Source organism: Biomphalaria glabrata, chromosome 3, assembly GCF_947242115.1.
Source record: "Biomphalaria glabrata chromosome 3, xgBioGlab47.1, whole genome shotgun sequence".
In the NCBI taxonomy this organism is placed as follows: domain Eukaryota; kingdom Metazoa; phylum Mollusca; class Gastropoda; family Planorbidae; genus Biomphalaria; species Biomphalaria glabrata.
Window position 1 is genome coordinate 8,123,021 of NC_074713.1, and position 122,682 is coordinate 8,245,702.

Genomic DNA, 122,682 nt, shown 5'->3' on the forward strand with positions numbered 1-122,682 from the left:
AATCGCCTTTCTACTAATTAAAAAAAATACCTTTCAATAGATATATTTTTGCCTATCTACGTGAACTAAATAGTGAAGAATAGTGGAATTTTTTGTTATATGTATTGTCTAGTGGTTGAAAGAATGTTCAATTTCTTAAAAAATTTATAAATAAGATATACAATGAAAAATTGGTTTTTAATTAAAAAGTACAAGTTTAAACACTTTATTATTGAGTTTTAAATAGATAAATAATATATAATTTGTTTGTTAAATTTTTTTTATAATATGTAATTCTTAAATAGAATTTATATACGTTATAAAAATTTTTAAACTTACTTTAAATACATTTCTTGGGAACAAAAAATGTAAAATTTTGCTATTAAAATGTCAATAGAGTTCTCTATATCATTGTACTACGAAAATAATCTACCGAAAGGTCATCGTCAAAGGCTTATAATTGTTGGAAAAAGATGTCATCTATTTATAATTTATATAAAAATTACTAGTTTTTCAATAGTGAATGTCAACTATATAAAACATTATCTTTTCTTTTATTAAACTGTTTTAAATCAAAGCAAATGTTTTAATTTTTTATACATTTTAGCATTTTAAAGAAATAATGAAGAAATATTTTGTAAAATAGTATAGAATAAAATTGTAGATTTATCTTTTAAAAAGAAAATTTAATTTAAAGCAAGTTTATATAACCTAAATTTGCAATTTATACATCTTCCCTGTAGTTTGTACGTTGAATGTTGGCTATAAGATCCAAAGGTACTTGGTTCAATCCCACAAGGGCGCTTTTTTTAGAAAATATTTTTTTTTTAATTTTCTTTTTCTTGAGTGTGTAAAAAAATAAAAAAATCTGTTCTACGATAACCTAAAAAAAAATAAAAAAAATTGTCGAATAAATATATATTCTTTGCTTAAATTGAAGAACGAGACAAATCCAAAACTTTAAGATGTTTATCTATCTTTCTTTGTAATTTACTGTTCTAATGGTGTTTGCAAGGCTGTTTCCTTAGGATTGTTGTTTGACAATTTTATTGGCCGTTTAGCACCCATTATATGTCGTAAGCATTTGTTGGTGAATGTCTGAAGCTTGTCTGCATTGCAAATTGGTACTCTCCATGTTTCTGCGCAAAGCCTCACAAATCACGTGGCCTTGGATGGTTTCTAAAATGTGTATGTGTGATATGCTCACAAAATGTCAGGATTGACGCTTCTACTATTTAGTAGGGCGAGGCTAATTTAAAAAAAAAATCTCCAAATGCCTGCATCTATGTTTCTCTCGTCTATGTAAGTTTAAGCAAGATGGCGCCAGAGCTGGTTTTTAAATGTTTTCGAGAGTCACCTTTGTTACGCCTATCAACTTTCAGCCTGTGAAATTAATCACCCATGCGCAATGTCGTTTGTAATGCAGGATATATGCTGTGCATAGCGTAACTGTCGAACTATAAGCATTTTGTAACGCCACTGACTAGGAAAAAAATGCATTTTGTCACACTTCTATTGATATCTTCTAAAAGTTTATTTAAAATAAGGAGAAACCTAGATGAAGCTTATCGTTGGCAAGTGTACATAAATCTTTTTCTCATTAACCATAATGTTACAATACATATTGAGAGGACATTTTAAATACGAATCGCCTTTCTACTAATTAAAAAAAAACAACCTTTCAATAGATATATTTTTGCCTATCCAAGTGAACTAAATAGTGAAGAATAGTGGAATTTTTTTCTATATTTATTGTCTGGTATGTAAAAGAATGTTCAATTTCTTAAAAATTTTATAAAGAAGACATACAATGAAAAATTGGTTTTTAATTAAAAAGTACAAGTTTAAACACTTTATTATTGAGTTTTAAATAGATAAATAATATATAATTTGTTTGTTAAATTTTTTATAATATGTAATTCTTAAATAGAATTTTTATACGTTATGATAATTTTTAAACTTACTTTAAATACATTTTTTGGGAACAAAAAATGTAAAATTTTGCTATTAAAATGTCAATAGAGTTCTCTATATCATTGTACTACGAAAATAATCTACCGAAAGGTCATCGTCAAAGGCTTATAACTGTTGGAAAAAGATTTCATCTATTTATCTATATTATAAAGTAGAATGTGAGGGGTATGTATGTATGTATGTTACTTATAGACATCAAAACCGCTTGACCAATCTTGATAAAACTAGGCAGGAATGTTCCTTGGGTACCAACTTAGACCGTAGTGTATGTATTGTAGCCCTAAAACAAACTTAAGACCCTCAAAAAAAATAAAGTTGTCCGACTCTATTACAGCTATAGTATTTTATGGATCTAGGCCATGTCTACAATGTTGACATGAGAAAAGATAGAAAGGATTTAGACCTAGATCTAATTTTAAGAAATACACTTTGCGCACATAGTTTTTTACTTTGACACATGAAAAGACAAAAGAAGATCAATTGATTTCATTATATAATAAAATTAACCTTCAATTTTGTGTTTCAAAAGCATTTTTTACATTAATTAGTTCCTTATATCTGTGATTACAGATTTCCTGACGAACATTCTTTCATTAGACAATTCCGTAATGAATCGCGTACTAAATATTAATTCGTTTAATTGTTTACTTTATAATCCCATCCTTAGATCTAAAACTCTAATTCAACTCTAAGATGATAAAACTTCTCTTCGAACAGATAGTTTTATACTTTAACACATAAACATATTAATTAAAGTCCATTCATTTCATATTTTGATCAAATAAACATTCAAATTTGGTTTTCTAAAGCTACATTCGTTTACGAAAGCTGCGAAGCCGAGTTGATATAGGCCTAGATCTATATTCATTCATGAATCGCGTACTAAACATTATTTCGTTTAATTGTTCACTTTATAATCCCATTCATTTAACAAAGCTATCGCTCTTTTCGTTTTTAATAGATAAGAATGTATCGACTTCCTTCGGGTAAACCCATTTTCTCAAAACTAATTTTATTTTCGTAGCGAAACAGAAATAACGTGAAAGGATCATTAGCTACGTTTAACATACATCTAAATCCAATCCACTAGATTATCCAAAAGCATTTTTTACATAAATTAGTTCCTGATATCTACAGATTTCCTGGCGAACATTCTTTCATTAGACATTACCAAATGGTTACACATTAACACATCTCTCTTCTGTCACGTCTGAGTCTATTCCTAGGCCTAGGTCTAAAACTCTTACTGAACTCTAAGATGATAAAACTTCTTTTCGCAAAGATAGTTTTATGCTTTAACACATAAACATACTAATTAATGTCCATTCATTTCATATTTTAATCAAATTAACATTCAAATTTGTTTTTCTAAAGCATTTTTAATACATTCGTTTGCTGTTCGCTAAATAAAGCAAATGTTTTAATTTGAACAAATGGATTTAAGCCTATTAGCTATTCTGATTTGATAGCTTCATTCACACTATTTTTACATTGACACATTCGCTTTACTTATTACATTATTATTTCGTTTAATTGTTTACAAAACACTCTCAGTGACTATATAGACAGTAATGCGCAAATAAAGACCCGCGGGTCGCGGGTAAAATATGTCTAGTAATTTATATAAAAATTACTAGTTTTTCAAAAGTGAATGTCAACTATATAAAACATTATCTTTTCTTTTATTAAACTGTTTTAAATCAAAGCAAATGTTTTAATTTTTTATACATTTTAGCATTTTAAAGTAATAATGAAGAAATATTTTGTAAAATAGTATAGAATAAAATTGTAGATTTATCTTTTAAAAAGAAAATTTAATTTAAAGTAAGTTTATATAACCTAAATTTGCAATTTATACATCTTCCCTGTAGTTTGTACGTTGAATGTTGGCTTTAAGATCCAAAGGTACTTGGTTCAATCCCACAAGGGCGCATTTTTTAGAAAATATTTTTTTTTAATTTTCTTTTTCTTGAGTGTGTAAAAAAATAAAAAAATCTGTTCTACGATAACCTAAAAAATATAAAAAATTGTCGAATAAATATATATTCTTTGCTTAAATTGAAGAACGAGACAAATTCAAAACTTTAAGATGTTTATCTATCTTTCTTTGTAATTTACTGCTCTATTGGTGTTTGCAAGGCTGTTTCCTTAGGATTGTTGTTTGACAATTTTATTGGCCGTTTAGCACCCATTATATGTCGTAAGCATTTGTTGGTGAATGTCTGAAGCTTGTCTGCATTGCAAATTGGTACTCTCCATGTTTCTGCGCAAAGCCTCACAAATCACGTGGCCTTGGGTGGTTTCTAAAATGTGTATGTGTGATATGCTCACAAAATGTCAGGATTGACGCTTCTACTATTTAGTAGGGCGAGGCTAATTTTTTAAAAAAAATCTCCAAATGCCTGCATCTATGTTGCTCTCGTCTATGTAACTTTAAGCAAAATGGAGCCAAAGCTGGTTTTTAAATGTTTTCGAGAGTCACCTTTGTTACGCCTATCAACTTTCAGCCTATGAAATTAATTACCCATGCGCAATGTCGTTTGTAATGCAGGATATATGCTGCGCATAGCGTAACTGTCGAACTATACGCATCTTTTAACGCCACTGACTAGGAAAAAAATGCATTTTGTCACACTTCTATTGATATCTTCTAAAAGTTTATTTAAAATAAGGAGAAACCTAGATGAAGCTTATCGTTGGCAAGTGTACATAAATCTTTTTCTCATTAACCATAATGTTACAATACATATTGAGAGGACATTTTAAATACGAATCGCCTTTCTACTAATTAAAAAAAATACCTTTCAATAGATATATTTTTGCCTATCTACGTGAACTAAATAGTGAAGAATAGTGGAATTTTTTGTTATATGTATTGTCTAGTGGTTGAAAGAATGTTCAATTTCTTAAAAAATTTATAAATAAGATATACAATGAAAAATTGGTTTTTAATTAAAAAGTACAAGTTTAAACACTTTATTATTGAGTTTTAAATAGATAAATAATATATAATTTGTTTGTTAAATTTTTTTATAATATGTAATTCTTAAATAGAATTTATATACGTTATAAAAATTTTTAAACTTACTTTAAATACATTTCTTGGGAACAAAAAATGTAAAATTTTGCTATTAAAATGTCAATAGAGTTCTCTATATCATTGTACTACGAAAATAATCTACCGAAAGGTCATCGTCAAAGGCTTATAACTGTTGGAAAAAGATGTCATCTATTTATAATTTATATAAAAATTACTAGTTTTTCAATAGTGAATGTCAACTATATAAAACATTATCTTTTCTTTTATTAAACTGTTTTAAATCAAAGCAAATGTTTTAATTTTTTTATACATTTTAGCATTTTAAAGAAATAATGAAGAAATATTTTGTAAAATAGTATAGAATAAAATTGTAGATTTATCTTTTAAAAAGAAAATTTAATTTAAAGCAAGTTTATATAACCTAAATTTGCAATTTATACATCTTCCATGTAGTTTGTACGTTGAATGTTAGCTATAAGATCCAAAGGTACTTGGTTCAATCCCACAAGGGCGCTTTTTTTAGAAAATATTTTTTTTTTAATTTTCTTTTTCTTGAGTGTGTAAAAAAATAAAAAAATCTGTTCTACGATAACCTAAAAAAAAAATAAAAAAATTGTCGAATAAATATATATTCTTTGCTTAAATTGAAGAACGAGACAAATCCAAAACTTTAAGATGTTTATCTATCTTTCTTTGTAATTTACTGTTCTAATGGTGTTTGCAAGGCTGTTTCCTTAGGATTGTTGTTTGACAATTTTATTGGCCGTTTAGCACCCATTATATGTCGTAAGCATTTGTTGGTGAATGTCTGAAGCTTGTCTGCATTGCAAATTGGTACTCTCCATGTTTCTGCGCAAAGCCTCACAAATCACGTGGCCTTGGATGGTTTCTAAAATGTGTATGTGTGATATGCTCACAAAATGTCAGGATTGACGCTTCTACTATTTAGTAGGGCGAGGCTAATTTAAAAAAAAAATCTCCAAATGCCTGCATCTATGTTTCTCTCGTCTATGTAAGTTTAAGCAAGATGGCGCCAGAGCTGGTTTTTAAATGTTTTCGAGAGTCACCTTTGTTACGCCTATCAACTTTCAGCCTGTGAAATTAATTACCCATGCGCAATGTCGTTTGTAATGCAGGATATATGCTGTGCATAGCGTAACTGTCGAACTATAAGCATTTTGTAACGCCACTGACTAGGAAAAAAATTCATTTTGTCACACTTCTATTGATATCTTCTTAAAGTTTATTTAAAATAAGGAGAAACCTAGATGAAGCTTATCGTTGGCAAGTGTACATAAATCTTTTTCTCATTAACCATAATGTTACAATACATATTGAGAGGACATTTTAAATACGAATCGCCTTTCTACTAATTTAAAAAAAACAAACCTTTCAATAGATATATTTTTACCTATCCACGTGAACTAAATAGTGAAGAATAGTGGTAATTTTTTTTATATTTATTGTCTGGTAGGTAAAAGAAAGTTCAATTTCTTAAAAATTTTATAAAGAAGATATACAATGAAAAATTGGTTTTTAATTAAAAAGTACAAGTTTAAACACTTTATTATTGAGTTTTAAATAGATAAATAATATATAATTTGTTTGTTAAATTTTTTATAATATGTAATTCTTAAATAGAATTTATATACGTTATGATAATTTTAAAACTTTCTTTAAATACATTTTTTGGGGACAAAAAATGTAAAATTTTGCTATTAAAATGTCAATAGAGTTCTCTATATCATTGTACTACGAAAATAATCTACCGAAAGGTCATCGTCAAAGGCTTATAACTGTTGGAAAAAGATGTCATCTATTTATAATTTATATAAAAATTACTAGTTTTTCAATAGTGAATGTCAACTATATAAAACATTATCTTTTCTTTTATTATACTGTTTTAAATCAAAGCAAATGTTTTAACTTTTTATACATTTTAGCATTTTAAAGAAATAATGAAGAAATATTTTGTAAAATAGTATAGAAAAAAAAAAATTTTTAGATTTATCTTTTAAAAAGAAAATTTAATTTAAAGTAAGTTTATATAACCTAAAATTGCTATTTATACATCTTCCATGTAGTTTGTACGTTGAATGTTGGCTTTAAGATCCAAAGGTACTTGGTTCAATCCCACAAGGGCGCATTTTTTTAGAAAATATTTTTTTTTTAATTTTCTTTTTCTTGAGTGTGTAAAAAAATAAAAATCTGTTCTACGATAACCTAAAAAAATAAATAAATAAATTGTCGAATAAATATATATTCTTTGCTTAAATTGAAGAACGAGACAAATCCAAAACTTTAAGATGTTTATCTATCTTTCTTTGTAATTTACTGCTCTATTGGTGTTTGCAAGGCTGTTTCCTTAGGATTGTTGTTTGACAATTTTATTGGCCGTTTAGCACCCATTATATGTCGTAAGCATTTGTTGGTGAATGTCTGAAGCTTGTCTGCATTGCAAATTGGTACTCTCCATGTTTCTGCGCAAAGCCTCACAAATCACGTGGCCTTGGATGGTTTCTAAAATGTGTATGTGTGATATGCTCACAAAATGTCAGGATTGACGCTTCTACTATTTAGTAGGGCGAGGCTAATTTAAAAAAAAAATCTCCAAATGCCTGCATCTATGTTTCTCTCGTCTATGTAAGTTTAAGCAAGATGGCGCCAGAGCTGGTTTTTAAATGTTTTCGAGAGTCACCTTTGTTACGCCTATCAACTTTCAGCCTGTGAAATTAATCACCCATGCGCAATGTCGTTTGTAATGCAGGATATATGCTGTGCATAGCGTAACTGTCGAACTATAAGCATTTTGTAACGCCACTGACTGGGAAAAAAATTCATTTTGTCACACTTCTATTGATATCTTCTTAAAGTTTATTTAAAATAAGGAGAAACCTAGATGAAGCTTATCGTTGGCAAGTGTACATAAATCTTTTTCTCATTAACCATAATGTTACAATACATATTGAGAGGACATTTTAAATACGAATCGCCTTTCTACTAATTTAAAAAAAACAAACCTTTCAATAGATATATTTTTACCTATCCACGTGAACTAAATAGTGAAGAATAGTGGTAATTTTTTTATATTTATTGTCTGGTAGGTAAAAGAAAGTTCAATTTCTTAAAAATTTTATAAAGAAGATATACAATGAAAAATTGGTTTTTAATTAAAAAGTACAAGTTTAAACACTTTATTATTGAGTTTTAAATAGATAAATAATATATATAATTTGTTTGTTAAATTTTTTATAATATGTAATTCTTAAATAGAATTTATATACGTTATGATAATTTTAAAACTTTCTTTAAATACATTTTTTGGGGACAAAAAATGTAAAATTTTGCTATTAAAATGTCAATAGAGTTCTCTATATCATTGTACTACGAAAATAATCTACCGAAAGGTCATCGTCAAAGGCTTATAACTGTTGGAAAAAGATGTCATCTATTTATAATTTATATAAAAATTACTAGTTTTTCAATAGTGAATGTCAACTATATAAAACATTATCTTTTCTTTTATTATACTGTTTTAAATCAAAGCAAATGTTTTAACTTTTTATACATTTTAGCATTTTAAAGAAATAATGAAGAAATATTTTGTAAAATAGTATAGAAAAAAAAAATTTTTAGATTTATCTTTTAAAAAGAAAATTTAATTTAAAGTAAGTTTATATAACCTAAAATTGCTATTTATACATCTTCCACGTAGTTTGTACGTTGAATGTTGGCTTTAAGATCCAAAGGTACTTAGTTCAATCCCACAAGGGCGCATTTTTTAGAAAATATTTTTTTTTTAATTTTCTTTTTCTTGAGTGTGTAAAAAAATAAAAATCTGTTCTACGATAACCTAAAAAAATAAATAAATAAATTGTCGAATAAATATATATTCTTTGCTTAAATTGAAGAACGAGACAAATCCAAAACTTTAAGATGTTTATCTATCTTTCTTTGTAATTTACTGCTCTATTGGTGTTTGCAAGGCTGTTTCCTTAGGATTGTTGTTTGACAATTTTATTGGCCGTTTAGCACCCATTATATGTCGTAAGCATTTGTTGGTGAATGTCTGAAGCTTGTCTGCATTGCAAATTGGTACTCTCCATGTTTCTGCGCAAAGCCTCACAAATCACGTGGCCTTGGATGGTTTCTAAAATGTGTATGTGTGATATGCTCACAAAATGTCAGGATTGACGCTTCTACTATTTAGTAGGGCGAGGCTAATTTTAAAAAAAAATCTCCAAATGCCTGCATCTATGTTTCTCTCGTCTATGTAAGTTTAAGCAAGATGGCGCCAGAGCTGGTTTTTAAATGTTTTCGAGAGTCACCTTTGTTACGCCTATCAACTTTCAGCCTGTGAAATTAATTACCCATGCGCAATGTCGTTTGTAATGCAGGATATATGCTGTGCATAGCGTAACTGTCGAACTATAAGCATTTTGTAACGCCACTGACTGGGAAAAAAATTCATTTTGTCACACTTCTATTGATATCTTCTAAAAGTTTATTTAAAATAAGGAGAAACCTAGATGAAGCTTATCGTTGGCAAGTGTACATAAATCTTTTTCTCATTAACCATAATGTTACAATACATATTGAGAGGACATTTTAAATACGAATCGCCTTTCTACTAATTTAAAAAAAACAAACCTTTCAATAGATATATTTTTACCTATCCACGTGAACTAAATAGTGAAGAATAGTGGTAATTTTTTTATATTTATTGTCTGGTAGGTAAAAGAAAGTTCAATTTCTTAAAAATTTTATAAAGAAGATATACAATGAAAAATTGGTTTTTAATTAAAAAGTACAAGTTTAAACACTTTATTATTGAGTTTTAAATAGATAAATAATATATATAATTTGTTTGTTAAATTTTTTATAATATGTAATTCTTAAATAGAATTTATATACGTTATGATAATTTTAAAACTTTCTTTAAATACATTTTTTGGGGACAAAAAATGTAAAATTTTGCTATTAAAATGTCAATAGAGTACTCTATATCATTGTACTACGACAATAATCTACCGAAAGGTCATCGTCAAAGGCTTATAACTGTTGGAAAAAGATGTCATCTATTTATAATTTATATAAAAATTACTAGTTTTTCAATAGTGAATGTCAACTATATAAAACATTATCTTTTCTTTTATTATACTGTTTTAAATCAAAGCAAATGTTTTAACTTTTTATACATTTTAGCATTTTAAAGAAATAATGAAGAAATATTTTGTAAAATAGTATAGAAAAAAAAAATTTTTAGATTTATCTTTTAAAAAGAAAATTTAATTTAAAGTAAGTTTATATAACCTAAAATTGCAATTTATACATCTTCCACGTAGTTTGTACGTTGAATGTTGGCTTTAAGATCCAAAGGTACTTGGTTCAATCCCACAAGGGCGCATTTTTTAGAAAATATTTTTTTTTTAATTTTCTTTTTCTTGAGTGTGTAAAAAAATAAAAATCTGTTCTACGATAACCTAAAAAAATAAATAAATAAATTGTCGAATAAATATATATTCTTTGCTTAAATTGAAGAACGAGACAAATCCAAAACTTTAAGATGTTTATCTATCTTTCTTTGTAATTTACTGCTCTATTGGTGTTTGCAAGGCTGTTTCCTTAGGATTGTTGTTTGACAATTTTATTGGCCGTTTAGCACCCATTATATGTCGTAAGCATTTGTTGGTGAATGTCTGAAGCTTGTCTGCATTGCAAATTGGTACTCTCCATGTTTCTGCGCAAAGCCTCACAAATCACGTGGCCTTGGATGGTTTCTAAAATGTGTATGTGTGATATGCTCACAAAATGTCAGGATTGACGCTTCTACTATTTAGTAGGGCGAGGCTAATTTTAAAAAAAAATCTCCAAATGCCTGCATCTATGTTTCTCTCGTCTATGTAAGTTTAAGCAAGATGGCGCCAGAGCTGGTTTTTAAATGTTTTCGAGAGTCACCTTTGTTACGCCTATCAACTTTCAGCCTATGAAATTAATTACCCATGCGCAATGTCGTTTGTAATGCAGGATATATGCTGCGCATAGCGTAACTGTCGAAATATAAGCATTTTGTAACGCCACTGACTAGGAAAAAAATTCATTTTGTCACACTTCTATTGATATCTTCTAAAAGTTTATTTAAAATAAGGAGAAACCTAGATGAAGCTTATCGTTGGCAAGTGTACATAAATCTTTTTCTCATTAACCATAATGTTACAATACATATTGAGAGGACATTTTAAATACGAATCGCCTTTCTACTAATTTAAAAAAAACAAACCTTTCAATAGATATATTTTTACCTATCCACGTGAACTAAATAGTGAAGAATAGTGGTAATTTTTTTATATTTATTGTCTGGTAGGTAAAAGAAAGTTCAATTTCTTAAAAATTTTATAAAGAAGATATACAATGAAAAATTGGTTTTTAATTAAAAAGTACAAGTTTAAACACTTTATTATTGAGTTTTAAATAGATAAATAATATATATAATTTGTTTGTTAAATTTTTTATAATATGTAATTCTTAAATAGAATTTATATACGTTATGATAATTTTTAAACTTACTTTAAATATATTTTTTGGGAACAAAAAATGTAAAATTTTGCTATTAAAATGTCAATAGAGTTCTCTATATCATTGTACTACGAAAATAATCTACCGAAAGGTCATCGTCAAAGGCTTATAACTGTTGGAAAAAGATGTCATCTATTTATAATTTATATAAAAATTACTAGTTTTTCAATAGTGAATGTCAACTAGTTAAAACATTATCTTTTCTTTTATTAAACTGTTTTAAATCAAAGCAAATGTTTTAATTTTTTATACATTTTAGCATTTTAAAGAAATAATGAAGAAATATTTTGTAAAATAGTATAGAATAAAATTGTAGATTTATCTTTTAAAAAGAAAATTTAATTTAAAGTAAGTTTATATAACCTAAATTTGCAATTTATACATCTTCCCTGTAGTTTGTACGTTGAATGTTGGCTTTTAGATCCAAAGGTACTTGGTTCAAAACCTCATCGGCGCATTTTAAAGAAATATTTTTTTAAATTTTCTTTTTCTTGAGTGTGTAAAAAATGAAAATCTGTTCTACGATAACCTAAAAAAAAAATAAAAAATTGTTTGAATAAATATATATTCTTTACTTACATATGTTAAAAAGACAAACCCAACACTTTAAGATGTTTATCTAGCTTTCATTGTAAGTTACTGCTCTATAGGTGTTTGCTAGGCTGTTTCCCAAAGATTGTTGTTTGACAGATGTTTGGCCGTTTTTTAATTTTCTTTTTCTTGAGTGTGTAAAAAATGAAAATCTGTTCTACGATAACCTAAAGAATAATAATTTTGTCTGAATAAATATATATTCTTTGCTTACATTGAAGAGAAATGCAGACTTATTACTTCAAGATGTTCATCTAGCTTTTTTTTTGTAATTTACTTCTGTATCTGAATGATGACTTTGACAGCTATTCTTGTCTAACAATATGATCAAACCAGTTCTTTAAAAAAAGATCAACACATAAACTGTATTATACAAAAAAAATATGACGTCATTCTTGATTTGAACCTCGAAAACAAAAATGGTTAAACTGCACCTAGAGATGGAATAGCGATTGGACTTTTTACCAAAAAGAAAGAGAAAATGAGTCGGTGGTATACCTAGTTACAATGTTGTTCATTTTTTAAGTAGCCATTTTCTGGCGCGTATAAAAAAAAAGATGAACATGAAATATCCCATTAATTAATATAAGCACTAGATACACGGGCTTATCAAATAGTTTCATGTCTATTTCATTTCGTTTCTGTAATTTTTCGTTCATATCGCCCCCGACACGAGTGTTGGAAATTAAAATAGCTCGCAGGTCGAATTAGGTCGGGCATCACTGGGTTAGAAGTATCATTTTTTAACACAAGAACAGTAACTGCCAAGTTTTGTCAGTTCCTTAGGTTCAAACAGTTTGTTAAAGCCACTCTACCTCACAAATGCTAGACAACTGTCGGTGAAAGGGAGATAAACCACCCTTGACGGACACGGGAGATAACAAATAGATTAGTTCAGCCGAAGACAAAGTTAAATAAACCAGGGAGTTAACCTTTGCTCTGGAAGGCCTGGGTTTATTTAGAAATATACACGATTTCTTTTGGAGTGTACTACAAATAAATATTATGGGTTTATCTTTGAAGAATTTAACCGCATATTTCATATCGAATCATGGAGAACGTAAAAACAAAGTGTTATCTTTCCATGAGTGAGCTTGTGTTTTAAAACCTAATCATGCCTTAATTAAATTCCAATTGCTGGAAAAAATGCATTAAAAGTGGTCTTCAAATTGATGGCTTCCATTTCCAAAACACTTTTGTAACAAGCTTGAATGATATTATTGTGTCTGTTCCACTTCAATTAGATTTTATATCTAAATGGCAGTGGCGTAGTTTGGTCTTTGCCATCATTTGAAGGCCTGGGGGGGGGGGGGCTTGACCTATTTGGGGGCTCCTGCATTTTGCGTAACATTGAACATTTATAGTAAAAAGCACTCATTTGGAGGACTCCTGAAGTGGGGGCCAGGGGGGGATTTTCAAATTCTCCCCCTCCTTCCCCCACCCTAAATACGCCTCTGCTAAATGGTGTGATCCTTCAACTTATATACAACGTCTGCTCTCAATACTCTCCTATGAAGGATTTAAGTCTAAGATATTGAGTCTAGCACATAGATTTATTTGCTGATAAAATATACTCCCTGAATTTATCTTAACATACTTTATAAATATGTTTAATCAAATTCATAAGCTTTAACATGTATAACTACATATAGATATCTTATTGATATCATATTCCACATACAGCGTATCTACTTTAGGAAACACAAAAGCCTACACTTGACCATTGCAACAGCAGACGCCAGACTATCACTAGCTTTATCTATCCCATGATACCTTATTTTAATTTAAAAATAAACCGTGGGTCCTTATTTAACATATTATTTCATGCCCCATCCTATATATTTTATCCGTATGTTACAATTCTAGTCCGATGACAATCACAGTGATAATCACATCTATAGTTCATTGATATGTGGATGTAATCAAACGTACATCGATGTTGACAGTTGGGAAGAGATAGCCCTAGACCGCACTACGTGGAGAGAAATGGTGACAATGAAAGCTACGGACAGTAAAATAATTACAATAAAAAATTAATGATATTGTTAAAAAAACAAAGCATTTATTAAGTGTACTGTGTCAATTAGTTTGGACCAGTCAGTTAATTAAATTTTTAACAAGATCTAGACGATTCTAAACAAACAATAATAAATCTGTGTGATTAGCGATATTTTTACCTATTGTTTTTATTTAGCTCAATTTCATGCTTTTAGCTTTCTCAGTGCTCTATGATCCTATCACTTGTCTGCACCAGTTGAGAAAGGAAGGCGGGGGTGGAAAGATGAAAGTTTCTGAAAGAATGTTACCGTGATCGCTTTTTCAATGCATAAAAAAAAAACTCCTCAAGGGGACTAACGCAGCTTATACCTTTACATCCGTCATGACTCAATGTGTTCACACTGGGCTCTGCTTAATTTGCTGAAGCTAAAATCCTAATACCACTTTAATAATAAAGTCACAAAATTAAAGGAATACTCTATATGTAATATAAAACTCTAATATTAGGTAACCATCTAGCCAGCGGCTAGGTGTGCAGTTACACAACATTGATCTATCTATAGTTACTATAAAATCTTATACAAGTATATCTAGGAATTTATAGGGCTAGCGCAGAGATTCAAGAACATTCCTATATATACTTCAATTGTGATAATTAGCTATGGTGGTGGCGTACGTTGCGGTGTATCAATCTATAATATGTTTTTATTCATCACATAACATTAAAGTATTTAGGATATGTATTTGTGTGATTGTATATTTATACTATAAATGATTTATATATTAAGCTGCAGATGATTATTATTTACTTAACTTTAACAAATTTATTTAACCCTAAAATATTAATTATTATTTAGGTTAAGAAACGATTGCATGTTTGTATTCCCGTCTTGGTTTTGTAATATTAGCGTGCACTTGAAGTCTGACTTTGTAAATCAGCATTACTCTCCCTTTACTAAATCAGCATTCCACACAAATCTCATCCGTCGTTTCGGGAAGTGTACTGCTAGACTGCAACGCTGGTCCTGCTGCATAAAGTCACAGTCACACGGTGTGTGGTAATGTGAGAAATAATCACATCTACCAATACGTGTGATGGATTAGAATTTAGAGAATTAAAAACTATCAGAGGGTAAAAACAACAAACAATGAAATAAAGACGAGCATGATTTAACTTATAGTCTCACAACTAACGATACCAGCGTTGATTCCACCAGAATGTGGTAAATAATTACGGAGAGAAAGAGTTAACACTGCGACATAGGTCTGTGCAAACGTAATTCTGTTCCGTAGTGTGTCTGACTTGTTCACCGTCACTGTTCGGGCACCACGCATGATCCGTTGACCATCTTTCTCTATTGCATTTTGTCTGTTTCCGGAATTAGAGTATCTTTCATTGGAAGGTGTATCAATTCTTTGATATTGTCTTATCGTCGTTTACCTTTTAGGCAGCCCTAAGTGTTGTACCGACCAATTGCTTTTTTTTACCAACATGTCTGGTCAAACTTCTTACACGTCATTAACTCCTTATTTCTACCAATTAGTTGATCAATTAGTAGTCATTAATATATTTATATTATATAATTTATATTTATATATCTTATATATATATATATATATATATATATATATATATATATATATATATATATATATATATATATATATATATATATATATATATATATATATATGGAAAGTGAACTACATCGGTGATGTTCTATCTGTGACAATAATCACAACAATCATGTGGAGAATAAGAGCGTTCGTCGAAAATGTGTAGCTAACAATAGACTAGTAAAACCTTCTATTTTTAGAAGTACTTGAATAGCTCAGTGGCCAAATATATTCTTCCATTATGGAGGCACGATTTCGATTCAGACTCAAGCAACTTTCTCTGTTGTGTTTTTTCTCACTTATATCAAATGGAACTCTTGTCAACATGCACGCCAGCAGGCGTGTAAAAGTCGTTAGACCAGGAGAATAAGAACATGTCTTAAAAAGCTAAATGTGTCATTTCACTAAATATAATCGAGGTTGTTTTTTTATTTGAAGAATCTATACATATAATTATCTTCATGGCTTAACAGTTTGGACACCAAGAAGTAAAGGAAAGATCACTCTTTTATTTCTGCAATTCGGACTAGAGTTACCCTACCTAACTTACACCTTAAAGGGGGTCTCAAATTTTTATGAACATAAGTCTCTGTCATAAGGTTTATACATGTCTTCTTTTTATTGCCTCCTGAAGACCGTGGCTTCTTTCATCCTGATGGATTGGGTTTTATTTGATAGTAATCAGAACTTAAATCGACTCCGAACACAGGATTTGTCTGCATGATTGGCGATAAAATAAATAGGTCAAAGCCAGTTGAGCCTAATCAAGGGAAATATTATTTTCGTTGTCTAATTAGAAGCAACATTTGTAGTTTGTAGGAAATTGTTATTTACATATTTTTGTGGGTAAAAGGGTAACGATAGCCAGTTCAGACGTGGCGATCTATGGGAGGAAATTATATACAAGGGTCAGGAGGCCGGCACAACGACCAACCGCATTGACGTTTCTCGTCTAATGTCAGGTACCCATTAGAGCTGGGGGGGGGGGGGGAGGGGGGGAATCATGAGCGTAATAAAAATATCGAAATTTTAAAATCCCAGATTTCACAGAGATTCGAACTCTAGACCTTAAGTTATTTAGTACTTTACCATTACGCCTACCAGTTTATAATATACATAGTTTTTAAAAAAATGTAATCACTAAATTGTGAATGTGTAATTCCTGTCAATAATGTGTACATTCAAAACGAAGCGAGTGCCGCACAAAATGCTGAGGATTTGAATGAGAGCACGGCTCCACTAACCACCCCCCCCCCCCCTGCTGGCCCCTGTTGTCTAAACAAGCAGCGAACTGCAACGATCGTACACAAGCAACAAAAGAGTCGGTGAGCAGTTACCTAGTGGGCAGGCTAGATGTTGGGTACCATACAGCCCTCACGCTGCAGGTCAGATCTGACTTCCATCTCTCGCAAATCACAGGCCACTCACACACACACACACACACACACACACAACATACCGCTACAGAAACAAACAACAGAAAGGGGGTGGGTGGGGCGGGTAGGGGGGGGCAGGGTTGTGCGTGCTTGGGTAGGGCAGGGGGGAATGCTACTGCGATAAGTGTTCACTTAATGATGCATTACCAGGAGAGTGCTATTTTTCTCCTTCCCCTCCCCACATTGGTCCTACCCTCCCTTTCCTTCGAAATGAAAATTGAAGCTTCCCCCCCCCCCCCCACTATGATAATCGTTACGTTTGCTCTACGCCCCCCCCCCTCAATATGACGAGAGGGGAGCAGCAAACAATAGGCGAGCAGAGTTAGTATTACCTCTCTTGAGCCAGCCATGCAAACAAGAGGGCGCTTTGATTGCTCTCCCCCTAAATAAAATTAATGGTGCCAAACCGTGCTATTGGATAACTCTTTAGAATTCATCGGATTATTTCCCCTACGTAAGTGATAATATTTTTTTCCGCTCAATATTTTTTTTTTTAAACTTTACTGTTAATGGAAAAAAAGTAGACTAGAATATAGATCTGTCTATCTATCTATCTATCTATCTATCTATCTATCTATCTATCTATATATATATATATATATATATATATATATATATATATATATATGAATTGGTATACTTATAAATGCTAAAATCGTGTGAAGACATACAATTAACTCTCTTCCGTTGATGTTATTCGATGCTTAATGTCAACTTATGAGACCTGGATCTATATCTAGTTGTGTCGAATGGAATTGCAAGACTATACGAAAAAAAAAGTTGCCGTCTTAAACCAATCAAGAAGTACTTCGAAGCAACAGTCTAGGTAAAATATTAACACTAGACCCACCTGTAATTGCTAATGATATTGTCTTGTCCTAGAACAAGTCTTAACTGGGATTTTGTATGATCACCATTTGATTGTTTCGCTGTAAGGAGTGTGTAAAAACGTTAGTGTTTTTCATTTAGGCTCTACCGGAAGTAGATTTAGACCTATTGGCCAAAAAAGTTCACACAGGTTACTCACAGGCACATTAAGATCTATTAGCCAAGAGAATTCATGCAGGTAGATTTAGATCTTTTGGCCAAGAGAGTTCACACAGGTAGATTTAGATCTATTAGCTAAGAGAATTCATGCAAGTAGATTTAGATCTATTGGCCAAGAGAGTTTACACAGGTAGATTAAGATCTATTAGCCAAGAGAGTTTACACAGGTAGATTTAGATGTATTAGCCAAGAGAGTTTACACAGGTAGATTTAGATCTATTAGCCAAGAGTGTTTACACGGGTAGATTTAGATGTATTAGCCAAGAGAGTTTACACAGGTAGATTTAGATCTATTAGCCAAGAGAGTTTACACAGGTAGATTTAGATGTATTAGCAAAGAGAGTTCATACAGGCGTGTAATGTTATTGTCTATGTGGCATTACTGACTCAATGATTTCAGTATTTTTGAATGTAGAAACCACAACAATCGCCCGCTCCATCTAAAGTACGTCAGATTTTCTTGCATTGGTTGACTTCTGTCCATTTGTGCTTGTTAAATGTGATTGTAACAAACTCTCAACAGAGAAGTCTCGGTTTCAGGGAGCTAGGCATAAGATGTGAATTTTGTTCTTACCTCCACACGTCAATCCCAGTAAAAACTTTTACTATAGTAAAGTAAAGTTCCCCATTCAGACCTTGTGGTCTATAGGGCAGATTCCCGGTAGATGATGTATAGGTCATCTGTTTCTGTGGCCCACGGTTAACGAGGATGTCATGTGGCCAGCACAACGACCAACCGCCTTTACTTTTCCCCAACTAATGTCAGGTACCCATTAGAGCTGGGTGGACTCAAAGGCGCCCAAAGATCCCGAAATTAAGAATCCCAGGATTCGAAGTTGTAATTCGAACACGGGACCTCCGGTTCGGAAGTCAAGCGCTTTACCGCTCAGCCACCGCGCCTCCTTTTACTATAGTAGTCACTGTTTTGTTGTGTTCATCATTTCTCATCTCTGCCTGTGGTCTCTTCTGGGGCGAAGGTAACCAACCAGCTTCCTCTAGGTCTCTGCCTGTGGTCTCTTCTGGGGCAAAGGTCACTAACCAGCTTCCTCCAGGCGTCTCGGTTCTGGGCGAGTCTCTCCAATTGTCCCCACATCTTGGCATCACGGCGCCATGTTTTTTTCTGGGCCGTCCCCTCTTCCTCTTTCCTTGGGGGTTCCAGGTTAGGGCTTGCCTTGTTATGTTGGATGCAGGCTTGCGAAAGATGTGACCTATCCATCTCCAGCGTCTCTGAAGAATTTCTACTTCAACAGGCGACAGTTGTGTTGTATTAGTTTGATATAATTCTTATCTTATGTTGTATTCGATCTGTTCCCGTAGAAATGTTTCAGGAAATAAAATGTCAAAGAAATAAGTTTTAAAAGCTGACCGCACATACTCCATTAATTTCTAATAATTTCATATTCCTGTTATTGTCAATACAAAAAGATATATTTCCTCAAAAGTCGATTTAGATATTATATATCTAGTACATCTCATCTCAACTATCCCTTAGTCTTTTGAGCTGTTGGGGCACCACACAAGATCTATAGACCATCTTTCTCCATTCCACTCTGTCCCTTGCCTTGGATAGACTTCTCCACATGACAGGGACACGCCCATTCTCTTTTGTTGTCCTTCCATCGTTTTCTCTGTCTGCCTCTTTTTCTTTTTCCTGGTACTGTTCTCTGAAGGAAGATCTTTGCGAGCCCTGAGGACCTTGTGATATGATCGTAGAGTTTAAGTTTACTTTATTTTTGACATTAATTAGCAGGTCATCGTGGGGTCCAATTGCTGTATTAATTCTGTTTCTAATTTCTTCATTTTTTATACAAACACGTACAAAGTCCATACTGAAAATTGTAAATTTTTTGTTTGTTTCGCTTCCATTACTTAAAATCTATTTTTTTAATACGCTCGTGTCGTCTGATAGAGTGGGGTGAATAATAAGCAAGAAATAAATGAAGGAAAATCCTTTCTCCCAAGCCATTCGCGAATCTCATGCGTCACTCTGACAGAAGGAAATGATATGTTTCATATACAAATACATTACACTTGTCTAGGCGCTTACTCAATACATGGTTAGAGATGTCTACATAATGCACAGATAAGCAAGGCGATGTTATTCCGATAATCATTATTACCTTATCTTGAATCGTAAGATGGAGAAAACGGGAAGGGGGGAAATACAAAGGAGAAGGGGGTGAGAAGGGAGGGTCATTATAAATTAGATTATGTTTCACCACAACAACAGTGACCTTTTCTGAATCAGCTGTTTCCAGCAAATGTCAGCTTGTGTCAAGAGTTATCGTTCTTTCCTCCCCCCTCCCCCCGGCCCGTTCAGTAACACGTTAATAGCGTTGAACAAATGTAAAGTGTATTTGAAGATAAAGTCACTTTCTTTTGGCATAGGATTTTGTGAGATTTTCATAACATTCTTTGTTTTTGGTTGTACACTCTGACTCTGGTCTACGCCTATGTATTATTTTTCTTTAATAGAAATATAATTGGTACTAAGTCACAAATTATATATGTATTTTTGTTTAACAATTTGTCATATTTATTGCCAACACAAAAATGGAACGAAGAAGGAATAAAGGTGTTACAAAACGTATTTAAAGTAAGTGAAGATCTGTATGAATAAAACACAATGTATGCGGAAACACCAGACAGATTCAACGGCTTCTCATCAATTACCTAAAAACAATGTTTCTTTGAACATCCGCTTCGAGTTTTCGTTGCCATCTGACAAAGGTTGTTTTTTTTGGCCATAGAAATTTTCGACACGTGAGTTTTAGGCCGTAAAAAAAAGTAAAGTTTCCCTTTCAGACCTTGTGATCTTTTGGGTAGCTATTTCTGTGGTCCATGTTTATCGAGGATGTCATGTAACCAGCACAACGGCCAACCGCCTTTATTTTTCCCAAATTTATGTCAGATGTGTCGACTCAGAGGCGCTCTAAGGATCTCGAAATTTAAAGTCCCAGTCTTCAACAGTATTCGAACCCGGAACTCCCAGTTTGGAAGCCAAGCGGTTTACTACTCAGCCACCGCACCTTCGTGGCTGGCCGTATCATCCAAAAAATTGTCTAGCCTCTATGTACACTATAAGCAAATCGAGCCTCTATGTACACTATAAGCAAATCGAGCCTCTATGTACACTATAAGCAAATCGAGCCTCTATGTAAACTATAAGCAAATCGAGCCTCTATGTACACTATAAGCAAATCGAGCCTCTATGTACACTATAAGCAAATCGAGCCTCTATGTACACTATAAGCAAATCGAGCCTCTATGTATACTATAGGCAAATCGAGCCTCTATGTACACTATAAGCAAATCGAGCCTCTATGTACACTATAAGCAAATCGAGCCTCTATGTACACTATAAGCAAATCGAGCCTCTATGTACACTATAAGCAAATCGAGCCTCTATGTACACTATAGGCAAATCGAGCCTCTATGTACACTATAGGCAAATCGAGCCTCTATGTACACTATAAGCAAATCGAGCCTCTATGTACACTATAAGCAAATCGAGCCTCTATGTACACTATAAGCAAATCGAGCCTCTATGTACACTATAAGCAAATCTAGCCTCTATGTAAACTATAAGCAAATCGAGCCTCTATGTACACTATAAGCAAATCTAGCCTCTATGTACACTATAAGCAAATCGAGCCTCTATGTACACTATAAGCAAATCGAGCCTCTATGTACACTATAAGCAAATCGAGCCTCTATGTACACTATAAGCAAATCGAGCCTCTATGTACACTATAAGCAAATCGAGCCTCTATGTACACTATAAGCAAATCGAGCCTCTATGTACACTATAAGCAAATCGAGCCTCTATGTACACTATAAGCAAATCGAGCCTCTATGTACACTATAAGCAAATCGAGCCTCTATGTACACTATAAGCAAATCGAGCCTCTATGTACACTATAAGCAAATCGAGCCTCTATGTACACTATAGGCAAATCGAGCCTCTATGTACACTATAAGCAAATCGAGCCTCTATGTACACTATAAGCAAATCGAGCCTCTATGTACACTATAAGCTAATCGAGCCTCTATGTACACTATAAGCAAATCGAGCCTCTATGTACACTATAGGCAAATCGAGCCTCTATGTACACTATAGGCAAATCGAGCCTCTATGTCTGTGGCATTTTACGTCTCGTGAGACGATCTTTTCCCTTTGCAACTTCTTGTGTGACTAAAGAGGCCAATCCTTGATACACAGCTGCGATCACAGGTTGGGCATATAAAATCACCAGGCGCCATTGCATTTTCACCCTTCTTTCTGCTTCTGTTGTGTATGACATCTGCAATCTGTGACCCTTCCTTTATGCTCTCTCTCCATGTGGATCTGTCCAGTGCCACCTCTTCCCAGTTGCCAGTGTCGATTTTGAAGAGCTTCATGTCGCGTTTGCATACATCCGTATAACGTAAAAGTGGGCGACCAGCGGTTCTCCTGCCTTCAATTAGATCGCCATACAGGATGTCCTGTGGAAGTCGACCTACTGGCATTCTACGAACGTGGCCAAGCCAGCCAAGGCGTCTGCTGCTGATAACAGAGCGGATGTCCTGGCATCCTGCTCTATGTAGCACTTCCTCATTTGTTATCTTATCTTGCCACCTTATTTTAAAGATCCGCCTTAGGCATCGGAGGTGGAAGACATTCAGCTTTTTTTCCTGCCATGAGTAGGTTGACCATGTTTCACTTCCGTACAGCAAGGTGCTCAACACACAGGTCCGGTAGACTAGGGCTTTAGTACTGCTAGTCAGCAATATGTTATCCCAGACTCTTTTCTGCAACCGTGACATGGTGGCCATTGCCTTGGCTATCCTGTTGTTTATGTCTTTATCCAGTAGAGTGTTGTTGGATATGATGGAGCCAAGGTAACAAAAGTGATCAACAATTTCTAGTGGTTGGCCATTAATGCTTACTTGAGGTGCAGTGTTTGTGTTTTGGACAAGTATCTTAGTCTTGCTTTGACTGATGTTTAAGCCGAACTTCTGGCAAGCAGCAGATAGTTTGTCAACCATGGACTGTAGCTGAATATCAGAATCAGCCACAATAGCTGCATCATCAGCATACAGGAGTTCCCTGACGAGTAGCTTCCTAGCCTTGGTTTTTGCCCGCAGCCTTGATACATTAAATAGTTTTCCAGAGGATCTTGTATGGAGAAACACACCTTCGTTTATGTCGCTGTACGCATAATGCAGTAGACAGGAGAAGAATATGCCAAACAGAGTAGGTGCGAGCACACATCCCTGCTTGACACCACTGCAAACCTCAAAAGGTGCTGATTGGGCTCCATTGAATTTGACAGTACATTTAGTTTCCTCGTGAAAACATTCAATTAACTTCAGTAGTTTGGGAGGGCAACCTATTTTCCTCAGGAGTTTGAAAAGGCCACTTCTGCTGACCATGTCAAAAGCTTTAGTCAGATCGACAAAAACAATGTAAAGGGGTCTGTCTCTCTCTCTGAATTTCTCCTGCAGTAGTCGTAGAGAAGATATCATGTCTATAGTGGACCTACCACTCCTCCTACCACTGCAAACCTCAAAAGGTGCTGATTGGGCTCCATTGAATTTGACAGTACATTTAGTTTCCTCGTGAAAACATTCAATTAACTTCAGTAGTTTGGGAGGGCAACCTATTTTCCTCAGGAGTTTGAAAAGGCCACTTCTGCTGACCATGTCAAAAGCTTTAGTCAGATCGACAAAAACAATGTAAAGGGGTCTGTCTCTCTCTCTGAATTTCTCCTGCAGTAGTCGTAGAGAAGATATCATGTCTATAGTGGACCTACCACTCCTGAATCCACACTGAGACTCTGGGTAGACTCTAGAAGCTATCACTTGCAGCCTGGATAGTGCCACTCTAGCAAAGATCTTGCCCACTATACTGAGGAGAGAGATACCCCTATAGTTGTTGCAATCACTCCGATCCCCTTTGTTCTTGTATATTGTGACTATAGTTGCGTCACGCATGTCCTGTGGGACATGACCTGTTTCCCAACAGCGGCAGAGGAGAATATAGAGTTCAGGGAGCAGGAGTGATTCGTTGACTTTCACTACTTCCACTGGGATACCATCACTCCCAGGAGATTTTCTATTTTTTAAGCAGTTAATGGCTTTTTTGAGGTCACTAAGGCTCGGAAGCTCATCTAGGCATTCCAGTACTGGAAGATCTGGTAGAGAAGCCAGGGCGACATCGTCTACTGTATTCTGTGTGGCATAGACTTCGAGGTAGTGTTCTGTCCATCGTTCTAGCTGCTTGGTTTGATCTGTAATTTTTTCTCCTGATTTGGATAGAAGGGGGGCAGGCTTAGACACTGCTGGACCCAGGGCCGCTTTAATGACATCAAATAGAGCTTTGCTATTTCCTGAGTGGAGACTGTCTTGGATTCTGTTGCAGGTATCCCTCCAGAAGTTGTTAGCACATTTTCTAGCCATTTGTTTTGCCTCTTTATTAGCACTTTTGAAGGCCTCCAGAGATTTTGGATTAGGCTTTGTCTTGTGAGCGAGGTGTGCAGATCGTTTTTTCTCGATGCAAGGTTCCATATGTGCTAGATTCGCCTCAAACCAGTCTACATTTTTGTGTTTTTGAGGCCCAAAGGCGGTGATTGCCGAACTGTAGATTACGTCTCTTAATTTCTCCCATCTGATCGAGATGTCTTCTTCATCACTTAACGAGGGGATTGAACTGTTCAGGAGCTCGCCAAAGAGTGCACACTTCTCTGGGTCACCTACATGGTTGACGTTAATTCGCCTAGTTCTGGGTTGAGTGGAAGTGTAAGCCTTCTTGAGAAGTAGTTTGATTTTGCTTAGCACTAGTGAATGGTCTGAGTTGCAGTCCGCACTATGGTATGAACGGGTGTGGATGACACTTTTCAGATCCATCCTTCGGGTGATGCAGAGGTCAAGCTGGTGCCACCTTTTTGAGCGTGGGTGCTGCCAAGAGACTTTATGGCGTTCCTTGCCAGAGAAGAATGTATTTGTTACACACAGTTCATGAGAGCTACAGAACTCAAGTAGCCTTTGGCCATTGTCATTTATTTTGCCAACACCATGAGGTCCCAAGCATTTTGGCCATGCATCATTTCCATCACCAACACGGGCATTAAAGTCTCCATTTATATAGAGGTGCTCGGACTTTGGAATACTTTTAATTACGTCCTCTAGAGCTTGAAAGAATCTGTCTTTGTCCTCTTCTGGTGCAGCAAGGGTTGGTGAGTAAGCACAGATTATATTAACTTTGCCTTGCGGTGATGCAAATTTCATGTGTGCTACTCTTTCATTGCCAATGGGAAACATTGCAATGCAGGGGACGAGACTGTTTCTTATTGCAAAGCCGACGCCATGTATTCTAGGGCTTTGTTCTGGTTTTCCTTGCCAGTAGAATGTATAGTTGCTTTCTGTAAGAGATCCACTGTCTGCCAGTCTGGTTTCTTGCAGGCAGGCCACATCAATGTTTAGTCTGCTGAGTTCTCTGTCGATGATAGCTGTTTGTCGCATGTCGGTGACGAGTTCAGGGTCAGTATTGAAGCCAGGACACATTGTCCGTATGTTCCAGCTTGCTAAACGCATTAATGTTGAGGGTTTTCTTTTCATTTTATTTGCAGGTGCGGGTGAGCAGCTTGCTTTTTGATTTTGTCTTAGCACCAAGCACCCAGTGGTGCGGCAAGCTGTGGCGGGATAGCACTTTATTGTCCGAGGGCTGCTCGGCTTAAGGCAGGCAGTAGCTATCCAGTGAGGCTAAAAAGCCCCTCCTACCGTCAAGAGTGGTCCCTGGCGTTCCAGCTTACGCCAATCGGCTAGGAACTTATCACCGGTAACTACCACTATCCGTGTTTTTTCAAAGACATTACTGTCAGAGATGGAGTGACCTCTCCATTGCTGGGGGAAAGCCTGGGCGGTAAATTTGCGAGTGCTGGGCTGCCCACACGTCAGCACCCGCCTCTCTTCCATACTGACCGGGTCCAAAGGGATGGCGAGCCATCACAATTTGGGGACAGGTGGCTGCAGGAGTTTGCCAGAGAGCAGTAGTCTTACTACTGTCCCCCCGCCTACGGGGCTCCAGGACCGGATTTTCTGTTAGGGTTTACTCCCTTAGCCTTAGACCTTACAGGGACACACACACAAGGCAGTGCGGCTATTGACCTATAGCTAGGGGTTTGGTTTGTGGGCAACAGGGCGTGTCCGCACGCCGACGGGCCATGCCTGCCTCACATCTTGGGGCCAAACCTCCTCCGAGACCCTTGCAGTTTAGCCTGAGGCTTCGCAGCCTCAGTTTCCATCTGCCACCACGAGGAGGTACTGCATAGGACTTGCTGTGGAGAGGCTATGTACTGGCAAGAGAGACTTACAAAGTTGCTCCCCTTTCACAAATGCTAGCCAGCGGTGGCAACAAGTTAAGCTACCACACTAGACGCTTCACACAGCCATTGGACAGATCAGCCTCTATGTACACTATAGGCAAATCGAGCCTCTATGTACACTATAAGCAAATCGAGCCTCTATGTACACTATAAGCAAATCGAGCCTCTATGTACACTATAAGCAAATCGAGCCTCTATGTACACTATAAGCAAATCGAGCCTCTATGTACACTATAGGCAAAAGTTTCGATGGGTTTGGATATCACTGCGTTACGGGTTGAATGTGACCCGCACCATTGCATCAACACTTACAACATGTCATCAACACTTACAACATAGCATCAACATTTACAGCATAGCATCAACACTTACGACATAGCATCAACACTTACATCATCGCATCAACATATATTCTAATCAAGCCCTGACCTGTTGTTCCTAATCTTGTATAAAAAGTTCATTTCAGTCATCTACTCCATGTTTGTGAAATGTAATAAATTTTACCAAAGTGCAAAAAAAGTTTTTCTGATATTTAAAAAAAAAATCATGCTGTCAATTTTTTTTTGTTCGGTTCAACAAACATAGTCGTAGGTTGTTCTACATATTTTGGATGGTCCTTTAGATTAGAAGATTATTGCATTCTTGACAAACGTTCCGCAGAACAGCGAGAGATGGTTTCGACAGTCTAGAGCGTTTACCATAGGCCCAGGCAGCGAAATGACTAAATAATTGAAAAGCTTCACTGTGAGAAATTATGAGGGTTTAAAAAAAATCTTTTTCTGTTCAAAATCTAAAGAGTCTGTGAAGATTTTGTTTTGAATAGCTATGTGACACAACAGTTATCATCCTTTGAATAACATTATGTGTGATACAGCATGATTACGAATATATAATGTGAAAAAGTGAGTAGAAAAATAGTGATATAATCTCGAGAAAACAGAGAAAGAGAGAGAGAGAGAGAGCGAGAGAGAGAAAGACAGGGCCGGATATACTTATAGGTAACACAAGGCTACAGCTTAGAGCCCTCAAGAAATATTTAGCACTGGCATGCAATATCTGGACTTTTAAAGATTCCCAATAGGGTCCTTGTCTCAAATAACTTAGGGCATTCTCAATTGTAAATACAGTATTGTAGAGAAAACAGAGAAAGAGAGAAAACAGGGAAAGAGAGAGAGGAGAGAAAGGTAGAGAAAAAGAGAGGAAAATGAACAGAAAGAATGAGAATAGAGAAAGAGAGGGATAGAGGAATGAAGAGAAAGATATAATAAAAAGAGAGAATAGAGAAAGATAGAGAGAGTAATATAGAGAAAAAAGAGAACTGAACAGAGAGAGAAATTGAGAAAAAAAAAGAGGATCATTTAATTTCCCTACAATTTAATCGAACAATTGAACCACAATGATGTTGACTATTAGATGTCTAGTTTTACTCCGGATAAAAAAAAAATAAAGACATTTTGTCGATTCATCGTGGATCATACAAGCAACGACTTGTTTATTTTTCCCCCCAGCACCTGCACTCAAGATATCCGATGTACACGCCGCTGCATGCCATGTGGGTGTGGGCGTAAATCAAGTGATATCGCCCTTTAGATGCAAGTGGCTTCACGCTTAATACGAGCACCCCCCCCCCTCTCTCGACAAACCACTTGACTTCATTCACCCCTACCCCCCCCCCTCCCGTCCAGTCAGCCTTCTCCCAACTTCAGGTCATTTTACTTACACTTTGACTTCAATGTGCCTGGCATTACTACTCACAAGCTGTTAAGGTCGTCTTAAGTGACTCACGTGACGTCAACATATTGTTTGCTTAGAGTTCACTTTCACATAAGACAAAAAAAACAACTTCAAAGAAGTAAAGGAAAGACTTGAGCCATGACCATGGTATATTTATGTCCGTGCGCGTGTGAATTGAGTGAGCTTATGAGTACGTAAGCGATACGTGAGTGAAAGATTGGTGGCTGAGGAGTTTGAGAGTGGGTAGAGAGTGAGTGAAGGTGTGAGTGGATGTGTGAATGAATGTGTGATGGAGGGCGGGTACAAAATTTTTATTTTATTTCTTCACAGATGTTGCCAACACCTTGCTATGTGCACGTACAAATTTTAACACAAAATCATTTTTTATCTGTTAAGTAATTAACTTATTACACACAATTAATTGATTTATAGTAGTATAGATAGGTGCCTAATAAGAACCTATTGAGGTCAGCTGCGGTTTCAACCAGGGATGTGGGCTCTCAGCTCTTCTAGTTGGCACATTCTTCTCCTACCTACTGCATTGAGATTAGAACGACATCAACGAAAGTGTATTTCTCGTTTCAAAATCCTTTGGACAATTCGATGTATCTAGTCTGAGAGCAAAGCACAAAGTAAGGCACTAATCATGGAACTTCTGTACCCTGATAATGCAGCTATTGTTGCTGAATCTGCTACCCAGCTTCAAACCCTGGTTGACAACTATCTGCTGCATGCCAGAATTTCGGCTTAAATATTAGTCAAAGCATGACTAAAAATACTAGTTCAGAACACAAGCACTGCACCTAAAGTGACCACTAATGGTCAACCTCTTGAAATGACGTCGTCCTATAGGGAAGCTTGGGCAAGGAAGTAATGATCTTCAAACCTGAAAGAACATCCGAAACATGTGAAACAAACAAATGGGTGACAGGCGTCAACGACATCGACGTAGAAACTACACAAACCGAAGAATAGAAATTCTAGATTGAAATTGAATAATGAAGTGAATAAGAAAAGTTAAAAGTTATTTAATTTTTTTTTTTTTTTTTTGAAATAAAGAGAATCATTTTAACAATTCAGTTTTGAGCTTTCACAAGAGAAGATGGCGGAGGATGACGACGTGGTTGTTGGGCGGTCGTTGACTAGTCTCTTGGTAGACAACTGAACAGCTGTAGGATTATTAGATCTTAACTTATAAAACTTGAAATAACTTGTATAACTTCTTTGTGAACAAAACTTAATAGAACTTTTATTACAACACAGACAAAAATCAACTTGAGATGCAATGAGAATAAACGTAGTAGACTTGAATCATAATATGAAATGCGAATGAAATGATGGTCTGAACCAAATCTCACTACACTAACACGTCCCTTCAGTCTGGCGTTCTGGAGTCGTCTCCCCTACCTAAGACCGCTGACGACAATGCCACTTATCTTTCATCATTCACAACCATTCGCTAACCTCTTCCCACCGTTACCATAGGAACACATACATACACTCAACAACAGACGTACAAGGCGTGAGCTGAGGTTCTTCGTGACGCCACCTCGAAGCACATACCACTTCACCAGTTTAGCCATTCGAATCCAAATTCAACTATTCTCCTCAAAATGGTCCACGGATCAATCGACTCAACAGAGACCAACACTGTTTACCTAATCATGTATTGTATTAGATTAGGAACACAAAATCGAAGTCGTGATTACATAATACTTAAGTAGGCCGATGTGAAACGCTAATAGCGAGCCTTATAATACAGCATGATGTCAACACGTGTTTCAATCAGATCTGGTAGGGGGAGGGGAAGGCTGCTTTATTTGTCTTGGTTAACGCGTAAATATCTAGACCTGGTGAGTTTAGTTTTCTTATCAAAGCTGCAATAACTTTTTATTTTTAATGCATTTTTTTTTCTTTCTTTTGTGGCTGTTATTTTTGTTGTTGCTCTACATAGATAAGCTTGAATAATAATAATAATAATAATAATCTTTATTATCCATGAGGAAATTTGTTTTACAATTTATGCATTAAAAAATGCATTCTAGCTTTAGACATGGAAGTCATCTGTCAAAACTGAGAAAAGACTGAATGTGGCTCAACAAAAATGGCTGAGACGGATTTTGGGAGTCAGTTACACTGATCGGGTCTCAAACAAGGAAAACATATGCCGAGCTGGGTGTTGAACACTTAGTGAGGTTGTGACAGAGCGTCGCATGAGGTTTGCGGGACATGTTCTACGACAAAATGAACTACGCATACCAAGAGTTGCGATGACATGGAGACCAATACGAGGAAAACGCAAACAGGGACGTCCTCGTATAATTTGGCGCCACACCTTCATGGAGGACCTCAGAATAGTGGACACCAGGTGGGAGGAGGCTTCAGACATTGCCAGTGACAAAACATTGTGGAGACAGCTTGCCGCCCAATGCGCCGAACAGTGCGGGAGGACCTAAGTCTAAGTAACCATAGAAACACAATAAACATTCACACTAGTTTCACTCAAACGTTACACGTCAAATGTTAACATTCGACCAGTTCTATTCAATGATGGGCAGGAGAACAAAGGAGTTCTTGTGTTTGTTTTTCTGAACGGATTCTTGTATCTCTTTTGTAATGGTAAAATAATTCTATTGCGCTACATCTCACATCCCATAACTTTCCATTATACTGTTACTTGGAATCGTGGAATGCCTTTCGGATTGTCATCACGTCATTACGATGGTCCCGAGTTCGAATCCAGGCCCCGTGGTTCAGAAAGCTTGGCACGTAAAAAATGTATATCTCTAGGAACGTCTGTGATGTCTCAAACGAGGACAGAAATCTGAGACACCATCAAATGAGAATGTTAGGAGTTGAAAGAAAAATTCCTGTTTCGTTCTCCCAGTGGCCTGACAGCTCAAGTCATATATAAACATTCTTATACAATCTTTAGCTGTGCACTTTCTAGTTAATTTAACGCCTTTTTTCTGTTAAGTCACTGAAGTATTTTTGTAGCTCAAAATTGAATTAAAACAAGCAAAATACAAAAAAAAAAAAAACTTAAAAAAAAAAATGTTATATTAAGTGTATCAATTAGTTTGGATTAGTCATGTAATTAAATTTGTAATAGATCTAGACCAACAACACTAAATCTGTGGGATTATAAATATTTTTACCAATTGTTTTTGTTTAGCGCTCTTTCATGCTATTAGCTTTCTCAATACACTATAATCCTATCACTTATCTGGACCCGTTGAGAAAGGAGGGGGGAGAGAAAGGAGATCTAGGTGAATGTTACCGTGATCGTTTTTTTAAAGCATTTATAAAAAAGAAGGAGGAAGACGGAATTCAAACCCCTGACCCAAACCTCTTCAAGCCGACATTCTAACCACTCTGCTAGTGAGGTGAATATTAAAATTATTTCAAACTTACTTTAAGAGGCGACCTATAAAGGGGATAGAATAAAATAATTAATTACCAATAGTTATTAAACTAATTGGTTAACTTTAAAAAAAAATTGATTCTTGTGCTGTCATGGAAAAGAAATAGTTTTGCAAAATTGTATCTTGATCTGAGATTGGGTGTCGGAGAAGTAATGTGTACAAACTTTTTACCAGACAGACAGACAGAGTGAGTTGATAAAAGCTTTATAATAATCCTTTAACAGTATCACTAGACTTGACTAGACGAAGCAGATGATTCAAAATAAGAGGATATGTCCTTCTTTTTCCTGTCGTCTGCTAACCTTAAGTTCCCTCTTTTTTTCTTTTAGCCTTGACCTTGAACGTTCTGAGCATTAAATTGCATTTCATGATCTCTCGCTGCAAGTCGGCTGAAAAATATCACTGCGCAGCAAGAGCTAGGTCCGTGAGAAATTTGTGTCACGACATTAATGTCGCTGCCTGTGTGGGCATTTATAATGTGTGATAAACTCAAGATTGTACAAAAGAGAAAAACTATATGAATCCGTTTATGTATAATATGTTGCAAGACTATTAAATTCTGGTTTCTTAGGCATGGCTTGATAAGATGGGATAGCGCCTCGTTTTCTGTTCATTTACAGAAGCACTAAAAAAACATTAAAGTCCCTGAAAGTGGCAATTTGTTTCTGTAGAGTCAATGACGTTAGTTTCGAACATTGCGTTCACTAGCACAGATTTAGCCGGAACTTACGTAACTGCTAATCTTATAAGCACAAGGATCTACTTATCTCTTAGTATTTAAATATTTATTTTATTTGATCTATTTGGTCAATCAAAATTGTGTGAATTTAACTTAAATAGTAACTAAAGCTCCAATTTCAGACCCTGCGATCTATAGGGCAGATGATGTAAAGGTCACCTGTTTCTGTGGCCCAAGGTTAACGATCGAGTCATGTGGCCAGCACAACGACCAATCGTCTTTACTTTCCCCCGACTAATTTCACGTACCCATTAGACCTGGGTGGACAGAGGCGCCCAAAAATACCGAAATTAAAAATCCCAGTCTTCACCAGGATTCGAACCCGGTACCCCCGGTTAAGCTAAGCGTTTTACCGCTAAGCCATCGCTCTTCTTGAATTTTACCTTTCTCTCAGTCAATGTATTGTAACCTCACGCACTAGCTTGCCAAGCTTTAAGAGTTTATCTGCTGAAATCTATTCCAGCAGCCACGGAGACAGCGAACCCAACGCTAATCCAAAACAACAACTTGTGATATTTGAAAAGATTTCTTCCAAATGCTTGGAAAGCTTGGAGTGAATACACTTCACCAGTTTCCCTCGTAATAGAAGTGCGCATTGCTGGCTTGGGTAGACCAAGGATTCTCAAATCAGTTGGCTTTGATTAAAGAAGGATTGTCAACATTTGGACCCGGGACTCAAAAGGTCAATAAGAATGTGGGGCACATTTTGATGTATATATTTTACTAATGTCATCGATTGATTGATGGGTGCTACTCCAATGAGACTGTATGCTGGCCTGTCAGTTCAAATGCTTGAGACTCACTGCACTAGACTATAGCACTTAACCTGTTAATAGCATTTTAGTTCCAGGGAAGTCATTCATAAGTCAATCACTGGTTCTGTGTGATTAGACTAAAAGATCGCGGGGCTCCATTTTTTCTAAATTAGCGTGAGACTCGAGTCTCACAGATTCCAGGCACTCAGTACATAAGCTCATGAAGATTGTGTTAGATTTCAGTTCGTATTTCTATTCTTCTAATCGATTTGATTTTTTCCCACTGGAAACAAAGAATGTATTTAACTAAGACGCTAACTAGACTTTCCTGTCTTAGCATAGAAACAAAGAATGTATTGAACTAAGACGCTAACTAGACTTTCCTGTTTCAGCATTCAGAGTTCGTTTTGTCTTTCTTTGACTACAGATCTTATGAATCACTCCTGAATATAAAACATGAGTGAAATATTGTTTGGAATAATTTTGTTTGTCACTGTCTAGACGGAACAAAACACTAAGTGAAACAGAAAGTGAAGTCATCTCTGGAGGTAATTAGACGTCTGACATCTTTCTTACAACTTGCTTTTGACGTTATATCTTCGCTCTGTTTTTCATGTATTCTTTCTTACTCTCTCTTTCTCTCTCTCTCTCTCTCTCTCTCTCTATCTTGAGCGTAGTGGCCGAATGGTAAAGTGTTTGGCTTTCGAACCAAGGCGTGTCAAGTTTGAATCCTATTGAAGTCTGGGATTTTGAACTTCGAGATTTGTATACCCCCCTAAGTCCACCTATCTCTAATGGGTACCTGACATGCGCAAGGGAAGTTAAGGATGGTCGATGTCTTGGCCACATAAAAATCTCTCTTAAACGGTACGCCAGAGAAACAGATGAGCTTTAAATAATCTGGTCCCAAGGTCTGAGACCCCTTTGCCTACTCTCTCTCTCTCTCTTTTTCATATACTTTCACTTTATCTTTCACACTTTATCTCACTTTGTCTTCATCTCTCTACCTCTCTTTCACACACACTCTCTCTCTCTCTGCTCTCTTTGGATTTCACTGTAGCCCCTTTTTTTTGCGTGTGTGTGTGTGTGTGTGTGTGTGCAGTGAGTGATTGCATATCTTTGTACTCTTTACATAATTGTACTCATAAAAAAGCAAAATATAAAAAATCCTTTTTATAAAATACAAAGCATATCTAATGGGGAAGAACTCCGCCCTTAAATCAATCACTAATGTACAAATTCCGCCCTTAAATCTATATCAATCTCTAATGTACAAATTATTTCCCTTATTCGATATCAAACAAAATAATTTATTACCAATAACTAATTGGCTAATTGGGTATTTTTTTTATTGATTCATGTTTTGTTGAGTACAATAAATAGTTGTTTAAAGTATCAACTTGATTGGAGAATGCGTGTGGGAGAAATAGCGGTAACATTTATTTATGGGGACTAAACCCAACACATTTAGCCATATCTGTAAATTGTAAAGGATTAGTTTCCCTTATAGGTATCAAAAAAAATAATTAATTACCAGTAATTAATGTAATATTTGGTTACTTTTTAATTTATTGATAAATAATTGTGCAAAGTTTCAACTTGACCCTAGAATGAGTGTGGGAGAAATAACGTGTATACACTTTTTACCATACAGACAGAGTCAGTTGATTTGCTTTGTAAAAAAAAAAAGGCAAGAACAAATTAATTGCTTAGAAAGCACATAAGACTAATTAGAATCAATGTTAAAATTGGATGATTAGAAATCTCCGTTTGTACTTGTTCAACAGACTAAATATAAAAAAAATTAATTCGTGTGTTGCTTGCTCTGTCAGACTGTATCAGTGCTACTCGTTGACTCGGGACTATGAAAAGATCAAGACATCTGTAGACACTCAATGAACTCATTATGTTACATCTGTTCTGTTTATTGCAATGATGTTTTTATTTTGAGTCCATGTAATCATTTCCATTAAGGATCAGTAAGCTCCCTTAACACCTTTTTAATTCAACATCTCTGTAAGTCTTATTTATTCATTACCTTTATTCCTTCTGTTCCATTACATCACCTCCGAATAGCTCCACATCACTTTCGCTTCTTTTTCTCTCTTATTTTTTTTTTTTTAACTTAACGTCAACGGGATCTTACAAATCAAAGTGTAGATAAAGATCAGATTAGCGTGGTCTGTGAATGAGCTTTTAGCGTGAAAATTCCCGACAATATCCCCCCCCCCAACCCGTCTCTCTCCTGTTCAAGTCCCCTCCCTCACTTATTTCTTCACAGTCATTATCTTTTTCCTCGTGGATTCACCCATAGACTCATTTCTACCGTAATCTTCGCCAAGTCTTTAACCCCCCCCCCCTCCCACCCCACCCTTGCACACTTCCCACCTTATACTTTTAAATCCCAAAAAAAGAATGTGCATACATCGCCAGATAATTTCATTTAAACCTTTTGCATTTGCTGATTATCTTCTTGGGTTGCGTCATTAATTTAAAGATGGGGGGAACCACCCTGTCGACAGACGCCCTGTAACGGATGTTTGACAACAAATGCACACCCTCCTCGTGCCGCGCCCTTGACTCATTAATATAAATAAAGGAGTACCGCCAGGGAGAGAACTCCACGCCACGCCTCTTATCTTTGACAGAGTTGTCCTTGTTTTTGGACCAACTGTATCAGCGTGTCACTCCGCCACATTATCTCGCATTGATACATCGAGCCCCTGGCAATGTTTACACGGCAATGTAAGTAGTCACCTAGATCTAGATGTATGTACTGCCCTCTGTTTGTTTGTTGGCTAGTGAGTCATAGGCTGTGTGACTCAGGCACAAACACGCCAATCTAAACAGCTTATAAATGTTATTGCAATTATTAATATATATTTGATAATATCTACGAATGATAGTGACCGTCGAATGTATTTTTAAAAATATAAAATGTAATTATATATTAAAAAACAAGCAATAATTGAATTGAATCTAGAAACATACACATTGTATCATATCTTATACATTACAGTTGCAGAAGTTCCTATTATTTTTTTTATACATAGAAGATAATTACGTCCTACGCCTGTCCGTGTGTTAATCTAGTCATGAATCTCAGAGACTCTTCTATGTCAGTGTTTTTCCTGGCTGATTCGGGCAACCTGTTCCATGTTCTGAATGGCACTTGGGAAGAAGGAGCACCTGTACGAATTTGTCCTTGAATATGAAATAAGAAATTTGCCTTTATTATTAGGCCAATGTCTTTCTGGGTATTTTATCAGGTTTTGTTTTTGTATTTGTAAATGATGGTTTAGGATTAAATGTACCGCCGCCTGTTGTAGTGGACCCATTGGTTACCAACGTATGTGTATCCACTTATATATATCAATACGTGAGGGCGTGGTGGTTAGAGGGTAAATTGCTTGGCTTCTGAACCGTGGAGTCTCGGGTTCGATTCTCGATGAAGACTGGGATTTTGAATTGGAAGATTTTTAGGACGCCCTAGAGCTCACCTAACTCTAATGGGTACCTGGCATAAGATGAGGAAAGTAAATGTAGTTGGTCTTTGTGATGGTCACATGACACCTTCGTTATCCGTCGGCCATTGAAACATGACTAAAGATCTAAAAACTTATATTAACTCACTCTGTCTGTCTGGGAAGCGTGGTCGAGAGGAAGGGGGATCGAGGTTCGACACCCGACTCGGGCAGAGTTGTGTCTACTGAGCGCCTAAAGGCAGCACGGAAAACCAACTCCTAGATACCCCCTCCCCCCCCCCCCCCCACTGGTCCACAAATGAGATTGGACCAAAAGTTCTCTGAGCATGCTATAAGCATGAAAGTAGAGCTAAATAAAAGCTAAAATAATAATAAAAAGTTTGTACACTTTTTTTCTACCACACCAAATCTCAGATAATGCTGTAATTTTGCACAATTATTTCTTTTACATAACAACACAAGAATAAAAAAAAACAACAACAAATTATTAATTAAATATTGGTAATTAATTATTTAATTAATTATTTTGTTTGGTATCTCGAACAAGGGAAAGAAATTGTACTTGACTGTTGTCGTGGTATATATTTCAAATAAGTCCCCTTTATACTTTGTAAGTGACCGCTTTAAAATTAAAAGCTAACAAAAGATTACTATAAAACCTTCTATTTTCATAAGTGATTCTTTGGCACAGTGGTTAGTGCAAGGATCAGCAAGCTCCTAAAGGAGGCTTTAGTCCTCGAGTTCAAATTCAGGTCGTCCACTTTTTTCTTTTTTTTTTTGAATTCATTTAAAAAGCGACCGCCCAGATACCCTTTCTTTCTCCCATTTCCAACTGGACCAGACAAGTGATAGGATCATAGTGTATTGAGAAAGCTAAAAACATGAAATTGCGCTAAACAAAAATAATTGGTAAAAAAATATTTGTAATCTCGCAGATGTATAGTGTTAGTTTAGATCTATTACACATTTCAATACATGACACTGATCCGAACTTATTGATACAACTGTACTTCATATTTTTCTATTATTATTATTATTATTATTATTAGTATTTTAATGATTTTCTTGTTTTACTTTATCAATACATAACAATAACAATTCTTGTACATCAAAACATGATGATGTCCGTTGTAAAACGGTTTATAGGAATGGGTTGTTTTGACGGAGCGAACGTCTAGAAACTAAATGTCTCAGTACAAACTTTATCTGATGCTCTTTATTTCTTTCCTTCAAGAGTTCGGATCTGGTCCAAACTCAATGAAGTCCAATGTTATAGCTTCACCAGAAACAAACACTATACAAACTCAATGAAGTCCAATGTTATAGCTTCACCAGAAACAAACACTATACAAACTCAATGAAGTCCAATGTTATAGCTTCACCAGAAACAAACACTATACAAACTCAATGAAGTCCACTGTTATAGCTTCACCAGAAACAAACACTATACAAACTCAATGAAGTCCACTGTTATAGCTTCACCAGAAACAAACACTATACAAACTCAATGAGGTCCACTGTTATAGATTCACCAGAAACAAACACTATACAAACTCAATGAAGTCCAATGTTATAGCTTCACCAGAAACAAACACTATACAAACTCAATGAAGTCCAATGTTATAGCTTCACCAGAAACAAACACTATACAAACTCAATGAAGTCCACTGTTATAGCTTCACCAGAAACAAACACTATACAAACTCAATGAAGTCCACTGTTATAGCTTCACCAGAAACAAACACTATACAAACTCAATGAGGTCCACTGTTATAGATTCACCAGAAACAAACACTATACAAACTCAATGAGGTCCACTGTTATAGCTTCACCAGAAACAAACACTATACAAACTCAATGAAGTCCAATGTAACAGTTTCACCAGAAACAAACACTATACAAACCAAGGAAAGTGAGAGTCTCTTTTTACCAAGATTTGACTCTGAAAGTCTTTGTTGTCCGTTAGGCTTGTTACTGTTGAGTGTAGTGATGACTTGGACGACTTGGACCTTGAGTTCAATTCTTTAAGGGCTACAGTTTTAAACAGCTCTACTTATTTTTAGTTACGCCAATGTTTAAATGGGCCAGTCTTTAAATGGGCCAATCTTTAAATGGGCCAGTCTTTAAATGGGTCAATTTTTAAATATACCAATCTTTAAATCTGACAATCTTTATATTTGCCAGTCTTTTAATGTGCCAGTTATTAAATGTGTCAATCTATAAATGGGCCAGTCATTCGTCTTTACATCCGTCAGTCTTGACATTGTCCCCACGTTTGCCATGCGCATGTCTTGTTACATTGTTCATGTTGAAATGCTTTTGTTTTCTAGTTCCGGTATGTAACAATTCTTTTTATTTTTCTATAGTTAGGAGTCTCAAAGAGACCATTGTTATTTCTTAAGAGTCATTTCTCTGTACATTGAGGTTTATGTGTTATTCTGATTTCTTGAAGTGAATGTACATTGTTTCGCTGAATAGTTTTGTTTAGTTATATATCCCATCAGTGGCGTAGCTAAGGTAGAGGGAGAAGGGGGAGAATTTGAAAATCCCCAAACTGAGGAAATGAGTGTTTTTTACATTAAAAATTAAATATTACACAAAATGCAGAGGCCCCCCCCCAAAAAAAAAAGAGGTCAAACCTCCGGGCCCGCAAACGATGGAAAATTCCTAGCTGCGCCCCTGTATCTTATGTTTTATGACCCCAAAAATAACAACAAACTAAGACGTAGTCTTGGCTGAATGAAGTCTGGTCAAGAGAATGATTTCAGGATTATTTAAATGTGGGAAATAATCTTTAGTTCCGCAGGAACGAACGAAAACGTCCATGTTATATAATTGTTACTTGTTATATACTTGTTACATGTTATATACTTGTTACATGTTATATACTTGTTACATGTTATATACTTGTTACATGTTATATACTTGTTACATGTTATATACTTGTTACATGTTATATACTTGTTACATGTTATGTTATATAATCTTTTTCTCTTCTTATCATTTTGTTTCTCTCTTGAGCTATCATTGACAACAATCTTCACTTTTCTTTGTTTGCCTCTCTCTTTCTCCAGATTCAACTGGCTCTCTCTCTCTCTCTCTCTCTCTCTCTCTCTCTCTCTCTCTCTCTCTCTCTTCTTTTTCTTACTTAGCCTTCAAAGAAGAGATACAAGAACTGATATAAAAGTTATGTAAGAATTGATCTAAGAAGCTGAGAAGTTATGTAAGAACTGATATAAAAAGTTATGTAAGAACTGATATAAAAAGTTATGTAAGAACTGATATAAAAAGTTATGTAAGAACTGATATAAAAAGTTATGTAAGAACTGATATAAAAAGTTATGTAAAAACTGATATAAAAAGCTATCTAAGAATTGATCTAAGAAATTATGTAAGAACTGATCTGAGAAGTTATGTAAGAACTGATCTGAGAAGTTATGTAAGAATTGATCTAAGAAGTTATGTAAGAATTGATCTGAGAATTTCTATAAGACGTCATACAAGTCAATACAAGAAGTAATATTCTAGTTTCCTTGACTCTTCTTCCTCTTGGTTCTCATATAAATATTGGAAGATGCAGACAAAAAGTCCTAGATCAGCTATGAACTGCGCAGCGGTTGCTAGACATCAGTTTTTATCTTGATTTTTGTCCCTTCTGTTAATGAGAAACAAATGTTTCTAAGAAACAATTCATTCAGCATGACTTGAAGTACAAAACATACCTATCTGACGCTTCCAATATTCACACTATTTCCGGGATTTCAAGTTTTGACGTATGTACATAAACGTTTTCTTCACTTCAAACTGGCAAGTATTGGATTAGCGTTCTGAGACGAATTTTTTTTTGACACGTGACAGGAAGTTGAGTGACTCTCTAGAATGCTTGTTTTTACTTAGCATGTTTTAAACCTGGCCACGTGTTACACAACTGTATGTTACAGTCATGGTGATTTGAAATGGTGCCAGGTCATAATATTAGAGGGACGAACTGTTGATCGATATTTTGTAGGTGAGTGATTTTCTTTTTGAACATTAAGCAGGGAAGTTATTTGGATAGTTCAAGAGAAAAGGTAATTTAAGATTGAATAGGTTTATAAATTCAGTTATTATGACTTTTTAAAGGCTTGTATCAACTCACGTCTAACTCTGTCTGTCTGTCTGGTAAAAAGTTTGTAAGCGTTATTTCTCCGACACCTAATCTCTGATCAATCTGAAATTTTGCACAATTATTTCTTTACCTGACAACGCATGAATTAATTTAAAAAATGAACCAATTAGTTAATTGACTATTTGAACTTAATTATTTTGTTTGGTACCTAGAACAATGGAAAGAAATTGTACTTGACTGAAGTGATGATATAGGCTGAATTAATCCCCTGTATAGGTCGTCGCTCAAAATGCTGAATTTCAAATTGCAGAGCCCCTAGAGAGGTCAAGGACCCCGGGCCAAAAAATCCCTAGCTATGCCATTGTCTTTGAGAAGCCAATATATAAATATATATATAAAGAGAGAGAGAGAGAGAGAGAGAGAGAGAGAGAGAGAAAGATAGATAGATAGATAGATAGATAGATAGATAGATAGATAGATAGATAGATAGATAGATAGATAGATAGATAGATAGATAGATAGATAGATAGATAGATAGATAGATACATTTAACTTCCTGTGTACACTTCTCATGCGTACACAACCTGTCAGAGACAATAAAACAATTAACAATAATTATTAAAACCTTTCAGTCTCATGATTCGATGGAGACTCACAGACATAAATACAAATTTAGACTATGATACTTCGCCAACATATGATGTTTCTACTATAGACTATATATAGTCTATGGTTTCTACTAAGTCTACATGTGATTTACGAAACAAACAGAGAGGCCGAATCCAAAAATTAGACCAGACTAAAAATAAAATAATCTGACATAGAAGCTGTGTCACGTCGACTCAGGTGTAAGAATGTCCGTCACCTGTTCACGCCAACACAGGTGACGGAAATATGGCGCAGCCTTTTTAAAATTCTTAGATTAAATTTGCCATGAAAAAAAAAAAGGGGGAATGGGAGGCTGTGATTGTCTTCTATTTTGTTAATTTTCTCTAAAATAAACAACTTGTTTGTGTTTTCTAAATAAATAAGTCTGTTTAAACAAAACCTAGTTCATTTCTAAGAAATATTCCTTATGATCATTATTACTATTTTTTATCGCTTCTGTCTAGTGTTCAATGCGCTATGATCCAATAACTTTTGGTGATGAGTGTGCCGGGGGGGGGGGGGGGGTAATCTGAGAGAATGTTTCCGTGCTGCTTTTAGGTGCTCAGCAAATACAGGTGTCGAGCTCGAGCCGCTTAACAGTTAGCCGAGCGGTGTCTGCCCCTCGGCCACACATCCCCCAACCAATGAAAACTTGTTCTATAGAACATCGTGTTGATGGATAGTATCGCCATTCGATCCGTATCCGTATTCACTTTTGAGTAACATCTTTAGTAAAATCACAAAATTTAGTAAGCCTTCAGGATAGAAGACTCAAACTAAAGTAGCAATTATACACAAAACACTGAACCATAATCTTGAAATACAAAAACAAAATTTAACAAAATATTCAGAAAGACACAAAGATAAATGCACACTCCTCGTCCCATATGCTAGGACAAATTTGTACAAATGATCCTTCTTCCCTAGTGCTATTAGAGCATGGAATGGGTTGCCTGAGCCAGCCAGGAAAACCAGTGACTTGGCAGAATTTAAGTCATCTGTTAACATGCATGACTAGATGCATGACGCGTAGGACGTAATCATCTTCTTTTTTGAAGTAACGTCTGTATTATATAAGAGTAATGACACGACCTTAACAAGGTCAACGAATAAATTAGTTGGAGCTTTATTTAAATGTAAACAAATTTAGCCCACAACTTTTAATTTACATCCGTCCGTAATATAAATATCAATTTAAACAACAAATTAGCAGACAGCTGGCTAGCAGGTCACGTGCCTATGAATATATTCGAAACTTTTATTATCTGCAATATCCAACACCAGGGAAATTTAGCTTCTTGTTTCGGCCAGTCTGAGCAGGTAAGATAAATGAGGAACTTTTTTTTTATTTATTTATGTAACTTTATGGACCCACGTTGTGACTTGGACGATGTATACAATTTAACATTCTATTGCATGGCCTTGATATTCGTTAAACGGGAATATTACGTAATAAAACATTAGGAGTTACTCAATAACTAGATCGACCAGTAACTTGCATGCTCTAGTAACGTGGCAACAAATGTTTCATCCTGCACCAATCATAATCAAGTTTTTTATATCTGTCTTTTTCATTTACTTTGCTCTGTATCCACGAAATGGCGGGTTCGCTAAGACCAGAATTCAGGGGAGTAGTAAGCATGTGTTCCTCCATACCCCCCACTTTTAGTCTTCTAGCGGTCTGCTAACTTAACATTTTCTTGGTAGCTAAGGATACTGGAATGACATGGGAGCAGATGAAGAAAGCTGCTCAGAACCGAGTTTGGTGGTAGGGTTGAGGCCCTATGCTACCCTTGGTAATTCGACGCTCATAGGACCGTTTTTATAAGAGAATACTATAAAACTTTAAACAATTTAATGAGTGCCATAGTGGCATCCATGGGGCCCTTTTTGGTGTACTTACCGGCCCATTTGGGTACGGGCCAACGGGAATTAGCCCGAATGCCCATATAGGCAGTTCGCCCCTGTTCTGGGGGTAAAATTTCAGTTTGTATTGAATAGTTTCATAAATGTTCTGCGATTTTATCTATTTAAATCTTATTCTATGCATAAGAAATACTAAAACAAGAAATGTTTTATAAATTACTGAATTAAGAATTGAAGCTTTCCGTTAAAGAAAAATAAAGACTGTAAGGAAAAAAACAACAAAATATAAAAAAAATTTCTTGTGCGACATGCCAGGACAAAGTCATATAACGAACCTCTTTGAAGAATACTATTAACTCAAGGCTATGAAAAGGTAGGCTAATGTTTGTATTTTGAAAGAATCTCTTCGAATATGCACAGTATAAAATACAATATTTCAAGACTTGATTGGACGATAGTGATGAAAAATTAGGCAGCCCATTAGCTCGTCCTGACCACGACTATAAATGTATCAACTCATATTCAAGATCCCCCACCCCCACCCCAAATGCTATAGCTCACTCAATATATATAATATTAAAATCTAATTGTTAATACATTTTTCACCTCGTCACCGAAACGTAATGTCTTTCACCACTAGCTCTGGGAATTATTCAGCGGCAGTACGTTAACAGACCAACACAAATAGACTACGCTCACAAACACACACAAAATATAAACTACGATAATAATTATCTGATTCTTCTTAAGTTTTCTTTTTAAAGTATATGCCAATAAAGATAAAACATATTATTCAATAATCATACCAATACTTTTTTTTAAATCTTATAGCCAGAAATTCGGTTTGTAGGTCCCCCCCCCCTCCCCCATTTGTATTGAACATGAAAGAAGGATTATATATATATATTTAAATTACTAAACTCTTTCAAGAAACAGCAAAATAATAATTTAAAAAATGTCTCGACAGATCCTCTGCTGTTCATCATTCATGTAATGAGCAGGTAACTTTCATCACAGCCCAGCCGCCACGAGACCCACATTCATTTGCTGTCTCACTTTAAGATCGGGTAAATCCGGACGAGTTGGTTCATAAGACACTTAACTCGATGCGCTGTTACGGAATCGTTTCAGTGCCAATGACTGCCCCTGTTAGATGCTGTTAAGCCGTGTGCTAATCAATGAGGATGTTTGTAAAGCCACACAATCAGCTCGTTCATCCAGCGCCCACATTGCCCCCACACGTGTTAAAGAGTCTAAAATAATTCTTCTGAGCAATTACATCTACGGCATTCTCTCTTTGACTCCTAGTAGGTATCAATTATTGAACGAATAACAGAGTTTTGAAAGTCTAGTTATTAAGTATGATAGTCACATTTTGGTATTTTTTAAATGTCCCCCTCACCCCAAAAAAAAAAAGATATTTATTATTTGTATTAATGAACTAATTGTCATTCTCCGGCAATGCCAGGGTCAAACCCATTAGAGAGAAACAAAAGTATTAGTGTTCCTTTAACCGTGTCCACTGAGGAATTTTCAGCTGATGTTCCAGGTCTGCAGCAGTACCGCACTCTGAGAATGAGAATCTTAATATATTAATAGTTTGTATAATCTAAACAATATCATGTAGGTCAGTGTCACTCCATTTTATGACACCTAAAGTGTAAAGGAGTTCTGGGATGACTCAACAATTTATTGCAATGCTCAAGTTCTTGCCAGTCAATTTGGTGTTTAATTAGTTTTTGTTACTCTTTGCTTATATTTTATTATCATTATTATTATCTCAATCATTATTATTATTATTATTCATAAATCTTATCTTTAACTTATTATTTTATAAAATGGTGAGATAAAACATAAATAATCCAATAGAATATTATCTTACAATGGAACTTCATTATAAATTGTAGTTTTTGATATGCGCATGTCTGAAATTCCGGTACTTTGGCGCGTGCACCTGTGGTAGAAAAAACAAACTTAAGTTACAGTGTCTCGTCGTCTTACAACCTATATACACGCTGACAGAACTTGATCCTCTATTATAGTATTAGTCACTTTGGTGAATGGTGAATTTACTCCACGGAAAATAGATTGCCTAGTTTGACAGATTTTGACGTCCTATGTAGCAAGGGAGTACAAACACCAACTATTGGGAAAGAGCCCCGCTTTTAACGTCTTCCCTATGCTGGGGAATTCTATACATGAAGGAAAATCCCTAAATAGAAAGCTTTTAGGTGATTCTGTTGTACAGAATACAGAAATATTGAAAAGCGAAGTATTTTAATAAACCGATATTATAATTTTTTGTTATACTTTTCAGCCCTGTATTTCTGAGCTCTTTTGCGTGTACAACAAGATTTGGTTAGCAACAGTGAACTTTCAATATGGCGTCTTTGACATTGTTTCGTTTCATTTTTCTTGCGATTTATTATTATGTCGCCTGCTCGCCTCCACGTTTCTCCATATTGCTTTTCCTTCTTTTTATCTGTTTCTGAATTTAATGCTAAAAAAACGTTAATGGGATCTGAAATATCAAAGTGTAAAGTGCTTGTTGAAAGTGTTGCCGATGTTATAATATCGTAAGTCTTTCTGATGACACGATGCCACGAGCTACGTGTACGACTATATATATATATATGTGTGTGTGTGTATGTGTGTTTGTGTGTTTTGTTTGTGTGTGTGTTTGTTATTTTTACATTATTAATATTCATGCATATGTATTCAATGAACTGATTGTTATAGAGATACGGTTCAGTGATCAGTGTCAGCCTAGCCTAACTGATGTTATTGAATACCCATATAATTGGTGGTTTTGTTAAGGGTCAATCTCTCATTCAAGATCTCAAGGAAGAAGCCTTTCCCTTTGGTTAAGAGAAGTTTTAGTCCATACGGTGGCGTGGTTAATCAACATCAACAAGTTAACATCGGCCTAGTTTGAAATGAGCATCAACATGTTAACATCGGCCTAGTTTGGAATGAGCATCAACATGTTAACATCGGCCTAGTTGGAATGAGCATCAACAAGTTAACATCGGCCTAGTTGGAATGAGCATCAACATGTTAACATCGGCCTAGTTTGGAATGAGCATCAACATGTTAACATCGGCCTAGTTGGAATTAGCATCAACAAGTTAACATCGGCCTAGTTGGAATGAGCATCAACATGTTAACATCGGCCTAGTTGGAATAAGCATCAACAAGTTAACAGCGGCCTAGTTTGGAATGAGCATCTACAAGTTAACATCGGCCTAGTTTGGAATGAGCATCAACATGTTAACATCGGCCTAGTTGGAATGAGCATCAACATGTTAACATCGGCCTAGTTTGGAATGAGCATCAACAAGTTAACATCGGCCTAGTTGGAATGAGCATCAACATGTTAACATCGGCCTAGTTTGGAATGAACATCTACAAGTTAACATCGGCCTAGTTGGAATTAACATCAACAAGTTAACATCGGCCTAGTTGGAATGAGCATCAACATGTTAACATCGGCCTAGTTGGAATGAGCATCAACATGTTAACTTCGGCCTAGTTTGGAATGAGCATCAACAAGTTAACATCGGCCTAGTTTGGAATGAACATCTACAAGTTAACATCGGCCTAGTTGGAATTAGCATCAACGAGTTAACATCGGCCTAGTTGGAATGAGCATCAACATGTTATCATCGGCCTAGTTGGAATGATCATCAACAAGTTAACATCGGCCTAGTTTGGAATGAACATCTACAAGTTAACATCGGCCTAGTTGGAATGAGCATCAACATGTTAATCGGCCTAGTTGGAATGAGCATCAACATGTTAACATCGGCCTAGTTTGGAATGAGCATCAACAAGTTAACATCGGCCTAGTTTGGAATGAGCATCAACATGTTAACATCGGCCTAGTTGGAATGAGCATCAACATGTTAACATCGGCCTAGTTGGAATTAGCATCAACAAGTTAACATCGGCCTAGTTGGAATGAGCATCAACATGTTAACATCGGCCTAGTTGGAATAAGCATCAACAAGTTAACAGCGGCCTAGTTTGGAATGAGCATCTACAAGTTAACATCGGCCTAGTTTGGAATGAGCATCAACATGTTAACATCGGCCTAGTTGGAATGAGCATCAACATGTTAACATCGGCCTAGTTTGGAATGAGCATCAACAAGTTAACATCGGCCTAGTTGGAATGAGCATCAACATGTTAACATCGGCCTAGTTTGGAATGAACATCTACAAGTTAACATCGGCCTAGTTGGAATTAACATCAACAAGTTAACATCGGCCTAGTTGGAATGAGCATCAACATGTTAACATCGGCCTAGTTGGAATGAGCATCAACATGTTAACTTCGGCCTAGTTTGGAATGAGCATCAACAAGTTAACATCGGCCTAGTTTGGAATGAACATCTACAAGTTAACATCGGCCTAGTTGGAATTAGCATCAACGAGTTAACATCGGCCTAGTTGGAATGAGCATCAACATGTTATCATCGGCCTAGTTGGAATGATCATCAACAAGTTAACATCGGCCTAGTTTGGAATGAACATCTACAAGTTAACATCGGCCTAGTTGGAATGAGCATCAACATGTTAATCGGCCTAGTTGGAATGAGCATCAACATGTTAACATCGGCCTAGTTTGGAATGAGCATCAACAAGTTAACATCGGCCTAGTTTGGAATGAGCATCAACATGTTAACATCGGCCTAGTTGGAATGAGCATCAACATGTTAACATCGGCCTAGTTGGAATGAGCATCAACATGTTAATCGGCCTAGTTGGAATGAGCATCAACATGTTAACATTGACCTAGTTTGGAATGAGCATCAACAAGTTAACATCGGCCTAGTTTGGAATGAGCATCAACATGTTAACATCGGCCTAGTTGGAATGAGCATCAACATGTTAACATCGGCCTAGTTTGGAATGAACATCTACAAGTTAACATCGGCCTAGTTGGAATGAGCATCAACATTTTAACGTCGGCCTAGTTGGAATGAGCATCAACATGTTAACATCGGCCTAGTTTGGAATGAGCATCAACATGTTAACATCGGCCTAGTTTGGAATGAACATCTACAAGTTAACATCGGCCTTGTTGGAATTAGCATCAACAAGTTAACATCGGCCTAGTTGGAATGAGCATCAACATGTTAACATCGGCCTAGTTGGAATGAGCATCAACAAGTTAACAGCGGCCTAGTTTGGAATGAGCATCTACAAGTTAACATCGGCCTAGTTTGGAATGAGCATCAACATGTTAACATCGGCCTAGTTGGAATGAGCATCAACATGTTAACATCGGCCTAGTTTGGAATGAGCATCAACAAGTTAACATCGGCCTAGTTGGAATGAGCATCAACATGTTAACATCGGCCTAGTTTGGAATGAACATCTACAAGTTAACATCGGCCTAGTTGGAATTAGCATCAACAAGTTAACATCGGCCTAGTTGGAATGAGCATCAACATGTTAACATCGGCCTAGTTGGAATGAGCATCAACATGTTAACTTCGGCCTAGTTTGGAATGAGCATCAACAAGTTAACATCGGCCTAGTTTGGAATGAACATCTACAAGTTAACATCGGCCTAGTTTGGAATGAGCATCAACATGTTAACATCGGCCTAGTTGGAATGAGCATCAACATGTTAACATCGGCCTAGTTTGGAATGAGCATCAACAAGTTAACATCGGCCTAGTTTGGAATGAACATCAACATGTTAACATCGGCCTAGTTTGGAATGAACATCTACAAGTTAACATCGGCCTAGTTGGAATTAGCATCAACAAGTTAACATCGGCCTAGTTGGAATGAGCATCAACATGTAAACATCGGCCTAGTTGGAATGAGCATCAACAAGTTAACAGCGGCCTAGTTTGGAATGAGCATCAACAAGTTAACAGCGGCCTAGTTTGGAATGAGCATCTACAAGTTAACATCGGCCTAGTTGGAATTAGCATCAACATGTTAACATCGGCCTAGTTTGGAATGAGCATCAACATGTTAACATCGGCATAGTTTGGAATGAGCATCAACATGTTAACATCGGCCTAGTTTGGAATGAGCATCAACAAGTTAACAGCGACCTAGTTTGGAATGAGCATCAACATGTTAACATCGGCCTAGTTGGAATGAGCATCAACATGTTAACATCGGCCTAGTTTGGAATGAGCATCAACAAGTTAACAGCGACCTAGTTTGGAATGAGCATCAACATGTTAACATCGGCCTAGTTTGGAATGAGCATCAACAAGTTAACAGCGGCCTAGTTTGGAATGAGCATCTACAAGTTAACATCGGCCTAGTTTGGAATGAACATCAACATGTTAACATCGGCCTAGTTGGAAAGAGCATCAACGGGTTTACTTCAGTATCAACAATGTCAAGTTTGTGTAACATTTACAGTAGAGCATAAGTTTAACAGCGCATACAATTACTTTCAAATAATTCTTGAGTGGTTCAACTCTTGAGTGGTTCAATTCTTGAGTGGTTTAATTCTTGAGGGGATCAATTCTTGAGGGGTTCATTTCTTGAGGGGTTCATTTCTCTCCTTTTCATTTTGGACAAAGAAAAAAAACATTCAGTGGCTCTTTACTATGCGCACATCTTCTTATCTTATATAATACAGACGTTACTTCAAAAAAGAAGATGATTACGTCCTATGCATTCAGTCACGCATATTAATCAATGACTTAAATTCTGCCAAGTCACTGGTTTTCCTGGCTAGCTCAGGCAACCTATTCCATGCTCTGTTGCACTAGGGAAGAAAAAGTATTTGTACTAATTTGTCCTAGCATCAATGGAACTATGGGATAGAATGGGTTTATTACACATAGTTTTACATGCAATAGGCCAATAATCAAATGTGGCGACCCCGGAGACTAGGTGGAGCTTCAACAGGTGCACAGTTTGAAAATGCCCGACCCTGAACTCTCATCGTCTCTAGTTGTAGCCTTCACCGCCCTCTCTTTTTTTTTTCTACTTAAGTAACTTCTGACCTTCAGTTCCTTCGACAGCAAAGAACGGTACGTTCCAGGCACACGTGCGAACTACAACTGGAGCCAATCAGATGGCAGGTTATCCGAGAACACCGACTTTCATACTGTGGCATTAATATTTTTTTCAACGGAGAGTTATGTCCCATTTGAAGATGTAATCCCATATCTTTGCGCGACGAACGCACGCAGGCATTCAGTCAAGTTGCCTACCATTTCATGGGAATGTAAATGTCATGACTTTTCTCGTGCTTTGAATCTCTAGGAAAACAATTTCTTCACAAAAGAAGTAATGACAAAATTATGACGGTGCCGGTACATACCTTTTCTAAAACATGAAATTATCTAAATAAAAAGGAATAAAGTGTTATTCATTCGGTGGAGAAGTCTGCGACACAAAATATTGATATTATAATCATGAGTCATAAGTAAAGTTTGTTAACCTTGCAAATTACTACCAGTCTCCCTTGCTCTCGTTGCTCTCGGTACCAACCACAAGCCCATTTACAATGTAACGTTATTTAGGCTTATGAATTAAGATATACATAGGAGATGAAAATAATGTAGAAGCCCAATACTCCTTATTGTCGATGCCCCTCCATTACCCCTCGCGGTTCACCAAACCCCCAATCGGTAAGCTAGTACCCAGGTTAAAAAGTAACATGTCTCTTGAAACAGCTTCAGCGCATTTTCGTGGAAGGCACCATCAAGTAAAAGGCAATAACAAGCAAAACAAATAAAAAAAAAATACTTAAAAAACAACAACAAAGCATCCATTAAGTGTAGTGGTATCAATTAGCTTGGATCAGTCATGTAGTTAAACATGCAATATTTCTAGACCAACAAAAATAAAACTGTGCGATTAGAAATATTTTTACCAATTGTTTTTGTTTAGCCCAATATCATGCCTTTAGCTTTCTCAATACGCTATGATCCTATCTCTTGTCTGTAATAGTGGGAAAGGGGCAAAGACCAGTCGTTAAAGAGGGCCTGAACACTGACATTCAACGTTACCACCTGTGGGCTTTATAGACCAATAGTTCGTTGCCTCAAATAACAAATATAAACACACTCAACTAGTTCTTTTTTTTTTGTAAAATCAGACAGTACTAAATATTAATACATAATAATAAATAAAGGGCATAAAATTATACATCGTGCCCTGGGCATCTAAGAACTTAAATCCGGCACTGAATACATTTGCAGATACACTTTTGCACTCGCATTGAGTTGATACTCGAGAATTCCGTTCTTCTAAAAAGGTTACATGTCATAAGTCTTAATGTGCTGCTTGGGTTTTAACAAAGACATCTGTTACTCCATCAGCTTCAATGATACTACTGATATTTCAATGAGTGTTCGTCAGTTATCTTGATGCGTGTCTTGCGTTGTCTTATCAACCGTGGGAAACATTTTTTTTTATCTTATTTTGCGTAGGGACGCTCTGGCTGTATCATTGTATTACCGCTTACGCTATGAATAAAAAACAAATATTTAAAAAGGATATATTCAATAAAAGTTTTACCACTTTAACATTGAATGCCTAGTAGGAGTGAGCATTGCTAAGGTAAGTTTCTAAATAATAAAACAAACGGACATTCTCCATGGAAACAACAATGTCTACAATTCAAATCTTATCTTATAAACTACAAACGTTCCTTTAAAAGAGGAGATATTTACGTCCTAGGTGTATCCCTGCGTCTATCTAGTCGTAAGTGTTCAACATGGATGGAACTGAATTCTGAAAATAGTCACTAAAAGTATTCTAAGAAATGTATTGTGTGTGTGTGTGTAAAAAAAACAACAACTGTTATATATACTAAATTAGATTACTGTTTCTACTGAGAACTACGATACACTAATAACTGCCTGGTCGTGCGGTTTTCGTGCTGGAATGTCGTTCGTATTTATCAATGGTCCCGGGTTCAAACCCTGCCCGCTCCCATCCCCCGCCGTCCTGTGGTAGCTTTGTACTAGGAAGTAAACTATCTTCAACTCTGAAGGAACATCCAAAACATGTCAAACGTTTTACAAACATTTTGCAACTCCTGCTGAGCATTTGATTTCTTTTGGTGTTTTTCATTCACGTAATTGTGTTTCAACTCGTTCATGTCCATTCTATCCAAGCTCTTCGATCTGATACCTCCTCTTGGATTTGTTACCGCCTCTTGGAGTTGTTACCTCCTCTTGGAGTTGTTACCTCCTCTTGAATTTGTTACCTCTTCTTGAATTTGTTACCTCCTCTTGGATTTGTTACCTCCTCTTGGATTGAAACAAAATGTCTCTCACACGTTCTCTCTCTCTCTTTTTTGGTCACACTCACTCTCAAAACAAGTGTTTCCCAAACTGTGTTCCGCGGAACTCCAGTTTTCCTCGAGGCCTGAATAGCTGTACCACGAACTACTGGAATAATTAACTAGTATGCCACCACGTGAATAAATCTCACTTAGAAAAATAAGCAAAGTGTTCCGCTAAGTACTCAGAATATGTGAAGTGTTCCGCTAAGTACTCAGAAAATGTGAAGTGTTCCGCTAAGTACTCAGAATATGTGAAGTGTTCCGTTAAGTACTCAGAATATGTGAAGTGTTCCGCTAAGTACTCAGAATATGTGAAGTGTTCCGCTAAGTACTCAGAATATGTGAAGTGTTCCGTTATGGAAACAGCTTGGGAACCACTGCTCTAAACTATATTGATAGAACGAAACAAAATCTACCATATCTAGACATTTGTTTGTTTTACATAAAAAGCTCTTTGAACATTGACCCGGCCCCAGCGAGGACCAGCTTTGTACATGATATTTTTTTTGAAACATTACTCCCGACATAATTATATTACATAACATAACAATATACATAAACATATCACAATGAGATATTCCTTGTCACAACACAATGCTATGAGACAATCATGAACGGGCAAAAATAAATGCAGTACAAATATTCAAATTCAGTCACGTGATTTAGTGTCACACTGCTTTGTAACAAAATCCTAGCCAATGAAACCCCATTGTGTGTCCACGTGCTATTGAATGCCGTAACCGAAGCCTCTGTCCGGAGAACAGCAGGGTGCAAGGACAACAGGATTATTTATTTATTTTGTGTGCTGACACTAGTCAATTCCTTTCATTTTTTTCCCTCTCTCCTCAGCTCGTTCAATCTGCCAATACTGACAGCCTTCCATGGAACGTATCCCGAGCTACGGGCCCGCTGGAATATGAGAGACCGTAGAGATAGCCAGGAAAGAATCGTGCCACACCCCCCGTCGCCGTGAATTCATTGTAAGTCTATAAATACATTGCATGGATTTGATTACTACCTCCATTGCTTTTGTTGGGGTTTTTTTTTTTGGCATAGTCATAGATAATGACCAGAGACAAGGACCCGTTTGACCCTCTCTTCGTGTTTACCCGCTTTGACGTAGACTAGAGGTAATGTTCATTTTCCCACTGGCTATCTTTTTTTTTATGCCTTCTGTTATTTTATCACAAGTTACAATTATTGTTTGACATTTGGTTGTATCACTACATCTAGCAAGACAATATCATTTATGTAAATTTGATTGATGTTTGTCGGGTAGCTTATTGAAACATAATATCAACAATTGTGGCTTAGAAGCAGGACCGGACTGGCCATGTGGGCCAATGTCCAGTGGGCCTGTATCATATGGACCGGTGATGCCGCCGCCGCGTGGAATTATATAATGATTATTATATTCTTTTGGGGTGTGGTGGTTGAGTAGTAAAGCGCTTGGCTTTGTAACAGAGGGATCTTAAGTTCGAATCTCGGTGAAGACTGGGATTTTTTAACTTGGGAATTGTTAGTCCACTCAAGACTAACGGGCATCTGACATTGGTTGAGGAAAGTAAAGGCTGTTGTGCTGGCCACACGACACCCTCGTTAACCGTGGGGTATACAAACAAATGACCTTTACTTCAGCTGCCCTATAAATATTCTCTTTTAAAAGGGATCATCTTACATTTTATAAAAGATTTTAACAAAGTTTCAAATGTAATACTAGTCTAACAAATATTTGGTAGTAATATCAAATCAAACCTTGATGCACACTATTAGCGGACGTTAAGTAACTTCCCCTTTAAAGTGTTATGACTTTCACCTAACAAAATCAGAGGCGTAGCTAGGAATTTTCCATCATGGGGGCCCGGGGGCTTGACCTCTTTAGGGGCCCTGCATTTTGCGTAATATTTAACATTTAATGTAAAAAAAAACAACAATTGTTTGGGGGCCAGCCTCTGTGGGGCTCCGGAGGATTTTCAAATTCTCCTCCCTCCCCCATCCCCAGCAACCCCACTGAACAAAATATTCATTTTAAAATCAAATAGATAAAACAAGCTATGTCAACAATGTTAAATGGAGAGACCACTCTTGCCAGCTAAATGTCTCAAGAGTTGCAGTTCTTGTATCAACTGTTTTTATTACAGTTAACTAGTTGCTCATTTGTTTTCAAATACATTTTTAGTTTCGCGTCACGAGCCTCCAATGCTTCTTCCACATTGATGTTATTTTGGGCTATAAATAGAAAATGTTTAGAAATGTGGATGTGCAGTGTTTCAAAAAAATGAATAAATGTTCCTGTATCTTACATAGCTGCCTTATCAACGCTTCCTGCATCATTTACACCAGCGCTACAAAATGATAGTTTTATATATTGAAATCTCAAATATAACACAATAAACTATCAATTTATGTCAACCCATCCTTGGTGGATCCGGGCGTGAGGCTTTAAGGTGATCGAGCCTCCTCTCCCTTTTCAAAGCGTATCCGTTCTGGATCCGCTCTTGAAACCCACAGGACGCATGCGTTAAGTTTTCGATACTTTTACAAACTGTATTTGCGGGCCGTATATCATAATGATATGACAATCCCAGGTCTTATTATAAGACACACAGTCCACCCCAGTTTATATGGAAGGAATATATGTACATCTCATACTGACTGTCACAAAACAAAACGAGGTGACTACTTGCAGTGTTCAAACTTAGTAATAGTTTGTACGACACTATTAAATGTGTCCCAATATTGATGACGTCAATTGACATTAATTTTCTTTTGTCTTTGTTTTCAAGACAACTAGGTCACAAGTGCCCGGTCGCCATGGCTGCTGATACTGCTAGTGTCTTTGTGTTGAGCCTGAGGACGCTGTTGCTGCTCGCGTGTTTACTGTCGCAGCACACGACTTCGTCTGGACCGACCAAAAGTCCAACAGATGCCAAAGACTACGTGGGCTATGGCGTGCTACTGGATGGAGGCAGCTCTGGCACAAAGATGAAAGTATATGGGTCAGAGATTTCTAACTTATTGCTTGTTCTTTTAACCCAAACAAAAACACTACATTCTAGATTCTTCTCTATTTTTACTTTAGTCTCTATAGAGTACAAAATTTTTTTAGAAACTATTTTTTGTATCGTAAACTATCGATAAGCTAAGGAGATGGGTCATCCACTTCCAAAAAAAAATATGCCTTAGGGACTGACTCTGGCAAGCCATCGGACCTCATTCAACTTTGCTTTTCTTTTTTACTCTTTTAATGGACCTCATTCACCAATCGTAAACAAACAATATTGAGCCACGTGCTTCTCATCTCTTCTATACAAATTACGAACTAATTTTATTCAACAATCATTATCACGTGACAGTTTATTTCATTGTTTTATCAATATTATCACGTGACCGTTCGTTTTGGTGAATGAGGTCCATTGATGGGGAAAAAAAAAACACTTCCCGGGCGTGAAAAAAAAATGACCCAACATTAAAGCTAAAAATTATTTTTGTTTTTATTCTTTGGACGTTCGTTCAGTATTGAATATTATTACGTCATAGGTCAAACTCCCTGGAGACGGCAAGGGATAGAATCGGGCAGGGCTCGAACCGAGACTGATCGTCATAGAAGGCCGCAACACTGACCTGCGACATCGCAACCTGTAGGCAGTTGAGATCAATTGCTCGTTGCCACCTCATAGTCTGTGCCGCATGGCAACGAGCTATTAGCCTCCACTGCTCACAGGTTGCGACGTTACAGGTCAGTGTTCAGGCATTCTATGATTGGTTTCGCTGGAGCTCAGGACCATCAGGACCAAGCAGCCATCTTTTAAAGTCTCCTTCTCGAGCTAACATTGTCTCTATGGGCTCGAAAGGAAAGGAGTCAAGAGGGTGGTGTTCCATTCATACCTAGACATTCTATTGAGAGATCTTATAGCACTATCTTCTCTCCGCCTTTTTCGTTTCATAACAAACTTCAGATTGCAACTTTTATTTTCGTATAATTAGTGTCTATTTCTTTTTTCTAGGCGCTGGAGATTTCTATCTTAACTGTTACTTACAGTGATCTGCTCTTCATTTACTTTTTGATCTTTAAGCAACAAAATAAGATAAATACGACTTAACAAAGAACAAAGAAAAAAAAGCGATAATGAGAAATGCAGGTGCGATGTGATGTGATTTAGCCACGTGATTCTCTATCTCTTCTATACAAATTACATTCATACAGGCTGTAACTTGACAGATTTTCGTTGTTTTATCAATATTATCACGTGGCTAACTGTTTGTTTACGATTAGTGAATGAGGTCCATTGATAGAGATTTTGAAATACATGTAAATAGACCAAAAAAAAACAATGTCAAGGACTCTTGAAAGTTCACTGTTGCCAACTAAATATCTAAAGAGTTGCAATTCTTGTATCAACTCTATTACACGGCTAGTTAGTTGCTTTGGTTTCGAAATATATGCGTGATTCAGTCAAAGAGTGCATTTCTTCCATATTTTGTGCTAAAATCTGTAGGCTTTAAACGTTTCAATCCGCAATCCTTCAACATTTTAAAAAGTATCATATATTTATTTATACAGGGAGGAGCGGTGGCTGATTAGTAAAGCGCTTGGCTTCCGAACCGAGGGGTCCCGAGTTTGAATCCTGGTGAAGACTGGAATTTTTAATTTCGGGATCTTTAGGGCGCCTCTGAGTCCAACAAGCTCTAATGGGTACCTGGCAATAGTTAGAAAAGTAAAGGAGGATGGACGATGAGTTGGCCACGTGACACCCTCGTTAATCGTGTGCCGAGAAATAGATGACCTTTATATCGTCTGCTCTATAGACCGCAAGTTCTGAAAGGGGAACTTTACTTACTTGTTATATGCAGAGCTTATTAATACTTTTGTTTCTGCACAGGACATACACCAAATATCCAGCTATTTGTTCTCACCCGCATACATGCCGATCTCGAATTAGCTTTAGACATTACTATCAATATCTTTGATGTCTGTGAGATCACAAGACTTGACTTTAAAACTATTTCATGCACAACAGATGGAAGCCCCCCACCGCCACCAAACGGGTGCCCACCGTAGAGCTGCTCAGAACCAGGCGCTTCTCTCCAGGAGTACATACGCTCTACTCGCACTGGGTCAACATGACACGATACATTGGCAACATTGTAGAAGCCGCCAGACTTGCAGTGCCCAAGGAGAAGCATTCAGATACACCCATTTACATGATGGCCACGGCAGGTGGGTAGGGCTCATTTCAAACTCCTTGCACACTGAGTTCGTGAATCGATCAATCGATCGATTGTAGTCTATTTGTGTTGGCTATTTTGTTTTTTTATCGTTCTACATTTTAGAGTTGGCACTTTTTTTTTTTTCATTTAGTCAAAGTGAAACTTTTTATCTTCCTCGTGACGTGTTCTTTTTACCACGGAATTAAAGCGGTCAATTTTTTAAAGCTCTCTCTCCCTCTCTCTCTCTCTCTCTCTCTCTCTCTCAGGTCACACACACACACTAAGTGACAACTAAGTCTAAGTGACATTCTCTCTTCCCCCCCCCCCCTCGCTCTCTGTTCCTTAACTCTTTCTCTCCGTAATTATTTATCACATTCTAGTGGAATCAACGCTGGTATCGTCAGTCATGAGAGAAAGAGTTAAATGATCAATTAGCAGTGGTTGTAATTTAAGAAGAAACCATTTCAAAACTGTTTCTTTCCGCGTCTGTGTAGCTCTACCTGTGTCTAGACAGAGTAGCCAATAGCAACCTAAACCACGTGACTACCTACCAGCTGATCACAAAGTGCATTTATACTCACTCTTTCTAGTTTCTCACACACACACAGTAAGTCTTAGCGGCTTTCTACCATGTTTCGTTCTCTCTCTATCTCTCTCTCTATCTATCTATCTCCCTATCTCTTTCTCTCCCTCTCTCTCTTTCTCTATCTCTTTCTCTCTGTATCTCTGTCTCTGTCTCTCTCTCTCTATATATATATATATATATACTACTACACTCACATTCACTGACTGCTCACATTGTCACGTGCATTTTCCCGTTCTCGAGTTCGTCTTGACCCAACATGTTTTTAAAGTGTGTGTGTATGTGAAAGAGAAAAAGAGGGAGAAAGAGCGAGTGAGAGAGAGAGAGAGAGTTATGTAAATAATGCCATATGACACAAATATTTACTTGATGTCATATAACATGGGGCGCAGTGGCTGAGTGGTTAAGCGCTTGGCTTCCGAACCTGGGATACTGGGTTCGAATCTCGGTGAAGACTAAGATTTTGAAATTTGGTATTTTTAGGGCGCCCCTGAGTCCACCCAACTCTAATGGGTACCTAACTTTAGTTAGGAAAAAATAAAAGCGGTTGTTCGTTGTGCTGGCCACATGACATCCGGATCTTTAACCTTTGGCCAAAGAAACAGATGATTTTAGCATCATCTGCCCAATAGATCGCAAGGTCTGAAAGGGGAGCTTGACTTGACTTTTTTTTATAACACACAGCTTATGACTTATGACTTACAACTATGTTCCTACTGACATATGGCTTACAGCTACCTATCTGACAGGACACATTACTAGCTATTTAATTAACTCTTTCACTCCTAACTGACGATACTAACGTTAATTTGACCCCATTAAATTAAATTAATTTTTGTCATTATAAACTTTAATTTGTGTTATATAAAAATAACATGAATTCTTCTATAATCATATACCTTATACATTTCCTGATTGCCTACAAAAAAAGTTATTACAGCTTAATCATAAGAGGGTAGTCAAACACAAATAAGCAAAATGAATAATTCCATCGGAACGTGTAAAATAATTACGGAGAGAAAGAGTTAAATGACTTTTGACACACAGTTGCTTATTTAATGACATGCTATTAACCACCGTCTACTAAAATTTTAAGAATTATTACAATTTCAACACATTTTTTTCGACATTTCAATATGGGAGACTTTGGACCAGGGTTAACCCCTAACCCTTGCTTTGACTTAATCTAAACCCTGAAGTAGCCCCCCAAAAAATACTAAAAGCTGGGAAGTTTTTTTTTTTTTTTTTTTTTTGGTCAAAATTTTACTGTATTCAAATACGAAAAAAAAAAAAAAAAAAAAAAAGTTTCAGTTCACGGTTTCCTTCTGTGGAGAAGTGGCCATGGGTCATCTCATAGAAATAGGTGACAACCTAGGCATTATCTATGGTCGAAACGATGTCTCCCATGCAACAGCCCCCCCCCCTCGTAGCTGCTGTGTCTGAAGGAATGGCAATAGCATATACAGTTTGGGATCAGCGGCGTCACAGATTCTGACAGGTTGTAGCACTGCATGCTGCACGCTATTCCTGATATTTTCCTGACAGTTTACTCCCTTAGCCTTTCCCATGTTTGGATATAGCCGCAAGGCAGAGAAGGTTTGGATTCCTTGGTGTCCTTCTCTATGTGTATAATCATCCAAGATTAACAAGCCACTCCTGCCCAAAGTTTATTGACTTAGAAGCCAGTCGCTCGCCTTTTCCCTGTTTGAGTCGAAACGTTTTGAAAGTGGAGAATAAGAAAAATGAAACAGGAACTGCACGATTTTGTTCAGCAATCTAAAACCAAGTTTAGTCTGGGTATATTTAAAACTTAAAACTTGTGCAATGTTCTGTTTGCTAGTTTAAATGTTTTGGCTTTTTAAAAAATGTTTTTTATTCAAATGACAATTAATGTTTTTGTTTAAGGTGTCCGAACACTAAGTTTACGAGAGACGTCCATCCTTTTTGACCACATTAGACTTGAACTCGCCAACAGCGGCTTCTCCTACCATCCACAAAAGGTGGATGTCCTCTCTGGGGAGGAAGAAGCCGTTTACTCCTGGATAGCTGCCAACTACCTGCTGGGTTTCTTTGACACTGAAAAGTAAGGGTTTTTTTTTCTCTCTCTAGAAATGTGACTTTTGTTTCTCTCGTTTTCGATTTCAAATTTTAAAAAGAAAACAAAAAAAAAAGGAGGGGGGGGGGAGAGTTCATTAAAATAATTAACTTTATAGTTAATGAACTTTTTTTAAATGAGAAAAAATGAGTGATTTGCTACTGAAGTGGGTCAATCTGTCCATATTAAATCAATACAGCTGGATCTAGATTCTTCATTTCGGCGGCGTAGTGGGGAGTCATAGATACTGTCAGAGGCGTAGCAACCATGGCGCGAAGGGGTTAGTTGTGCTTTGGCCCATGACTACTAGAGATCCATTAAAAACATAGTTGTTTATTAGTTCTTAGAGGACTTACAGGCAGTGTTACTTGTAATAAGTCGTTACTTAATCTGGTGTTACTTGTAATATGTCGTTACTTAATCTGGTGTTACTTGTAATATGTCATTACTTAATCTGGTGTTACTTGTAATATGTCGATACTTAATCTGGTGTTACTAGTAATATGTCGTTACTTAATCTGGTGTTACTTGTAATGTGTCGTTACTTAATCTGGTGTTACTTGTAATATGTCGTTACTTAATCTGGTGTTACTTGTAATATGTCGTTACTTAATCTGGTGTTACTTGTAATATGTCGTTACTTAATCTGGTGTTACTAGTAATATGTCGTTACTTAATCTGGTGTTACTAGTAATATGTCGTTACTTAATCTGGTGTTACTTGTAATATGTCGTTACTTAATCTGGTGTTACTTGTAATATGTCGTTACTTAATCTGGTGTTACTTGTAAAATGTCGTTACTAAATCTGGTGTTACTTGTAATATGTCGTTACTTAATCTGGTGTTACTTGTAATATGTCGTTACTTAATCTGGTGTTACTTGTAATATGTCGTTACTTAATCTGGTGTTACTTGTAATATGTCGTTACTTAATCTGGTGTTACTTGTAATATGTCATTACTTAATCTGGTGTTACTTGTAATATGTCGTTACTTTATCTGGTGTTACTTGTAATATGTCGTTACTTAATCTGGTGTTACTAGTAATATGTCGTTACTTAATCTGGTGTTACTTGTAATATGTCGTTACTTAATCTGGTGTTACTTGTAATATGTCGATACTTAATCTGGTGTTACTTGTAATATGTCGTTACTTAATCTGGTGTTACTTGTAATATGTCGTTACTTAATCTGGTGTTACTTATACTGGTGTTACTTAATCTGGTGTTACTAGTAATATGTCGTTACTTAATCTGGTGTTACTTGTAATATTTCGTTACTTAATCTGGTGTTACTTGTAATATGTCGTTAATTAATCTGGTGTTACTTGTAATATGTCGTTACTTAATCTGGTGTTACTTGTAATATGTCGTTACTTAATCTGGTGTTACTTGTAATATGTCGTTACTTAATCTGGTGTTACTTGTAATATGTCATTACTTAATCTGGTGTTACTTGTAATATGTCATTACTTAATCTGGTGTTACTTGTAATATGTCGTTACTTAATCTGGTGTTACTTGTAATATGTCGTTTCTTAATCTGGTGTTACTTGTAATATGTCGTTACTTAATCTGGCATTACTTGTAATATGTCGTTACTTAATCTGGTGTTACTTGTAATATGTCGTTACTTAATCTGGTGTTACTTATACTGGTGTTACTTAATCTGGTGTTACTAGTAATATGTCGTTACTTAATCTGGTGTTACTTAATCTGGTGTTACTTAATCTGGTTTTACTTAATCTGGTGTAATGGCTCTATTATTCCCTACTTGAGGTACAGACATTGCACTGTCGTTTTGATAAATACAAACAGGATGAATCGATTTGCTTTTTGTTTACAGTCAACCTTCTAGCTTCTTTTTGTGGAGAGGGGGAAAGGGAAGAAGCACTGCCATGGTCACGTAGCATAAAGCAGTTGTTACTTTAAGTTTATTTTTAGTTTTCTGCAAGCGTCTACGGAGCAGGGGGAAGGTTAATTGTCGACGGGTTCTTGGAACAAGCATGCTTTCTTTGAACAGAAGCGGACAAGTTAATTCCATAAAAGGAAATTTAGCGGGTCGAAAGGAGTTTGGTTTTGAAAATGAGAGAGAGGTTAAGTAATAACAAGTATTTGAAAGGAAGGGGAAAGTCCGTTGTAGTTATGCGATTGAACGAAGATAGTAAACTTGTTTAATTGTATTGTACATTGTGTATATTATATTCAAGTGATTCCTAGTTCCGGAATTAATGTTTTGTATTTATTGTTGAAAGATCTTCATTGTTTGAATTAATAGTGTACATTTTAATCCCCCGCATAACAATATTATTTGTTCAGTAGTTGTTTAAAATAGAAATCTACACTAAATTGCAACATCAGAAGTGTATTGTCTGATCAACACAATCTCATCGTAACGTCAAGTCACGTCTAGAACTCTAATTCAAATGATCGTTAAAATCCAATTTTTGAATCCAAGTGAACAGGTAGGCCCCTACATGATACGCCACTGGTTTAACCAGAGTGCCTTAAAACACCGATTTGAATTCGTGGAAAAGAATTTCTGATAGAAATGGCGTGTCAATGTTTAGTCTTCTTTAACTACGTGATAAAAAAAAAATATGTTCCAAGTTAAATATTTGACTTAAGTTACATAACTGTGTATATACTTATAGTGTGTAGCCGCTTTAGCGTAATTACACCAATGTGCCTTCTAATATGGCGTGAAGATGATATGTTATAGCTATGTGCCAATCTGCATATTGAAATTGTCCTTGTTAACCTTGCTATAGTGAATTAAGGGATTTCGTTAAAGTGATGATAAACTAGTATATTAGCTTACAAGATTAACACTTCAGACAACCCCCCCCCCCCCCCAAAAAAAAAAGGGAGAGAATATATCTTCTATCAGATTTTTTCAGGAACTTTCGAAGTGTGTGTTTGTTTCCCGTGAATCTCCTCTGAGATTCAAGATATAGATCACTGATTACGTTTTCTTGGGTGTCTTTAAATTTTCGGATATACCTTATATACTTATTGATATACCTTGGTTTTCATTGCACACATGATTGTAACAATAACCGATTCAATCTTCTTGGGTTACAGTTCGTTTTGTTACCTATTTTGGTGTTTGTAAGTACGCATTTGAATGCATATAGGTAGAAGCATTTTTGAGCTAAAAAGAAAAAGGTTAAGATGAGATATTTTGGTTAACATATCCTGCCGGCTGACTACTGTGAATACAATAAACTACCTCCATAATGTCTACAAAGGTGATATCAAATCACTCTGTCTGTCTGTCTGGTAAAAGTTTAAACATTTTTTTAACCATTTCCCGTTCTCGGATCAAGTTAAAACTTTGCGCAATTATTCATCAAACCTGAGAAGACATGAAGCAGTAATAAAAAAAAATAACCAATTAGTTAATTAATTGTTGGTGATTAATTATTTTGTTTAATATAGAAGAAATTAGGGGAATAAATGCTACTTAATGAGAGATGTGGATGTATGGATGGATTTAATCCCTTTATTACGTTTTTGTTTCTCCCACTTCTTCCATTCTCGGATCAAGTTGAAATTTCGCACCATTATTCATAGTCCATGATAATACACGACTCAATCCAAAAATTGACATATTAACCAGTTAGTTAATCATCATTTAGTACTAATTAATTAATTTTGTTTTATATAGCAGAAAGGGAGCTTAACCCTGTAATTTTCAGATAATGTTAATAATTAGCGGTTCTTTCCCTTCAATAAGCTTTGAAAAAAGTATTCTCTTTTCTATTGCTTGTTTTATTTTGATTTTCTATCTCATGCTCATTTTGTTGTCTAAATCAAATCACATTTTGGCTTCAAGAGTGTTTTTTTTTCTTGCTTTAGTTTGAAAATTGAATACGTGTTCATGTAAACATAGTCTTCTCACACAGCAGCACATTGATTGTAATGTATATCAACTCAGAGTGGTGCCAATCTAAAAGCAAAGTATCATAACTTGTAGGTTTAAAAAAAAAGAAAGACCAACGTATCAAATGATAAGTATTTACCTGGACCACAGAACTTCAACGTAAGCTATTTCCTGCAAAGCCTGACCTATATAAGTTCGTGAAGTGCAGCTTAAAAAAAAAAAAAAAAAAAAAAAAAAAAAAAAAAACTTTTTCCTAATTTTTTAAAAATCTTGTTGAGTTTGAATGTGAAACACATTTCTTCACATTTTACCAATAAAAACATCTCAAAGATTTTGAAACTCAAGAGAAGGAAGTGAACGAACTATAAGCTTGTCAATTTTTTTATTTTTTAAATTGGATCTGCTGGCCGGATGTTTAGAAGCACAAAACATGGGAATAACGTAGAAACGAGGAACTTCTTTTTAGATTGGTCCAACGACTGAGTAATTATAGGCCTAAAACATCTTTGAGTGTATAGTAATGGATACATACGTCAAGTTGTTTTAATGTTTATCTTTGCAATATTCTCTGACAGTTTTAGTTTGAAACTTGTTTGTTTTTCCATCGCCACGCTGCTACAATTCTATATGAGCTTGCTGGACATAGTTTTCTCTTTGTCAGTGGAAATTTTAGTTGCTGATAGTTATTTTCTGAGCGCATTTCGTTCTCGCCACTATGTGAAAAGAGACATCATCAAAGACTTTCAAAAGCGGAAATCGAAAAAATTGAAATTTATCATTGGTGAAAGTAAAAGCCAAACAGGCTTAGAACAGCTTGATTTAAGTTGTTTTTTTTTAAATTACTATTTTTCAGTGTTTCGTTAGAGTCATAGTCTTGTAGAGCAATGTAAAGGCTATTAGCATTGTATAGTTTATGAGAATTCAACAAGTTAGAAGTCTGTGAGTGTTAAATCTGACGGAGGGTTGCCTGGTCATGTAGTATACACTCTGAACTGTCGCCTTGATAGTCCCGGTAACACACCCTGCCCCCCCCCCCCCGCCGTCCTAAATGGGGTTTGGGCTAGGAGTATGGGAGCGCATGAGGCGCCTGACCGCACTTCCCGTGATGGAGGCTGAACAGTTCAGGACAGTTCAGGACAGGCCACTGTCATGTTGGCTCATATTTCTCATGGCTATGGACAAATTTTTATTTACGGTGCCCCCGCTGCGGGGAAGAAGAGGAAACCGTGTCTCATATTCTTTTCGACTGCCCCAGACTTGCTTATCTCCGTTTCGATAGGTCTGGGAAACCAAAAATTCTCGACCTATATGGTGACATTTATGCACTACGCTAGACAGATGGTTTCTGTTCATGGCTTTTGCAAGAGAGGATTTAAGCCTCTCAAGCCCTCACTCTAATGGAGTTTGATGATGATGTTTTTTTTTTTTTTTGTTAGTTGTTTTCCTACTATCCGCTTAGTAAACCAGTGGTTCCCAAACCATGAGCCGCTGGCTATATCCGGCCAGTAACACGGTGCTACCCAGTTTCCTCTAGTTTCTACCCACAGTACATAGTGATGTCGCAGATATTAAGTTGTCTTTGGACTCTAGCATTATTTGGCTGATGCTGCCCGTGTTTCTGGAAAATTGTATTGCCCTCATGGTGGAAAAGATTTCAAACCACTAATTGGAAGAATTGTCTAAAATAAAGGCAGTGGTATTTTCCCTAATGAGGCGTGTCTAGATTAATTTGATTGCTACGTTTTAACCATGGAACTATATTAACATGCTTAAAACTTAAGTGAATTAGTCTAACCTATACAAATCAAACTCACCGTTTCACTATTTTTCAGAGCAGATGACAAATCTATTGGAATATTAGAAATGGGCGGAGTCTCTATGCAAATTGCATTTATACCACATGAACCTATGTATGCTGAAGAGTTCCAGGTAAATTCAAAATTCGTCATTATTTTTTGGCTACCGGTAGATTGTCTACATACCTGCGATAAAAATTAAATGGAGAGATATTTACAAATTTTTTGGGTTGTAAAGGGGGGGGGGGTGTACCCTTCTTCTAGACAGATTTTTATTACTCCTGAGCAGTTCGGCTCGTCTGCAGTTAGTACCATGGAGAAACTAAAGTGATCTTCTCCTGAACTGCTCAGCAGTAATATAGGCCTACAGGATGTGGTGTATATAAAGTGGAATAAAAAGAATAACAGAAAAGTATCAGAAGAAAGTCAAAGGAGTATTACATTTGGAATTGTTGCTCAGTACTTATGACATAATGTAGAAGAAATATCTTTTTTTTTCAAAAATCATTTTCGTTTTTTTTTTCATGTTATTTAATGTTACTCTCCACAAACTAAATAAATATATCTAAATTGCAGACTATATGAATACTTTAAACTCATAGACATAGATAAATATAAACTGGAAAAAGGAAGTAACTTCATGTAACTTGAAAACATGTATATCTATTGTATTCGGATTTCCGAATTATGAAAAGTTGCATGATCTTCATTCTTACAGATTAAACAAAACAACACTGCCTCCTTATTTACAATATATATAGGTGTGTATAGATATGAATGCTTAACTTTTATACCTCATAAATGCTTTATAATAAAGTACACAAAATTGCAAGTCACAAATTTTCGTTTCATAAAACTCCCTAATTGGCCAGTCTATATTTATTTATGTCTATGTTTAAACTCTATTGGAATTTTATTTCCAGATCTGCTATTATATATATATATATATATATATATATATATATATATATATATATATATATATATATATATATATATATATATATATATATATATATTTCTTCTCCATTTATTAAAAGGATTCTCCTTATTGTACACCAATATATTATCGTCCAAAAAAAAAAGCATGTAACAAGGAATACACTCCTGCAGTTTACCTAAACATATCTGCATTTGACAGGTGACAGTAGCTGGAAAAAAGTATCAACTGTATGCTCAGAGTTATATGAAGTACGGTTCGGATGCCCTTAATGAGAGGGTCGCAAATATGCTCGCCAGTGCTGTTCACAATGGAACAGACCTAAACAACCCTTGCATGTTGAAAGGTAAATACCTTTTTAGGTGTAATGGTCATTTTTTTTTTGTGTTGATGTCTATACCTATACAAAAATATGTTGTGGTAGATATATAGCCTAGTGGCACATAATTTAATGACTGGTCCAAACCATTTGATACAACTACAATTAGGCCTAATATTACCTTTTTTTTTTCTTGTTTTTATTGCTTGAGATACAAACATACAAAATGGTTGGTTATTTAGTTTTGCCCAGCACACCCTATTTACGCTTTCCATTTCTTTCCCTCTAGGCGACCACAAGAATGTCACATTAGAAAGTGGGATCACCTATGGAATGATAGGAACGAGTTCGCCCTCACAATGCCAAGCAATGTTTGAACAAATTCTTCAACCAAATCAAGGCTTCGACTGCCAACCTAAACCATGTGCAATAGGTTTGTCAATAATGTCACTGCTGTCATTCATTGATGACACTGTGTCATTCATTGATGTCACTACTGTCAGTCATTGATATTACTGCTGTCAGTTATTAATGTTACGACTGTCAATTACTGATGTCGCTGTGTCAGTCATTAATATTATTGCTGTCATTGATTGATATCACTGCTGTCAGTATTGATGTCACAGTTTTCAGTCATTGATGTCACTACTGTCAGTCATTTATACCACTACTGTCAATCATTGATATCACTGCTGTTGGTCATTGATGTCAGTGCTGTTAGTCATAAATGTTACAGCTGTCAGTTACTGATGTCATTGCTTTCAGTCATTGATGTCACTGTTTTCAGTCACTGATGTTGCTGCTGTCAATCATTGATATTACTGCTGTTGGTCATTGATGTCACTGTTGTCAATGGGATCCAGTAGTTAAAAGCGATCTCCAACTATAAACAAGCTTAAGAAAACTGATGTACTAAAAAAAAAATAATGTCCATAGGCCCTGTCTTGCCCAAGTGTCTTGCCCTGTCTTGCCCTGTTTATGAAGGATTTGGGGAAAAAAAGTTTTGTTGGTTTACAATAAATGGTCAATTTATTTTTCTGTTGCTGTAAAACAAAAAAAAGGACATCTCTTCTCTACAAGGCCTGATACTTTGGTTCTGAGATGAAAAGTAAAAATATTAAGACAATAAAAAAAAAAGCTTATCATGGCTACCCCACGTTAGGTGCTAAGAATATCATGTTTAATTTAGTTTTCAAAGTAGCCACTAACTTAGTTCTTGCACGTGTCAGCGGTAAATGTCTTTTTTTTTTGTAAAGTTTTATAAAAGTTTCAGAAACACTGGTCCATTGTAAAACTCTTTCCGTAAAGTCAAAGAGTACCTAAAGCCAAATAAAAAAAAATCTTTCAATAGAACAAATACTTACTTTAATGAATGTAGGTAATTAACTCACTGTATTATGGTTCAAAATAGAAAAAAAAATTATATCTTCTTTCTTCTAAAGGTTCAGTACACCAACCAAGTGTAGCCAACAGCTCATTCTACGCTATACACGGCTTCACACACGCGCCAAAGACGCTCAAAGCTATAGGCAGAAATAATACATTACAGCTAGATCGCCTGGAACAGGCTGCTTATAGATATTGTTATCAGGTGAGGGGATTGTTTCTATAAATACTTTTTTAACTAGATCTTAATACAAGTTTCATACTCTTCAAACTGAATAAAGAATACAACGCTGAAAAGAAATATTTGAGGCTTTTCAAGTAGGTCTATTCAAAATTTCCTAATGACTTTAAAGACTGTTTCTTACAAAAAATATTTGAGGGTTTTCAAGGATTTAAAATGTCCTGATGACGTTAAAGACTGTTTCTTACAAAAAAAAAGTCTCTTTCCTTCTTCGTCCCTAATTCAAACGTGGAAGGAGAAACAATTAACTTAAACATTTTCTGTACATTGTTATGCCCTCAGCTCTCTTTGCCTCAGTTTTCTTTGCCTCAGTTCTCTTATGATCTCAGTTTTCTTTGACTCAGTTTTCTTTGCCTCAGTTTTCTTTGCCTTAGTTCTCTTATGCCCTCAGTTTTCTTTGCCTCGGTTTTCTTTGCCTCAGTTTTCTTTGCCTTAGTTCTCTTTGCCTCAGTTTTCTTTGACTTAGTTCTCTTTGCCTCAGTTTTCTTTGCCTCAGTTTTCTTTGCCTCAGTTTTCTTTGCCTTAGTTCTCTTTGCCTCAGTTTTTCTTTGACTTAGTTCTCTTTGCCTCAGTTTTCTTTGCCTCAGTTTTCTTTGCCTCAGTTTTCTTTGACTCAGTTTTCTTTGACTCAGTTTTCTTTGCCTCAGTTTTCTTTGACTCAGTTTTCTTTGACTCAGTTTTCTTTGACTTAGTTCTCTTTGCCTCAGTTTTCTTTGCCTCAGTTTTCTTTGCCTCAGTTTTCTTTGACTCAGTTTTCTTTGCCTCAGTTTTCTTTGACTTAGTTTTCTTTGACTCAGTTTTCTTTGCCTCAGTTTTCTTTGACTTAGTTTTCTTTGACTCAGTTGCTGTATTTATCAAAAGTATATGTGGTTTTGAGTGTAAGTGTGTGTCTGTGTGTAAGGTGATTCACAACAGCATTTTATAATTTTTGCAATGATCATCCTCCAGAAAAGGTGCTGGCCTTATTTGGCTTTGACCTTTTCCGAGTTTCAATTCGATTCATACTTGCTGACAGATTTTTAAGTAACATTCTATCTGAAAGCCAACAATTGTTTGATCAGTGTCACTCCTTCACGTAGCGTCCTACTACACAGCTGGTTGTATTTTAACTAAAACAATTCCGATATCTATACCCACAATTTGTTTTTAAACTGTATCTTAGAGACCAAAGCTCAGAGTGACCCAAATCGGATCTGATTCCTTTAAGAACAAATAAAAATAAAAAATTTTGACATTTTTTCTTGTTTCCACGATACACTGAACTGCCTATCCGTGTGGTCTGAACTGCCTGGCGGTGTGGTCTGAACTGCCTGTCTGAATTGCCTGGCCGAACTGCCTGGCCGTGTGGTCTGGACCGTCATGCTGATGGTCCTGGGCTCGAACACTGCAGAAGGTTTGGGCTAAAGTTAGGGTTAGGGTATAATTATCTTCAATTGTGAAGGAACATCCGAAACATTCAAACAAACTGATGAAGGTGATAACTTTTTCCTCAATATAGTTATAATAATTGTACTACTACTACCACTACTGTTACTAATAACAATAACTGAGCTATGATTTTTTGTTGAAGAGTTTCAGTGAAGCGGGAAATGCAAGTTATGCCTCTGGTGACTGTCTCTTGGGCCTGTACATTCCTACATTGTTCACAAAATCCTATGGATTTAATAAGAACACGACGGATATAAAGGCTACTTCAAACATTGGTAACCAATCAATAGGTAAATATGAACTTGTATAGTTATAGGCTAATTGTTATATTGGTTTTTGTTTCGAATACTCGTTGATATTTTAAAAAAATAAGATCATTTGATTTTACTAAACTAGCGGTATCCAAGTGACCAGGTTAACATTAGGCTATACCAGAGCAGAAAGGACGTTTCTGGTGTATCTGTCCTATTGGGGCATATGCCGGTTCCGTCCGTACTATGACTCCCGATGCCGTCACTGTGGAGAGAACGTCGAAACAATGTCACATATCTTGTACGAGTGTCGGAGCTAAGGGAGGACGTGTCTGGACAGTCACTCGACCTGTATGGTAGCAACGAGGCATTATGCCGTACGGCCCTGTTTCTTGCCAGAGCACTATGGGAGGATTGGTCCTTCCTGCTCTGTTCCCAATCGGGGTTCATCTCAGTTATTACTGCCATCCAATATCTTTTATTCTTTTCACTCTCTTGTTTCCTCTTAAGTCTGTGAAGAGATGAGACAAAAATAAATCCAATAGTAAATAGATTTCCAAACAATCATGCGTCTTAGTTTAGGGGTGTCTATAGTAGGCAGGAGAGTTAAGATTGTATTATTGCCATGGTCTTAATAAAAGGAAATTCAGTTTAACTACATGTCCACTTTAGCATTAGGCTACTAGATCTACTATAACAATATAAGTGCCAAAAAAACAAACAACACACATACAAGCAAAAACAGCACCCCCCCCCCCTATCTTAGGGCACAAAAAAGGGAGAATAGATGTCTATATAGTTGATACACCACAGACCTATAAGACAGCTCTTTGTTTATATAAATTGGTTTTCTGGCACCTCGGCATGAGAGGCTTAATTAATTAATTAATTAATTTTTTTATTTTTTTTTGTAATACATGTATGCCTAATTTTTGTGAAATAACAAAAATACCTTCTGCTGAAACTAGGTGTCTAGATCTAAATCCAAGTTTCTTACTAGTGTTAAAAAATAACTAACCTAAAAAAAAAAAAAAAGCTTTATCCCTTAATAATGGACCTCATTCACCAAAACGAATGGTCACGTGATAATATTGATAAAACAACGAACAAAATATGTCAAGTCAGAACCATTGTTGATTAAAATTTGATCGTACTTTGCATAGAAGAGATAGAGAAGCATGTGACTCTGTTGTTTTGTTTACGATTGGTGAATGAGGTCCATTGTCAAATTACACTTACCTTAATATTTTTTTTTTCTTTCCACCAAGTGATACTAAACGTATGAAATAAACTTCTCACACTTTCAGATTGGGCCCTTGGCGTGATGCTAATGGAGCTATCGTCCAGGTTTACTTACAGCTCCAGCCAGGAGTACTCTGTGACCTGTCCAACCAATGAAGCCGGGGACGTGACCCTTGGCTACCTGAGAGATTCCAGCTCAATGTCCACATATCCATCTCTGACAGTCTTTTTTCTGTGTTACATTCTGTTTCAACTAGCATGCACTATGTGCCAATGTGCTAATCAACCTTATGATGTGCTTTAACAACCCAATCATGTAAATCTAGCATTACCTATATAAATATAACATTCAAGGATTTTTATATGCATTTATGTGACAAGACATTTTGATGTAAATTTTCTCGGAATGTTTCGATGCTGTCGTGTATTTTAGTCTTTGATAATTTCTTACAGTGTTACAGCCTGCTGGGGGGAGGGGGCGTATCTTTGTGGCGGGGAAGGGGTGAACACAGTGAATCTGTTGTAGGCGTATATAATAGGCCTATTCTACTCTAAAAGAAATAGCGGTAATGGGGAAAGTGTGAGCATGTTCGTTGTATGTAAGTGTATTTCGGTAGAACAGAAAATCATAGTAAGCCCTGCTTTTATTGTTATGCAACTCTCTCTCTCTCTTACTTAAATGTGCTCAGAAAAGGGGAATAAGCCGATGAATTTTACTCGTGATAATAACGATTGGTTTACATTTCTTGCACCGATAGAGTATGGCTGTCATGTGTGAAATCAAAAGACCATCCCGGATTAGATCTCAAACCTGTTAGTCCAACTTACACAATCTGACACTCTTTCTGAGATACTAAGATCGAGTGGACACATGCTTCTTGGGCGACTGTTTTTTCTCTCACCGTATAGATGCCGAGTGTGATTAATAAGATGTTATAAATGCTCATTTCGGCTGACTCTCAAAATTAGATCTATCTTATCTTATAAAATACAGATGTTACTTCAAAAACGAAGATGATTACACCCTACGCGTGTCCCTAGGACAATCTAGTCATGCATGTTAATCAGTGACTTAAATTCTGCCAAATGATTCGTTTTCCTGGCTATCCTGTGACTCTATGGCTAGCAAACATGAAGAAGTCTTTCTAAAATTTTGCGGCGACTATATGTGAAATCTCCTTGACCTAATTTTAGTCTAAGATTTTATTACGTATACCGATTGTCATTGGGATATTTTGTTACGAAGATGGAAGTAATAATAGCAGTTAATGGCTAGTTTCCAACTGCCCTTCTATTGTTTTTACCGCGCTTTTATAAACTCATTTTGTATCTTTCTTGTATGTTTCTTGTATGTTTCTTGTGTGTTTCTTGTATGTATGGATTTTTTAAATCGATTTTTTCGACTTCTTCTACTGATGCAATTCTCATCAAATTTGGTTTACAAGCTGATGTTCTATGACAACACATGAATCAATTTTTAAAAAATCAACCAATTAATTAATTAATTAGTTGTAATAATATTTTTTTTTGTATTATACAGAAAATGTACTAATTTAAGGGGAGATAAGTCATGGGTTGTAAGTAAACAATAACACTACAGAACTGTGTGAATTCTCTTGGCCAATGGTAAGGCCTAAGTGTGACACAAGTAAGTTGAACCTTCTTTCTGTTTGAGGAAAAATAGTACAAATTATTTTTTTTAAGGATTTTCACATTGTATGTTTCTTGTTTCTTTTGGGTGAACTGTTAAATAGACTCAGTGACTTAAATCGAGACCAATCATGATAGTAGACCTATAGACTGACCTGGAACGTTGCATACGGTTGTAAAATGTGGGCAGCTTAAACCAGTAGCACAGGTCACAGGTCTGTATGACTAGGCAACGAGCTATTGGTCTCCACTGCCCAAATGTTGTGACGTCGCAGGTCTGTGTTGAGGCATTCTATTAGTATTACGAATGGTTTCGCTTAAATACATAAGTGGTCGCAAATTATTGCAAACGTTTAAGACTAAATAGGAGAAAATATTAAATATTTTTTTAAAAAGTAAAAAAACAACAACAAAAAAAAAAGTCTTATATTAAACCCACTAAAAGAAGACAAGTATTTTTGGTAGTGAAATTTCAAATGTGTGTGTTTAGTGTGTGATTTTTCACAGCCAAAATTATTTTCTACTTTTTAATGCGTTATAATATAAACTTTTTTTTTATGTTTGTGTACAATTTACTATTTAAGGTCACAATACAAATACTTATGTCCAAACTGACAGCTACAGTATAGACTAATATTTTGTTACATAGTTTTATATAGCTCAGGGCATAATGGTCAACTAGATTTAATGTATGTATTCTTAATATCTAGACTTAGTTATTTTGTATGTAGCTCTACTTGCAAGTATGCTAGCCTTTGTAATACTTTAGTGGGCCTGTTGGTGTTCATTAGCCTCAGGAAGTATTCACCACGTTTGGAGGGTTGGAATATTTCTGTTGTTCACTTTCTATGTAAAGCCAATGCATTTGATTGTATATAGTGTCAGTGTTTATATGGATTTCAATACAAGTCTTGCTGACAAAAATGTTCAATAGAACTAAATATATTAAACTGATTTTGTTTATTGTTTCTACATATACTTATTATTTAAACTTCAAACTCTAAATAGTGTCACTCTATTTAAAGGAATCTTTTCTTTTGTCTTTAAAATGGCTTTCTTTTTTCAGGCTAGAAACTACCTAAATAGTAAAGATCTAGGCTATTCTATTATGTCAGAAACATTAAAGCTAAATATTTTATTTTGAAAAAAAAAACCCAGCAAAATAAGCCCATGAATTGGGTATAAGTTGTTCATGATTTTTACTTAAAAGGAAAATTGAAAAGTCAATTTGTCTTTCGGTCTGTTTATATCCAAGTATTCATTATTTATATGTATTTACTTTACACAAACTACTTTGTTATATAAAATGTTTTTTGTTTATTAAAATTTGAGATTTTTCTGTGATTGCCTATTCTCTTATTTTCCCTTTTAGAAGTATATATTTTAAAGCCAGTCAGCATTTCCCAAAGTTTTTCCTTAATGGAAAACTTCACACATTCGGAGAATTTAGCAGAACATTTTGTTGCAACATCCTGATTTGCACAAAAATTTTCTTGGAAACTGAATTGAAAAAAAAAAAAACCTGGACCAGAAATCATTTAATAGTTGATTTTTTTATTGTATCTTTATTTAAACTTGGAGTCAGAATCTAGAACAGTTCAAAGCTCATAGGAATGTCATAGAATTTAATTTGTTACCAAGAAACTTTTTTTTCTTCTGCATTTTGTTGAAGTTTAATTCTAATGTAGGCCTACTAGTTAATTATTCCAGAAGTTTGTGGAACATCCAGTCAGGCCTCAATGAAAACTATGGTTTTGGAAACACTGATTTAAGTTATTTACAAGAGGTATAACTTTAACTTCAGAAAACCAGAATGAAATTGAGTAGATATTTTTTCTGTGTAAATTTAACCTTTTTTCAGCACTCAATTATCTAGTTTAAAATATGAAAAATAATCATGTAATGGAGATTTTAGTGATAAACTAAATAAAATTAGGTCAAAGAGACTAAACTTGATATAATGATGCCAACTAGAACAAAATGTAGCTAAAATTGGAAGTGTAATTTTGTTATTGAATGCTCTAGCCTATAATTTAAAGATGGACAATTAAATCTGGGTGTTGCCCAATGTTTGAAATAAGTTGTAAGTTGCTTAAGTATCCTAGAGTGAAAGTCTGATACATTCTCTGTAGTGAAATTATTTTGTGCTACAAGAACAGCTTAGAAAATGTGATTCTACAGAACTAAAGAATGCACAAAATTATCATATATCTTTTAAAAAACATAGTTTATCAACACTTGTATACACTAGATTAATCAAAATGCAAACAATTGAAACCTATTTTTTAAAAAATGTACCAAAAAAGATACTGTTTTCTTTAAAAATACTAATAAAGTTATGCTAAAACACATTTATATTTATAAATTAATTCTTCCTTAAATTGCAAAACTCTTCCGACTTTGTCCAACACAAATAACAAGATCAACTAACACAAATATAAATTTAAAATAAAAACATTTATTAAAACAATGCAATTTTAAAGTGACATTGCAAACATTTTATATTACAGGAGCACAGAACTGTTTTGTGTCAAGGAATAAATAGAGTTTTATTCAGACATAAAGTGAATTTTTTTAAAACTAAAGAAAGTTTCTAGAAACTGTTTTTGTTTGACTTCAATAAGATACACATCTGTTTAAAACAATATAAATGAAATAAACTTAGCCGAAGAATATCAAATGGAACAAATAATTTTGCTTTGAAATAAAGTCAAACTGATCATTGTATTTCTATCATAACTTGATGTTATGATTGTTCCTTAACTATTTTTTTATAACAGAAACTAGTTCAATGCTCTACATCAATACAAAAGTAGCTCCAAAAGAAATGAAATTTTCTAACAGACGTAATCATTGTCACTTCAGTTCTCAAAACAAGTCTGCGCATACATTAGGCCACACCTCAGCTCATCAGGACTTCTGCCTCAGATCAAATCAGCAACTAAAAAGAAAAGGAAAAAGTCCCAAATTATTGAAGATAAAATACATTTTTTAATCTGTGTGCAATCATTTATCAAAGTAGAATCTAATGACAATAAACATGTAGAAAAACCATCTAAACAGGTTAATTAATGAAATTAAAATATTATAGGAAACTCATAGGCACTCCCTGTGGGTAAACTGTACTCTACATTAAGTTTTGAAAGCATACAAGTCAAGGAAATGTTGCAGATTAACATGTATTGCCATAGAAATGTTTTTTAAACTTTATGGTATGTCCATTCAATAAACACACTTTGTTTTTTTTTTTAAAAAGAGAATCACTTGGGAGGACACTGAGCATCTGATACATCTAATATATTTACTCTGAGCATCTGATACATCTAATATATTTACTCTGAGCATCTGATACATCTAATATATTTACTCTGAGCATCTAATACATCTAATATATTTACACTGAGCATCTGATACATCTAATATATTTACTCTGAGCATCTGATACATCTAATATATTTACTCTGAGCATCTGATACATCTAATATATTTACACTGAGCATCTGATACATCTAATATATTTACTCTGAGCATCTGATACATCTAATATATTGAACATTTTTTAAATTTAGTTTTGCTTATTTATATCCAGCAGCATTTATTTGAAAATGCTAAAACGTGTGTGTGTAGTTTCAAAGGTCTAAACCAGAAAGGCAGACAGCACCAAGACAAAAGCAGTTTTTCCCAGAGGTGACTACTAAAACTACAAGACCAGAAAATTGTTTTGATTAGTCTGTGAAGAGAGATTCTATTTCAAGTTATTAACAGAAAATTGTTTTGATTAGTCTGTGAAGAGAGATTCTATTTCAAGTTATTAACAGAAAATTAAGTTTGAGAAGACATTCATTGTTTGGATAAATATTTACAATTGATTACATATATATGGCTCCTTCTGTCTCGGAAGACAATGGATGCAACCAAATGAGTCACTGGCTTTGGTTTCATCTTGAGTGGCAGAATCTGGAGTGACTGATCAAGTCAATTCTGGAGCGGAAAAGTTTGAATAGCTTGGAGCAAATACTATAACCTGCTCATACTGCTAATAATAGACATTAGAATTTCCATAGTACTAAAAATAGATTTATGCTATTTTGAGCAATGGGAGAAATGAAGATTAGAAGTATTTAAGCAAGGGAAAGACAACAAGCAGGGGTTGTTGAGTTATTCAAATAAGTTTATTATGTCTTGTTTTGTATATCTACTACTTTCCTGCATGCGAAATTTAATTATATTGTATATATGTAGTGTGTTCTCAATATTTTCATGACAGGAAGTTGAGGACTAAGTCTTTATTTTGCTAAGAGAATTTTGTTCTATTTCTTCACTTAAATAGGTATCTCCAGAAAAAAAGTGGAGTTTGAGTTATCAGATATAGTTTTGGAAATCCAAAGCTCACATTTTTAACCTTACAATACCACTGTAAGATCCACATTTAAAAAAAAAAAAACTTTACTAATAAGTGTTTTATTGAATAAATTTGACTTGACACACATAGCAATAATAATAAGATTGCCTGATCCCTGCTGTTAAACAGGCTTTCCCCCACGTGTTTTAGGAACAATGGGACTTACCATTCATGGGCATCTCATCAATCTGTGTTGCGTAGTATTGTTCAATGTCTCGGAGAATCCTGATATCATCATTCTTAACAAAGTTGATTGCAACACCTTTACGTCCAAAACGACCTGATCTGCCAATCCTGTAATGGAATTTAGATCAATGTTAAACCATGTCTTATAATACATTAGTTCTGGTTTGTCATCCTTAACATAAGAAAAAGAAGAAATTCACCAATTAATTCTAACAATGCTTCCAATAATTTTCTTTTTCTTTATGATTTAGCCAAATTATATCTCTTGATTTATGCATTAAGAATTATAACCAAGTTAGATTACAAACATTTTGTAGTAATAATGATTTTAAGGCCGCACCTGTGAATGTACAACTCTCTGCTATTTGGGAGATCATAATTGATAACTAGTGAGACTTGCTGGACATCTATTCCTCTGGCCCAAACATCTGTAGTTATCAAAACACGACTGAAAAAAAAATGTTTAGGAACATGACAGTCACAATTTAAATTTAGATACAAATTAGGATTTTAAATAGAAATTTACTTTGTACAAGATGTGTGTTGTTATGAAAACATTACAGCTGCTAAGTACAAAGAAGTTAACATTGTATTAGGCACTATTTAGGCTTAAAATATGTTGTGATCAATACTCAGGCAAAAAAGCAGAAAAATACAAAGTAATTAAAATATGTAGTTATATAGTTATTTAAAAAAAGAAAAGATTTTGAATAATACCTTTCACACATAACTTTATAAACATACCTGCCACCAGATCTGAACTCTTTCATAATTGTCTCCCTCTCTTTTTGTGGCATGTCACCGTGCATGGATGACACTGTGAAGTTGGCCTCTCTCATCTTGTCTGTCAGCCAGTCCACCTTTCTCTTTGTATTGCAGAATATGACGGCTTGTGTGATGGTTAGTGTGTCATACAAATCACAGAGTGTGTCAAATTTCCATTCCTCTCTCTCTACAGCAACAAAGAACTGTTTTATGCCTTCCAAAGTCAACTCATCACTGAAGGACAGAGTGCAATGTACATTTTGTCAGCATTAAGAATCGTGTATATTTTAAGAATATTGTATATAATTAAATTTCATATACAGTATTGTAAGGGAGACAAGAAGCTTAATCTGGTTATAAATGGAATATAAATTATGAATTCATGACAGACATTTCAAATAGAATAAAAATATTGCTTAACAGATGTAAAAAACTTTGAAATGAAAACTTTTAACTGCACAATTGTTCAAAATATTTAGAAACAATATTTAAAAAAAATATAAATAGAAAATAGCAATGGGTTTTTTTTTACCGTTTGACCAAAATTCGAATGGGATCAGTCATAAATTTATTGGTCATTTCCAGGATTTCATGAGGAAGTGTAGCAGAGATTAAAACAACTTGTGTGGCAGGTGGTAGGTATCTGTACACATCATAGATCTGTTCCTTGAACCCTGATGCAAACAATAAAATGGGAGGAACATTTAGTTGACAGCATCGCAAACAAAATTAGTAATTCTGGTGCAAGTTAAATTTAGCACTCACCTTTCTTGAGCATTTCATCAGCCTCATCCAGTACCAACATCTTTATGGATCTAGTGCGCAGATTGCGTCTTTTTATCATATCTTTAAAAAAAATGTTTTTTATTAATTCTAGTAAAACACAAACACCAGTAATAAATTTTTAAATTTGAAATAAAATGATCATTAAAATTAAGTTATAAATAAATATTGATATTAACACATTATTAATTATTTGTTTAATTTTTAAATTAAAGACTTTCTAGCCAATAAAATGGTTTTTAGTCCTAAAGAAATATTGTGAGCTATTTTGCAGTAAAAAAAAATTTAGATTATCAGCCAAATTTCAATGCCTATTTTACAAGCTGTCCTGCATTAACAAAAGAATGAAACAACACATATTCTGGAATGTATTACAACCAATGAAATTTGCCCTTGTGAAATGTTATCAGAAAATGATGACCATGTCCTCTGGTGACATGTCAGAAACATAAAACCAAACTAGTTTTTGAACAAAAAATGTTTTTTTTATTTGTAACATAATTTCTATTTGTGAAACAGAACTGTCAACAAGATTCTGATTTATTTGATTTGATTGCTGAGCTCTGATGAAAGGTAGTAATATTACAATGCCATGTTGATTTCAAATGGGACAAAAACCATTAGAAAAAACTGACTTATTTTATCTTTTAACATTAAGTTCCTTCATAAACAAAAAAATGAATGTTTATCATCCATGCCCTGTTATCCCTCCCATTGAAATCAACAACTTATGTTGTTGCATCCGTAAAAACATTTGCAAGTGCTGCACCATCCAGCCACAGAAAATGTACAACTACCAAATAATCAAAAACATATGTCTACGTAAATGACATTTACATGACTGACTTACCAAAGACTCTGCCTGGAGTTCCAGACACTACATGTTGTCCATAGTCTAGTTTTCGGATGTCTTCACCAACATTGGTCCCACCGATGCAGGCATGGCACTGGACACTCATGTAGTCACCCAAAGCCAGAATAACCTATCAACACACAATCATATCGACTTATAAAATGCTCTAGTGTCATCAAGAGGGGAATAAATAAAAATGAGTATTATAAAAAAAAAAGGGAAAACATTCAAAATTGGGAATTTTTATTTAACTGACATTAAAACTCATTTAAAATATATTTGGATAAAATTTTACATTGATATTTAGATGTACTTTGTTCTGTATTTCACCATTTACATTCCAATCAGTTATCTACCCTTGCTCATTGAAATCTGTAGTTGGGAAGGGGACTGAATTGCCAAATTAAGCAGCACCACAAGAGAAATATAACAAACTTTAAGCAGCACCACAAGAGAAATATAACAAACTTTAAGCAGCACCACAAGAGAAATATAACAAACTATATAGCAATCAGAAGCTGCAGCGGTTGCATTAAAAGAAATATTTATATTTAACAAGTGTTTAAAAAGTCTAATTGGAAAGATTCTTTACAAAGGAAACAAAAAATGTTATCACAGCTATCTGTATAGTCACATTTTATTTATTAATCTTAGAAAATTCCAACAAAAAGCTCTTGTTAGTTTGGAAACTCTTATATATGTAAATCTTTCATAAGTAATATTACACCAAAAGAGAATGAAAACTGAGGATCAATACATGTGCAACACATTACATTAAAAAAAAAAAATGTTTTCTCTCCATAATTGAAAGATACTTACTTTCTGAATTTGTACAGCCAGCTCTCGTGTAGGTGAAAGTATTAAAGCTTGTGTTTCCCGGATAGACGTGTCCAAACATTGTAAAATAGAGATGGAGAATGTGGCTGTTTTACCTGTTCCAGATTGAGCTCTGATCAAACAAAGAACAGAATTAAGTTCATCAGTCTGTATATTATATGTATTCAAATAGAACTGACAAAATGATTCTCTACAACAACTGATACAAACTTCTAAAAATAAAGATTTTACCTAAAATCCTAGTATTAATAAATGATAAAACTATTTTTAAAAAAATAAAAAACACTCACTGTGCAATCACATCTCTTCCTTTTATAACTGGTTTGACAGCTCTCTGTTGGATGGCAGATGGTTTCTCAAAACCTATTGAAAAAGATGATGAACATTATAAATTAGTCATAGCCTGGGATGCTAGCCTAGAACACTGGGAAGGCTTTTTCTTGAAGTGATTAGGAATGGACGTAGACTCCAAGGTTTCCACCAGGCACCAACGCTGAGGTCAGGAAAGTTATATTACAATATAACACTGATCTGTGGTATAACTAGTACTACTCATGTGCGAGAGGTTGTACCAGTAAGATTCTAGATTTTGATGCTTGCAACTTGCTAGGCAGAAGATCTCGTAACCATTAAGTTGTAGCTTTTTATTAAGATCAGCATAATAGCAGTTGTGAGTTATAATGTTATAATTCTTTTTTTTTTTTTAAACTACTTCTATGTACTTCTGCTTGATAAAAAATAAACAATTTTCAAATAGGGACGATAGTCAAAGATCTGATAGCATAAAAAAAAACTGTAAAAATGATGATAAATAAGCCCCACTCCCACAAAAACAAAAAGGATGATTAGATTCATAATCCAGACACACTCAAAAGATGATACAGCTAAGTATAAAGGATAATAAAGGAACTACTAAATCTGGATCTACAGACTACACCACAATTACATCATCTAGATCTTGCCCAGATTTTACTTGAATACTAATAACAGTTCAAATAGACCTTTTGATCTAATAAAATTTCAAATATGAGCTTGCCAAATCTAGAGGAAGTAGTTTGAAATTGGCAAACAGGAAAGCTAGAAGTGGTATTATTTTCTTCCATTTGCATTTTATGTCCCAAACAATTGTATTTTGTGTTTTATAATAAAGTGTCTTAGAGTTTTGCATAAAATATTTAAATAATTGTGCTCAATCAAATGTTAATTTAATATGTTAATATTTTTCTAGAAAACGTCTTAATTATTACAGTGTTGGCTTGTTTTTAACAGACATAAGTAATCTTTGATTATTAAGTTACATCACTAGGTGACCTTATAACCCACTGGCTCTGGTTTCAGATTTAAAAAATCCTTAACATGTAATACCTGTCACAGTCTCGGTTAATATTGCCTGTTAAATGTTCACCTCGGGTTAAGAGGGTGAAAAGACACGTCAAACTCCTGATTTAGAAACAGGAAGTAAGGAATGACTAAATTGACTTTTAGTCAGTCAAGTAGTATCCTTTGGTCCAGGCCAGTAAGTAGTAACTTTTGGTCTGGTCTGGACAGTAGTGACTTAGAGAGTCAAGTAGTAATTTTGAGTGAAGTAGTATCTATTGGGCAGTCGAAGCCAGTGGTCACTTGAGACATGTATTTCTAGTAGTTTTTATTCTGTACTATTATTACTATTATTACTGAAGTATTTGTTACCCGCTGTGATGTGGACGTTACTTGAGGTCTAATTTGGAGGATTTGACATATATTTGATATCGCTGTTATGCGGATATGACTTTGTTTGTCATGTGTCACTCTAGGAAGCATGAACCCAGCATTCTACGACATTAATAGTAACCAGTCTCATGTGTATTATTATAATACTACGTCAACGCACACTTAACGTTGACATTTTGGTAGCCAATATTGTTGCGTCCTTGACACGCACGGACTTCTTGGAGAACACAGAGGAACTATTTTTTCGCCAATAAGATTTCTATTTGGATCATGAGGTCTGTCAAGATTTTTTCTTCAAAATACAAGTTTTAAAGGTGACTATGATAACATTCCAACTTAAGCCTGATTTTATTCTACATCTCCTATTTTAAATTGTAACCAGTCAGTCAACACGTTATTATTCAAGTAAAACCAGTTTATGCGTATTCAACTTGAATCTCATTGTCATTGAACTAGCCAGAATTTGCATTTTTTCACTGGTTGACCTGACCTCCCAACAAGCAATTCGATTGACACATGAAAGGTATTTTTTCTTCAATCAATGCAGTAAACTTAAGATGGAAACTGAAATGTTCTACTCTACCATTTTGTCAACGTAGATAATGCCTAGAACTACACAGATCTGACCAGATTCATAAAAGAACTCTATATATCATAACATTTCATCAAGAGAAAGAAGTTGAACATTTCTACCAGAACCGTATTTGTTAAAGAGCCTAATTTAATCATTCCTTACTTCCTGTTTCTAAATCAGGAGTTTCATGTGTCTTTTCACCTTCTTAACCCGAGGTGAACATTTAACAGGCAATGTCAACCGAGACTGACAATACCCTAATCTAATAGATTAGATCTAATACTAATAAATATTTAAAAAAAATGATATGTATGTCTAGTTTAAAAAACTATAAAATTTTAATACCTTAGAATATAGAGCTTCAATGCCAACCAACAGATAATGACAGTTGCAAACTACCAGAATTTATATATCTATAACAGGGGGTGGGGGCTTTTACACTGGTAGTATGGGTAATGTTCTTTAAAAAAAAATTAAAACAGGATTTTTGTATTTTACACATTTAATGTTCTGTCTTGTATAGTTACAAAATGAGGCTGGCACAATGTCACCAGCTGGAAAGCCTTGGCTCTTATTATAAAACGTTGGATACAACAAATGTTTCCACTGGCTCTTCTATTCTAATGATCTAGTAACTAGGGTAAATATTAAACTAGTCATACAATGTTGAATGTAAACAGTAGAATTTGAAGATTTGTTATTCTAGATCTATCTACATCTCTAAATTTGGATAAGATCTATTAGTGTATTTTCACTATTGTTAATGTCAGTTTGAAATTTTGTTAAACTGCCTACTACTAGATCTAGATCTATCTAGATTTGGGTCTGAGTCTGAAGAGACTCCTCAGATAACATGGTGACAGCAATGGTGTGAGTTATCTAGATGATATTTAAAATAGACTTAGATTTAGAATCTTGTCTTAATTATCATCATTGTTTTTTTATGCTATCAATGTAATCAGATCTGAATTTGGAATTTACATTTAGATCTAGACTCTAATATTAATAGAATAATTAAAAAATCTAGATCTAGATTAGAATAGATCTAGACTACTTAGACTAATTTCTAGACATCATCACATTCCAGATCTAGAATAGTCCAGAATCTAGATAAATAGATCTAGAATGTCTAGATTCTAGATGATTATAGTATTTATAGATCTAGATTCTAGATCTAAACAACAACACTGATTTATTAAGTCTGATAATCCTAGTTTAGTTTAGATAATAGATTCTAGATCTTCTAGATCCAGATCCTAAGTCCTAACTTAACAGTTAACAATGATCTTGTCTTAAGTTAGTTATAATTTTTGTATAATTAATTATCTAGATCTAGACTTTAATCTAGATCTAAATCTATTAAGTGTAACTTAACTAAGTCCTAAGTAATACTAGTAATAGTACTATTATCTAGACTAGAAAATCTAAGACTAAGTCATCACTAAGTTAACTAGATCTAGATCTAAAATAAGATAGTAAGTTCAGTTAAAGTTAGCTTTAAGTAGTTATTAGTAGTTTAAGTTAAAGTTAAGACTTATCATTATGTCAATTATGATAATATTAATTTAATTATATTTAATATAATAATAAAAAAAATTATATATATATAATATAATAATAATAAATGATAATAAATAATATGAAAAAAAAATTATGAATATGATAAAAATGATCAGATAGATCTATGTCTATAGTCTATATCAATGAAGTATGATGACTACGTCTACGACGACTACCGTACACTACTTAGGCTTAGCTACTACTGTCTACTACACTACTAGTTATTACTAGTACTCTACTAGTAGTAGTAGTAGTAGTACTAGCTTAGTAGTGGTAATAGTGACAGTAGTTACTGACTCTACTCATCTCTACTGAGACCTGGACCTGGGCTGAGTCTGTGAGTGAGTAATACTAATAGTAGTAATACTAGTAACTAGTAATAGTAAATACTAAATAGTAATAGACAAGATCTAAACTAAATACTTAAAATAGTAGTAAGTAAGTATTTAAAGTAATACTAATATTAATAAGTAATATAAATTATAATAATAATAAATATTTTAAATTAATATACTAGATCTAGACTAGTATTAGTAGTATTACTATTACTATTAGTACTATTACTTATTACTAGTAATAATTACTACGACACAGTCACTACCGACAACCGTGACTCGTGACAACGTTGTCGTTACTTGTGATTAAGTCTATTTAGAGATATCAACGACATAAAAAATATTCATACCATAAGCATATATTCCTCTAAGTAACTCCTCACGAAGGCCCATATGATCAAAGGTGGGTGTGACATCAACATCTTCACTTGTTTCGAATTCAATATTCTTTAAATCATCGGGCATAACGCGTCGTTCTGCCATGTTTACTAGTACAGGAAGTAGAGGTCAGCGCAAATGCGAAAAACAACTTTTGAGCCTATTTATATAGTTCAGTGAAAACTCTAATTAGGAAAAAAAAAATATAGGTACTATCACTCCTCGTCTTCCCAATTTTTCATTTGCGACCACATTGACTTGACGACCATCGTCCTTCCCCTACCGCATTGGCCAGACCATCCATCCATCCCCTTCCCTCCTTTGTCATTTCAACGGCACAGACAATAGACTTTGAAAAGTAGCTATAAAAGAATTTGTTTCTGTTGGACGCTGTGATTTACAAAAGATAACTTTAGTTTGACCAATTTCATGTGCACATTGGCGAGACCATCTCCCCTTTCCATTTCAGGGCTCTCCAGTCCCACACACACCTTTGTAGCTAGGCTACTTAGCGTTCACGAACAATGGACCTTGATTAGTATCGGGGGGGGGGGGGTGATAAATAAAGATAAAGAGAATTTAATGTATTTAGTGTATATTCTGAGCGCTGTAGCCTAATATTTATAAAGTGCCATTTTGACGACATATAGACAATCTACAATTAGATCATGGCAGGTCATAATCATAACTATTGCGGGGACCTATTTGCGAAACGGCTTGCGCGGGGCCTAGTCTGAGCGGGGATAAGCATAATGCCAAAATTAAGATTTTGTATTAGAAAATACATTCGTCTTTGTAATAAATTTTTACTAAAGGAAAGTTACCAATGCTTTTTTTTTTTTTAATTGCGCGTGGAATTGGCACCCCAAAATGACAATTTTGGTCCATTTTTTCAGGAGATTATTATGAGTTTTCAGGAGATTTTAATAATTTCAGGAGATTTTAGAATGCCGCGGAAACCCTGTTATTATATATAAGTGATAGTGGTTTAATTTAATAATTTACACATACAAATAGCGCGGGGAAATGTGCGACCGTATAGGTTACAGTGGCCTTAACCCCGACCCTGGACATAGTTATCACATATTTCGTTTTTCTTTTAGGCACTAAGATATAGGGCCCACTCGGCACCTACGAAATGGGGTCACGGAGGTCACGGCCGTTCCCCATTTGTTATGTGTGCACATTGGCCTGACCCTCAAGACTTACCCCTCCCCCCTTTTTTTTTTCAGGACTCGTTTATCTTTATGGATGATGTCCACAACTAAACAGGGGTAGTAGACCTTGACAAGTAGCCTATAAGTAAAAAAAAATATATGTATTTAGTTCTGGCGCTGTAATATTATTAAAACTCGAGAAACAAAATAATGACCTACTGGCCTACTTATCATTCAGAAGAAGAATAAAGTAAGAATAAATAATTGCAAATTCAATATTGTTTAATTTGTAAAGATTCGAATTGACATGAACTAACCAAAACTCAAATAAACTAGATCTGTTAATTAAGGCCCACATTCGTGTAAAATAGTGCATTACAGTGCTGTCTTTGTGTTTGTTGGTTCAATCCTGTGTTACTGTCATTATTTCTTTTTTTTTCGTTCTTCCTACCACGTTTAAGTTGAATGCTGTTCTTATATTTAGATTTGGTGGATTTGAACGTATCCTGGGGATATATGTAACATCGTTTCCAACTTTCAAGCAGTTTCATCTATTGAAAAAAAAAGTATTTTCATTGATTGTGTTTAACTGGCACATTGTGATTAGCCCTTTTACCATTAAGAAGTTTGGTGATTTTATACAGTTTGAAATCTCCTTTACTTGCTGCTTGCCTAATCTTATTACTTTAGTGTGATTTTTTTCCATTCCTGAGAATTTACGCAACTTTTTGTGACATTGCTTGGTAGTTTTACTCCCTTGTTTTTGTTGTTGTTGTTTTTTTTTGTTTTTTTTTTGCATGGTTAGGGTTAACTGTCTGTTTAGCACTGTTTGTTTAATTACGACTGTCCAAGTTGGTATGCTGTGTACAACTTTATTGTTCTAAATAAAGTGTTAATTCAAAAGATGTTTCATAGTGTGTTGTATGAACGATAAAAGATAATAATACATTTGAGGTCAATACGACTACTGAGAAGGAAACACGTGACTAGTTCTTGATTTATAAGAAATCAAACTAGTACATTTATCGTTTAACAAGGCTTCAGTGCAATCCTTTTTAGCGGCCCCCGAAAGGGGAAATGACGCGATTAGTTTTGTGTGGAATGTCCGTCCGTCCATCCCGTTTAGATCAGGAAAATTTACACAGATCTCGCCATTGAAACAAACAAGAACATGTATCCGTATACAATAACTTTACTCGTCTTGGAATTGAACTTTATAATGAACTCTGTGAGCTATGTTAGAAACAAGAAGAATAGTTTTAAAATATTTTTTTAAATAAGCCTACGTTGAGAGTAGTTGTATTAATTAGTTTGGATCAGTCTTGTAATTAAATTTGTTATAGATTTAGACTCAATAATAAACCTGTGCGATTAGAAATATTTTTACCAATTTATAGTTTATTTCTAAATATCTTTCTAAATAAGACATGTTCTACTTAGAGTCATTCTATAGAGTGCCTGGGAAAGTGGGAAATTAATGTTAATTATGTATATATAATTTGTTTTGTTTGAGCCTAAGTGGGGTAAACCAGTTAAAGTCTGCTCAACAAGCATTGTTCGATTGTTTCCCCTTTACCATAATTTTAAATGAGAACGTTTCGTTTGTAATATATATTTTTTTTTAATCTGTATACTGCCTTCTGAGAATCTAAGGTCTATATAACTTTTTTTTCCTAGTTTGAAAACTTGAATCTATCATTTACACGAAATAAATGTAGATCATTTATATACTATAAATAAGTTGATATAACCACCTGTTATTTCACTTTTAAACCGCTAGTTTACTTCTGTTCTCGTTCTATACAAGTAAGATTTTTTTGGGTTCAATCAGGCCACAGGGACATCCACTTACAAAATCTCCATCTGTCTGTATAATTAATTGTCTAGTATTTTTTTTTATTTAGTCGAGAGCTCAAGGATCCTAATCCCTCCTCAAGCTAACACAATAACCACTTTGCCGGCGAGTCGCTTATTAAAGAGAAGGTTTTGTAGTAGGCCCCCTAATCTATAGTTGGCTTCAAACTTTAAGGGGGTAGTCTACCTTCTGAGACTTTTTTTTTATTTGTCATATTTTTACAATGAAAATGTGCATAAAGTATTACAACAGGTCTAGATAGGCATAATTAGGGGGAAAAAATATTTTTGTTTGCTACATTGTTCCCATTGGTTTTATGTGGGGGTTTTTTTTTTGGGGGGGGGGGGGTAAATTGGGCAAAATTCAAAATTGATTTTTTTCTGAAACCATGATATTTAGAGGGTTCAGATTTTCCATTTTGATACTTAATTATGTGTTTAACATAGTAACAGAAGCTTTTTTGAAAAGAATGTCAGGTTTAGGAATAAAAAATAAATTATCATTTTTTTCTTCTCCGCGGATGTTAAATTTGTTCATAATCTGCTAATATCTCCATTTCTTAACTTCATTTTAAAACTTTGCTCTGTTACTATGTAGTATAGATATATTTGAACACGTTACACATATATGTAATAACAAAACAATTGGACCAATAGATTTCTGGAAAAAATAAAAAACAAGACTGTGTGTGTCATGAAAAATTTATTTTGAGAAAAATGGGATTTAAAGTTTGTTTTCAAGAAATATGAATTATTTGAGCTTCAATAACAATCAAATGTATTTTTTTTTAAATAAAGTGACAATAGGACAGATAAATTAAAGATAATATAGACAGAAATTATACCATTTGTACAAGAAGCACGTGAACATAATGAACAGTAGAACAAGAACACAAACAAACACACATATAACATACATACACATAAATACACATATAAATCATATACACTAGTTCTAGTGGATTTGACCACTCGCACTGACCTAGTTGTTTAGTTAAACTAAAAGTTTTTCATGAATTTCTAAATATATTTAAACTTAACTAGAATGAAATAATTATACTATATATATAAGCCTTTCATAATTTTTTTTTTTTTTTGGGTAGGGGTGATTTAGCTATAGACCCAGCCAAAAATCTAACTGTATGCCTACGGTTCGATCGAATTCTTTTAACATTGTAGAATTATTTATTCATAATATATTGGGTAATAAGAAAAGCATGTAGACCTACTTTACACTAAAATAGTTACACAGGTCAAATGTTTCATAAAACTCCACAATTTCGATTCTATTTCTTTGGTTACTAGATCTAAATGTAAAATTATAAATCTATTGTATTTAATGAGATTTTAAATTTAACTGGAATAAGTAAGATTTTCCATTACATAATAATTTGAAGTTTATATAATTTAAAAATAAAATAAAAATACCCTTCTCTTATAAAGGTTTTAATTCAAGGCAAAACTACCATCACACATAGGCTATTTAGGCATATTTAAATCCTTTTATAGGCATACGAAAGGCCCCCCACGCGGCTCGGCCGGGGTACGCTATGTGCGTTACCATTCTTAGCCTATCCGCATCCCCTGGCGGACGTATCCACGGAGGCGCCACGCTGAGGCGACGGTAGCTGGAATATCCTCCGTGGATACGTCCGCCAGGGGATGCGGATAGGCTAAGAATGGTAGCGCACATGTCTCAGTGGGCTACCACAAGTACGGTCGAGAGACTTTACACTGCACGTGGTAGGGATGTAACAAAGGCTCGCTAACCCGTCCAACACCCCACCGATTCGTTCCCCATCGGGGGCCATACACGCTGTGATGGACCCTCGCACGGATTCGGTGGGACATTATAGGCATACGAAAGGCCCCCACGCGGCTCGGCCTCCGGCCTCGTACGAGAGGGGGATACTCGTGCGGGGCTCAAGGGGGTCGTGTCCAGCGACATACCGGACGTGAATATATGATCGTTTCGGATAAGGCGGGATTTCGAACAGAGGGATTGGTGAAGAGCCGATGCCTCATCCTGGCCATGGATAAAAGCCTTTCCTTGGTCAAGAGGTCCTTTAATATGGAACTGGACGTTCTCGGACCATCAGGACATCTGTATCAGGTCTACATGCTTGACTAACCATGCCAATGTGTTATTTTCTTGTCTGACCACTCAACATGCAACTAACACTATTGCATAACCGTTAAACGCGCAAGGGGAAAAAAACGGTGACCGCCAGTGACCGGTCATTTTATCCCCGGTCACTTCATCCCCGGTAATTTCATCCCCGGTCACTTCATCCCCTATTAAATATATTTTTCTTATTCATTGTTTAATTGTGCTGTTAAGGCTTTGCCTTTAAGCCCTCATTTCATCTAATATATAAATATGATTATGCAGAATGCTTTTTGATATTTTTTTGACATGTCATTAGTGCGTTTATAATGTTTCCCTTTCCACTTTACATTGTTGATGAGAAATAATATAATGTAAATCTGGGTGTGTACTTAGCTATAGCGCTTTTATTGGATGTGGGTGATGTAATATTATGATATTATCCTAAGACGTAATGATCAAAGGCCAAGGTGTGGTGGAAAAAGTGGAAATCATTTCAGAGATGAGAACGATTAGAATACTAATGATCATGTGCTGATAACTCCTGACGACCATCTTTCAATTGATTTTTTTTTTTTTTCAATCACTTTTTCTTGATAATGGGCGCGTCATTTTAAACCTTGAAATAAGAATGTTTTTTTTTTCTAATAATGGCTGACTTCACACATTCTCAGGATATCATGTCGCATATGTAAGTTTTGCTTTAAATCCTTTTAAACATTAAAGTTGTAACTTGTGTTATAGGCCAAGAGAATTGCAAACATTGTTAAGTATATAAATCGATGGATCGTCTTCTGTAATTACAATCAATAGCATATCTATCTTATTGATGTAGAATGTAAATGAACACAAAATACTTTTTTTTTTACATTACCTCTATATTTATACATGCTCAAATTTTATAGTTTTTAATGGCATTTAATTTTATTCTTCTTATTCGTGTCAATAAAAATGAATATATTAAATATTGCTTATTTCATGGTTTTTACAATTACTATTTGTTAGATAAAATGATCAGATGATGAAAAGAACAAGAGATGAGATGACCACGGAATGAAATAACCAGTGAATGAAGTGACCGGGGATGAAATAACCAGTGGATGAAGTGACCGGGGATGAAATAACCAGTGGATGAAGTGACCGGGGATGAAGTGACCGGGGATGAAATAACCAGTGGATGAAGTGACCGGGGATGAAATAACCAGTGAATGAAGTGACCGGGGATGAAATAACCAGTGAATGAAGTGACCGGGGATGAAATGAACAGGGAACAAAAAAAAAACGTAGGGTGGTCTGGTCTTTCATTTTGGTCTGCACTCTGCACACTGGAGTACGCACTAGGCCTACAATTACAGTTCAGGAAAATTTTATGTTCTTCTTGTTATTTTTTTAATTTGCTTGTTATAATACGATTACGACAGTAACTTATATAGTTCTCTCTCTGAGAGGAATACATATCCCATAATTCATCGGTAAACGAGTCAGCCTATATGAACGACGCCTAAAGAGCAGACGTGATTTTACGTAGACTAAGAACGACACCAGATGGTCCAGATGTCCATTGTGTTGATAGTTCTAAGATGAAGCATTGAGATCACTCAAGTATATCCAGAAGTACATTAAGATCGATATTATTGTTGCCCAGATGTCTAATTGTTTCCTTTCCTTATAGAACGAAATGGAAGTTGTTGTTTTTTTTAAAGCATGAGAAAAGAAGCGATTCTGCTTAAGTACACACACGCACACAAATATCAATAACACACCGCCCGCAGTTGCTATTTAAATGAATATCTTTTTATTTCTTCAAGTTGCTCTAGATTTTCAAATCATTATTCCTACGCCGGTGTAATTTACCAGTAGCCTCTATATCGAGGGTGTCGAATTAACCGTAGATCTAGATCTATTTATTATCGCGGAATCTATTAGTGGAAACATTACATTCTAAGACACTCGTTCAACTAAGGGCAAATAACTTTAGTTTGGTTATGAAACAAATTCTGTTACTTCTCTTGTTTGACATTCATCTTGAATCGGCGTCTGATCAGGAGGTCAAGACTTGCTACAACGGAACACTGTATCACATTATCACGCCTAGACACACTTTACAAAAAAACACACACTTCAAATACACAAAGTGACATAAACTTACACTCACACACACACTTGCACATATATCTACTTGTTATCATACCATCTGAAAGCAAATACTGCACTTATGTGCCCTTATCTTTAAGGTCATAGACCTATTCAAAAGTACCCATTTATCTTTAATATGACGCGTTTTGTTTTTTTAAAGTAGAATATATAAATATATGAATGAATGATTTTGTTGCATAGAATAGCGGGAAAGGAAAATCTGAGTGCATCTGAACCTCATTTATATATCACTGGCTGATAGGAAATTATTGTCATTTCCCAACACAACCTAAAGCTTACTGAGCACTGGCTGTGTATGCTTATAGTTGCCTACATATTCGATCTAGCCTGAGAATTTATCCGTCGAATCGGGATCATAGATAATTTGTACAAAGCTTAAATCAACTCACTTTAGGCGTCGTTCTTATAGGCTTACTCGTTTACCGATGAATTTTGGGATTTGTATTCCTCACACAGAGAGAACTATATCAGTTTTACTGTCCCATTATAACAAGCAAACAAGCATCACCTAAGTGGTGGCGAGGGATGGCAGTGGACAGGACTAGAGCCAAGGCCCATCAAGACGACAATGCAGAGTGCGAACCTAATGACCATCGGAAAAATCTATTCTCTCTTTCCTTTTCGTTCTGTGGAGGCACGGTGGCTGAGTGGTTAGTTAACGCGCTTGGCTTCCGAATCTCGGCAAAGACCTGCTCCTTAACCGTTGGACAAAGAAACAAATGGAAATTTACTTTTTCTTTTTTTCTCTGGGTATAACTCACTGCCTACGATTCACTAAATGAGTACCATCCAGAACAGTACAAGAATAGATCTAGTATACTGTATACAAAAAAAAAACTGCACACTGTATAATAAGAACATAATAAGAAGTAACGATGTCCACCAAGTTCCGGTTATTTAGAAGTCACCACTGTGTAACGGAAGACTTCCTGATATTTGCACGGCGGTTGTAGAACTAGCACCTGTTACAGAGCGTTGCGTACAACTTATGAGCTGGGGGGGGGGGGGCAATCAATACTGTTCTCCTGCAGGCGTGAAATGAAGGTGAAAAAAAAAAATACACGAGTCAAAGGTGGTATTTGGATGGAGGCGTACTTTAGTGAGGCCATTCGTTATAGAAGTCCTGAATTCTGACCTGCCACGTCACGGGTCTAAAACGACGTGGCTACAAGCTGTTGGCCTAAACTGCCCACATGTTGTGACGTTGCATGTCAGCGTTCATGCCTTTTATAACGAATGGTCTCGGCCTGAAACGGAAGTCATGACCTGAGGATGAACTCCGATTTGTTTAAGAGCACAAAGGACAACTTCTCCCGTAGACCTTTGGCAAGAAACTGGGCCGTAAGGCGTAGTGCCTCCTCGTAGCTTCCATACAGATCTAGTGACCTTCCAGATACCACTAACCATGCTTATAGATTTAGAATTAAGACGCATAACTTACTATTCAAAGTGCTTCATGCTGAAGCTTTTGCATATTTCATTTTTTAATCATTTTTATTTAATAATTTAATAAAATTTAATGTTAAATAGTCGTGATGTCATAGTAGTTTAAAATATAATGCACTGAACAAATGTGTTTTTTTTTATCAATAGTTTCCAATCAAATAGAGGCGAGATACTGACTGGTTTCTGTGGTAGTTAGGCCTACGTCTGTTTTAACTGACTCTACTGTCAAGTAGGACTGAATTGGTGGCTTACTTTCTACACTGTAGGGCAGACAGAAAGACACAGACGTGACACTTATCAGACTACCTTTACCTGTGACAGAGCATGGACCGAGACACTCAGAATGGAAAGAAGAGTGAGGGGAGAGGCTAAGGTACAGAGGTTCTAACTTTATCTCTTTGTGGTATCGAGACAACGTTAAGTCACTGCTTCCCTTTTTGTGCTTATTTCTAGATTAACAGAACGTGGCAGTATGCACACAATGGTGTGTGTCCCCTTAATTGTTCAGTAGAAAAGTATTTTGAAGACATTTCTTCGGAACAGAAGATAATTAAGCCTATGGTCTAGCAGGAGGTTTATGTGAAATATTTTGTTTTCTTTGATATCGTAGTCAACTTTTTATTCAAACCATAGCCTACCACATCTTTCCCCAAGTTGTTTTGAGTGAAAAAAGGGGGGGGGTATGGTGGTCGTCGGAGCCGACATTTCCAAATGATGAAAACGTACCTTCTTTTTAAATACATTTTACATTGAATTTAATTTGGCACTATATAGCAACATGAGTTGCCAACTTCTTTCATTCGCATCCTGTAAAGGTGTCCAACGATCATCTGTTTGAGCCAGTCGTGTGACTACATTAGATCTATGACTTAGTGTAAAAAAAATTATGTAGTAAAAATATAATTCAGTAAAATAAATTGTAAAATAAACAGTGAGACATTTAAAGCATTGAATAAAACATATATAAAGCATGCTTTTTTTTGTGTATTCCATTTGTTAACACACAGTTTTGTGATAGTAGAAAATTTGAATGATTTTTGTATTGACATTTTTCATTATCATATAGAGCTGAAAGTTGGAACATATTATCGAACTGGGTGATAACACATTTTGTTAAACCTTCGCTTAATTATTGAATTAATTTAAAAAATGTTATTTACTATATTTACTGATAAAGCCTAGTGTTCCATCTATAGGTCTTTGGGGTAGACTATTTCCGACTTTGCCAAGGCATTTTAGTTTAGAAAGTCCATTTAAAATATGGTAGGGGTGTGTGTGATTATTGACGCTTCGTGTACGTTGTGTTCTTTGATAGAATTCAGCAGAATTAGCGGTGATGTGTACGATGGCACCAATGTGTATCACATAACCCAGACAACACTAACAGCTCACTAAGAAACTCTCCCTCCTTTATATTAAACTCAGTCTGGCATGTCACGCAATATGCAGGTTAACATGTTAAGTTGCGACTTTGGAAAACAAAAGACGACCATTGCCGTGTGTTAGAATTTTCAAAGGAGTAGAAGTACAAAATATATTGTCAATAGTTTCGCAATAACTCACTTTGATTTCAGCCAAATATTGCTATCAACTCAACATATTAACATTATATATCCCAAGGGTTGGAAATGTAATCATAACCTGCCAGGAGTTTGAAAAACACCTCAGTCTTTAATTCGTAAGCTTTTCTATCTAAACCCTCTCATTCTCTTCTACTCTCTCTCACTCTCAGCACTCTATTCCCCTCTCTCCACTCTCCTCTCTTCCCATTTCTCTTATACTCACTCACTCACTCACTCTCTCATTCTTTCTTATGTGCACACACAAACACAAACACACAGCTAGTTCAGTCGAATTGTGAAACTCTATACTCTATGTTTATATCATTTCAGTGTCGCTTAAAATACTTAAAAAAAAAAAAACGGGCTAAAGAAAATACAAAGACTGTCTTTTATCAGCTAGGGCCTAGACGAAGATAATTACAAGACTGGTACTTCAATGCTAATACTAAGATTGTATCAAGACCCATGATCTATGTACTAATGAGGGTGTTCTTAACTAGCAGAAACAACTGCACGATTTAATACAATGAAGATGTTTTGAAGTGTTTCTCAGCTCAGAATTTTTGAGCTGGACTCCACATTCCTTTGTAGTTTATGTGCATAGTTAAATACATACACCAACGAGAGACCCTTAAGCAATTCTGCATCAACAGCTAAAATTGAACAATTTCTCACACACACACAGGCGCAAGTCACGCAACATATTCACAGAATTCATACACATACACAATTTTTTCATCTTGTCCTTTTATTTATGTGTGTGTGTGTGTATGTGTGTTTGTTATGTGTGTGTGTGTATGTGTGTTTGAAGCAAACAAGAGTCTACCGTGATAATTTTATAACCTGACCTGGATAAAACTATAAAGCATTCCTAGAGGAAAATGTTTGGTCCCTTGGGGAAAATAAAATAAAATAAAAATAAAATGTGCCCCTGAAAAAAAGCACCATTGTGACACAACCTGTTTAGCCGGGAAATAGGGCCACCACCTCGTACCTCGATGTCTTGGAGCCATTGTTCTCTCTCATCTGTGTACACCTTTATGCATTCCTCCGGAACTGGGCGAAGGTCTTTTAAGCCGTGCTCTTAAGGACAGTTTTTTTGTATTTCTTATTGACTTCAAGATTCATTGGCGTCTTCCGTATCTACGGGAGTCCAGGAGCATTTCACAGAGAGGAGGAGGACCCAAACAGAACGAGCGCTACTCGGTTCTGGGTAAATCGATCTCTTTGGACAGCCTCTGCACAGTTCCTTTTGAGTCGACCTCCACCCGTTCAGTTGTCAACCAGACTTCTGGCAGGGTAACGACGACCTAATTCTCTGCACAAAGTTTAACAGGGAATAAATCAGCTTATACCACCACACCGGTCAAGTACAATTTCTTTCTCTTTTTTTGATACATAACAAAATAATTAATTACCAATTTTTAAAAAAAAAAAATTGATTATTGTTTTGTCACGTGCAAGAAATAATTGTGCAAACTTTCAACTTTTTCTGAAATCGGGTGTTGGAGAAATAACGTGTACAAACGTTTTACCAGACAAACAGAAAGATAGACAGAGTTGATATAACCTTTGTAAAAAAAAATGACAATTTATATGCACTTTTTTTTTCTTTCCATTTTTAAATATCTATTTTTAACATTTTTATCATCACTAGTCCCTTAAATAGGAGGCGCGGTGGCTGAGCGGTAAAGCGCGTGACTTTCGAACCGGGGGTCCCGGGTTCGAATCCTGGTGAAGACTGGAATTTTTAATTTCCGGATCTTTGGGCGCCTCTGAGTACACCCAGCTCTGATGGGTACCTGACATTAGTTGGGGAAAAGTAAAGGCGGTCGGTCGTTGTGCTGGCCACATGACACCCTCGTAAACCGTGGGCCACAGAAACAGATGATCTTTACATCATCTGCCCTATAGATCACTAGGTCTGAAAGGGGAACTTTTTTTTTTTTAGTCCCTCAAAAAACGTCATAAGTTTGTTTTAACTGTATAACCAAATTTCTCAACATTTCTCTATCAGCAGCTATACTTAGCAGACAATCAAGAGATTAAGTGTTTTGCGTTGTTCATCTAGCTTCTACGAGAATAATTTTGACAGTGAGTCTAATAATAACATGACCGAACCAGCTCAGCTTTTTTGTCTCTTTAAAATAGTTGAGGAGTTCTTCCTTTACAATGTATCCTCTCGCTTGAGTCATAGAAACAAAGTTTGAAGTTATTGATGTCCCATTTATTGACTGATCAGGTGCATCCATTATAACATTTGTTTTTTCCACAGTATTTCTACTCAGCATTCCTACCTAGCATCTTTTGTATTCCCAGACTACATTTCCGGGTCGTAACCTAATTCACTTTTTTTTTTGCACGTTAGTGTCTATCTATGGCTGAACAAATACTATAAATAGCTATCTTTTGGTGTATCCGGTGTCCAGAATAAAAACAGTGTTCATACGCTGGGTTTTTAAAAGATATTATTTTTCGAAAATATTTTTTTAGTTCTTCAGAATTAATTTTTGTAAGCTCTTCCGTCTTCACCTTTTTTTTTTTTGGGTGGAGCAACATTTAGCGCCCTTGACACTGTGTGGTTTAGCGTTAAAGAACTCCCAATCGACTTTGAGAATGAAATATTGTATGTAAATTTTTGCTAATGTTCTTAACATACCCTAGATTTATGCTTTAATAAAAAGAAAGAAAAAAACACAAATTCTTTAAAACTGTTATGGATGGTGCCTCTTTTTCTGTCAATTATGCAGTGGTGTTGTTGTTGTTGTTTTTGTTTTGTAAAAAAAAAAAAAAAATAGGTGCCGCTACTCGGTGATGGATTGTCTAACTTTTAACTACTAATAAATTAATAATAAACGTTAAAATACAAGAAAAGTAATAATTTTTCCCGGTGCGTACCCTCACAAAAGCACTGACCTTAAAGACGTGCTCAATGTTCGTCAGATTCATTCAGTATTGTCACCACTTCCTGTTCGCCTTGACGTGCAGACTTCGAGCTGTCTGCTTTTCAAAACGTTAACATTTTCTATAGCATCTTCTCGCCCAACAGTTAAGTCTATGTTTTGTTGCCAGGGCAACCTTCATTGATTTGATCAAACAGTTTCATTAAATCCATCTGTTTACATTAGAGTGACATGTTGAAGTACAGGTTTTCCAATACAAATAAATCCGATTATAACCTACATCTGAATTATATCAGAGAACAATCACTGAAAGACGGCAAAGAGAGTTAAGCAGGACAGAGAGAGTTAAGCACTACAAAGAGAGTTAAGCAGGACAAAGAGAGTTAAGCACTACAAAGAGAGTTAAGCACCACAAAGAGAGATATTTAGGCGTAGCTAATTCAGGTATTGAGACATAGCTAGCAAAGTGAGTTAATAAGACATAGCAATGTCAAATATTTAGTCATAACAAAAGATCATATAATGAGACATAGCAAAGTCAGATTCTGAGACATTGCTAAGTCTGTTTATGAGATGTCTGATACCGAGACATAGCTAAGTCTGATAAGTCAGATATAGCTTAAGTCTGATAGTGAAACATAGCTTAGTCAGATATTGAAACACAGAAGCAATTAGAGAATAGTAATCTTAGCTAGGTGATATAAAAGGTTCTTAAATCATATGGGCCTAACTATTTATTGGACAAAGTAGGCTATGTATATTAGAAAGGGAAGAAGTAAAAGTTCACTTAGCAATAGTAAGGATAGAAGTGAATAAATTAATAAAATAGAAAATAAATGAACCTAAGCCACTGGCACTTTATTTCTCCAATAGAATTTAAACATGTTCAATGCAATCATTATATGAATTTTACATTTAGATAAAAGGGGTATCTGTCCAGATTGTGAGGTGAAAACGGCAGCTTAAATTATGTTTGTTTGTTTTTAAACATAAGAAATGTGTAGCCACAAATAAATAAGAGTCAAATCCCCTCCCAATGTTCAGATATTAAAAATTCCTTTAAACCATTGCTAATAATGTTATTTCTTTGGCTTAATTACCCCCCCCCCTTTTTTTTTTTAAATTTAATTTGAAATGACACCCGCTTCCCAGATTTCACGCCATGCACTGTGTCAGAGAAGACAAAGCTATGGTTTATTACAGCACACACACACTAGGTGACTCAGATCTCTGCTGGGATCTTATCGAGGGCTTTAAGGGCATTCCAGAAATATCACCCCCCCCCCCCCAAGATTTCTTTAATCAATCTAATTCTATTACATTATAACGATTTCGGTGGAAAAACACGGATTTGCTCTAAGCTAATACTGATAAGTTATGTCACAGTGTTTCTCGAGCTCATGTCAAGAGGGCGCCACGTCCTGACAACCGGTGGAGGGGAGGATATGCGCGAGGCCAGTCAATATACTTTTTAAGGAATGAAAAAAAAAATTCATCTAGGTTTGAATATTAAATACAACGAAAATGTTTTCAAAAATTAAAATATTATAAGTACGAGACGTTGTTTCATCTGCTAAGTGGGACATTCACATTTGACTAGAGTAACACCTTTAGTAAAATCACTAAATTGAGAAAGACTCAAAAATAAAGTAGCAATTATACATAAAACACTGAACCATAATCTTCAAATACAAAAACAAAATCGAATAAAATACTCAGAAAGACACAAAGATAAAAGCACATTCCTCATTCCATATGCTAGGACAAATGTGTACAAATGCTCCTACTTCCCTAATGCTATTAGAGCATGGAATGGGTTGCCTGCGCCAGAAAGGACAACAAGTGACTTGTCAGAATTTAAGTCATTGGTTAACATACATGACTAAATGCATGACGCGTATGACGTAAGCATCTTCTTTTTTTTTAAGTAACGTCTGTATTATATAAGATAAGATAAGAATGTATACCGTTATCACAAGAGGTGCCTGCAACATATCGACTCAATTCGAAACCGCGATTCTTGTCTACTTTCTTATGTCATAACAGGGGCGTGGTGCTGGGCTGAGCAGTAAAGCGCTTGGCACTCCGAAATGATAGGTCTTAGATTCGAAACTTGGTATGGGTTGGGATCTTTAGGACTTCCCTGAGTCATTCAACTTTAATGGATACATGGGTAAAGTAAAGGCGGTTGATCGTTGTATTCTTTACGAAACAAGTTTTCCTATTAAAACAAAAAGGTTAAACGAACTAGCTTTAATAAACAATTCATTAAATAACTTGGATTCCAAAACATAGTATAAAAATATATGTAAAAAAAATCTAGAAAAGTTTGTTCTTAAAATATGTCTGTAAGTTAGACTTAGACTGTAAGTAATTACGTCCCTTAAAACCCTCCCTGTTCCAAAATGGGAGCTTTCTTCAATCCCCCAAGACTGGCTGAATGGGGGCGAATGAGAAAGTTTTATTTTGAGGAGGGAGGCGCCACCGGTAAAAGTTTGAGAAACATTGTTATGAGATCATGCTTTGGTTATCTGACCTTGACATAGTTAAAGTAAAGTCAATATTTACATAAAACACACATGAATGAAAACAAAATAATGGGATATCTCTGGAACAAATCGAACAACTAATTAATTTTATCTTGCCACAGTTTTTGTTTTGTTGCTGTTTTTTTTTCAACACATAATGAACCAGCCAGTAGACCAGCATTGGGTCTGCATAAAACTGATATTTAATGAAAGCAGTACAGATAATCTAGTCTGAATTATACAACTATTAAACAAAACAAACAAATACCGGATTAAACCGAAGACAGAGAGGTGCTCTACACGTACTACTGTTTGCAATCGACCTAAGAGTGGATTCGAATACTTGGAACTCTAGGTCCATGGATGCGCCTCCCCATCGGCCAGTCTGAACAACTGTTCTGTCCAAGCACAAGCAGATGTAACTTGTTACATCCCTATGACCGCTGACTCATAACCCAAGACTGCTCAAAGAATAATGAGCTATGAACAACATGCCCATTACAAGCTCAATGAAGGAAAGAACTTTTTGTCATGTTCATCAGAATATTATAAAGACTTGGCACTTCGTATCAGCGTGAATATTGATTACCAATATACTTGTAACCGCAAGATGTAATGCATAAATAATGTTCTGTGAATTGTTTGCAAATGTATGAACTATACGTTTATTTGTATGTCATGTTAAAGTGAAACTGTGGTCTGCGGTGTGAACGTAGGCTATATTTTGTCTGCTTATAACGTATCGTTTGGTGCAATGCACAATTGTAAGACACATTTTCTTAAAGATAATAAAGATTATTATTATTATTATGTTAGAAACGAACGAACGAATATTCATTCTCTGGCACTGCCAGGCTCAAGTTTAGTTGCAGAGAAACAAAATTCATTGTAGTCCCTTTATCAGTGTCCACTAAGGAATTTAATTTTCTGTTGATTTCTCGGGTCTGCAGCAGTAGGCTACCGCCCTCTGACAGACAACGAGATTCTTCTTAGGAATGTTAAGGGCCTTGAAGGTATCTGTGAAGTCATTTGTCATTATCTCCTCGGTTGATATTTAAATGGGGTTATATAGTTATTTCATAAACGCTTAATCTGCAAGCATAGGTTCCCATATTTTCTTTGTTTTTACTTTTCATTTTTTATTACATTTCGAGACAGTGGTACTGCGATATCAATAATTCTATCGTTTTTTTTTTTTTAGATCAGGGCGATTAAAATCTACCGTTTTGTCAGTCAAGTATAATAAATGATCAGTAGACTCGAGAACCTCTTGTGGCGAGTATTAGTTATTATTATTATTATGTTAGAAACGAATGAATATTCTTTCTCTGGCACTGCCAGGGTCGAGCTTCGTTGAAGTGAAACAAAATTCATTGTAGTCCATTTATCAGTGTCCACTGAGGAATTTTCCGGTGATGTGACAGGGCTGCAGCAGTTTAGTATTATTATTTTTTTTTATGATTACTATCATTGTTATTAAAGTTCTAGTTTAAAACATGGCCTTGTACTTTTCTTTTTTAAATGAAAATCGTTACTTTTAAATTAAGCTTACGTTTAAGTTTAACAATGATCATAACGAGGGGGCCTATATCTTCAGCTGTAACACCCCCCCCCCTCCTTTTTTTAAGAACAAAGAGCGAGTTCCAGGAACTACCAGGATCAAGTTGTGACTGGCGTATGAGAATTGTATATGTTCCGTTGACTTATATGAAATAGACTAGTCCAGACATATTGCTACATATTTCTTTCTTTTTTTTTTTCTTAGTAAAACAAAGATTACATCCTCCTTGGTACCACTTCCTGTTTTCCTATCACACAACACCTTTCAATCAAAACAGTCAATTAAATTCCCCCCCCCCTCAACCCCAAATTGTTTCGATGACTTGATTTGACAATGTGTTGTTTCGGCTTTCAATTGTAACCTAATAACAAGACAGACAGTCACGTGACGCGTCTCGTCTGTCTATTGATCGATCAATCTATTGGATCGTCCTGCAGGAGGTTTGGACTAGTAGGCCCTATGTAGATTGTCTTCAACTCTGAAGCATGTCAAACAGTTTACAAACATACTATCTATCTAATTGACTAACTGATTAAATTAAACTATCTAGCTACCTTCATGCCTGTCTACTTGCCATCCACCTAATCTTGTCTTATAAAATAGGCCTACAGACGTTACTTCAAAAACTACCCATCAAGGCTACCTATTCAGGACTTACCTAACTGCTTACCTACATATCTATCTATCTATCTATCTATCTATCTATCTATCTATCTATCTATCTATCTATCTATCTATCTATCTATCTATCTATCTATCTATCTATCTATATTTAATGTATTTCTACTCAAGACTTCGTTGTCCTTGAAGACCATCAGCTCAGGTTAACTAACTAACTAAACTAACCATAAGGATATTTAAATGCCTGCCTACCTGTTCGCCTACCTAACTTCCCACCTACCTACTTACCTAACTACTTGCCTACCCTCCTCTCTCTTCTTATCTTATAAAATACAGACGTTACTTTCAAAAAAAAAAAAAAAGATGATGATTACGTCCTACGCGTCATGCATCTAGTCATGCATGTTAACCGATGACTTAAATTCTGGCAAGTCATTGGTTTTCCTGGCTGACTCAGGCAACCCATTCCATGCTCTAATAGCACTAGGGAAGAAGGAGCATTTGTATAAATACTATTATATGGAACAGGAAATGTGTCTTTATCTTTGTGTCTTTCTGAGTAGTATGTGTTGCTTTTGTATTTGAAGATTATGGTTCAGTGTTTTATGTATAATTGCTACTTTACTTTTAAGTCTTCTATCATGAAGGCTCGAAGGGGTTCAATGAACACAGGCCCACGGCCACTAGGGGCGCACAGCCTGAAGCGTAGCAACAATGACGCAAAGGGGCTCATGCCCATGGGTCTATGACTCGTGAACAGCTGGAACCACCATGAAAACTTAGGGATGACACCTAAGTGAAAAAAATAAATGCACTTTAGTAAAAACTTATAATAAATAGAATTTAAAAAGCTCCCTCAAAATATTCTGAATGTCGTATCAAAATTTATATTAATTTCAATAAAACATTAACTAGTGTTTTAAGCTTTATAATGTAAGGAACCACTTTCCATCAGGTTTACTGTAAGTTGTAAATGTAATGGTGGCTAGCCCTAATAGTGCGTTTGAATTGATCATCGTTTCCATATCTTCAGTCTTTTTTTTTTATTGTATGTTTCATAAAACCCTTGTTAGTATTTACAGGTATGGGTAGGCGGGGAAGAGAGGATGGGGAGAGTTTGGTTAAAAAAAACAGACAAATTTATCACCTGGTCTGAAATCTATTTCTATTCAAGACTTGATTGTCCACGAAGACTCTCAGCTCGTGGTATCTATCGTGTCACGTGACTAGCAGGACAACATTCATTTGTCCTAACACATTAGACGACATGCCAACATCGAATATAGATCTAGGTCATCTTTAGCCACCCAGCACCACATTGGCTAATGTTGAAGTTGCTGTGAAAATGACAATGGCTTGTGGTATGGTCTGGCTGTAGGGTTGTCCTACAAGGTCAGATCAGTGAATCAACCTTCACGGTGGACTACGCTACTAGGCTAAACGTGGTATCGTAAAGCTTGCTACTTAGGCTACACTACAGCAGAAAGGTCCAAACAGAGTAGTGTATTTTTGTTTTTAATTTCATTGGTTTATAAACATTCGTTACCGTACTTAAAGTTTGAGTTTTTGGCACATCGGCACACTTTAGGCCATGTCGTGCCCTACCATACTAAAAGTGACACTATTCTGAGTTAAAGCGCTGGGCTTAAACACACACACACACACACACACATAGTTGACCTATAAGAATAGCAAAGAAAATTTCTATAAATAGAATGGATACATATAGTGAATATATATGTTAAAACCACAAACCAAGAGATTAGAGACAGGGTTACTGCAGCGATCGGACCCCATGATGACCTGCTAACTATTGTAAAAAAAAAACGCAAGCTAAAAATCTATGGCCATATCAAAAGACCTTCCTTCAGGGAACAGTACCAGGAAAAGAAGAAGAGGCAGACAGAGAAAGCGGTGGGAGGCAGTGGCGTAACTAAGGGGGGGGGATGGGGGGGGGGAGAATTTTAAAATCCCCCCGGGCCCCCACCTAGGGGGGGCCCCCAAATGGGTGTCCGAAATTTATTGTAAATACATAAATTAATATATTTGATTGACAAATAGTGTCAAAGGGTGTCTTTTTTTTTCAACATTTATGGATTAAATTTATCACAAAGACTAAACCTAGATCTAGGTTGACTTTGTTGACCTTTTAAAAATATTTTCTCCCACAGAGATCAAAGTTTTTTTTTTAAGTGTTAGTTTTACATTTTAAACTTTGTTGCCACGAATAAAACTGCATGATATACAGCGAATTCCAGGTATCTTGTTACCTTTACTAATAATAGATCTAAATGTCGAGTATTTTATGGCTACACTAATTAACCTGGAATCAAAATTTACAGAATAGAGTATAACAGATCCAAAAGTTATTCTTAATAATGCTAGAATAATCCATTATTTGGGTTTGGCGTCTATAATTTCAGAATTAAACTTCACACTCGAGTTATTACCCCTCTATTCATCTTTCCTCAATCCAATGGAAACTCTTTTATTTCCATCTAATCCTTTTGCTTTCGCAAAAAACATAAACAACAAACAATGACGTAATATCATATAATATTAGCACATCATTCCTTTTGAAGTTATTATCACACCCTTCCTTTTAAAGTTCTTAAAAGTGATATCTACTAGCAGGGCCTCCCTAGCATTTGCGGGGCCCTATGCGAAACGGATCGCGCGGGGCCTAGTCTGGGTAGGGATGAGCATAATGTCAAAATTATTTTTTTTTAATTAGAAAATAGGCCTACTTTCGTCTTTGCAATACATTTTTATCAAATGAAAGCTCGCAATGCCACTTTTTATTTATAGGCACCCCAAAATTTGAATTTCGTCTATTCTTTAGGAGATTTGAATAAATTCAAAAAAAGTTCAGGACTTTATCGTATATTTTGCTTTTCATGAGATTTCCTGGAGGCCCTGGAAAATCAGGCGGTCACGAAAACCCTGTTATTTTATATACGTTATAATGGTTTAATTTAATAATGTAAACTTAGAATTAGCGCGGGTCCTATGAAAGCGCGGGGCCCACTGTCACCGCATAGGCTGCAGTGGCCTAAGGCCGGCCCTGTCTACTAGGAACTTTAACAATTCGTCCACTTCTGGTTGTCTTGACTGGCACAACAAGTTCTCTAGACGTTGGTCTATAACTGTCTGTTTCGTTTCTTCCAACAGTTTGCAGTTCATTGTCTCCATCGGTATCATAGTACCCAGAGATTTCTTCATCGAAACTCTTATTCAAAAAGCGTTGATTTCTTCTGTATGTTTTTCCGTTTGTCTTTATGATGTAAGATCTGGGTGCTGAATGTTTTTTTATGACAACTGCTTTCTGCCATGTTTGACCTAGACGAACTCTCCGACAGTATAATCTTTAGGTAGTCTTGCTTTTGCATTGTATTTCCCTTTGCTTTTCATCTGTCGTTCGTTGAGTAATGTCTCTGCATTTTCAGCTACCGATGGTTTCAATAGTTTGGGATCAGTTGGAATGATTCCCTGAGTCTTCTACTCGTCAGCAGTTGTGATGGTGAATACAACAGTCCACTTTTCGGAGTATTTCTATACTCGAGCATAACGAGATATGGATCTTTCCCACTTTTGTATGCTCTGAATCATTTTGCGCACAAAACATAAACAACCAACAATGACGTAATACCATATAATATTAGCACAGAATCTTCTTCATGCAGTGGAAAATTAAGAATTTTTTGCCTATCTTGAATTCTGGTCAAAGCTCTTGAGGCCAATTAATATAGTTCAGAAGAAACTACAAAAGTCTGGACTGCATATACGGGAAGCTGCTAAAGAAATTAGTACCCTTTCATGCTTTCTGCAAAATGATGAGAAACTGACAAAAAACCAATCCATTGAAAAAGCAAAAGAAGGTAGTGAATACTATGGATTACCTGTAATCAAAACAACCAGAAGAAAGAAAAGACTTGATGGGAAGTTGAGTTATAATGTAGGACTGTCAATAGAACTGCAATTCAAACGTGTTGCGACAGAAGTGCTGGACAGATTTCATATGGAGATGAAGAGCAGATTTCAAAGGTTGGAAAGAAAATGGATACCTTTGGGTTTCTTCTTGAACCAAGACACCTGTTAGATGAAGACGCGCTTATGACAAACTGTGCTACGTTTCCTGTTTGTATGATGAAATAAATGCCAAATCCCTTTTTCAATAATGTCATTGATGCTCGAGCATTTTTCATCAACAAACCAGTAATACAATCACCAATAGACATATTGAGGAAACAGGCTTCATATGGTAATTACGTGTGCTCAAACTTTGCAACCTCCTCCGAATACTGCTAACTCAGGCCACTTCCATTACGTCATGTGAGAGATCATTCTCAAAGCTCAAGTTCATCAAAAACTATCTCAGGAGCACAATGACACAAGAAAGGCTTATCATGGCTTTAATATCAGTGAAGTCACAAATACTAGAAAGTATTGATGTAGTTGATGTTATAGATGTCTTTGCTGCACAGAATGCACGACGTGAAGCGATATCAATTTAGATTTGTCACTTGTGCATTATTTAACTAATAAATAAAGGTATTATTCATTAAAAGAGTCTTGATTACTTTTTGTTAAGTTTACTGATATACTGAACCAATTGGATTTGGGGCGTATATATTTTTGCGTACATTATCCCATGTCATATGTCGAATGTCAAAATGTAAGGGGCCCCCAAAGAGGTCAATCCCCCCGGGCCCCCAAATCCCTAGTTACGCCCCTGGTGGGAGGACAACTTAAAAGAATGGACGGGCATGCCATTGAATGAGGTTTTAACTAAGGCTAAGAACAGAGAGGAATGTAGAAGGACGGTCGGCGAATCTTGCGTGGTGCCCTAACGGTCCAGCAGACTAAAGGATAGGTAAAAGGTAAAAACATGTTAAAGAAATAAAGACACTACTTCCCAATCCAAAATCCCCATGCAGAATTCAAGACTATTGCAATGAGAGCGCATAGCCATAGGTCAGGCTGACTCAGGCTGCAGTTTTATGTCTGTATAGAACGATAAAAAACAAAACAAAAAAAATGTTTAGATTTGTTTTTTCAAATTATTAGTACCTTTTAATAGTGAGACAGTTTTATCAATCTGATAAGAGTAAGCATTGCAATGATAAAAGGTTATCCTCAAATATTCCTAAATGTTTCATATGCAAACTAATATAGAATAATTAGCATTTAAAACTTTAATTCCGTGAGTTAGACTGTGAATAACGAATAGCTGACAAATTATAAACAATCTTATGTTTGTTTGTAAAATGTTTTACATGTTTCGGATGTTCCTTCAGAGTTGAAGATAATTACTTCCTAGTCCAAACCTCCCGCAGGACGACGGGGGATGGGAGCGGGCAGGGTTTGAACTCTGGACCATCGATAAATCTGAACGACAGTCCAGCGCGCAAACCGCACGACCAGGCAGCCATCTTATAACCTTAACACCTAGTTGTGTTATACACTCCGGTACTAACAATCAGAAGGGCAAAGTCCCACACACTCTTTGTTTTTTGTTTTTTTTTTCCTTTAGGAACACTCTGAACTTCAACAAAATCATTACATTTTTTTTTAGTTCTGGGTTGAAAAGGGACTCGCTAAAACATTTCCTCCCCCCTCCCTCTTTTTTATTTTCGAAACGAAACCTTTACCTGTTAAAGACCAGTTCAGACTATATTTTAGTTTCTAGGAGAGATGTACACAACACCAGATTAAGTTTAAAAACATAGCAAAAAAAGCAGCAAATATATTGTAAGATAAGCCTAGTTTAAATTTATAACCAATTATTCACACCAGTTATATAATTTTTCTTTTTTTTTCTTTTTTCACACAAGAGTGCGACCGCTCCCGACTCCACATCCAAAAACAGCATCAAAGGCTTACACATGTTTGTGTTGAATAAAAGATACATTGTACATGAGGTGACGTAAATATTTACGACTAATGTGTGAATAGAAGCAGTCAACTCTAACAGCTGAACACATTTCCTTGCACACTATCTTCTTCAATGTTGAGTGTTCAGAGGAGTAGTCCTATATTTGTGATGAACTTCGCGGTTTCCAGATCTGGCAGCTCTCTTGTTCCTTTGTGGGGTGTTGAGGCCAGTGTCTTGTTCGGGCCTCTCAATAGAGTAAGCAGCTTTGATCGGCATTCTCTGGCGATGCTCCACAATGGCAGATCTTACTTGTCCCTATTTTTATCTTCCGGAACTGAAGGATGGATACGATAACAGTTTCACCGTAACTGCAATTGACAGTGTTGGATAGCAACCAATCCACTTTTTTTTTTTTTTTATAATTAGAAATCGGCCATGTTGGCGGTAGAAATGGCTGACTGTTTACACGACGAAATAAATGGATTAGTTTAATTCTCTTCTCTTGTATAATACAGACGTTACTTCAAAAAAGAAGTGATACCCACACTTTATCTACCTGGGGTGGGGGTCATCAAAAAAATTAAAGACACCTGTCACGGTCCGCACCACCTCCAAAATGTCTAATGGAGCAGAGTGCAGTGGGTCAGAACGTGTCGGTCAGAAGCAGGGCTGAATTTAAGTAAGCGGAGGCGCCGGGGCAGGATATTGTGGAGGCTCCTTCCCTAAAAATAAATCACACTTATGAATAATAATAGGCCCACTTTGAGATAAGCGCACCCTGTGGCGATTACTGCTCAAACTTCCAAGCCGAAATTGAGGCAATTACCATAGCACTTCAGACAGTGGAAAACAAATTATATGAAGGAGTGCAACCACCATCAGATATTGTTGTCTTTACAGACTCCCAATCTACTCTGCAAGCACTTAACAGCAGCACCTCAAACAGCCCAAGAGAGTTGACAACACTAATTGTGATAATCCATCAGATGATATCAAAATTAAATATCAATATCACACTACAGTGGATCCCTGGACACATTGGCATCATGGGAAATGAAAAGGCAGGTAGACCTACTTATAAAACATGCCATGTTTTAGAAGAAAGAGATTTCTTGTACATGTAGGCCTACCTAATCTCATTTTCCTTCTTTAAAAAATAATTAAACATGCATAGTGAAGTAAAAGGGCAAGGCTCTGGGATGACGCACTGCCGTAACTACGGAGCTGCGTCTATTTATTACGACTTAGCTACTCCCAGACTCTTCATTAACCACGGTTGCCAACCGCAAGATTTCAAGTATTAATTGTCGGTTTAAAAAAATGCGAAACATAAATATGAAACAAACAAACGTAAAAGTATCAGACCTGTCGAAGTTCGGATATTTTGTTTCATCTCTATTGTGGGGGATCCTCTCCTGTGGAGATCCCCCTGGGCAGTAGCCCTAACTGCCCTTCTTTAAATCCGGCCCTTGACTGATAAGTTTCTTTTGGGGCTGATAGCAAATCGTCATGGAATAGCTATGGCCCTCGGGTCGTCGTTTTGGTTTAGAAACGCGGAACTAACGTATATTCGTGCATATACCCCACACACACATATTACAAAATAAGTAAAAACAAAATCGTACAACCCGCACCCGTATATACCCCGCATGTACAAAGCGTGACTTGCTGCAAACTATCGGTACATAAAGTACTATCATCGGTACTATTTGTTTTCTTGAGGGTTATACTTGTTTATAAGGAGATGCTCATAAAGCTTTCCGATGTACATTTCACAACCACATATCTAACTATAGGAGGTAGGATCCATAGTTTCTGCTATATTTTGTTTATGAGTAAAACACATTTTGTATACCCCGCACAGCCGCATCGGGGAAATTACATAATCCGCGGGTTATATGCGAGTAAGACAAAAAAAAAGGGGGGGTTGGTGGTACCCGGGTATTTACTAAAAATGAGCGTGCTTTGCTTTGTTGACTTAACAATGACAACGAGTCTAACGCACTAGTTACTCAATGTTAATCTTGCTAGGTTTGGCTAAACTTCATTAGCGTTGTTTGCCATCTGTGTTGTTCGTTTCAAGGGACAATGGCAGTTAATGGATGCGACTAACAGCAGATGCTTCTCCTACTTTATGTTCAACCATTGTCGCATTCATTGTTTACTCTGAAGCAATGGTTCTCAAACTGCGGTGCGCTTACTTAGAGGCGGTGCGCGGGGCCCCGTGTGAGTGTCATATCAGGGCCACGAATATTTGCACGATGTGCTGACGGTGACCAAAGTACAAATTCGCTTAATCACTTCTGTATAGCGCTACTTGCAATAAGCCTCTCTTTAGTAGACCCAGTTGGACTGGGGTATATAAATGTTTGTAATATGTTTGACATGTTATAATAATTATAGCTTTTATATAGCGCTACTTTCATGCTTAAAGCATGCTCAGAGCGCTATGGTCCTATCTCATTTGTGGACCAGTTGGGAGGGGGGTATCTGGAAGAAGGTTTGTCAGTGCTGCCTTTAGGCACTTATTAAACACAACTCTGCTCGAGTCGGGTGTCGAACCTCGAGCCCCCTTCATATATAGCCAAGTTTAAGCGTACTTAGCCTCTCGACCACGCTTCGGATGTTCCGGCAGAGTTGAAGATAATTTACTTCCCAGTGCAAGTCTCTCGGAGGATGGGAGCGGGCAGGATATGAACCCGGGATAAATCCGAACGACAGCCTAGCGCGCATACCTACCGCACGACTAGGCAGCATAAGTTTTCTGTGCGGCCTCAGAAGGGATTCCAACTTGAGCCACTTTATATGCAACATTCCATTCAGTCATTTTCATGGGTTGATATGTATGTGCATACAGAATTTAAAGTACCGGTATATGGCGAACATGAAAAATAGAATTTCTTGCCAACTCCTCTTCGTTACTCTAATGTATAAAAAACAAACAAAAACACCTCTTGTTTCTTAATTTGTATTTTAAATCAATTCATGCAAATAACTTGATTTGACAAAGACACCAACATCTCATGTACAAATGACAACATGCGGATTTTTTGTTGTCTTTACACTTGCTATAATTAACATACACAGGACTTAACAAGATGCCAATGCCAGTCAATTCAAACAGAGACACGATACACCTGAGCTATTTCTTGCCTCGCATGACCTAAGTAATTTACACAACATACATTCTACAGAAGATGCATGAGCTATACAAGTTGAGAGCTTCTTGCATTGTGTTAGCCTAAAACTCTCATAAGTCTAAAGGTAGATCAATTAACAAATCAATTTTCCTTAAATTATAGGCCCTACCAATACTTCCGAACCGGGGGTCCTGAGTTCAAATCCTGGGATTTTTTATTTCTGGATCTTTGGACGCCTCTGAGTCCACCCAGCTCAAATGGGTACCTGACATTAGTTGGGGAAAAGTAAAGGCGGTTGGTCGTGGTGCTGGCCACATGACACCCTTGTTAACATTAAGTAAGTATTTTTATATTTATGACTCAACTAAAAAGGCCAACTGTGAAGTTTCAATCTGCTAAATAAATTAACAACAAAAACTTAAAAGTAATGGAACTGCTTTTTCTGTAGAATGTATTTTTTTTTTGTTAATTACTTTACATAATGTTCAGAACTTTCCTTGCTTGATTAAAATTAAAAAAAAAAAATTACAAATGAGTCATCCAAAATACACAGATTAAAACATTCAAAATATATACATATATGAAACAGCTATATTGAGGCCATAATCCAAATGTATACAGTCTACAAGACAAACAGGATTTGATAATATACAGTGAAAGCTAAATTAAAAAAAAAAATCTTGACTAATATAACCATCAAACCATTTGTAGTTATAGAGACCAGGCAATAAAACTATGCAATGAGACAAAGACTTTCAATACATGTCTAGTGGTATAAATATCAGAGACAATAGTTTGTGCTGTTGCTCTCGGCTAGACAGTTTAAAGCTCACAAGGAAATAATAATAACAAACAATAATACAAGATGCTGTCAACTAACAGCTAAGAATTTGTGAACCATTAAGATTTAAAATATAATAGTAATAATAAAATGAGCAGATTGATTCCCAACCCAACATTCAATACAATTTAAACCCACATCCTTTTACTGGTATAACTAAATCCATCCCTAAATCTATCTATATATATATTAGTAAATAATAACTAATTAGTTATATAAGTATCACAAAAAATCACTAATCTTTAAATATGTTTGGTTCTAAAATTTAATAAAAATATTAAAAACAATTAATTCAAAACGTTAAAAATAATTGTTTTAAAACTCAAGTCGACTAATGCTTGCCTTATCATCTAATACAGCAAATGTTCTAACCAATCTAATCAATAAGTTATAAACCCCTAATTCTTCTATTTTGATTAATTTACATATTTTCACATTTCCATGTATTTTAAGAGTGCTTTGTAACACTAAGTAAAATCATCCAGTGCAACTAAGTCACTCTATATTAGTTAACACTACACTATTAGAAACATTAAAAAAAAACTTGATTAACACAAAACTTATACAATAAAGAACAGCTTTTAACAATGATTTGATTAAAATACCATTAATGTTCATGAGTATTTGTGGATTATAAAACGTAACACATTCAAGTTGTTAAGTAAAGAATGCTTTGAATAGCATTATATAATGAAGTTATTAAAAAGTTAGTGTATTAAACAAATACAACTGCACAAATGGAGTTGTTGAAAAAAAAAAAAAACACAAACCAGAAAGAAAGAGAAAAAAAGAAAAACTATTAAGTACAAACCAAAGGAATTAAGTTGATGAATACTGCAAATCTTATACAAAGTAAATTACCCTTTTATGTTTGCATTCCATAAATAAGGACTAGCAGATTGTTGGTACTTTAACAGGTGTTAACAAAATGTATCAGCAATGTTATCAGGATTATCAAACTGATCCATTTTCAGTGGTTTTATAGGGATCATCCACAGTTATAATATGAATCCTATGTCACAACACTGTTAACCTAATAAATAAGTGTGCCATGTTCTCTCCAGCAATGTTGTAATAGGCTACATTTTAACAATGGTATCAAATGAATAGAAACAAAAAAAAAAAAATATATAGCTGACTAGTTGAGGAAGAACAGATTGCATCAATGGATGACAACCTAGGTTACTTTGCAAGCATGCACAGCAGGTAACACAATTATCAGGCTTGAAAACAAAACAGTAGGCAAATAAATTGTAAAGAAAAACATAAATAGCAGTAGCTCTTGATTGATTTATAAATATTATTATCAATATTATTTTAGGTTTGTTTAAAATGTTAGAAAAGTTCTTTGCAAAATTAGTGATACAAGCTTATTACAATAAAAATAGTAAAAACTATTAGACTATATCATTTCTGTGACTGGATCGAACTGAATCATATAAATATTTGAGCATTCTACTAAATGTTAATCTTAATGTCGAAGTTGGAGAATTCAGAATAACACTCAACTAATGCACACATTGCCACAGCTTAATATTAAATGATTGAATATAGCGAAATTAACTGTTAAATTAAAAATTACACAATAAAACAGATTTTAAAAGTAAGTTACTAAAACAGAACAAAAATTAGTGGTCAAGAGAAAACAGTTTCTTCATCACAGATGTTTAAGAATACATGTTTTAATAATGATTAAAAATATGTGTAAGCAACTGATGTGAAAAAAAAAATGTCTTCAGTTAAATATATAACAAATAAAAATACTTGATAATGAAATGACTCAGCTTACAGTATCATCACTGAAATAAATAAATCACCAAAAGCACGCAAGATGTTATACAATAAATAGCCACAATGTACTGTAGGCATAAAATACTGGTATAGTTAACAACCAATAAGGTTTGTAATTTTTAAATGACTTATGTGTAGGACAATATAATTAATGGCCCTATAGTTGACTATTATGTTATTTTAAATAATAAGAGAGACTTGAGGATTAATTACAAAAACATGTTATTTCCTCTATAACTATCAAAAAGGTTTCTATTCAGTTTGACAGAGTCTCAAACTTAAACTGCGTGATCAATGTTTTCAAATTGATATTAAAAACCCTTAGCAAATCAAATCAAAGTGCATAATATTCATATTCTATTTAAAGTTTTTTTTAAATTAATTAGTCCAATCCACCTTATTCAAAAAGATAAATACAGCTATGAAATGACAAGTGTAAACTGGGGTGTTTCAATACAAATATATTCACATTCAAATAATCGATATAAAGCTGTACAATTTAACCACCACAGCAGATCGATTTAGGCTATAATTAAACTTTCTAAATGTGAAGGAAAATTTTCAAAATAAAATTAGAATTAATTTCAAACAGTGAAAATTAAAGACCAACTTAAAAATGTGTCAGCATTTAAATTTATACTAAAATATATCAGAAAAGACCTACAGATTTTTAGTAAGCATGCATCAAAGCATTAACTTTATACTAAAAGATATCAGAAAAGACCTACAGATTTTGGTAAGTATGCATCAAAGCATTTAAGTACAAAGAGTTAAAAATTATCACAACTAAACAGCAATGACATTTGGAAATTTGAAAGTAAAAAAACATTTTTAAGGTTTAACATCAAACAAAAAAAGTTGGCAAGAGAATGTTTGAGCTTCATCACAAGGAAGACTTTTTTTCCGAGGGTTTTCTAAATGACATGCAACAAGCGCAAGCTCATGTCATTAAGTTGTACTCTGACATTACAAGTCTATAAGGTACAACTTAAACTTCATAATTATCTATGAACATATATCTAAATAACTTCATTGAAACAGTCTTAGATAAACGTTTAGTTTTAAAAGAAAAACAACTTTAATTGTCATACAAAATTTAAAGCAAAATAACTCAATAATAATTCTAAAGAAACTTTAGTGAGAACACATTTTTAGAAAATAACTTAAAAAAAAAATTTATTAGTATAATAAGGTATTAGAATTTTTAAGCATGTCTTCATGAAAAAAAAAAGAGATACATATGAAAATAATGAACTTCAAATATTTAAATAATGCAAAGAAAAAAAAAAAGGGAACAAAAACAATAAGAAGTTTAAAAAATGGAAGAGCAACTAAACGGTCAAGTTTAAGAAAGCTTTTTAGTCATCTTTCTGTGACCGGACCAATATATGGGATATTCTTCTGTGGCCAATTTATTTTTAAAGATAATCTAGAAGCTCTAAGCAAATGTACAACGACAAAAAAGATTTATGTAAACATACGGGTTGCAATATGCCATTTGGTCTTTTGTTTTTATTTAAAAGCAAATACCCTGAAACCATTGCACAGCTTTTGAAGCTATAATTGATAAGTCATTTTTTTTACTCAACATAGAACACCAAAATGTAATGTTATACATATACATTTAATTTTGTTCATAATTCAGACCACCATTTGCTTATTCAAGTTACATATGATGTTTAAATGTAGTCAATGCCAGTGAACAGTGAATTCATAATAAACACACAAAAAAGCCGGTATTTCAGACACATTCTTGAAGCAATAAAAATTCACTCTGCTGTAAAAAACAAAAGTTACTGAACGAAGATTGAAACTATTGCAAGCAATACTATTGTTGTTAACACTTTTGAGAGAAGTAATTTTGTCTAAATTGGACTTCAGGCAGTATGGCAGCAATTTTTATTGCAAGAGCAAAATGTGAGAAATTATGAATGAATTTACAATATACAATATAATGAATTTACATTTAGCTTTGAGTCACGAGGAAGATTTTACAATTTTCTCATAAAGAGAACAAAATGAAGCAGGGAAAAAAAAACAAATTGATTAACCACCCAACTCATTGATTGGATAATAATTTTAATAAAATGTTTGGATGAAAAGTCTTATTAATAGCAATTAAATTCAAAATTATGCACCTCTTTGTATATATAGTGCCTTTTTGTAAAATGAGCTTAAGCTGATTAATTGCTGAAAAGCATTATTCTGATGTGTCTCACTTTAACAAATCAATGTATTTTCAAATTAAGTGGGATATGATCACATCAAACTTCACTAATTTTAAATAAAGGATCAAGTAAGTGCCATACTGTTTACAAAATAAGTGTAAAAAAAAATTATACATATAAATACAAAAGAACTTTCCAATAAGCTTGATGAAATTTATATTATATTTCTTCTATGTTTTGTTCCAATATTTAATGAACAAAAAAACTGAATCAACACTATGATGAAGCATCACATTTATTCACTGAAGTCCCATTTCTGGGATGCTTTCCATTGGTCATTTCTGAGCCATTCATTTTTTCAACTGCACCATTCACTTTCTGCTCTTGTCTATTTGATGGTCTTTTGACTCTGGAGTATGGGCCTATTTCAGGGTCAAATATGAAATCCCAAATTACCTTAATCCATGAATGGTGGCAAGGTAAGTTGTTGTAGTATTCAGGTGCAATCTTACGTACCTTTGAGAAAAAAAAAAAAAGCATTAAAGAAAGATAAAAGAGTATATATATATATATATTATACACACAAATATTTAATTTTTTAAAAATTTCTCTACTTCAGGAATCACTGAGAGTCTTGATTTAAGGTAAAAAAAACAAAAAAACTGGTTGAATGAAACTAAGAAAAGAATGAGTTACACGAAAAGGAACATTAATAAAGTTTAAAAAAAAAAAGAAATAAAAAAGCACTTCACTTTAAAAAATGAATTAGAAGATTCTGTACATTATCTATATAGTACTAATGTCAGGGCAAGCTTTGGACATCTAGTCAAACTAAGCAGCTGCCTAGGGCCTCCAATAGGGATTAAAAGATTTTTTTAGAGAACAAATTGCAAAACATGGATCAAATCTCAAACATAACAGATCTCTATGGCTCTATATCTACTAGCCTCTCAGTCTACTGTTATTCAAGGTTATATCATATTATTATTATTCACGAATGTTCAGAACTCTATTATACTACATATGTTATAAGATCATCGTTTCTACCTTTCGGTGATCATGAAACGTCTGTTTGTGCTATTGGCACTATTATGCCTATAATGAATTTAACTTTTTTTTTTCATTTAGATATATAGATAAAGGAAGATTTTTGATTCATTGCATATTTTTCAGTCTTAACTTTTTGTTTTTCTATTTCATTTGGGGCCATAGTAATCACTTGGCCAAGGGTCTCCAATTACTTCAGGCCGGTCCTGCTAATCTGTTTGTAAATGATACTCCAACGTTGCAGAGAATGTAGTAAAAGGGAACTCAAATGAGGGGCTTAGAGTTAAAGGAAATGGGTATTGAAAGGGTTTAGTGATGAGCTGTGAAAGTTCATGTCAATTTCTTTTTTTAAATCTGCCTTTTTTCCCCTTACCATGCCTACCCAAATTCAAATTAAATTATCATTTATTATGCATATATAGGTATATCATGATGTTTATAAATCTTTAAGGTATATAACATATATCTATTTTATCTAGTAGTCCTGACTACTAAAAGTTGCCTCCTGAAGAAGATTATATTGAAAAGGTACCGGAAGGGCTCAGGGCTATTTAAAAATTTTCTTAAACTACAAAACTGCCATTTTTACAACTGATTACTTTCTTGATCATTTCATTAATTTATACTTTGATGGATGAATTTTAAAAAGGTATCTTTTAGTTTTAAGACTTTCAAATATAATGCACTGTAAATACTAAATGGAAGACATAAAGAAGAAATCATTTTCAGGACTTAAAGAAATGTTCTGCTGGCCCACACATTTCAATAGAAGCCTAAATGTTATGAAAATCTGTCCAGCCTTTTTTTATTACAAGGCTATCAAATAGGAAACTCTTACCTCTGGGAGTCGAGAGCCAGGGATGTTTGGAAAATCATGGTGCTCGTTATGATATCCTACATTCCATGTCAGCCAGTTCAGAGGTCCATAATAAGAATATGTTTCATAACCCTTAACAAACATGTAATGTTCTGAAATGAAGTGTCCTGCTAAAGGATGAAGCCCAGTGGCCATGAAACTTCCAACAACTAGATATGCCAAAGCTTTAAAGCCAACATAATGATATAGAAGGTAATCAAATGAAAACTGAAGGATAATATTTGTTATCTCCAGCAAGCACATCGGCTTTGGATTCACAAAAAAAGGACGAATGGAGTAAAACCAAGGCTGTAAAATCACCCAAAAAAATTTATGCAATGTCCTGGTAAAAAATTTAGTCTCAAATGCCGAAGGAATGTCTACATCCATTAGTTCATCTCCTTGATAACGATGGTGATCCAAATGATATTTCTTAAATGAAATGGACATGGGTACAGCTATTGGAAGATTGGCGAAGAAGCCAAAAATTCTATTCCGCAGTGGATAAGCGTGACCAAAGGCAAGGTTGTGTGAAATTTCATGAATAGCCAGAGTAAGAGAGTGATTAACAGTTCCACCAAAAACATAGGCGAAAAAAAGTATTGTGGACCATGATTGGTCATTAATGGCATAGCAAACAATCAGTTGGAAGATGACCATAAGAGTCACAATATACTTGAATTTTGTATCCACTTTCATCAATTTCTTCATTTCAGGATACTTGGCTGAAAAAAAACAATAACATGAACTTAATCACTGAATTGAATACTAAAGTAGATCTAAAAATGCATGATATGTGATATAAAAGAATCAATCAGTGCAAAATATTATGTATATATATACAATATGTATGTATATGGTATGTTAATGGTAACTCTAACATTCTCAAATGGACTCAAAAGCCATTCTTTAGAATTCCCTACATCTACATTTTAAGGTTAAGTAGGAAATACAGAACAATCAGGTTAATTAGACTTGTTGGGACTGTGATCCAATTAATGAGATCTATCTATATACTAATATAGAATAGATCTATATACTAATACTAATATAGATCTAATACTATAACTATAATCTATCACATCAGAGACTTCAGAGAGGTAGAATCTAGATCAATTGAACTGGATCTAGATTAATGTAATAGTAATGTAATTATACTCAGACTGTATCTAGAATCTAGTGACTAGAATAATAGTCTTAGTACTCTTAGTCTTAATCAGTCAACTCTAATGATTTACTATTTAGGTTAGTTTAGATTTAGAGATAATAGACCTAGATTCTAGATCTATATTTTATAAAAAGTTAAAATAGAAATTAGAATCTAGGACCTAGATCTACTTTAGTTTATTAATTAGTATAATAATCTATAACTATAAATAAACTATAATTAATATAATTATTATTAAATTTATTAATTAAATTAAATATTAGAAAAATAATTTATAATATTATAACTAATTATATTAAACTAAACTATATTTATATTATTATATTTATATAGATCTACAATTACATCATCTAGTTACCTAGAATCTCTTTTCTTCTTGAAGCATGAGGTTCTTCGGTAAATTTCCATTCAAAGTCAGTTCTTGAGACTTTTGCACCCATTTTTTGTTCTTTATAGATCTAGGACTGCCGACAGTACAATAACCATGACCATACTCTATCAACGTGATGCACCCCGACTGAATCACTCGACTTCCTCTTAGAGTAGCCTACTAGACTAGATGTATTATGACGACAAAGGTTACATGAATATGCATGTCCCAGGCACTTTGACCCCTACGGAAATCCCCGCTAATAACACTAGTTATATGGCCAGAAAAGACTGCTTAGAAATTGACTTGATTTTTTTTTTTACTGAGATTTACGTTAGTGATTTCTTTTACAAACAGAGCGAGATTTACTTTGACGACTTTTTTCCCCTACAAACTCAGAGAGATTAACTTTAATTTTTAAAAAATCAGTTTCTACTTTTCGGTTTTCAATCTAGATCTAGTTCTATATTTGAGTTACCTAGGCCCAGAAACGTTGGAAATATTTGCAGTTATATCTTATCATATCTATTCTATATATAATTCTCTTCTTCCCTCAACAGTTTGAACGAGAAGTAAAGGATAGATCACTCGATCTCTTATTTCTGCGGATAGTCCACGAGAAAACAAGAGTACCGGTAGTATTCACACTACGGATGACTGGCTGCGCGCTTGACTGTCGTTTAAATGTATCAAACCCTGACCGCTCCCATCCCCCTTTGTCCTGCGGGAGGTTTGGACTAGTCTTTTATATTACAGACGTTACTTCAAAAAAGAAGATAATTACGACCTAAGCATTTCATGTGTCATGTAAATCAACGACTTAAACTCTGCTACGTCGTTGGTTTTCTTGGCTGATTCTCTAATGGCACTACGGAATTTGCATAGAACGTAACTATCTTCTTTTTTTTTTTTGGAAGTAACGACTGTAATATATAAGATTAGATAGGATGGGAATAGACAAGCCGTGTTCTGTAATAACTCTCAAATTCAAAACATGTGATTTTTTTTTTTTGCTCGGTGTGTCTGTCGACTGCAAATTCTTGGTAGCACCACACCAACTTAATACCATGTTTGTCTGTCAGCAGTTTCGACTTACTCAGGATGCCATCCCTAAAGTGTTCCTCAGCATGATCAAGTTATTTGTGTGTGTGTGCTTGTTTTTTTTTTTATTATGTCAGTGAAACTCTTAATGAGCTGTTAAGCGGCCTCTATGTTAAGATAAACAGACTGCAAAATCTGGGAAACTGGTTCAAGAACAGATGAATAATTGACAACAAATCAGAAACATTTGAAGAGAAGGCACTTGGTTACACTCATCATCATCACCATCAAACTCCATTTGAGTGAGGGCTTGAGATGCTGAAATCCTCTCTTGCAAAAGCCCTGGACAGAAACCCTGCTGTCTTGCGTAATGCATGCATGTCACCATACAGGTCGAGAACTTTTGGTTTCCCAG

General features: G+C 35.3%; 3 protein-coding genes across 8 annotated transcripts; 1 reads left to right on the forward strand and 2 right to left on the reverse strand.

Annotated features, from left to right (window-relative positions):
• Nucleotides 1–17,520: 17,520 nt before the first annotated feature.
• On the forward strand, nt 17,521–75,035 carry LOC106058107 (uncharacterized). Of its 6 annotated transcripts, none has more exons than XM_056023311.1 (11): nt 17,521–17,665; nt 53,516–53,646; nt 55,453–55,665; nt 57,688–57,887; nt 60,366–60,543; nt 66,271–66,367; nt 67,376–67,520; nt 67,783–67,926; nt 68,936–69,084; nt 70,691–70,838; nt 72,107–75,035. In XM_056023311.1, exons 3-11 carry the CDS (start codon nt 55,481–55,483, stop codon nt 72,343–72,345), a joined length of 1,485 nt encoding a protein of 494 aa, XP_055879286.1. In that variant the 5' UTR covers nt 17,521–17,665; nt 53,516–53,646; nt 55,453–55,480; the 3' UTR covers nt 72,346–75,035. The 6 variants fall into 6 exon arrangements, with proteins under 6 accessions (XP_055879286.1, XP_055879287.1, XP_055879290.1 ...); XM_056023312.1 differs by lacking the exon at nt 17,521–17,665 and adding an exon at nt 35,894–36,022; XM_056023315.1 differs by lacking the exon at nt 17,521–17,665 and adding an exon at nt 40,610–40,771.
• A 1,094-nt stretch (nt 75,036–76,129) lies between these two features.
• LOC106058106 (eukaryotic initiation factor 4A-III) lies at nt 76,130–86,205 on the reverse strand. Its single transcript, XM_013215478.2, has 10 exons — nt 86,047–86,205; nt 81,808–81,880; nt 81,500–81,629; nt 80,678–80,810; nt 79,810–79,890; nt 79,577–79,718; nt 79,024–79,278; nt 78,620–78,727; nt 78,260–78,387; nt 76,130–76,632 (listed from the first exon to the last, which is right to left on the reverse strand). The coding sequence occupies exons 1-10, from the start codon at nt 86,177–86,179 to the stop codon at nt 76,616–76,618; spliced, it is 1,200 nt and encodes a 399-aa protein (XP_013070932.2). The 5' UTR covers nt 86,180–86,205; the 3' UTR covers nt 76,130–76,615.
• Nucleotides 86,206–112,799: 26,594 nt separating this feature from the next.
• Nucleotides 112,800–121,417, reverse strand: LOC106079203 (sphingolipid delta(4)-desaturase DES1-like). The gene is made up of 3 exons (XM_056023179.1): nt 121,215–121,417; nt 119,671–120,413; nt 112,800–118,301 (listed from the first exon to the last, which is right to left on the reverse strand). Exons 1-3 carry the CDS (start codon nt 121,294–121,296, stop codon nt 118,062–118,064), a joined length of 1,065 nt encoding a protein of 354 aa, XP_055879154.1. The 5' UTR covers nt 121,297–121,417; the 3' UTR covers nt 112,800–118,061.
• Nucleotides 121,418–122,682: the final 1,265 nt, after the last annotated feature.

Bases quoted from the DNA above. Each gene is read 5' to 3' on its own strand.
- LOC106058106 (XM_013215478.2), bottom strand. From the start codon at position 86,179: ATGGCAGAACGACGCGTTATGCCCGATGATTTAAAGAATATTGAATTC. The intron at 79,891-80,677 runs GTAAGTCAGTCA...TTTTTTTTAAAG, and splicing joins AACTCCAGGCAGAGTCTTTG to ATATGATAAAAAGACGCAAT. The intron at 78,388-78,619 runs GTGCGGCCTTAA...ATTCCATTACAG, and splicing joins AGAGAGTTGTACATTCACAG to GATTGGCAGATCAGGTCGTT.
- LOC106079203 (XM_056023179.1), bottom strand. From the start codon at position 121,296: ATGGGTGCAAAAGTCTCAAGAACTGACTTTGAATGGAAATTTACCGAA. The intron at 120,414-121,214 runs GTAACTAGATGA...GTTTTTTTTCAG, and splicing joins AAGAAGAAAAGAGATTCTAG to CCAAGTATCCTGAAATGAAG. The intron at 118,302-119,670 runs GTAAGAGTTTCC...TTTTTCTCAAAG, and splicing joins CTGGCTCTCGACTCCCAGAG to GTACGTAAGATTGCACCTGA.
- LOC106058107 (XM_056023311.1), top strand. From the start codon at position 55,481: ATGGCTGCTGATACTGCTAGTGTCTTTGTGTTGAGCCTGAGGACGCTG. The intron at 57,888-60,365 runs GTGGGTAGGGCT...TTTTTGTTTAAG, and splicing joins TTACATGATGGCCACGGCAG to GTGTCCGAACACTAAGTTTA. The intron at 60,544-66,270 runs GTAAGGGTTTTT...ACTATTTTTCAG, and splicing joins GGTTTCTTTGACACTGAAAA to AGCAGATGACAAATCTATTG.